Raw genomic sequence first — 134,613 nt, 5'->3', positions numbered from 1 at the left:
GTCCGTACAGTACTTTTTTTTAATAAGAAGCCAAGGCCTTGGGGTGCAACCCGGGTTAAGGTGTGTTTATGATTTAGGGTTATGGTTTGGAAGGAATTTATGATTAGTTTTCAGTCAGGAAGAAAGACGTTAAGGTGCATCTCGCAATCTGATTTATGTTCTTGATTACAAGATTTGGTTCAATAAAGAAAAAAGCCAAGGGACTAGGGGTGCAACTTGGGTCCGATTGGATTGGGTGGAGGCCAACCCTAGTCCAAACTAGGGGTGCGCAACTCAAATCGGTTGTGTCGGATTGGCCTCAACCCGACCCAACCCGAGGAACCCATTCTTCCAACCCAACCCGAGTTCCAACCTGGCCCAACCCAACCCGATCCGATTTCCATATTGAATCGTGTGTACTGTTTAGACCATCTAAATGTGTTACGCCTCTTGTACTTCTGCTCATATAATTCATCTACTTAAGACACTAATGGATCCAATATAGAAAGCAAGAAATGAAGGGTCATTGATATAATGATGCACTAGTTTCTAGTTAAGACACTAATGGAACCAATATAGAAAGCAAGAAATTAGGGATATGACTGTAGATTGAACACTACGGAGAGTGCAAGTGGCATTTTGTAATTTAAAATTTTAGAAACAGTACACAAGTCAATTTGTATAAATATTACTAAAATTTGAAAAAAAATAAAATAAAAAACTTAACAGAAATTGGTCGGGTTACAATTCAGGCCAGGTTGCCCGATACTCCAACCCGACCCAACTTGATTTTCAGTCGGATTATAAATTCCCAACCCAACCCACCCAAAAATCGGGTGAACCCGACCCAAGTTGCATCCCTAGTCCAAACCGAGACAGCGTTCCCACAACCCTAACCCGTCTTGACCCAACCCAAGCCTCGTGTCAGCATGGCCAACCCTAACCCAACCCGCCTCTAAATCTCTCAACCCTAACCCAACCCATCTAACCTCTTTTTATCCAAATCAAGTCGAGATGAGTCAGGTTGGGTTCGAGTTCACCTCGGGTCAAACGGAAAAATACAAGTGAGATATACAACCCTAAGAAAATCACAATAAAATTAAATGCCAGAAGTGGGTTCTCAACCCTAACCCAACCCGAAATTAAATTGGGTTGGCTCTTCCCAACCCAACTCGATGAAATGCCAACCCTACCCGAGCCAAATTCGGGTTGAATCCAACCCAAATCGCCCCCCTATAAGGTCCGAATTGACGCTATGGCGGCATTCGAGAGGGGAAAAACTCATGGTTTCCCGCTCTAAGAGGTGGTCTTTTTATTCAATCCACCCGGGTTAGAATGGAAATTTTATTATAATTTTTTCTGAATTATAATTTATTTTTATTTTTTCTCATTTTTTTAAATGAGAAATATGATGTTGATTCCAATTCATGATTCCTGCGATCCAAATGCAGCAGTAGAGTTTATATAGGTATAGTTAGGCAAAGGACATAGTTGTAACCTCATACAATTTCAAATAGTGGAAAACGTCTCTCCCGACGCACCTTCTATGGCTGAGTTCAAAATTCGGTCCATCCTAGTTATCCATCACAGCGAATAGAAATTATATAGGCACACCTCCTTCTGTTTCACTTGCCTAAAAAGGCAATTGCTAGCGTCCATTGCAAAAGGGTTTTCGTGGTTGGTCTGTCGCACATCAGACCAGCCACCTCGTTAATGAAGACAACAGCTTTTGTCTCCATTCACGAGATGGCTGGTCTGATGTGCAACAGACCAGCTGCGAAAAGCCTTTTGTGATCAACCTTAGCAAATCCCTCCTAAAAATAATCATTTTCAGAAAAAGACAAACAAAAGGGTGAAAAAGCAAGAAAAGAGTGTGGAAATATCATTCCCTACTGCAATTTGCTATTATAATTGCCATGTTCTCATCTTCTATTTATAGATCCAAAACATAAATGACTTATTCTCTCTTTCAAGGAAAAAAAAGGGGTTGTAGTCTACACGATATTCACAGCAAACTAGCATCAAATTAGCCTTTTCCACAACTATCTACCACATGTGGAAAGAAAGGAAAGACAGGGTCCATGGTAATCAACCCAACCATAAAACCCAAATCCTTCACTAGATCGTGTTTGCCATCGGCTCGAGGTTGCGCTCCCTTGGCCTGCATGAGAAGGACACGGTTATTGCTCAATCCACTGCTTCCAACTTTAACTGCCCCTGTATCCCTCCCCCCGTCGGATCCCTTCAATGCCAATGGGTGAAGCCTCCCCCAAATTTTATAAAATTGAATACTGATGCTTCTTTGGACGGGAACCTTGCTGGAATTGGCGGCATCATTAGAGACCATGAATGGAACCAGAAATCCGCCTTCTCCTTGAATGTCCAATCTCAAAGCATTCATGGGCTTGAACTCCTAGCCATCCTACAAGGGATCAACCTTGCTAAGACTTCTCAGCCCAGCAACATTTGGATTGAAGTGGATTCCCTCCTCGCAGTGCAAATCATTGAGCAGAAAGTCGATTGCCCATGGAAACATATTCCCCTCCTTTTATAAAGGCCTGCGCGCGTTCACATCCTGGAAAATTACTCACCTTTGGAGAGAGGGCAATGCTGCTGCTGATTTCCTATCCAAATGGTCCTGCCCCATCATAGGTGAATGCCTCAACTGCGACGATCTCCCTTCTGACCTTGTCCATCTTATAGCTCTGGACTCTGTGGGGACGTTTAGACCTGGCAAAAGTGACCCGGACCCGCGGGTCCACCCGGCCCGCACGTAAATTTACGGGTCCGGGTCACCTATTGGTGACCCGTTTGAAATTGACCCGCGGGTCCACCCGGCCCGTCAAAAGTGGGCCGGGTCGGGTGGACCCGCGGGTGCCCGCGGGTGCCCGTAGAAAAGTGCAATTGGCGGTTTTTTTCTTGTAATTGTCAGATTGTTATACTTTTTTCCGTAGTTGTCTCGGTAATTGTCATATTTTATAGGTAATTTTTTAACTTTTGTCCTTTTTGCGGTAATATTTCATTTCAAACTTACCAAATTCTGAGAGTATTTCAAAAATCCGTAATGATTACTTCTCTTTATTCTCTTTATTGCTAGCCACCTTTGCCCACAGACCGTGCTTCACCCAATCTTTGCAGCAAAGGAGGGGCTACAAGCCGAAAAATAGCCCAAGAGAAGGTGGCTAGCAAATCCCTAAATAAAAAAAAAAACTTTTAAAAAATACGTCAAAAATCCGGGTGACCCGCGGGTCGACCCGGCCCGTACGGGCCGGGTGCGGGTCCAATGTCAATGACCCGTAGAATTTTCCGGGTCACCTTGACCCGGCCCGTTTGACCCGGACCCGTACGGGCCGGGTCAAATCCGGCCCGGCCCGCCCATTTGCCAGGTCTAGGGACGTTATACAATCGTCTTTAATGTACTCCTTCAACTCTTATGCCTACCAGGGAACTATTGTTCTCGGTATCCTCTTGAGGCAGTTTCTATCTCGGCTCAGGATCGTGGGAGGAGCCCTCTCCGGTTATAGCATCTCCATCTTATTCAGATCTGGTCATAGGCCCCCCTTTTATTTCTTCTTTTTTGGCCAAAGGCCCTCATTGTATTTCTCTTTTTTTGGCTATAGGCCCTTGTTTTGGCTGCTAACCTGTTGGGAGCTTGTTCCCTTTTTGTTGGCTTTTGAGCTCCCTTAGCTGTACTTTTTTATCAATAAATTCTGGTCGGGGTCCCACCTAACCCCAGCTTACCAATAAAAAAAAACAAAAAAAGACGATATTCACAGCAAACACGGTGTGAACATTATGCATGCTATCGGACCATGTCACTGACCCGTACTCCTATCCCTTCTTCGTGCCCTTGCCGGAAAATGTCACCATAAAAGACACCCTAGTGGACGTCGCCGGAAAATTGAGCCACTCCGGAGACACCTTCACAGTCAGGCCAGTTTGTGCATCCATATTGGCAAAGTACGTAGCATTCATGGGCCCCACGTTGGTTGGGTCCAGGTAACTGTCCGGGCCCACTGCCCGTTAAGCTTGCTAATTGAAATGGATGGATAATTGAGGGTGGAGATGAGGTCTTCCGATTGGTTTGCCGGGCAGCTGAAATTGCGGCCCAAGATGGAGCGTATTAGTTGTTCTTTATAGCCATAATAACAGAGGAAATAGAGATAGTTGTTTGTTGTGGTTTCACACACAAGGCCTGGATTGAGGGCCTTGAGTGGGCTTATTTCTCCTGAGCCATCTCATGTGGGCTTGCATAAGACGCCGAGCTGTTTCTTATGGGCTTTCCAATGTTGGTTGATATATTGGCTGCATAAATGAAAATGAAACAAATTTGTGAAAATTAGAAGAATTTATTTTGGGATGATCCTGTGAGTCAAGTTAGGGTTGGCAACAAATGGGAAATTTTTTTTTTTGTATGCAAGAATAATCTTGGCCCATTTAGAAATGATTCAGGGTCCATTTTAAAATATGGACCATTTGAAAAATAATTTGTGCCCACTGGATAATCGTATAAAAATTTACCTTGTAATCGGACCCGAAATTCTGGCTATTCTTTTTTTTTTTTTTAACCAAAGTTATAATAAATTTCGAATTTCACAAATTTCGGCCAAAATTTCGAGAAATTCAAATTTTATCAATGGGGACCATACCCATGACTTTAAGCCGAAGAGCCACACCCGTACGGGTTGTCCCCCCAAAACACTTGGGCCAAAGAATTAAAAGGGGTCAGAGTTAGAACACATTTTTTTAATTTTTTATTCTTTGGAACTGAAAATAAAAAAAATGACTCGACAAAATGGTTAAAGAATGCAGTCTAAGGTGCTCAATTGGACAATCATGTATTCGTAGTGCCGTTAGAAATGTTCTATTGATCCTAGGGAAAGTGAGAGATTGTTATTGATGTACTTGGAAAGCAAATAGTTTTGAATTTCTTTTTCACACACTTGCTTATAATTATCGATTACCAACTTACATGTGATATTTTACTAAAGGGAAGTATTCGCCATTATTTTAACTTGGGTTTTTATTATGACTACTCTTTTAAACTAGAGGGGACTCTCCCAAGTAAATAAGGGGCGAATACATCATATCTTTTTATTTAGTTAAATTTCCATATGAGGAAGATGGTTGAGTGTGTCCTTCTTCCATGACCACATCTAGAGGTGCAACTCGGGCCGGTTGGGTCCCCTTGACGCCAACCCTAGCCCAAGTCAAACCGAGTTTAGGGTCATGAGGATAAAAATGGAAAAACACAAAACATAAAACATTAAGATTTTGAAACTTGCGACTGCGATAAAATTGAAGGATGGGATCAAGTTGGTTGGCACAAGGCCTCAACCTTAACCCAAGCCAACATCGAATTAGGTTGGCTTTACCCAACCCAAACCATGGAAACATCAACCCGGACCCGAGCTAAAATCGGGTCAAACCCATTGGGTTCGGGTTGAGTCCAATGCGCAATCCTTGTACAGATCGGAGGGTTATGATCCTACAATGGAAATGATATTTGGAGCACAACCAATTTACGTTGTGACCCAACAAATGAACGGTTTGGATCATCCTATGAAATTGGCCTTACAATACCTTTAGAAAAATTCCCTCCCGCTAATGTCAATCTATACAAGCTACTGTAGACTAAGAACAAGTCAGTCAAATGTTATGGAACAAAAGAAATACATCTGACAGGCGAACGACCCCAGGTAACTGGCACAACAAAATAGGAATGATGATCCGCACTCCAATATTTTGATAACAGCACCCCCTCTATTTATCAAGTATTAAATTTTTGGAAGGGATTTGCTAGGGTCCTCACAAAAGGCATTTCGCAGCTGGTCTGTTGCATGCCAGACCAGCCACCTCGTGAATAAAGACAACAGGTGTATTTCTTTGTTCACGAGGTGGGTGGTGCAGCATGCAACAGACCAGCCGCGAAATGCCTTCTGCGATGGACCCTAGCAATATCCTTTTTGGAATTATAACTGCTGATCGATCAATGAGAGGTGGGACCCACTAGGTAATAATTGACGTCCCACGTTGTATTACAAATTTCAAACCTGGGCCCACTCAATGTAGTATCCACCAAATGAAAGGTCTGGATGCAGTTGCACACAAGCTCAACGTTATGGCCATAATCACTTATCATATGATCTGAGCCGTTGGATTAGATTATCCCGCGTATTTGGTTACATTTTGACCATTTCTTGCATGATCTGAGCCCTTGGATCAGTTTATCCCATGAATTTCTGAAATGTTGACGTTTTCTTGCATTGACTCGTGATATTTTGAGGAGATAATGAAATTCCACAAATCCCTATGGACAATTTTAAACTAGTTCGCCTCTCGTCTCCCAACGGTCTTCGACTTCGTGTTCATGCATGTATAACTTGCTTTACAGGAATGCCCCTATCCTTTACCAAATTTACATAAAGCCCTACTTCTACCCTATTTTGCCGCGTGTCAAATGGGCCCCAAATCCGCTTTTGGCTTGCAAGAAAAAAAATTCTGACCGAAATGATTTTCTTGGAAATTTTTTTCTATCCCTCTGATTAAATATTGAACAGGGTTGTTTCAAGTTATCTTTTTTGGTTGGTATAAAAGTGGGAAGTTTTAGAAATATTTTTCCTTTCCAAACTTTTCCAAAACATACTTGCAATCCAAATAGAGCCTAAGGGTGTCAATGGATCGCAGCGGCCTTATAGTCCAAAGGATCCCAACATTAACTGACAGGATCATCCAAACAATGTGGGCCCATACCCGAATCCAAACACTACCAAAAATAAGTGGGCCCACATTGTTTGGATGGTCCAAAGCGTTCATTTGATGGACTCTAACATAGATAGGGTGTGCCTAAAAAATCAGCTCCATCGGATCATCCTAACCCTTCAATCTGTGGATGAACCGTCAACTGAGAGTGCCTACCTTATACAAATTGAAACTATAGGGGGTGTAGTTGTCAAGTTTTAAACTAGGGTAGAAGTGGATGTGTCAGAAACTAGTACAAATTGAAACTATAGGGGGTGTAGTTGTCAAGTTTTAAACTAGGGTAGAAGTGGATGTGTCAGCAACTAGAAGGGGTGTAAATGTAATTTTCCCTCCGAAATTTACAAATCTTAGCCATTCAACCATGGGACTTGAAAATGGAATGCTAAAAACAAATGTGTAACAATCCACATTTAAGTTATCTTGTTAAATTGTTAAGAGCAAACTATTTGTGGCTTTTCGGTTATGTCATCCCTACAAACAGGGACGCTTACTAGATGAACGATCCAGATCATGCTAAAGTTACGTGAGTGGGCCAACTCAAGTTTCACACATGGATCTTCGAGTGACAAAGGGATGCAACTTGGGTCGGGCTCAACCCGAACCCGACGGGTTCAATCTGATTTTGGCTTGGGTTGGGATGGTATTTTCTCGGGTTGGTTTGGGTTAGGGTTGGGAAAAGCCAACCCGATTTCATTTCGGATTGGATTAGCGTTGAGGCCTTGGCAATCCGACCCGACCATTGTCCTCTAGTTTTCTCATATATTTTCAGAATTATGTTTTTTTCCTTTGTATTTTTCTATTTGGTCCGAGATGAACCCGACTCAACCTGAAACCAACCCGACCCGATTTGGAGGCGGGTTGGGTTAGGGTTGACCATCCTCAACCTGAGGTTCGGGTTGGGTTGGGTTAGGGTTGAGAGAATGCTATCTCGGGTTGGGTTAGGGTTGGCTTCAACCCGACCCGAGTTGCACCCCTTGCGACAAGCCCACATTGTGCATTTGTTCATTGACTCCAACCAAATAATCCTGGCCATCCAATTCATGCCCTACACGGCCACACATGTATGGTGTTAGATCTTGAGATACTATCTTCTATCTTCCATATCCCTTCCTTAAGATTTCCCCACACTATGAACTACAATTTTCTTGGGAATTTTTTCTTTCTTTCCATGATTTAGAGGGAAATTATATAATTATGGATAATTTAGAGGGCGTTTGCTAACGTCCATCACAGAAGGCATTTCACAGATGGTCTGTTATGTAAGGGCAGCCAATTCATTAATGAAGACAATATCTGCTGAAAGGTGAGCCAGTGTGGCTGCCCTCACATGCAACAGACCATCGGCGAAATGCCTTTTGCGATGTACACTAGCAAATCCCAATTTAGAGGGATATCATTCTAAATAAAAATTGGGTCGGGTTGGTTCAAGTTATCATTTTTCGAGTGAAGAGGGTATTTTTAGAAATAATTTTCCTTTCCAAACTTTTCCAAAGAATTTCCGTTGCAACACAAATAGGGGCTTAAGTGAGTGTTTGGATAATGGACAAGAATACCATGGAATAATATCCGGGGTCCGAGAATAAGGAAATTTTCAATTTTTTTTTTTTAAATTCATGGAAAATGAGTTACCAAATGTAGGAAATTTCATTTTCAATGGAAAAAAATGCGATGGAAGAGGTGAGGGGTAATTTGGTAATGTTAAACCGTGTTAGTTTATGGTTCATGACTGTCGACAACAAGTAATTTAAAGATCACGATGTGGGCATTTCGGTCAATTTTCCATTCTACCGTCCCCTTTTTCCCCTGTAAATCGGAAAATAGTGTTTCCTGTTCTTTACATTTTCTTTCTCCAAAAGATAGGTCAAGCTCCTAATAATTGGGCAAATTTTGAAATGAGATGATAAATTCGCACCCCCTATAAGATGATGATTCGCACTCCTTTAACGTAACACTTTTTAACGTCAAAAAACGTCAGCCTTTAATGCTTTCTGACGTCAATTCATGTTACAGTGGAGTGAATCATCCTAGAGGGGAGTGCGAATTTGTCAATACCCATTTTGAACGGTTCCAACGAGAAAATTTACAACAGCAGCTCGAATTTCCCAGGAAACGAGAAATCTCAGAAAATCCAAAAAAAAACTTTCGGTCATAGCTTTGAATTTCCAAACCAATGTACAACACGACCTCTTGGATAGTTGGATTAAGTCAAGAAAATTGAAAACTTATTTTGTGGGACAGGCCTTTTTTTTTTCCCTTAAGACTTCGCCTTGAGTAGTATATGATGATCTTTAGAGCTTCTTTCTTTGTAAGTCTTTCCAAGTTTTTTATTTCCCATTTTTTTTTGTAAAATTTTAGTCTCTGATTCAATGGGAAATTTGTGTTACAGACCTGCAAGATGTGCACATGTTACTTCTGGTGAGTTTTTTTCTTAAGATTTTTTTTTTTTTTTTTTTTTGTGTTTTTTTAGATTAATATATGAAGGTTGGAAGTTTCATAGCCATTTGAATGATTTTGTTCTGCAAGTTGTGTGTGAAGTTCTGGGTTTTTTTCTTCTTTTCTTTTGTCCTTTTTATGGGTTTTTTTTTTAATTTGGTCTCTTGGTTATGGTTTATTTTTATTTTTTGTTTTGTTCTTTCTTGTCTGAACAAAGTTATGGACTTAACTGTATCAAGAGAATGGATGGATTTTTGGAGCTATTGTGCTCAACACTATGTCTGTGTTGTTCTTTGTTATTGGTATTGAATAATGAGTTTCTTTATTGGTGTTATAAATAGGCCTTTTCAGTTTTGTTCTATTTCTTTTTTGTTAATCTCTTTGTATTTGGGTGTTTACATTTTTTTTTTTGATGTTTAGGTATGAATTATGGTCATTTTGTTGTAGGTGAGATTGAAATTTCGGTGTTTTTGAGCTATTTGATGTTTTTTTCTTTTTGGTGCTTATGAAGTTATTAATTTTAATTAGTGATCATGAAAAGACTTTGGAAAATTTTGAAGCTTTTGTGCTAACTTTCTTCTTCTTCCTTTTCATTTTGCTGTTTTTCTGGTACAGAATAATCTGTTTCTCACTGGCAAACGGAGGATTTGGATGCCTTTGGTTCTTGGGGCTTTTATTTGGGTTGTTTTTCTATTAAATTGTGGTTAATTTGGTTGGAGAGGATAAAAAAATGGATTATTCTTCTTTTCTTGGCTGGGCGAAAGTTTCTTGCTCTATTTTTGTGTTATTTTCCTTTCTTAATTTTTTTAATTCCAGCTACAGAAACATGGGTTCTCTCATTTTCCATCTTCTTTTGATCAGCTGTTTGTGTATGGAATTATGACCTAGAAATTTGTATTTTTCGCTCTACCTGTTTATGTATCTGTAAATCTGCATTCTCTTCATTGCTCTTAATTGGATTTTCTAACTGATCTTTTGTCCGATCCCTTTAATTCACAAGTTTTTGCAATGGATAGAGAAGATACACCATTGCTTTGATTGGATCACTATTTGAAGGTTTCTATAAGGGAGATGATATTTTCAACCCCCCCCCCCCCGCGCCCGCGCAGCAGGCATGCACAGTGGGCAACTTTAACGCTTTTTGACGTCAAATCACGTTAAAAGCGGGGCGCATGCGTACTGCAGGAGGGGGCTTATTGTAAATTTTCTTTTCTTGCTTGCCAAACAAGAGTCCCCAGCTAATATTATTTTGAAGATCAAAGAAAGCTTAAGGCCTACTTGTCTTCTCAAAACCTGTGTCACATAGGAATTCAATTATTTCTAGATATTTATTTGATGTCTGGATATCTTTGATATTGTAACTAACTTAGGTGTTACTAGTAATTCAGCATTTAGAAGCTGCTCTGTTGGGCCATAGGAATGTTGTTCTTAGAACAAATTGGATCAATTTGAACACGTTAAAGTGCTGTTGCAGAAAATTAAAGGAAAGTTGGAAACAGTTTTCAGTTTGAGAAAATTCAGATTATCTTAGCTACTCGATTGAAACTTTTTAATTTTAAAATGACAACTACCATGGAATGACCATGGTATTTCCCTCTCTTTTTTTTGTTCTACGCCTACATTTGAGATCCCATTCTTTAATTTGGGTTTTTGATTTATCAGCGACATCTATCGATTTAAAGCACTTTTAATGCTTGTTCAGGAACCAATCAATGTATTTGTTTCTAAATTCCGAAAGTTAAAATATCTCTGCAAAACTACCATACCCATTCGCATACATAATTTTAGCCGTAAAATAAAATGCATATATAATTGTTTACAGAAATGGCTAATATAATAGGAGCTTTAAGATAGCTTAACTTCTTACTCAGCTAGAATGCCCTTTATACTATCATATTTCTCTTTCTTCTACTGTTTAACAATGAATCTCTTGATTAATCAAGAGAAAATAATGTTTTAATGTTGTGCCATTTCAAACATTCATGACAATATTAGATTGTAAACATCTTACAGCATATGTTTGTAGAGATACCTTTTACATTTAGGCACAAACTAGGAGAACCAAGAAAACTTGTGATCACACGTTTACAGATTTATGGTTTATCTCTCTATATCGAGTACAATAGAATTCTTAATAGTCAGTCAACAACATCTGGGTTATTTAGATACAACTAAAGAAGGCTTATCTTCATTTTTAGGACTGAATTCAGATTTAGACATTCTCAAAGCAATGTGTATTTTGGACATTTCATCATTGTTGTATGAGTGTACTGTCTTAAATCTAAGCATGCATTACATCTTTTCTTTTCTATTTCGCTCTCCTCATTTAGGACTCATGCATTAGCTGCCAGATACATTATATAAATTTGAAGTTGAGTTTTATGTGGAACATAGATTAGCATTTTTGAAGTATTCATCTTCTGAGAGAAACTCTCCTCTTCACATGTTTTTTTTTCCAGAGTTTCCAAGGCCTTTGAACTCTTCTAGCCCAGGACCATCTGCCGGTGTAAATGAAAGCTCCCGTTCAACGTCTAATAGTGATCCATCATCCTTGGTCACTTTAAAGTCCTTTACCTTCCATGATCTAAAAAATGCCACGAGAAATTTCCGCCCTGATAGCTTCCTCGGAGAAGGGGGATTTGGGTGTGTTTTCAAAGGATGGATCGATGAGAACACGCTTGCTCCTACCAAACCTGGACTTGGCATTGTTGTGGCTGTTAAGAAACTCAAACAAGAGGGCCTCCAAGGCCACAGGGAATGGCTTGTATGTTTCCTAAGGACCCATTTTATTACTTTTCTCTGCCTTATGCAAACCTGATTTTAGTTTAACATTTTCATGCTGCCAGGCAGAAGTTAACTATTTGGGGCAGCTTCACCATGAACATCTTGTGAGGCTCATTGGATACTGTTCAGAGTCCAAAAACAGACTCCTAGTATATGAATTTATGCCAAGAGGCAGTTTGGAGAACCATTTATTCAGAAGTAAGTAAATTGGTTTCTTGTTTAGTCTTTGAATGCTTGATTTTTCAACAGCATTCGCCATAATGTTTAAATCATTAAATGAAAAGTAGTAGAAAGCTTTTATTAAGCTAATGTAGGACCGTACAAAACATTCGAGCCCAAGCTGTATTGTATCCGTTGTACCACATGGCATATAACTTCGCATAATTCCTTTCTATTACTGTATTTGTAGGACATTATATGTAATTTCGGATAACTCTGTGAACAGGATATCACCAATAATATATACAGGGTAAATTAATGCTTTACCAAGAGTGTGTCTCAGTGTTTGTGATATATATATATATATATATATATATATATATATATATATATATATATAGAGAGAGAGAGAGAGAGAGAGAGAGAGAGAGAGAGAGAGAGAGAGAGAGAGAGAGAGAGAGAGAGAGAGAGACTGGCCAATTGTTATAGTTGACGCCATGCTATTATGTGTAATCTAAAAACCAGTGTTTAGAAACTTGGACTAGAACTCTTGGCAAGCATAGCTATAAACATCTCCTATATTTTCAAATATATAGTGATATTTTGATACAAAGAAAATCACAAGATTTTCCAAAGATTCTGAAAAACACATTGAGATATCTTCACATTTTTTTTTTACATACCACAAATTTTGCAAAATTTTTGCAATATTATTTGTTTTCCTCATTTTGTTCTTAGATTTTATATTTTATGTTAACTAACTAACTTCTCCAAAAGCTTAAGCTGTTGGAGAAAGGCGTTATTTATCTTTTATACTTTAACACTGCCCCGCACGTGTGACCCACTTGGCAAACACGTGGCACATGTGGTCCTACTTTGGGCCGACCATTGCATGTGGATTGTTGCTATCGGGGAGGTTTGAACTCGAGACCTTTGGCTTTGATACCATGTTAACTAACCAACTTCTCCAAAAGCTTAAGCTGTTGGAGAAAGGCGTTACTTATCTTTTATACTTTAACATTTTATATTAAATATTTTATTTTCCAGTTATTCTCAATACAAATATGAAAAAAAAAAAAAAAAATGTATATATCACGAGATACACCCTTCCTGAGAAATTCCCTAAAAATATTTGTGACGATACTGCAAGGTAGAACCTAGTTGACTCCGAGAGTCACTGATTGACACAGGTCAAATTTTTATTAACTTGGCAAGTCAAAGAAGCTTCCGTTGATTCGGTATGGGAAACATGGACTTGGACGAGGGTTGTAATTGGTTGACTCTGGTGTGAGTCAATCAATGATTGAGTCGGGGAGTTTCTAAACATGGATTGTAATTGGTTGTGAAAGGACATAAAAATTCTATTTTCAGCACATGTTTGTTGTTTCCATAGTTAGTTTTGAAGTTGTTAAGTGAGTTAGCAATACACCTTGCTTTTGAATCATTTTATTTTGTCTCCTTTTAATAAATCACCCAGTTTTTATTTTGTCTCCTCTCATCTTGAGGTTGCATGAAAGACGTAGATTGTGGACAAAGAGATCTCCACTATCCACAGAAAACACACTCCAATCTTTATGGTGATACCCACATTAATTAAAGTTCCACACATCTTATTCATTGCATTGACCATCTATATCTCATTCATTTGAATGCATCATCTATGTCTCATTCATCAAAATTTATACATTGCTGACTGTGTTCTGTGTTGGATTGTCTATTACATTTGTATTAGTATCTCCCTTATGTGCTATAGATAACTTATGAAACATATTATTGACGGGCGAATTTCTCTCCTGTAGAAAGTGTTCATCCAATGTCTTGGATCACACGGATCAATATCGCCGTAGGTGTTGCTAGGGGATTATCATTCCTACATAATTTACCAGCCCGCGTAATCTACCGCGATTTAAAGGCTTCAAATGTTCTCCTTGACTCGGTATGCTAAACAAAAGGACGTATTTGTATCAGTGTACTAGTCTATTTCTGTTCAGTACTTTATGAGCCTTTTGGAACACAATTGCAGGATTTCACTGCAAAGCTATCAGATTTTGGCTTGGCAAGGGATGGACCTACTGGAGATGATACTCACATTTCGACCAGAATCGTGGGAACTCATGGTTATGCAGCTCCAGAATATATTGCTACAGGTTATTTTACCTCCCTCTGTTCAAAGAATATAAACACATTTTAACTTGATAAGATAACACTGTATCAAAGTATTCTTACCTTGCAAAATACTCGAGGATACTTTTATTCCTATCCTGTTCATGTCAAACTTCCCTAAACTGGCATTATTGCAGGCTCACTCAATTGCATTGAGGCATGACTTTTCTGCTGAATATACTACATGCTATGTTGCATCAGTACGGATACTGAGTGTCAGAATCTAACACTGGTATCCAGTATCAGATTCAGCAAACCTCAGACGATTCGTGGACTTGCCAAAATGTTTTAATTAATTCTCAAATTTTATTTGTTTTGCATGATAATATGGTTCATTAATTCTCAAATTTTACTTGTTTTACATCATAATATGGTTCATTAATTCTCAAATTTTACTTTTTTAAAATCATAATATGGTTAATATATTTGGCGTGGCTGGTGTTATTCTCTCTCATATCAAATTGTTTCAAACCAGGCCACTTGACTGTGAAGTGCGATGTCTACAGCTTTGGAGTTGTGCTGTTAGAATTGTTGTCAGGACGACGGGCAGTGGACGAAGAGAGAGGTAGCAATGAAGAAACACTGGTCGATTGGGCGAAGCCATTTTTAACCGAAAACAGAAAAGTATTAAGAATCATGGATACAAGATTGGAAGGTCAGTACTCAAAGAAAGGAGCCCAGACAGTAGGTGCCCTGGCTCTTCAATGCCTTCATACAGAACCCAGGTATAGGCCCATTATGAAAGATGTTCTTATGACATTGGAGGAACTCCCAATATCAAGGGACGCTCAAAGAGCTCGAACTCCCACACACTCTAAGCTTGAACAGCATGAAGACAGGCAATCAAATTGCAAGTACAAGACACACCCCAAGAGTCCCACCATCAAAGCTTTATAGGATTCAAACTACAATCACAAGGCAATTGCGATGGTAACTCAACGTGGTCTGTATGCTTTGATGCCCGGATCTAGTGAGGCATATTGCCACTTGTACAGGTTTTCTCACATTTGAAACTGATGTATCAGACAAGATTTTGAGATATATTCCACTTGTTTGACATATGTCTGTATCATTTTTCAATGGGTAGGCAAAATACCACTTGTATACAGATAAAAGTACAGGCTCCGTACTTGTATGGAACATATCCTGTACCCATTTGAAACATCTATTCGGCTATCGAAGCCTCTTTGTGTTCTTGTTATACCTTTTCATGTTATAATTCTTTTTAACTATGGTGTGCTCAGTTCTCTCTGTATCCTTGTTATACCTGCATCTTTCATGTTATAATTCTTTCAAACATGTTCACGCTCAATCCAATTTTTTGTACATACTCTCTCTCTCTCTCTCTCTCTCTCTCTCTCTCTCTCTCTCTCTCTCTCTTGCCCAGCACAAAAATCAGAGCCCCATTTGCAGAAAAGAAAGAAAGTACCAGTGTAAAAGAGCTAAAATATCACTCTCCCTAACTTGTTTATTTAAAACACCTGAGAGGATCTTGCATGACAATACCCATAACAAAAGTTCAGTATGGGTGAATCTTATCACCATCAAATGGTGCCTACACCACGCTTTAATCTTGCCCAGATGGTGCTGAGACTGATGCTGAAGTTTTCCAATTGGCAGAAAACATAAAAGAAGAAAGGAAAAGTTCATTTTAATTAAACTAAAGTTTGGCCTATCCATGCTGGGAGAGTGTCCTATATCCTACCTACATAGTATACAGGGGTTAAGAGAGAAAGAAAGAAGAAACTTGGAGAGAGGAGAATCTCATCAAAACAAGAAACCTTAAAAAAAAAAGTTAGTTATTTTGAGTGGGGTTGTTGAACGTTACAAATATACCTCTCATGAATAGACATCGATAAATAAAAATATATATGAAGGATATTTTTGTACATTGGTGAGCTCAATTCGGATCTAGGACGCTCCACTGGATTTTGTGGCTACGTCTAGGACACTATCCAGGATAATTTCGGACCTTAAGATATAGATCCAATGGATACAATTTGGATCCAGCTGATTTCCATTGGCACTGCTGCTATCAAGGTGAAGCCAACTTGAGTTGGATGAGTTGATGATTGACATTGCACTTGCATGCAACATAGCTTAAACAAATCAAATTATACCTCTACAAACCAACACAAGACCAAGCTCAACACATAAAATCAGTCATTGGATTGTAACCCAGCTGAAAAACTTCTACAACAAAGGGATCTCAAAAAAAAATTCAAGCTTCTTGACATAAAGGCAATGTTTGGCAGCCATGAAATTTTTTCCACGGAATACTAGTTAATCCAGTGGCAGGAGAGGGTTAAGGAGGGTGTGAGAGGAGAAAATTGTGATGTCAGGATTGAGGAGAGGGTAAGAAGTGGCAGAAAACAGGGAAAATAAAAACTCTACTCTAAATAGAGTGTATTTTTTTCTTATTTTTCAGCCACTTAGCACCATCTCATCACTGCTGCCCCCTCAAATTCTCTCCCTCTCCCACTCTTTCTACCCCATCTCTTACCACTTGGGAAATAATATTCCCTGAAAAAAATTTTCATCAAAACCATGTGGGTCATCTCATGAGGGTTCAACAGTTCAATGGTACCAATCATGCATATTTAATGGTGACTGTAAACAATTGATCTTACAGGTGACCGTACACATTAGTTCATAGTTCGATTCTTAATTGAATCGTCTATTTACAACATAATAACAAGCATGAGTATTGCTTAAGTGATTCCCACATTTGATCATTCAAACTAATGAATCACTCCTGTTGCTGTTACAATTATTCTTCTAATTCAATAGAACAGTAAAGCAAAAGCATCAGCCAGTATTGGATTACATGCACCAAATAAGGATAAAGATAGTCACCTTCCATGTTCCATCTTCACAGATATGAATGTGAGGAAAACTATATCTCAATTTACTAAAATGGAAAAACAAAATTTAGAGTTAACATATGCATCTATTGCAATTCAGAGAACTGGACAACCCATGCGATTTTGGGTGTCAAACAATAAAACATCAAAGAGAAGCAGTTTTATAAGATATTAGAATTATCAGTCTGTACAGAAGTATATAGCTCTCTGTTTCAGCAATGGTTCAAAGAGAATGTAATATGAATAAAGGGCTGTGATTACAAGATAAGTGTTTCATTGGACCTGCTCCCTGCTAGCTAGGCGTTGCTTTTCTTCTTCAACTTGCTCCAGCAATACTTGCAGCTCCGCTTCTGTTAGTCCCTCTAGCCGCTTCTGTGAGAGGAGGAATTGAATTGGTTTTTCTAATAACAGCAGAAAATAATAATCTAAAATTTGAATGTTGTGAAACGACCAATTGCTCAAAGGTCCTGGGTTTAAAACTCCTTGATATCAAAAATTCAGATGTAATAGCCAACCAAAAAAAGGGGGGACACATGTGCCACGTCTAGGACAACCCTAAAAGAGAAGGGCCACACATGAGGGGGGAGTGTTAAGAGTATAAAAGATTAAATAACGCCTTCTCCAATGGCTTAAGCTTTTGGAGTAGTTGGTTGTTTAACAGATGTCACTAATTATGAAATTTGATCTCCAGTTCTCCACTGATGTGATTCTATAGTTCTCATCTAATACAGGGTATACTTCAAAATTCTCTACCTAATCAAACAAGCATACAGTCATCCCTACTAGAATAATTGAAACCAAATGACTGTTTCACAGCAAAATAGGCAGATTGCTCATTTCATAGGAGAAAAATATAGACTCCCTATTGTAGGTAGCTTTAGTAGAAAAAAAATGATATGGCGGAAAAGGGATGTTGATACGGGCAAAATTGAGAAATTCATAAATTCAAGCTAAGATCAGAAGAATATAGGAATTCAAGCACAAGCAAGTTTGTGAACCTGCATGACTTTGTCTTCATAGTCCCGCAGTTGCTGAGCATATGTCATATCTTTGTTAGAGACTCTAAAAACGTATGTAGAAATCCACCCAACTGTTAATCCCAAGACCATCACCAACTGGACCACATTGCCTGCCTGTAAAGGATTAACTCCAGCAAACTGCATGGGAGAGATGAGAGGGAAAATATATTCAGAATGAATCTGTTACAGCATTACCAAAGGGAACCTGTCACAGTATTAGAATAACATAAGCCAATCAAATGCATTGAGAAAGGAACATGGATACCTCCAATCCGCTTTCCAGACCAATGCCTAGTACAGTTACTCCAAGGCCAATCAGTAACACATCTTTCCTTGTGTATCCAAAAGGTACCTAAGCAGTGGAGTAAATAACATTTCAGATATGAGTGGTTTCATTCCTGCTAATGAAACTAAAATTCATGAGAAGCAACTGTATAATAAAAGTAAACCCAATTGTTTATTCTTTGTCATGTGAAGCAAAATATAATAGGAATTACGCAATCTGGTCCTACTTAAGGATGCATTTAAAATTCAAATTACAAAAGCCGAAGCCTAAAGACAATAAAAATAGGGAAATGATTTCTGCGCTCCAATATTTTGATAAACATGCGCTCCAGATGTTTGTCGTGTAGTATTTAAAGAGCTTTAAAAGAGCTTTTTGAGAACCGTAATATTCCTCTGACAGCCCTTTAAATACTACAGGACAAAATTTGGAGCGCAGAAATCATTTCCCTAAAAATATAGGAGACATATTGCATGAGGCCTGTAAAGGAAAACCTAGCACACTCAAGTACTATCTCCTCTACCAAATAGCAGAACTTAGAGAAGAGACTGCTCCTGTGCTGAAATATGTCCCTCTTTACATAGATTGTTGACTTCTCCTAAAAGGATACAGTAAAAAAGACACGTAGAGGCCTTTGACATCTTAAATTTCAGATGTCTCCAGATTGCTTTGGACCTATGTGACCATTTTCTTGGGAGGTTTTCAAGACAACATAACAAATTTGAAGAATGGAGCAGAGTAGGTTGCTCAGATTGTTCATTTCTGGTTTGAAGCCTAGATATTTCTCTTAGAAGGACACTGTAGTCTCTCGAATGGGTTTGCTGCAATCAAATGCTCTGTTTGACTTCAACCAAAATTTTATTAAAGCTTTTGGAACTAGTTTCTCTAATGGGTTTGCAATCAAATGCTCTGTTTGACCTCAACTAAAATTTTATTAAGGCTTTTGGAACTAGTCCATCATTCTGACTATCAATTACCCCATTGTATTCTACCTTGTAAATCCATCTGGGATAAACCAAATATTGGTCTAGGAACAATGCCCCAAATATCATTTTCATAAACTGCATTCATCCTATACATTCATCTTAGCCTCAATGAACAATGCAGGCTCAGGATTTTTCTAAATTTTGCAGTCAACGCCTAATGCACAGCTTCCCTATTTCTTTGAAGCTCAGGAGGGCTGAATAATATCAGTTGAAGCTCTTAAATCAATTAGGACCTGAAACTTCAAAACCATTTATTTGTTTGTTGCAGTTGAAAATAATCATCATCATTTTCATCGACTATGGATTGGTTTTGCTACTGCAAACCATCATTTTGCTGCTCCAAATTGTCATTTAGGCCACATTTGGATACCTCATGTATTTGGATTTGGATTTGGATTTGAATTTTGGATACAAAATACATCAATCATCTTCATGCTCATGCTGTATGAGAGAGAGGGGGCGAGGGAGGAGGGAGGGAGAGGGACGTCTGGCTGCTGCAGCAGCAAGGTCGAGGAGCAGCGAGGGTGAAGGTAATTGCCACAAATATTGATTTCCAAATAATGTCTCGCAGAACAGATTTGCAAATCGGATTTTTTTTCACTGTTGTAGCTGATTTGGAAATCGAAGGATCTGATCCAGTTCACAATCTTAACTGCAAATGTGAGAAATCCAAATCTATTTCTTCTGGGTATCCAAACGTGGCCTTACTTCATGCTGCATATCATTTGCTGATTGAGGCTGAAAGATAATATAAGGAACGCTAGATAATAGTGGCTGCATAAATCATTTTGAACATCTTTAGCCCCATACCCATATGCACTTTAGGAGGATCATAGAGAGTAAGTTGATCAAAGACATACCAAGAGATCAAAATATTGCAAGTTTGAATGGGACAGCACCAACATCCATGATGATCATTGCTTGTTAAAGAATAAAAGATTAATGCCATCTCCAACGGCTTAAGCTTTTGGAGTAATTGGTTATTTCACATGGTATCAGAGCAATTGCCCTGAGTTCATAACTCCTTGATATTAAAAACCCAAATGTAATGGCCAACCCAAAAAGAGGGGCCACATGTGTCAGGTGTAGGCCCACCCAAAAAAAAGAGGGGCACATGTGAGGGGAACCACATGTGCCATCTCCAACGGCTTGAGCTTTTGGAGTAATTGGTTGTTTCACACTTATTAAAATCTTCTAAACGCAAGTGGGGTGAGAGGAGGCCATGTGAATAAAAGAAAGAGGAGTTAATATAGGGTTTGATGAGATACATGGTAAAGAAATGAGGCAGAATGATGGATTCGAGGAGGCCAGTTTTGATTCTGTAAGGTAAATAAAATATGAGGTTTTGATCCAAAAAAGTGACAATTTGTGAAAAGATGCTACAATATAAAATGACTTACTTACTTACGCAGGTCATGCTAATGTGAGCCTGTTTGCAAGTTATGGTTGCTAGCTTTCACAGAAAGTACATGTTAGTAAAAGTGAAGAGAATTCAAAAAAATGAGGAGGATTGCAAAAAGAAGAAGAGGTTTTGATTGAGGAGAAATTAGGATTGGACAAAAAAAACGAGAAAAGTAAGACTAAAAAAGAAAAGAAAGGAGAAGTCAAAATGAACAAAGGAAAGAACAATGGTGCATTTGAAGAGGACAAACTTAGGGTTTTCAAGATAAAAATGATTGGAATATCCAAGACATCTTGAGAAGAAGAAGCACCTTTTTATGGTCAGATCCAAGTCCTATTAGCACTGGAGGGGCTTTAGTACAATGTAAGAAACACAGACACACACGCACATATGAATGAAACAACCCTTGGTGAATACATTCTTTAACACTACTTTCATAAGACACATGACATTTTCCATTTGCCATGCATACCCCTAACAACATCCTCCTGTTTTAAATAAATTTAGATTCCACTTTTACAGTACGGATGCTGATCTTAAGCATATCAGCATAATGATAATGGTAAGAACAGAACCTTTTAAAGAAGATTATTTGAAATCTAACAAACTTATACTTCAGTAACTTGCGTGTTGAAAATAACTGTTTCATCATAAAGAATGGCAGAACTTTTCTTACATAAACAAATCAACATCAATTCCAGAGATATGACTATAATTTTCCAAATTAGACCACGAGCAGTATAGCTAACATATGAAGGAAACAAGCAATACATGAGAAAAAAGTGGAAGCATTTTGAGGTTGCTTATACATGCCTTTTTTGGTTCAGAAGAAGTGTTGGGATCATCTTTAACTTCGGATGATGATGAATCAGAGCCTCTGGGGATCCTTGTGAAAACTTTCCTTGATATTACACTAGAAGTTTCTTTTCTCGAGAAAGGAGTAGAGTCTGGTGGAAATGATCTTTGCAAAGTAACTATGCCTGGGGAAACAGTTACCAGGTATCACATTAATTGGGAAAAAAATAGCCATAGTTAGAAAAAGTGCATACTTAACCACAACTACTTGTGTTCCAATATCAGGTGTTTAAGCTCGGAGGAGATTGTTTCCACATTGCAATTAAACATGCTGGGTGATGTAGGGCTTGCCTTGGAAACATTATAAGATAACAAGCAAAAAAAGAAAGAAAAACAGTAACAGGAGTTGATGCAAAACCAATTTTTGTTCTCTTCCTAAAATTAGTCATGGTGGAAGAAAGCACAGAATTGGATTTTCTGTTAGGATTTTTAGAAGAAAACAACCGACGTAATGGATTCCAAGGATGAATTGGTTGGATTTCAATGGCATCCTTTTGTTTTATCATTAGATTTATAATCTTACCATCTCCAACACAACAATAGAAAAACTATCTTCAAAATGTTTTTGATTCCTCCAACAAATGTTACCAATTCATGCTAGAAATGGCCCGTGGTTCAAGTTATCCATATGAAAAAATCAATATTTCTCATGAGTATGTCCTTTTTGAAGACTTCACAATTAGTTAGTCACCCTATAAAATTTCTTAGAAATGAAGCTAAATTAATTAACATGTTGATTTTTCAGTGTATGACAATAGCCTGATTCAAAAAGTATATTTAAGAGTCGACAGAAACTAGAATAGACTTAACAACTTCAAGGAAGTAAAACTGAATATTTCTCATGAGTCACGAGTCATGACTCATGAGTATGTCTTTTCTGCCAACTTCACAAATAGTTAGTCATCCTATAAACCTTCTTAGAAATGAAGCTAAATTAATTAACATGTCGATTTTTCAGTGTATGATAATGGCCTAATTCAAACAGTATATTTAAGAGTCAACAGAAACTAGAATAGACTTTGACAACTTCAAGGAAGCCTGTTGGACAGCTTAGAATAGATGGGCAATAGGAATAAGTTAATAGACCCTCAATATATTAATGCTTTGAAGACTTGTAAACATTTTTTTTGTGGGTAGATAAGCTGGGATTGAACCTCTGACCTCCTGACCTACAGGTTGAAGTACAAAGCCTTGACCATTGAGTTAGAGGCTAAATGAAACAGATTTCCAAAAGTAGGAAACAATCAATCAATACCAAACAATTGAGCATGGTGCCCGTTGATTTAAGAGAGAGATCTAAACAGAACACATCTTCCTACATTTCGTTGCTTGATTGTTTCATTCAAAGGGTCTAAATCACTCATTAAATCAATTAGTTAACTGAAAATTCAAGTCTCTAAATTCACCAATTGGCTTACAGCACATTCTTGAAGAACTTGTGTAAGCCTCAAAGGCTCAAACAGTCTCATCTAATATTGACTCACTATAGCAACATAACTAGACTCAACTTGGATCCGACAGCTAATAGATTCAGTTTAGGAATTATGGGCAAATAGCCAGTTCCTTATAGAAAGTCTTGGACAAAGCAAGCCAGTCATAAATTTTATAGAGCTGACCCAGTTTCAAATGTTAAAGATCAGATTCTAAAGGTAATAAATAGGGTTCAAGGAATGATCCAATGGGGCTACATACTGTGATTTCACATGCCAGTATTGTGATTGAAATATAGTCGTTAGGATTTTAGTTTTTTTTTTTTGAAATAGACCAAAGGTGTAAATTGTAATTTTCCATAGTCAGTGCAAAAAAAATTAAAATAAAAATTACAAAATCAGACAAAACTTACCAGAGATGCATAAAGCTTCACTAAATTTCATTAAATTTTAGGTCTAAAATTTCGTTCCAGAACCCAAAAATATTAAACCCAGAAGAGAAAAAAGGACAGGATAAGAATTCAAATGACTTACTTGGAGATTTATTAAAGAGCGAAGATGGCCTGTTTAAAACCAAAGGTGGAGGAGAACCAGAGAGACACAAATCCACAGCCATGAGAGATGTTCCAAAGCTTAAACCCAGAAATAAAATCAACCAATTTTTATACAGAATTTGAGAAATCTGTTTTTTCCTTAGTTTGGTGACGAGCTTGAAAATCCACCACCCGCCACAAATATCTGCTAAGCCAAAGCATTATATATCTGTTAGACATGGATTAGTAGTCCCCGGACTACCAAAATTTATAGTCCACACCAATATCTTCATTGTCCAAAGTAGGGTGTCAATGGGCCTGACTCAAATCGACCAAGAATCCGGATCCGATTCTATTGGCCTGTGGATTTGGCCCGATTATTTGCATAGGCTATGTTTGGTTGCTCGGAGTGGTTGGAGAGTAGTGGAATAAGAAGTCAAAAGGGAGGAGGAAGGCATAGCATATGTCAAGAATTACCACTCGGAGAATAGTAGAATCGTGGTAAGTAGATATTGGTTGCACCGTAGTCCTCTAGGAGAGTTGTGGAAAAAGCAGGTGTGTCATTATCAATATAAAGAGTGAAGAGAGAGGAAGAGGGAAGAGAGAATAAGACAACACCTTTTCCACTATTCTTCTACCAAAAATTTACCATTTTGGTAGAATTTGGCAAGAAGATGGGTAGGGGGGCACTAGTGCCCCATGGGCGGCACATGGGATAAAAAGTATTTTGTGGTGAAGTAAAAAGGGATCCAATGGTTGGATGGATCCTATGACGTAGGTGTCATTGCAACGAAATCCCCTGCATTGGACAATACCATGGTTTTAAATTTCGACCGAAATCCGAAATTTTGGGAATTTCGGTGAAATTTGCTATAAATTATTATTATTTTTATTCGGTTACAGAATTTCGTACGAAATTGCCAAAATTTTGGTAATTTTGGCAGAAATTTCACCCTTAAAAAACGGCATTTCGATAGGCAGTATGGAGTTTTGGCTGAAAATTCAGTTTCGGATAAGTCCGAAATTTAAAACCATGGACAATACCCTGGGATTTGTCAATATTTGTTGTTACTTTTTAACTTTCTCTTGAAGTTACATTCTTGAAATCCATCCATAAAATCATCATATTACGATTACATTTGGTCATTATATTTCCAAAGAGACAATAAAGTATGTGCAACTGCACAGATACCTTATCTCTGCATGGGATCCAAAAGCATAATGGGGCCATATTTTTTGGGGGATCCATTTTTTGGGGCCACAGTGTCTGTCCATTTTCCCCTCCAACTTTGATTGGGTTAGGATGATTATATAGGGTTGATTTTTTGTACACTCCCATCCATGGAAGGGCCTTCCAAATGAATGCTTTGGATCCCCAAAAAAGATGAACCAATAGGGCTAATTTTTATACCCATGCACAAATAGCTTATCTATGCAGCTGCACATACTTTATTTTCTCATTTCCAAAAGCGCATCTTAGTAAATTTGAAGGTTATTTTAGGTAAATTAAGAGACTCAACTCAATGAGTCAATGTTATGTTAATTCGAACCAAACGAACCAACTGGGCTGGGCTCGACTAAAGAGTCTTGAGGGGGCACCAATGAGTAGTCGAATAAAGGATGAGAAGCGGCTAAAAAAAGAAAGAAAAAGTCATTTTGAGTAGAGTTTTTTGTTTCCTTGTTTTTTTCGGGCTTTTCTCTGACACTCTCCTCATTCAGTCCCTCCCATATCTTTTCCTCTCCCACTCTCCCTCCCCGAGTAAGCTAATATTCCATGAAAAAAAAAAAATCTTGGTAGCCAAATGCGCTCTAAGAGTATTTGTTGTGATAGATGTCTTGTATCTTGTTAATGAATGATCACCAGGGTACTTGTAAATTATTTCAATGTTACTTTCTTTATTGCCTAAGGCTCTGTTTGGATATTCCTAGAATTTTATTCCTGGAACACTCGCTGCACATCAGTGTAAGAAACACATCCCACTGCTATAGGAGGATTTTATAAATAACTTCAACCTCATTGGGGTGTGTAATAATGAAAATATCTTTCAAAATTATAGCTTTTGATCGGATTCCTTCTTCATCAGTCATCAAATCCTATAATTTTTCCCCCAAAACTATCCGCGTTTTCATGACTGATGGTTATAATTGAAGCTAAGTAGGGACCTGCCATCAAATTAATTTGAATAGGCACACTACTTTGGAAGCTTATAAGAACTTACTATATAGAAGAGAACTACAAAATCCATTCCAAGTGTCCTTTTGATTGCTGGAATAAGGTGCTGAAATCGGCATCCTATTCCTCGATTCGGCATTTGATTAAAGAAAATGAAGAAGATCAAGGGGCAGAAATCATACGGGCGGAATTAAAAGGGAAAATGCCAGAATCAGTTTCCCACCCCAAGAGAACATATTCTGATTCCTCCCCAATAGGGATGAAATTTTTATAGAATTTTATAATTAATTTTTCTATTTTAATTTTTTTTTCCTGCTTCCAGATGAATCGGAATAGGATGTCAATTCTCATTCCTGATTCTGGCAATCCAAACAGACACCTGTTCAATCATATTTCGCTGTTGTTGTTCGCAATAGTCACCTCTGTCGAATTTATAAGACTAGGTCTGATCTTTCCAAAAAAAAAGAAAAAGATTTGGCTGTTAAATAAAGCAGGGAATTCCATACATAAGCTCGAGAACACAGCGAGAGGATACCCTCCTAAGTTAACAATCTTTAAGAAGTTCAACAATCAGTTTTGAGTTACATAGATAACAACACTAATACTACAAGATGTTCAATCTGTGTCCTTTCAGGATCCAATTATAACTAGTTCTTAAGAGAAAAATATAAAGATCTTTGCAATGATGACCGAAATTGACTCATACTATTAACAACTCAAATTGCCAAGAAGACAATTTGAAGGATTGAAATAGAGTAAAATAGACACAAAGATCATCTACCACTAAGATCTATACCTGGAGTTAGATGACCCCCATTAGCAGAAACCTCTTTTAACCAAACTGGATCAAGTTCAGAAGTGCTGACAACTGACCAGGTTTTCCCATTTGTAGAATGGTGATTTTTGCAACAAATGTGAACAGTTCGAGCCAAATCAAAGCCTCTTATCAAGTTGAACAGTACCCAAGGCATCCTTGCAGCTTCCTATTTCATCAGGCCTACATCTAGAGTACACGTCTTTCTGTTTTGCTAGCTATAGGAGAAGAAACTTTCACCTTAAAATAGAATTTTAAAGACTTTAATGGACCCTTAAAATAGCATTTTAAAGACTAATGAAACCTACCTGTCATTTGTTGCACATTGTGTTTGATCCTATTTTGAGAGATTAGAGATCTCTCAGTTTTCAACACCACTGTTGGATTTTACAGCCGTGGTAACAGGCCCGATCAATAATCTATCTTGTAATCAGATTGGATCCAGATTTGGGTTATTGCAGTTTTTGGCCATAGCCAGGTCCATTGACATCCTTCTTTGATGGATGGTCCTTACGTGGAAAATACACAACTAGAATCCCAACTTGTTCAGTCAGGATGCAGACGCGAATCGTTGAGAAATGTACAGCCTTCTTGCCTTTGCAATGAAACTTAGAAAACTGCCATTTAATAGTCATCAATTGGTGGGAGATAATTTAGCAGAAGACGCACAGAAATTGCATTTATAAGACTTAAAAGTCTCTGTTTGGATGATCTAAAACTGATAGATATCTACTTGTTTTACAAAAGACTAAATAGAACAGTTACTTTCAAGCAGACAGATAGACCTTGTAACACACTTAATGCGGCTTTGTTGATCTTTTGGTTGAAAGAAAAACAAACAGATCACACCATCCCAGTGGTAACAAAAACTTCCACTGGGACTGCCTATAACTGATACAACTCAAGCATAGTAAGCAGTGGCTTTAGTACAGTACTAGCATTTTTTTATTTATTTATTGATAGGTAAGCTGGGATCGAACCCCCCATCTCCTGGTTGAGGAACAAATCCCTTTACCAATGAGCTAGAGGCTCAACCCCTATAGTACTAGCATATTTACATACCTGGTTTCATCTTCTGTTGAAACTACTATCATGACTTTAACTCCATGCACATTAGAAGCCTCTGATCTTTTAACAAAGGTGCCGCTTCTACCAACTGTAGGCATCAGATGAATAAACCATAAGAGAACAGAGGAAAATACAACAAAGAAGAAGAAATGCAATAGATTTTTTTTAATGAAGAGAAGAAATGAAATGAAATAGCTAAGAAATAAAAGAAGAGAGGAAACGGGTCAGGCCCCACGAGCATACGGCTGATATGCAGTAATTATGACAGAAAACAAACAAAAATCACATTAATTCTAAAAACATTATCGGTTTCTCTATATTGCGGAATACAACAGTCACAATAAACTCCAGTTCCTTTCTTCCTAGAGAATAGGAGAAACTGAGAAATGTCATTGATCAAGCAGTCCATCTCAATGTCACCTCTGTCGAATTTATAAGACTAGCTTTGAGGCAAGTCTACACTAGAAAAGGAAAGCGGTTTAACAAAGGGTGCTCCGGAGAGTTTGGTTAAATGACTAGTGGCCAAAAAGCTGTGTCAGAACAAAATTTCAATTTTTCCACAACATAAACAAAGAAATCAGCTCAAAAATTCAAAATCTAGCGCATCAAGTTTCAATAAGACAGACAGCCACTTCAGTTTGAGTGAAGCCTATGCATGAACTGGTGGCAAAAACATATGACCATGCACCAGGCCTAAGTTGCATGAAGTGGGAGAAATATCAAGTGTGGGAAAAGGGAAGCAGCACTTTTCAACAAATCAAATAAGCAAGAAATTCAAGTTGGAGTGTAAATTGGCTGGTCCTTTGTGAGCATTTGGGCTAAAAAAATCAACCCAAAGGCCGCCCCAGCTCAACTACCATATGGTCTCGCCTGTTTAGACTCAAAACGCCAAGGAACCGTGTTTATAAAATATTATAAAGAATTTAAATGTTCTATTTATATTTAATAAAGAATAAAACCAACTGTTTTGATTATTATAGTTATACTAGATTTGGAAATTATTAAAAAGAAACTCGGAATAACTATAAAAATGGTAATCATGGCAGCAGTAGTCTGGTAGGAGGAAGAAGAGGTTCTGAAACTGACAAAAGGATTGAGGTTTCAAGGCAAAGGTGGCACCATAGAGAAGATCCGGAGTACTAACTGTCGGAAATATTTGTATTTCCAACAAGCTAGGCAAAGAAATTTGCATATGAAATGTATGAGTTTCAATTCTTGCAGACACAGGGATAACCATGACATGTCCAAAACTCTTAAATCATCAAGGGCCGAACCTCAAACCCAGTTTTTCTGTACAGATCTTGGGCAGGCTTGTTGTCTGCATTTACACAAACAAACAATCGCTTCACACCTGTTGATAAATCAGAACAAACAAAAGTGATAAAATTAGTCATCCAAACTGAAAAAATAATAAATAACAGTCATCTGCTAATAAAATGATAAAGTTCTTATTTCTTAAGTAGTGCTTAAATAAGTACACCTGCCGATATGGCAACATCAGTGGCTAAATACAACATATTGGAGGCAATTCCTTGACGGCGAGCGTACTTCGACACACAAACATTTGCAACATAAGCATATCTGTGTGCATCATAGGCCTCGTGGCCCATGAGAATGGCAGATGCTCTTTTTACTTCCTGAAAATAAGCTATGACCATGGTCAGAGGAATGAGATTCATGTTTTCATTTTACAATTCTGAAATTTAACCCATCAGAAACAATTCCGAAAGACGATGAATAAAAAAGGACTGACGCAAATAATATTTTTACATATTTCTCAAATTTGAATATTGGAGGGAAACATCAGCAGCAACTAGCAAACTATGATGTCTCTAAGAGTTCTACCATTCATTGTCTAATGGCCAATTACCTAAATTCCATGCCTCGTCACTTATTCAGTTTGTATTGCAGTGATTGATCAATATTGGTCTCATGAACAACAAGATAAATGTGCAAATAATGACATCTCGCTGCTTACCCCTGGGAATGTTTCTCCCTGCAAGAATTGCCGGATACTTAGGTCAAGGGTTCCTACGACACTGTTTAATACAGTTCGTCTCACATTCTTTTCTTCCTTCTTAACCTGAAATGCAGAAATCTGTTACCAGCAGTTTGAACTCATATACTTCCTAAAGCACTGCAAAGAAAACCAGAAAATCTCAAGGGCGTATAATTCTTCCAGTAAATAGTTTACAGATGGTGATCGTTCAACATGATTCTCTGGATGATGCCCTACCCATGATTAGTTGGTTTAACTCTTTATTGTGATCAAGCCATTATAGTTTCTTTAAATTTGAAGAGTACTGTAGTTCTTTGAAGGGAATATGTTCTTAGCGTTTAATAAATAGTATAGAGATGGGAATAGTTCAACATGAGTCTCTGGATGATGCCCTGACTGTGATTAGTTGACGTAACTCTTTATCGTGATCAAGCCATTATAGTTTCCATTTAATACTTCCAGTAAATAGTATAGAGATGGGATAATTCAACATGAGTCTCTGGATGATGCCCTGACTGTGATTAGTTGACGTAATTCTTTATTGTGATCAAGCCATTATCAACTCAACTCAAATCAACAAAGCCTTTGTCCCAAACTAGTTGGGGTCGGCTAAGATGAATCCTTTAGAAAAATTTCATGATTTTCTATAGGACTCATTTCATAGAAGAGTGGCAAATTTTACGGCCGGCAGCCAACCTGACGCCAACCCTTCTCCTTTATCCTGGCTTGGGGCAGGCTGTGATCAAGCCATTATAGTTTCTGTAAATTTGAACAGCACTATAGTTCTTTGAAGGCTTGTGAAGAATTTCAATATGTTCTTAGCGTTCCAGTAAAAAGTTTAGAGACGGGGATCGTTCAACATGAGTCTCTGGATGATGCCCTGACCTTGATTAGTTGAGTAACTGTTTATTGTGATCAAGCCATTATAGTTCCTCTAAATTCGAATAGTACCGTAGTTCTTTGAAGGCTTGTGAAGAATTTCAATAAGTTCGTGTTCTCAATTTTAAACGGTATGGTTAAATGTCATGTGCAGGGGCTGCGAGGTATGTTTCCCAATCATAGTTCTTTTTTTAAAATGGAAAATCATTGTTGATATTTCCCAATCACAGTTTTAAACTGAAGTAACTTGGCTCACGACTCACCGGGATCAACTTGTCCACTGATTGGCCAGGTTGACAGCTAAGGTGGTTGCCACGCAGCACGTCAAATCACAGTGTCAAATAACTGACACAGTGTTACTAAAACTCATCATTAAACCCTTGGGGTACATCTGCCAGATGAATTTTATTCCCTTTAACATCTTAGCACATTAACTCAATTCATTTAGTCTACCCTCAAAGAGCTTAGTAAATTATAACAAAGTAGGAGGACTACTTATACAGACTATAGAAACTATCTGGCCATATAACCAAGAGAGCTTAAGAGTAACTACTAAAAGCCCAGGCTGAAAACAAAGATAAGTGGCCCAACCAAATCAGGGTACGGAAAGTAACTAGAACAAGAACATCATGTTGAAGACTGGTAAGTAGCAAGTACTTATACAGTTATACTCACGCTAACAAAAATAAAATCCAAATAAAGGAGTAAGTAGATGTTGGAAGATAGGAATAAAATCCCAAACAAAGCTCCCAATGTTTGACACAGTTGACGAGCATGAAAAATAGTTCCCAAAAAATGGAACAACATTGCTTGCAACAGCTTAATCCATGAACAAGCACATTACCCCCACGCATGTGTGGAAAAACATACTAGTGAAACAGTTAAGATCTACTTTCTTCATCCTAAAAAAGCTACAGTGTATGGAGGGTAAATGTACTGGTTCTGATTATCATCTTTTGGCCATGATATTTTATGCTTCCCAGACGCTCCATTAACTTTTCAAGTTAAGTGCTTGTAAGTATCTAAAATGTTTCCATCTACTTGATTTGGCTATTCTGAGTTAACTAAGCTAGGATGACTTAGTTATTTGAAAATGCATTCAAGTTTCACAACCTTGAACCTTTGGAGGAATAACAGAAATCATGTTTGATCTACGTTGAATGGGTGAGGAGGATTAGCTCCATGTGATGGATTATACCGTTCCAAATTTTCCATGACAAAAAAATCACCATCTTAATTATATCTCTATTCAAAGCATTATCTTTTATCAATAAAAGAAATGAACAAAAAAATAGAAGTAACAGTAGAAAATGAAATAAAACCTACAGCTACCATTTTAAAAAAAAAATCTACGGTTACAATTAGAACATACAGCAACAATGCAGAAACACTTTAACGAGTTGCCCTCCTGTCCAGAACATCGACGTTTTAAACCATAGAACTCCTGCAAAAATAAAGACAATCCTCAGTTTTAAAAACTGATATGGAAAGAGACACATTGAGATTCAAAAGACAAATAAATTCACCCGAGGCTCATAAAATCTAGGTTACCAAACATGACTAAGGTGTTTGCTGTCACCCTTCTGTCAAATTTGTCAATGCTGAACCATGACTCATGCACCATGGGAGGTAATAAATATAGCTTATCAATTCTATCGAGTCCAGCAGGCACTTCCCATCCAGTGCGGTTTGTTTTCAAAGAGCCCCCCTATGGTAGACATTTCTCGGCAGCCCAAAGCTTTTACTGCAATGATGTGGGAAGTTTCTCTTGAGCCTAATTTACTACCTAAACCTCAATTTCTTTTGGAAATTACGAGGAATTTTACCAAGTTCCTCGACATCCAGTATGCAGTACCCATAACTCATTCCTCAGAAGAGTACAGCTAAAAACCCCCAAAGAAATGGCTTTTGTCCATTTGTCCAAAGTCCTAAGAATTGTGGTCCAAAACGACTCAAAAATGCATTGGGTGTCAATAACGCCTCCTATTTTATTACTTATGAAATTGAAAACAAAAAAGACAAAAGAAGCACATGTCTACTAGTTTGTTGAGTGAGGACTTCTTATTTAAATCATATACTTCAATAATATATGTTGCTAAGAGCATGAAAGAAAATCAAACTTCAAGAACCAAAACGTAATAAATCTGAGAACTTTCCATCATCCAAGTACAGGAACATTCCAATAAAACGCTGAATGTACCTTTGTGTAGACATGGCTTCAGCATTTCATCCCTTTCCCACTTATTTCTGCTCTTAGTATTTTCTTCTATCTTACCAATAACAACTTTACATCGTATAACTCCTAAATAATTTTTTATATAAACTATATTGCATCATAAGTTTACGTGAACACTATGTCTAAGAACATCATATGTCCATGTTCAATTAATAGAAACATTCAAAGCATTAAAAGAAAATGTTCAAGTAACACAGACAAACATTCAAATCGATGTGTACCATAGAGTTTTTTTATATTAACTGGAAGCACCCAACTTGTGTACAGTTTATATTTTCTCTCTGGTAAAAGTCTATAAAGTACAAAGGACAGAGTGGTTGCAAAGCCAGTGTAAAAAGCCTCACCTCTTCTGCATACTTCCTTTTGTAACTGGCGACATGCCTGTGAATTTTACATTGTCGGCATTACTTAGAAAATTCAATATTTTGAAAGAATTAGAGAGGAGAAGCCACTGCATCCAAAAATGTAACGCAATGCAGATCTTCAAAAAGTAATAGAAGGACATTTGATCTTGTTTAAGAATAGGAAACTGACCGCATGTAAGATAGGGATTCATAATGAGCCTCTGACCTTAGCCATGCAGCGGTCTGCCTCGCAAGGTAAAAGAAGCATAGGATTAGGCAGTGTACTAAATGCTCATGTGGTAAGAAAAGAACTTGTTTGAATAGACAGGAAGCAAACAAATATAATCTCACCCAGTATTCTTCATCTAATACAGCCCCACGAGCAACAAATCGACCAAAGGTCCGTCTTTGACCGCCACACAATTCTTGATCACTGAGTTGCAACCTATCGAAAGCAAGCTCAGGAAGCCTCGTGATGTTATTTTGAGAAACCGGTGACAGATGAACATTATGAGAACTATCACTGCACTGGATTTTCATAGTTCTCCATTGGCGATACGACATAGGGAATGTTTCCCTGTAAGCACACCAAGACAGAAGAATAAGGTGACAGGGACGTGCATTTACGTATGTATGTAAAATGGAAAAGAATCTCCTACATGAAGCTCTTCTCAGTCACTCCTACCCTTGTCAATGTGTCCCAAATGTCAATTTTCACTTCAAGAAATGTATCTAGAGTTAAGTTATAGAACTATCCATAATTTATAGAACTAAATTGGATAACATCATAATCCCATGCATGGTCTCTCCACTGACACTAGCGCATAAGAGGGTCGCCTTACACTACCAAGATTCCTGCTAGATTCTCCTCCAAGATACACAGACCAGTGAGAAGTGCCCATACTTCCGCTCCATTGGAGACTTTAACACCAATAGGGATTGGAGTACCTTAATTATTTCCCCACTCGACTCCATTCGGTCACAGATTTCCTTCGGAACTTCCTTAAAAGTTAAGTTTACCCCAAGAGTGGAGTAACTCAATTAGGGTTGAGTTTACCTTCAATCGTCATCCAAAAAATGCTTCAAAGTGTGAAGGAACAGAATACCACATACACAACCAACTGGAGATGCTGGTCCGTCAACTGCTTATGGAAGAGAAAATAATTTGTTCTATGTAACTATAGTAGGTAAAAGAAAAAACTCAAAAAAGTCAATTTAAGAAATGTATAAACAATAATATCCAGCTAGAATCCCATACTTGAGGCTCGAATGGTCTTATGTATTTTTTCCCAAATGACTGCCTTAATTGTGTGAACTGGTCAGGGATGCTCGATTCTTCATATTGGTCAAAGATTATTTTCGTATGGTGCAACTGACCTTTGCAGATCCTTTCCTAAGGGCTCAAAAGAGGCAAAAAGTGTGTGCTCTAAAGCATACTCACAAATATCTCTGGCTGTTTCAAAATATCAAGAAAAATGCAATATTTTGATTAAAAAAAGGAGAAAATTCAGATGAGAGCCCACTATAATTGATAAAAAATTAACATCCACATTCCCTGAATTTAAAATTGGTATTCCTTCATTTGTTACATACTTCCCTAATCATTCGTTAGAGGCTGTTATAATTCCCAGCAAGCTATCAAAATCCATTCAGAAATGCACAAAATAAAGAGAGGAGTACCATAATCAAAACATGAAGTGCGGATATCACTTCCCTAATAAAAAACATATAGAGATACTTTTATTTTATTTTTTTGTTAATGCCGAATTTTTTTTATAGCTTTTCCTTTTATCAAGGGTATAAAATTAGACAAAAAGAGAAGAAAACAAAAGCGCGTGTCGAAATTTTTTTTTCCACCTTTTTCTGATAACAGACGGGAAAACATATCTGTGAAGAAAATTTTCCAAGACAAATATTTGTGACTATGCACTAAAGGAGGGATTTAGATAATTTGTTCAAGTCTCTCCAGTCATTTAATTTGTTGGAAGCCCATTCTAATTAGAAGGGGAAGTGACATTCTTGAAGAGATTGATGAGCTCAATCTCACCACGGTTGTCTGCATCGTCTCTCTCTGTGGTTATGTATCATCACACTCATTTGGAAACTAGTGTTTCAAGCAAATCAATGATTTTGTCCCTCTCTTGTAATTCTCTAGATCTATGTTCCTTTTTTCACATTTTAAAAATAAATAAATAAACATTAATTAACAAATAAAGATTGTGAAGCTGGTGTTTCAAGCAAATCATTGATTTTGTCCCTCTATTGTAATTCTGTAAATCTATGTTCCTTTTTCCATATTTTTTATCAATTAAATAAGGGAAATGCTATCAGCACTACTGTATTTTGATGAAGGCACTCCTCACTTTATTAAAAGTACGGTATGGCCTGCACCATAATACGATCCAAACCGTCCATTAGATGGGTCACAACCTAAATAGGTTGTGCCCGAAAAATTATTTCCATAGCTTGATCCTAACCCTCCGATCTATAGAGGGTTAGGATCAACCCTCTAACATTCAGATCGGAGGGTTAGGATCAACCTATGGAAACGTTTTTTGAGGCAGAATCTATTTAGGCTGTGGCCCATCTAATGGACGGTTTGGATCATCCTATGGTGCTGGCCATACCGTACTTTTAATAAAGTGAGGAGTGCCCTCATCAAAATACAGTAGTGCTGATAACATTTCCCTTAAATAAATACCCATTAGTTATCAAATAAAGACAAGCTCAACTCTATAAACATCTTTACATTGCAACCATAACTAAATCAGAAGAAACAACACAAAAATCTCAAAATCTTACTTTCACTGTTATACCAAATATCAGAATGATTAGAGATCCAATAGATTATGAATATAATACCAGAACATTTAAAGCTATGCTTAAAAGAGTCACAACAAGATCATTATATAAAATCATAAAAGAATGTACTGTACCGGAATGAAGAAGAAACCCTAACGATGCGAAAGGTACGAGGGCGCTTGTTCCTTTTCCCAAGCACTCGTGTTGTAGGCAGAGAAACTTGAAATTGAGGGATGAAGGTCCCTTTGAGCTCCATTTTTTATTTTTTTTTTGTCAAGCGGACTCCTTATATCGATCTCATAACCTAATTTCTTTCAAATACTCCTAATCTCCCACAAATTAAAAATTCCAAACGGAAATTAAAAAAAAAAAACTATACAGATAAAAGCAGAATTCTCCTGACAGTTTAGGATCTAAAAATCATTAGAATCCAAAGCTCTTCAATGGAGGAGTGAGTGAAAACGGAAATTCAGGACAAGGAAAAGAAAATTTCACCTTAATTTCTGCGATCCTATCCACAAAATCGAAGCGCCAAACAAAACGAGACGAGAAAGATGAAGTAAATTCAATATAGGATATTAAAGAAATTTGGATCAGAAGGATGAATTTAAAGTTATTTTTGAGATCCAAAGCTCTGAAAAATCGAGATTAAGCAGCAGAGAAAAAAGAAAAAGAAGAAACCCTAGACGGAAAGCACGAAGCTTGTTGCACAATGACAGAATATTTATAGGTTTTTACCCTGTGTTACTGTGACTCGCGCGATTCACCTCAGCAACTTATTTTGCTGGCCCCACTACGATACCAAACATTACTAACTGTTGGATTATGTTAAACGGTCCTTCTTCCCAATCTGCACCGTTCGTGGGAGGCAAAGATGTTGACTCCACCTGCAGGGGGACCCACTTTTTTCTAAGCAGGCTGTTTTATAGTTTATCCATTTCACACGAAGATATGAGTTGCGTGAGTTGCGTGAGTTGCGTTTTGGCTGTTTTATAGTTTATTATTTGCCACTCTTACACACGTGACACGAGGCCCATCTTTTATCCAAAAATTGAGATTTGCGTGAGTTGCGTTTTGGCTGTTTTATAGTTATATTGTCCATCTGCCACTCTTACACACGAAGCCCGTCTTTGATGATCCAAACTGTCCATACGGTGGGCCATAACGTAAATAAGTTGTGCCCAAAAACTTTATTTGGATAGGATGATCCCAATCCTCCGTTCATCTCTACAGATGACCGGCATATTATGGAAACCTTTATAGATCAGAGGGCTAGGATTGTCCTATAGAAATGATTTTTTGGGCACAACCTATTAACGCTATGGCCCATCATATGGACGGTTTGGATCATCCTATAGTGTGGTCCATACTGTTGGAAAGTTGCCTTATTTTCCACCCACTGTAGCTTGCTTGGGAGGGAAGGCAAGAGGCAAAAAGGAAAGCTACTTTTTTAAGTTTTTGGGAAAACCTAAATACCAAAAGAGAGTGAGTTCTCTTGGGGAGAGGTATGTCGGCTGCCTCTTGAGAAAGAAGAGAGAGAGAGTTTTCTATTTGGGTCTTCTTCTTGGGTTTCTCTTGAGGTTTTTCTCTCAGTGTACGGTCTTGGGTTTGAGAAGCAAGGAAAGGGTTGCGGATTTTGGGTTAAATCCATTGTAATCCTTGTATATTGTTTTTTCTCATAGTGAAAAATCGTGTTTCTTGTCCGTGTAGTAGGCTTGGCCGAACCACGTAAAATCTTGGTGTTCAACTTTTGACTTGTTGTGTTATTTTACGTTCCGTTTAATTTGTGCACGATCAGATTGATTTGCCCGGCGGATTTTCTCAACACATACAGTACTTTTTGAAAAATAAGAACAAAAAAAAAAGTGTGACCCACAATTTTTGGGTGATCCACTATGTACGTCTAAGTCCCAGCAAATGAATGGTTTGGATCACCAAAAAATTAGGGGTAATTGACTTCCTGAACAACAAGTAGCACCACAGGTGAAGGGATATCATTCAATGAATTAGAGAAATTCTAGAGTCTTGTCATTTCGTGGTATTCAAGGAGACAAACTCCAGGAAATACCACTCCACGGTAGGCCCATTGCATTTCTAAGTGCAAGAGAATGAGAAATGCACATAAAAAAAAAAAAAAAAAACCAAAAAATCTCGTGTGGCAAACATGACCTGAAAAGCCTGTCTCCACCATGTCTCCTTTTTGCGCAACTAATAGATAGATTATGGGTAGTCACTTCCATGTATTACCATTAATCAGTTTCTGGCTTTTTGCAGGGGGGCGCATCATCCTAGAGGGGGCGAAAAAATCATCACCCAAAGATTATTATAAGCCTCTGTCAATTGTAACACGTTTGCCTAAAGATATAAAAAGGAAAATTTGCTAAGAAGATGGTGATTGCTAACATCTTTCCTAGCAGTCGCTTTTCTTAGGCTCACGAATGCCATGATCGATATTGTGGATAATCCTAGCCGTTAGATCTTGGCCTCCTCGGGGTTACGTTAAGCAAAAGCTAAAGTATTGATTTTTGTAGGCCTTAATCTTACCGATAGGAAGTTGTCTATTAATCTTTATGAATGGGATCTTCGCTTGGGGTGAGAATCATGTTTCGTCACATAATCGTCCACCAAATCAATGGTCCTTATTGTTTAAAAATTTCTTCAGATATACTTCATAGAGAAAAGAAACCATTAAACACTTCGACCCACATGATTGTCAACAAAAGAGAAAATTTTATACTGTATGGCTGCATAATTTTGATTGCCAGAATCAGGACTTGCATCATATTCAGAGTCCTCTTCCGATTCTCCCTCAAATAGAATCAGAAAAAAATACACCCTGAATTTTCGTATATAATTATTGGATCTCATTTTGAGTGGAGGTTTTAGTTTCCTGTATTTTCAAGTTGTTCTTACTCTCGATCAATCCCTCTCATATGTATCCCTATCTCACCCTTCCTCACCTTTGAATAAAAGTTAATAATCCAGGAAAAAATATTCAGGGTATAGCCAAACGTGCCCAAAATTGCATTAAGTTTTGAGAAAAGATTTTAGGGAAAAATACACCTAGACCCCCTGTTGTTCCTATTCAACTTAACCCCTAATGTTTAAAAAGTTAAAAGTAGAATCCTGTGGTTTCAATTTGTGTAAGGTAGACCACCTTAGTTGACGGTTCATCCACATATTAGAGGGTTCTATAGAGCTGATCTTTTGGGCACACCCTATCTATGTCAGGCCCATCAAATGAACGTTTATTTGATGGGCCCTGACATAGATAGGGTGTGCCCAAAAAATCAGCTCCATAGGATCATCCCAATCCTTCAATCTGTGGACAAACCATCAACTGAGGGGGTCTACCTTACACAAATTGAAACCACAAGGGGTCTACTTGTAACTTTTTAAACATTAGGGGTTAAGTTGAATGTGTTAGAAACCACAGGGGGTCTAAGTTTATTTTTCCCAAGATTATATTAAGGTTTCAGCATCCCCCTAGATATCAATTTATTTCACAAAACCCCAAGGATTTATTGGCGGAATTGCTGAATATTTGCCATATATTGGCTGATATGCACCCTATTTTTTTATTGTTTAAGCAGCTGTGAAAGGCCATTACAATTCCCCAGTCTCAAAAGCCAATTAATAAATGGTAAGACAAGGTGAGTTTCCCTATATATCAAAACATGATTGTGTGGATATTGTTACGGAAATCATCTCCTGAAATCATCTCCTGATTTCAATTTTAATGATTGCAATGGGTTGAAATACTCCGGGACGTAACTCATTCCAGTACCAATACATGATCGGAGGCGGGCCCCACCCCGGCTTAAAAGATATGCTACGTGAAGCCTAATGAAAGATTCCCCATAAATATAGTATACTTTTTAAAAAAGGGAAATGTTATCAGCACTACTGTATTTTGATGAGGGCACTCCTCACTTTATTAAAAGTATTGTAGCCCATCACCATAGGATGATCCAAACCGTCCATTAGATGGGCCACAGCCTAAATAGGTTGTGCCCCAAAAATCATTTCCATAGGTTGATCCTAACCCTTCGATCTATAGAGGCTTAGGATTAACCCTCTAACATTCAGATCGGAGGGTTAGGATCAACCTATTGAAATGATTTTTGGGGCACAACCTATTTAGGCTGTGGCCCATCTAATGGATGGTTTGGATCATCTTATGGTGCGGGCCATACCGTACTTTTAATAAAGTGAAGAGTACCCTCATCAAAATACAGTAGTGCTGATAACATTTCCCTTTTAAAAAACATGTGCTATCCTTGCATCTACCTTTTGTCGGGATAGAGGATGTGATAACCCTTGATCCAACGAGCAATCTCAAGTCATGAAAAAAAAAAAGAACAGAAATTTTTTTTTTCTGGAAAATATCCAAAGGCAACCTTTTATGATTAAAAGTGCCTCCATTGTAAACACAAAGGCTCCCTATTTATATAGTTGATATATCAATATGAGAAAAGTGTAGCTAACTTAGCTACACCGACGGCTTAAAATAGTGGGCTTCACATTGTTTGGGTGATGCAAACCATTTATTTGATGGGCCCTCACATAGATAGGGTGTGCCCAAAAACAGCTCCGTAGGATCATCCCAACCCTACGATTTGTGGAGGCAAAAATGGACGTGTAGAAGAAACCTTAACAAATCTGTCCATTTTTGCTCCACAGTTTGAAGGGTAGAGATCATCCAATGGAGCTGATTTTTTGGGCACACCCTATCAATGTGAGGTCCTATCAAATGAATGGTTTGGATCACCCAAATAATGTGGGCCCACTGTATTTTAAGACGTCGGTGTAGCTAAGTTAGCTACACGTATGTGTAGCTTCACTTAACTCTATCAATATATTGTATGTAGTGATATAACTCTAATCCCATAGAATGGTCATTTTGTTGCCTAATTTCAAGGAATATTTAGTTTTCAAAATTTTCTTTTAAGTTGTAAAACGATTATATTTATACATTTATTTACTTGTGTATATGTTTTTGTTATTGATATCGATGGATTGCCAATAAATTACAAATGAATATCTTTACTTTAATCAACAAAAAATGACTATGTATGAACGTGAAAGCGACACTCTATTATTGGAATTTTGAAGAAGAAATACTATTGGAATTACAAAGGGAGAGAGAATTAATTAAAAAACATTAAAGAAGCACATTGTTTCAAGAACGTGAAAGCGACACTCTACTATTATTTACGTTGAACCATTACTTATATACATAAGAAGTTTGAATAATAAAAGGACTCCAACCAGATGCAACTAGCTATCAAGGATAAAAACAAAACTACTCTGAAGTAGCTATCCAACTACAACCGACTCAATTGTGTAAACCAAAAAGAAACCTAAAAGGACTCTCATGAGTCGGTGGTGACATGTTCACATACCCACTACCACAACACAAGCACGGGTAATATTGCTGGCATCACAGGCCCAACCTATTGCCCTTGATCCCACCTTAATCAGATGATTCTAGACCTTTGATCAAGGTAAATGATATATTGGTCCCTTTTCCTTGACAGGACAGCACCTCCAGTGTAAAAGGGTAGCCATAAATACGCTTGTCTGCTGTCCCAAGTAAAAAAATGGGGCGAATAAGTCACTTCCTCTGATTAATTATGAAAAATAGATGTCTTTAAGCTGTTGATTTTTTTACATCGCAATCTTAGATCTTCATTCGATGTAAAACTTGGATATATTGGGTTGCACTGTGATGGCTACCCTAATCCAACCCTCGAAATCTCTCACCTGATTTAGAAAACCCGAGTCGCATCCCTAATTATTGGACTCACAATTGGCTCTGGAAATCCAAAAAAAAAGGGCCCCAAGAGTTTTTATCCTTGTATGGGCATGTACCTGCCCAAGTTTTGATAATTGCAAATGCAATTATCAAAACATGATAGTGCTAATATCAATAGGCCAAAAAAATCTCCATAAGATCATTCTATTTTCTAGGTTTCTATATTGAGCAGTCCCTTTTAAACTTCAACTCCTACTCTTACTTGGACCGTTATAACCTTGACAGCTGTTTAAATAATAAAAGACAAGATGAGTTAGTGCAATTACCAAAACATGGTGCTGCCATAGGCCCAAAAAATCTCCATCTGACCATCCCATTCTTGAGATTTCTATATCAAGCAGTCCCTTTAAAACTCCAACTCCTACTCCTACTACTTGGACTCTCCATCGTAATATTCCCATACAAAATTCTCAACCGAACGCCTACAAATACCCCCCCTTATTGCATATTTGCATGCAAGAACAATGCATTGTCTTTGTTTTGCTCGTAACTGAGTTGAGTGTCCGGAATACCACTTTGGAACGTCGGAAAACCATTTACAATGGCCTGTATTGTGGTGGTTTTCGATTTTGACAAGACGATTATCGATTGTGATAGTGATAACTGGGTGGTGGACGAAATGGGGGCCACTAATCTCTTCAACGAGCTTCTTCCTACCATGCCATGGAATTCTCTAATGGTTATTATTCTCAAACTAAATATTTTTGTTTCTTGAATGTGTTTTCTTTTCTTTTTCGTTATTTTTGTGGATACTTATGTCTGGGTTTTTCTGTTTTTCGTGATTTGTCTGCAATTCTTTTGTATTTTGGTTTCGGTTTTTGAAGTGGATAATTTACAAAGACTAGTTAATTAATGGGTTTTCTTTGTGCTTTTGCATTGTTGAAGGATGATTCTTGAGCTTCTTGAAGAACCCTTAATTTGATTTCCTGTTTTGTTTTCTGTAAAGATGAATGTTGGGTTATTTATGAACATTCAACACATTCCCTTTCATGCAAGTTTCTTTGGGCTTTCAGAGGTCCTTAAATAGTATCTCTTCCATTTTATTTTTTCTGTTTTTGAGTGTTGAAGTGATTCTTGCTTATTGAACCTTTAGGCTCACTTTATTTTGGATTTTGAGAACTGATTGTGAGTCCAAAACTGATTAATGTACCCAAATCTACCACGTTGTTTTGAATTTTGAGAACTGATTATGAGTCCAAAACTGATTATTGTACCCAAATTTAAGTTTAATCTTGAGTGCAAGAATCAGTTTTGGACACAATCTGTTCTCAAAATCCAAACAAACAGGGAATAAACCATCAATATATGTTCTTCTCTAGGATTTTGGTTAACGATTCATTATGTGAATTATATACCAAAATTCAGCGGACAAACCATCTTTGCATTGGAGCAATTTAGTGTATAAACCATTGTTTCAAAATGCGGATGTAGGTCAAAAGGCGGTCAAAGAAAATCCTAGTCGACTAGGCACGGCACGATTGAGTACTCGGTTGACGCGGCTGAGTACTCAGTTGACGTGGTCATAACTAGGGAGAGTCAAAGGAGTTTTTATTGACTCTGTAGGGTAAAACACGGAACATGGCGGTAAAATGCGGAACGCAACCAAGGGAAATGGACTCGACTGAGGGGAGTCCACCATGACGCGAGAGAGTTTTAAAACTATAGTATAAACCATCATATCACTTGGTGTTAGGGGTATCAATGGACCCAGACAGTCTGATGGATCCGAACATTAATGGACAGGAGGCTTGGGTCGTGTCCCAGACATAGCCACAAAATCAGATGGTGTCCTAGATGAATGGAGGGCACAAATGTACATAAATTCCCTTAATATATATTTTTTGTTTATTTATGTATGCTTCTGAGGGTTATTTTTGTAACTTCAAAAAACTTCTCAAAAAATGATAAACAACATTTTATTTCCCGCATTTCGTCTCGACGAAAATTATCCAAAGTGGACAGGTTGACACCCGTACTTGTTTTTTTATGTTAAGATCTCTTAAACTTTCAAAAATAAATTGGATTGGATCTTCTATTTTTATTTTCACCTTCTCATTCTTGTGAATCAGTTCCTTATTTAACTCTCTATATTTCTTCATTGCTTGGCATTCATATTGTATATTTCATAATATTTAACAGGACAGAATGATGAAGGACCTTCATTCACAAGGAAAAACTATTGAAGAAATTGCAGATTGTTTGGAACGGGCTCCTTTGCATCCCCAAATCATCTCAGCCATCAAATCAGCTAATGATTTTGGGTATTTTTCTTAATTATCTTTAACCATTCAAATTTTGCTACATTCAGTATATGGGTGCCTGTTTTATTGTTTGATTTGTTTTTATCTATTACTTAATGTTCTCTTATCAGGTGTGATTTGAAGATAGTCAGTGATGCAAATATCTTCTTCATTGAGACAATCCTCAAACACCATAAGCTGTTTGATTACTTCTCAGAGATCTACACAAATCCAAGTTGTATTGATGAAGATGGGAAGCTTAGGATTTTCCCTTACCATGATTTTACCTCTACCTCTCATGGGTGCAATCTCAATATCTGCCCTCCAAATATGTGTAAGGTAAATGACACTTTCAGTACTTCTTAGTTATCTTTTCCATGTAACTTCTTATATTGATTTTTTCTTTATTTCTTAACTTTTCCTTTAAAGATACAATGGGTTGCATCCAACTGATCATAAAGTCGGACAATAGATCAGCCTAAGTTAAACCGAGTTGATTTGAGCGAGTCAATGATTGACCCGGCCAATTTTTTATTAACTCGATCTAGTCATATGAGTTCTGATTGAATTGATAGGGCCAAATCTATAACCTGAACAAGGTAACCCTACACGCTTTTGTTTTGAATTTTGAGAATTGATTTTGAGTCCAAAACTGATTATTCGACTCAAAACTAGACACAATTTTTAGCCTAATAGTCAGTTTTTGACTCATAATTGATTTTGAAAATCCAAAACGAACAGGGCCCTAGCTAATCCGGGCTAGTGAATTATTGACCGGGGATTTTTTGTTGAGTGATGAGATGAAATTTATTAAAGCAAAGAAAAGAAAGAGCTAATAGAGACCAAGACAAGACAGAAAAAGAAAGAATACATAAGGAGTAATGACAAACTGAAGGCAGCCTTGCAAAAATCAGCTACAAGGTCGCTCCCATCATTGGTCACACCCAACAAAGTGCATTAAAAAGGGGCCCAGAAATATATGAAAATGGCACATACAAATAGAATCACTTTTTTAAAAAGGACTAATAGGGGCGCCCTCGTAGTTGTTTTTTTATATGGGCACCCTTGGAGTTGGTTTTTTACAAGGGTACCCTTCAGTTTATCATTCCTCAAGTAAAAAACAAGAAACGCCTTCAAGGGGGGAATTTTTTAAACAACGGTTCTAACCGTTCATATATATCACAAAAATCCCATAACCATTTTTGTTTTCTTTTATACCTCTTTTTTAATCTTTGCTTGTCTAACATGCTGATCAATGACTTTTGTTATAGGGTTTTGTGATGGAGCGAATCCGAGCGTCTGCTATTGCCGAGGGGAAGAAACAAATCATCTATCTCGGAGACGGAAAAGGCGATTTCTGCCCATCTTTAAAGCTTGGGAAGGGAGATTATTTGATGCCAAGGAAGACTTTCCCACTATGGGATTTGATTTGCAATACCCACCCATTAAATCTCAAAGCAATGGTCCATGAATGGAGCAATGCAGAGGAGCAAGAGAGAGTCCTCCTTCACCTCATAAAGACAATCTCCATTGAAGATTATAATAGCTCTGATCTTTTACTTTCAGTTGATAGCAAGTTCAAGGCAATTCCAATCTCTTCTCATGAAGCTCTACTCCAAGCTCTCCCACATCCTCACTAACCATATGTTACTTTGCAACGGCCAAAAAGTTTGAATGGTGGCCAATAAAAATGCCAAATGTGTTTGTTAGATGCCTCAGTCCAGTCATATAGAAATACCACTCCCGTATTTCTATAATTAAATACTTTTTTTTTTGGATATTTATAGCTTTTGGGGACTTGTAATAGCCACCTAATTAAAAGTGTAATTTGAAGGATCGTAATTATCAAATATGGGTGTCCTAATAGCCAGTTAAACGAGTTTTACTTCAAAAGCAACAATTTTGGTAGCTAAAGAAAAAGGAGTTCCTCAATCTAAAACCATTCTGTCATGTGCGAGTCGCCCGCATTAATCTGACAATATTAAGCGATATTTTATATGGTGTGTGGCTATAAAGTTTAGTATTTTTCAAAAAGTAATACAGCTCCCACTTCCAAGGATGATCCAAACCGTTCATTTGCTGTGCCACAACATAAATAGGTTAAATAGGTTGTACCCGAAAATCACTTCTGTCACGCCTCGGCCCCATTGTGTAGATATTGTCCAGTTCTGGGCCACAACTCTCTTTCCGCAGAAATCGCATTTACATAGGCAGAGGAGAAATCCATATATAGCCCAGTAACGTTTCCTCCCTTTCCGATGTTAGATCTTTCAATCCATCCCCCCTTAGGGTTCAGCTTCCTCGTTGGCACACCGTACTGGATGGGAGGTCCCGCTCTGATACCATTATGCCACGCCCCTACCCCGCTGTGTAGATATTGTCCGGTTCTGGGTCGCAACCGTCTCCGGTTTTGTTTTTTCTGCGGAAAACGCGTCTACATAGGGAGAGGAGAAATCCACATATATAGCCCAGTAACTTTTCCTCCCTTTCTGATGTGGGATATTTCAACTTTCATAAGAAGCACATGGATTACTTGATCCTAAAAGATAGGGGAAGTCTGTCACATAGCATGCATCATGTGAGCTTCAAAAGAGAATCAGGGTGCTTATAGTCAAAATTTGGATATTGATGGGATGGCTATGAAGGTGAAGAGGTGTTGCCTGCACATATGAACAAACGGTCAGAATCCCACACAGAGTTTGTTCTCTAGGAAGGCCCTCTGATGCTTGAGTCAGGGACCGGCAACAAATACGTAAGGTAGAAGAGAGATGATGGTAGTCGAACTTGTAGCTTAGATCCTTCAAGTCATTTATATAGGATGAGAAACCCGGAGTTTACCTCTTGAGAACTCTTTCTTGATTGCGCAAGAATCTTTCCATATTGAGTAAGTTTATGGGATTTCCCTCTTAGGTAGAGTCTGTTTCCTAGAATACAAGATTCCATAGATATCCTCTGACAGGTAGAATAGCCGGTTTCCAAGATTACCTTTGGCTAATGCTCTATCTTCGGAGCCGTTGCTTTTAGGGCTTCTACATGCGAGTGTGAAAATACCCCTCTGCCCTTAGTGCGCCTTAGCCTACATGTGCCACATGTCCACTTTTGGTTAGGCGGTTATTTTCACCCTGTCACAAGGTAAAATTCCTAAATCAAGATGTGATGGCTAACACTAACGTTAGGGAGTCTTGAGACGTCTGTAGGGATTCATGACGAGTTATCGTTTCGGTTTAACATCTTGTTCACCCTAGAAAGAGGGCCTTACTTCTCTTTCTTTCACACACACACACAGAGAGAGAGAGAGAGAGAGAGAGAGAGAGAGAGAGAGAGAGAGAGAGAGAGAGAGAGAGAGAGAGAGAGAGAGAGAGAGAGAGAGAGAGAGAGAGAGAGAGTTGGATAAGTATGTGACACAAGATTGGAGCACCAACTTGGCTTTGATCACTTGTTTGTCATCTACTTGACTAATACACAAATCTTATCCAAGGGAAAGATACTGTTGCTATGATGGGAGGTGACTATCCATAACTTTCTGTTTGAATACAATAACATTCTCAAGAAACTACACCTTTTAGTAAAGGAAGTGATATATTCGCCCACTTTTCTTCTCCTGACCACCCCTCTAATGTATTTATGACTACTCTTTTTACACTACAAGGAGGTGATGCGGGGAATAAAAGGGGTTGAATATATCATTTCCCTTTATTAAATCTATGTTTAAATTAAAAATACGCACCCTTATCCTTAATCACCCTTAACTTTGGGTATTTGGTAGCGAATTTTTGGAAAAGCATTTCACTGCTGACTTTTACACGAGAGAAGAGCCACACAGGCTCTCTTTCATTAGATTTTGTCTTATTCATTTGAGTCATATGAGGTGGCTGTTCTCCCATGCAAAGGTCAGCCGCAAAATGCCTTTCCATGAAATTCCTTATCTTTGAGTTGATCTATCTTTGGTCGTGACATAGTCAGTTGCACAAAAAAATAATGTTTTTTTTAGTGGCTAACGTAACCGTGCTATTTTCTATTACTAATCGCAGTTGAACGACAAATCGTATTGCAATGTAGCTCCAAAGCATAGGAGCTTAGACCACATCTTTGAGGTAATTTTAATCACCCTATTTAAGCTCAACTCGTTGGAACTTGCATTGCAGTCTCACTATCTTAAAAATAAAAATAAAAGCTTAACTATGAAGGGAGTCACTCAACGTTTACCCTCAAGTATTTTTTTTATACGGTGTTTGCCTGTGCTTGGATGCATTTTTTTAAATGCAATGGGACACACTTAGTTGGATTATCCAGAGCATTTATTTGTTGGGCCCTTCCTTTAATATGCCTTGCCTATAAAATCATCTCCAAATAATGATCTTAACCCTCCAATCTGTCGAGGCAGCGACATTATGGAAACCTCTTCAGAGTGGAGGGTTAGATCATCATTAATTTGCTGATGATTTTTGAAGCACGGCCTAGTTTAGTAGGGGCCCAACAAATCAATGGTTTAGATCATTGAACCCTGTGAGTCCCACAATGCAAGTATGTGAGGACACAATGTAGTATCTTTTTACCCTTATGGGGCTATTTGGATACATGGATTTTAGAATCCAGGTTTTAATTTGAAAGCGGTGTAAATTTCTGGATTTTACAATCCATTATCCCGGATTTTAAGTAAGAAATCAGGGTTTTAGAAATCTCTCTCCGTCCTGGGATTTCTAAAATCTGAAAACACGGGACAATCTCCTATTGTCTTGCTCGACGGAAAAAAGGGTGAGAAATCAAAAAATGTGAAATAACCAGTTACTCCAAAAGCTTAAGCTGTTGGAGATGGCGTTATTTAATCTTTTATACTTTAACATTCCCCCTCACGTGTGGCCCCTGTTTCTAGGGTTGGCCTACACGTGGCACATGTAACCCCTCTTTAGGGTTTACCCATTGCATGTGGAATTTTGCTATCCAGGAGGTTTGAACTTAGGCATTTGCTCTGATACCATGTGAAACAACTAGTTACTCCAAAAGCTTAAGCTGTTGGAGATGGTGTTATTTAATGTTTTATACTTTAATAGAAAACGACATATGATCTCCTTCTCTCGTCCAGGATTTTGATGAAATATAAGATTCCATGAAATATAAGATTCTAAAATCCGAGTATCCAAACGGCCCCTTATTCTCTTCTTCTCTCTTTCTCATGTTAATTTTCTCTAACTTAGCTTTGGTCTAAGTTGCGTCTCACTTACATGATAGCATGTGTTGAACTGGTAAATTTTCAGGAGGTGACTTGAACACAAATTCTCTCTGTTACAACAGAAAGCACCTTCTAATTAAGATATTACAACTGAGGTATAAGCCTAACTAGCTTGTTATTAGTTTCAATCAAAGCAATTTTCATCAAGATTGGTTTAAGTAGAAAAAAGAAAGAAAGAAAGAAAGGGAATGCACCTTTAAATTTTGCTTGGTGCAACAAGAAGAAAAGACAGCTGGGTTTGTTCAAATATGAAATATGGTTGTCTGATAACATTTCCCAAGATAAATTTCTCCTTTTCTCACTTTAAAAGCAAGATTGGGAAAAACAAATCCTATTCGTGAACTGCACGAAAAGGAAACTTTAATAAAATTATAATTGGGAAGCCTTGTTTTCATGGCTTTGATCATTATACATTTATACTCATCCCATAGCTTTTATTAACTTCCACGGAAGGATTTCAACAGCACCTTACAGCGATGTTTCGGACAAAACTGCCCTTCCTACCATGCTGATATTACAAGATTTTAGGCACAAGGAGATGAGAGGATCTAGACCTTTCATATGGCCAGACCTCCTATGAATTGCCAAACAATAATATTTATAAGGGATTTGCTAGGCAATTTCAGGGATCTAGACATTTCACAGCTGGCCTTTACAAGATAAAAACCGAGAAATTGCCTAGCAAAATCCATAGATTGTTTGTTTGTTGATCGGATGGATGGTGAGGATAATTGGATCAATGGTTGGTTCCTTAAATTGTCACAGCGGGGTATTTCCGGTAAAATAATTTGTGGCATTTTCGTAATTTTCAGGAATGATAGTTCTCAATGCATCTTGGCCATCGTTTCACAACAAAAACATGAAACAATCTTGTTGGAATCTTATCCATTATTAGACTGTTTTTTAGTACTGTAGACTAAATTAAAAGTATCAGGGTGCGTAATACGCACACCTTCCCTTTGTCTTGCCACGTAAGCACGAAAAAGCTTGATTTAATTTTCCATCACAAAAAGCGTGAGATATAAATAGAGCTAAAACTTCTCTCCCTCGATCATGGCTTGATTTTATTTTCCATCACTCTCTCTCATTCTCTCTCTCTGAAAACCCTAGAGAAAGAGAACTGCTTTTTTTTTTTTTTTTCCATTCCAGGTAATTTCAATCTTTTCTACCAACTCTTTAGCTCTGGAATCAAATTTTCTTCATGAATTTCATCGATTTAATCAGTTTATTTGAAATTCTAAGCTTTTCTCGCACGTAGAGTGAGATTAATCACCATATCGCTACGTATTTCGCTAGAAAATTCTCATTCTAATGTTTGTAGCGTATAATTTCTGATAAAAATGCATGCTCAGTAGTGTTTTTTTCGAATTGGATTTCTGCTTGTGCCTTGATCTCTTGCTTTTTATTTACAGATTTAAAAATTTGATAGCTGCAAATATTCTACTTTTTTCATTTTAATCCATGTATGGATTTTATATGCACTAGATTTTTGTATAATTCGGTGTACTTTTCTGGTATTTGTAGAATTTATATTTGGATTAGTTAAATTAAGTTTATTCTTATTGAAAAACCCCCAAATGCAAGAAACTGCATGCTCTTTTTTTTTCTTCTTTCGCCTTATGGAGTATCAATCAGCTTTGCTGAAATGAATTTCGGTTTCCTCTTTACTCCAATTTTGAAAGGTTTTCTCAAGATTCTCTCGTGCATTCTAATCAGCTTAATTTTACTAAATTAGTATGTGAACCCCAAAGCTGTGATCCATTTTACAGTTGAATGGTTATTTTGTGCTGCTTTTACATTGAATTTTTGCTTAGTAAAGTCTGTGATTCTTAGGCGTAACGATAGGTTGTTATGGGTCTTACCATCAAGATTCTATGTATATAGATATAACTGATAGTCTTTTTGTAGTTTCTGCTTTATCTTTTATGTTGGTTGAGTAATATAAATGAATGAGCCAGTCCATTTATTCTGTATTACTGTTTTAATTGGGTGCAGTGCGATAATGATGGCTGTCTTTCGGGCCAGTGTTGGTGCTCTATTTTATGTGCTGTTTGTGTTAAGTGTCGCATGTCGAGGTTTTGCTTCTGGATTAGAGGCCAACCAGACAGCTTACCTGATGGTAGATGCTTCACCACAATCCGGACAGCCAATTCCCAAAACACTGTTTGGTATATTTTTTGAGGTGATCATGTACTTGCATTTATCCAGATCTCACTTTGTCGTGGATTGTTATTTTCTTTATTACTCAAGTTATTTTTTTCAAGGGATTATTTACTTAACTCCACATTCGTTCGTGTTAAAAACATTACAGGTTGCATAAGTGTTGAGGGTGGGAAACGAAACGTGAAACGGAAATGGGAAACGCCATGAAAAAAATATAGGGGAAACGAGAAACGTGAAAACAATAGAAAATCGTATGATAAACGTCTTAGGAAATGCATTAGAAGCATTTCAGAAGCGATAGAAAAAACACACATGAAACACAAGGAAAACACGAAATATGTGGTTTTGTAGATTTAAACACGAAAAACATTTCTCTAATTTTTTATCATGTTTTGGAAACGTTTCAGAAACATGTTTCCCGATTTTTATGGGAAATGAGTTTCCCACCCGCGAGAAACGCGTTTTAGGCGAAACAGGTTTCCCACCTGCCCAAGGAGTTTCCGGCAACTAGACATAAAACATTGACGCATCGTCACTTTGATAGAGTGATATTTCTAGAATCAAAATTTGTTTAGTTATTTATTTGATTTAAATGTGGAGTGTTTAAACATGTGAACTCAATCATGATTTCCTGTTCAAAGTATGAGTTAGATTCATTTCCGTACAGTAGGAACCGTAATGGGTTTTCGCTATTGCTATTTCAATCTTCTTCTTTTAGCATTGTTCTTGTCATGTTTACACTATGTGTAATATACGGATATATCCTTATCGTATTGCCTCATATGTGGAGTTGGGTTTTCAAAAATTCATATGCACTTCCATTCATTTGGTCACTGTTGCGAACCACAGTTTACCAATTAGAGCCATTTTTAGATCAAATTAGACATTTTAATGTTTTGGTATTTTTACAGAACAATACTGTTGTCATTAAAAAAAGAAGAAAAAAAGAGCAATACTGTTATCCTGGGCCCAAATTAATCTATCAATGGTATGAGACTCATGCCTAGTTTGGGGTGCTGTTTTGATTTTCAGCTGTTTCTTAAATGGAACAACCGAATACTGCAGTATTAGACATTAGTAAGACATAAACAAGATGATTTTTTTACATGTATAACTGACAGCATTTGGGTCTTAAAATTATTTTGTTGGCTTTGGAGAATAAACACAACTGGATTACTTATCTGCAGGAGATCAACCATGCAGGAGCAGGTGGGCTATGGGCAGAACTTGTAAGCAACCGAGGTAATTTGAAACTTTGATGGGTAGGCAGCATACAAAAGTAACAGAACATGTTGAAAATAAATTGGAAAATATCTTTCTATTTCTAATGCCAAATAGTTTCCCCCCATCTTATTCTGGTGTGGATTGAACAACTAGCAATGCCAATTTGCAAGTAGTTCAAAAAAATCCAGTATCAATTTTTGATGTTATTTTAAGTTGAGGATTCCTAAAGTGAAATTAGAAAATTATGTATGTGTCACAATCATATGGATTGTTGCACATTTGTTTTAAAAGTGTTGGTTGTCTCAGAATGTTTTGTCCAAAACAGTCAGGAGCAGAAGTGTTTCACCCAAAGCATTCACTTGTTTTATGTGAATTTTGAAATTTATATTGTAAAATTGATTCTAAAGAGGAATTTTCTTCTCCTTCAAGTTTGCTTCATTTCTTCATGCCTAGTTGCTCTGTTGGCTAAAATGAAGGAAAGAACACATTTTCCTTGGATTAAACACAACAAAGATGAATTTGAGAGTGTGGATTACTAAACCAGACTTTTCATTAATTCATCATTTTTTTGGGATGCTTTTGAAATATGTTTTGAGTTCATAGTTATCTATGTAATGAGTTTTAAGCTAGTCTATGAGAATATTATTTTTCCATGGATTTGGCATCAAATTCATGGACATATTATACAATTTTTGGTAGATTAATAATTTTTTAGTTTTTTTGCAATGTTTTTTTTTTAATTTCTTCATGCTTTTTATAATGTGCGAGAATATCATATATGTATAGATTGTCCAATAGATTCATGCGTCTATAATGTTGATTAGTGGTAGACTACTGATCTTTTATTGCTTCTTTACTATTGTTAATGTTTCTTTTGTTTTTCCCTTGGCTTCAGTTCTCATTTTAAGTAATACATGAGAACACTGTAGATCATGTCTGAGATTTGTCCCCTGTACTTGGTAGTTAACTTACATTACATTAGACCATTACATTGGAGCAAACTTAAGTTGCAACCTTTAAAACGTAATAACACTAAATTCTATCACTAGCTGTCCATCAAAACATGTTAAATGGAATGCTTATCAAGTTTATTTAACATTTTTTAACCTTTTCCTTTTATTGATTTTCTTTGATTTTTTCCACTTGGGGATAAGACCCGAATGTTTGTCCCGAAACGAAGTCATATCACAAACTTGGTTAAATTTAAAAATGAGCTAAATTACCAAGACGATCTCTTCTTCATGAACAAAAATGACCATGACTCGGTGCAGATGTGGTGTATGTGCTTGGTCATCATTGCCGTTGAACTGATGGGACATCACACGGCGACCCAGTGGGTCCAGGTCTGATGCCAAACTTATCATATTATTAAGATTGAGGCATGATAAAATCAACGTCTTAATGACATCTTGAAGGACATCATTTTCAGCGTGCTTGATCTAAGGTTTAGAATTATCTGATGAGGGTGGAGCCAAAGGCAATAAGCCTGACTTGTGACGGCAAATGATATTCATTGTACCTGACCACCACACACATAACAGTAGGCCCGTGCCGTAGGATGATTATTTTCCTTAGAAACAATGAACATTCAAAAAGTTTTCTCTTTAAAAGTATTGATCCCTTATCAGCTTTAGTCCTCTGTGCATTTAGTTTTTAGTTTGAGGCCCTCATGAAGTTCCATGTCCAGGTTTTGAAGCTGGGGGCCCTAACACTCCCTCAAACATCGATCCTTGGTCTATTATTGGGAATGACTCATCAATAACTGTATCAACCGACCGCTCATCTTGTTTCAGTCGTAATAAGGTTGCTCTTCGAATGGAGGTGGTGTGTGACACTGGAGGCTCTAATGTCTGCCCAGATAGCGGAGTTGGGATCTATAATCCTGGGTACTGGGGCATGGTATGGGATTCTGAATACTTAGTTACAAAATATTTGAATTTTCTTTTCCCTTAACTTGAGATTTGTGACAAAAAATAACTGAGTTTCCACCTTATATTGTCGCAATAGCTCATGCAATGCTACTACTATGATTAAGACCATTGAACAAAACATAATTTCATCCAATGGTGATGACTAGACCTCTAATATATAATTGCCTCTGGCTACATATGACGTTTGACTTTTTATTCTGGCATTTTAATTATAATTTTGGGCAATCATGCTTGTTACATTGAGTCTTCACCAAATCATGCAAATTGTTTCTCTTAATAATTGTTTATGGACTTTGAAGTTATTATTATCATTTCATTTCTGTTTTTCTCCAGAATATTGAACAAGGGAAAACCTACAAAGTAATCCTGTACATTACGTCACTGGAATCAGTTGACTTGTCTGTTTCACTGACAAGCTCAGATGGATTGCAAACGCTGGCCACTGGCAAAATAATGTAAGCATTTTTTTTTTATTTGATTTTTTTTGGATTTGCAAGTTATAAAACATTCTGAATTTTGTATTTCAATGTCAAAAATAGTTTCTCTAAATATAATTCACACTGCACTGATTCCTTTGTTTTTTCTAGATCTGAAGATGTTTCCAACTGGACAAAGGAAGAACTTCTACTACCATCTGTAGGTACAGACCACAATTCAAGACTACAGTTGACAACATCCAGAAAGGGAGTGATTTGGTTTGATCAAGTATCAGTTATGCCCTTGGACACTTACAAGGTATGTTTTCTTTCCTAATTCATCTTCGTGACTGCCATTGATTGAAATACCAATATTTTGTCACCAAATCCTCATTAGCCGAGTGGAAAGGGGCGATTCTATAGTTGGGGGAGTTTACAGGATTGGTCACATTGGTTTCATGAAGAGTAGTTCGCAACTTCGCATTGTATGTTCATGGATATATATATATATATATATATATATATATATATATATATATATATATAATGAGAAAACGGTTCCTACACATATGTGTAGAGAGTTCTCTACACACTAGCTTAAAATACAGTGGGGGCCCACATTGTTTGGGTGATCCAAGCCATCCATTTTAAAGGCCCTCACATAGATAGGGTGTCTACAAAAAATCAGATCCATAGGATCATCCCAACCCTACGATTTGTGGAGGTAAAATGGATGTCTTTAAACCTTTACAAATTAGTCCATTTTTTGCCTCCACAGTTCGAATGGTTAGGATGATCCTATGGATCTTATTTTTTGTGGACACCCTATCTATGTGAGGGCCTTAAAAATGAATGGTTTGGATCACCCAAAATAATGTGGCCCCCACTGTATTTTAAGCTACTGTGTAGATAACTTATCTACACATATGTGTAGGAACCGTTTTCTCATATATATATATATATTATTGACTCGATATCTTTTATCTGAGCTTTCTTCTTTGTTCAGGGGCATGGCTTCCGGAAAGATCTTTTTTCCATGGTTGCGGATCTGAAACCTCAATTTCTTAGATTTCCAGGTATACTAGGAAATGGTAGCTGAGTCCAGTTTATTATTTGTATGTATTGACTGTACAAAGCTAAGAATTTTTCAACTGATTATATATTTTAGGACAGAAGGCTTTCTGTAGAATACCAGTCAACAAAGTTTCAATTTTAATCAGAGCATGTGTAGGTTTGCAGCTTTTGATGATGCAGAACATACTGAAAATATAAAATCCAGTCCACTTATTCCCGTTCATCAAATTGCATATGTAAAAGTAACACTACTACCACTGACCAGTCATCATCAACACATTTAGAGCTATTATCACATGCCTTATTTTGAAAAAAAGGTAGGATGATTCATCCGAGATTTTCTCAAACTACATAGAGAGACACGAGAGACCTGTTTCAGTGTATATCTATCTACAAATCCTTGAAAGCGTCAAATCCAGCTATCGCCAAGGGCTTTCTGATGAGGAACTTGACAAATTTTTCTACCTTTATATTGCCCATTCAAAAGAAAAAGAAAATGTTAAGCCCCAAAATGGTTTAACTATGACTTGACAATTTGAATGAATTCTGGATTCATTTTTATTCATTTAATCATTCCTTTGTGATTCGGATGGAAGATGGTCTGAATGATACTTCAAGGAAGATCTCCTTTGCCATTAGAAACTATTTCCACCTTTGAAAGAAATGAACGCTTTTAGCACTCATGTAATTTTGATCCCTTTCCTGCCTATACTATTTATTAGTGGCATGCTTTACATGAGTTATCCGTAGGATTTGGAATGATTAATGTAGCAAGTTTGTTTTTCCTTTTTTTTCTAGGTGGCTGTTTCGTCGAGGGTGAATGGTTAAGAAATGCTTTTCGCTGGAGAGAAACCATTGGTCCATGGGAAGAGAGGCCTGGGCACTTTGGCGATGTTTGGGACTACTGGACTGATGATGGACTTGGATATTTTGAATTCCTTCAGGTACGTGTATTGTGGTATCCTTTAGTTTGTCGGGTAAAGAACCTTCACCAATTTACATGCTTTAGATTTGCTGTTTTAGTAATTATTACCATTTATTGCTGCAGCTCGCAGAGGACCTAGGCACATTGCCAATATGGGTATTCAATAATGGTACTTCTGCTCAATCCATAAGCATGCTTCTGATCATAGTTTTAAATTTTGGCCGAAATACCGAAATTTCAGATTTTGGTGACCGAAACTGAAACCACTTAAATCTGAAATTTCAGCCAAAATTTCAGGAAAATGTAGTTTTTTAAATTTTTTTCCAAACTTTCGGTAATTTCTGCCGAAATTTCGGTTTCGGCTCTGCCCGAAACCGAAATTTTAAACCTTGCTTCTGATACCAAAAGGGTGTGTTCGTTTGATTCCTTTCTTGTTTGGCAGGAGTTAGTCACAATGACCAGGTTGCCTCTTCCAGCATCTTACCTTTCATACAGGCATGTCTTGAGCTTTTATCACTTCTGCGATATGTGCCAGCCATTAATGGAATTGATAGAGCACACCATTAATGATCTGAAAATCCAAAAAACTGCAGAAAAATTATTTGATATTCCAATAATGTGAAAGCGAATGATTTCAACCCACGCATGTAACAACTATTTAGAGAACTTGATATGGTCGAGAAGCATATAATGTTTACCAGTGAAACAAGTAATTATCTGAACCCATTTTTTTAGAGATAAATTGCCAAAATATTGTACTATCCTGAGCTTGAAAGTGTCCTTTCGCATTATGGTCATTTTGTTCGTTTATCATTTTTATCTTTTAATGATTAAGTGGTTCTTCTTCCTCTGGTATGCCAATTTGTTGGCCACCCCATAGTTGAATCACCGTCTCAGCACATACGATCAAAGTAAAATGATTTAGGCCACTATGTTAAAGATTGAAAAAGATTGAGTCAAGATTTCATTACAAGAATATAGTTAAGTGGTAGGGAGATAATTATGCTAGTTCTTTCATTAGAAACAGTTGGTAACGCTACATAAATTACTTATATGACAGATCTATATCATGTCACAAACATGAAGAGAGCAACAAACATAAACTGTTCAGTGTAACTAATTTGTCTCTTTCATAGCTTTTAAGTGATGGCATGAATATTTTATTCAGATTTTATAATGGAGTGGTAATAACCAAATACAGTCAGTCTTGAAACTTGTGCTGTGCAACCATCCCTTCTAAACTTTTGAGTTTGTTTCAGGATATTCTTGACAGTATTGAGTTTGCCCGAGGGGATGCTGCATCAAAATGGGGTTCCGTTCGAGCTTCAATGGGGCACCCAGAACCATTCCAGTTGAGCTATGTCGCAATTGGGAATGAGGATTGTGGGAAAAAATATTACCGCGGTACACATCATAGGTCTTCTTTTCTTTTTTTTTCCTTGCTTTAATATTTGTGTGGAGTACAGATTAATGTACTCTGCATACAAGAGGATTGAAGCAATATCTAACTATTCACAATGAATCAATAATGAAGTACGGACAAGACATAGTTCTTTCATCACTTTCTTCTCCGAGAAGCCTATACAATGCATAACATTTCCCAAATTAAGCAAAATATATAACTATCAAGAACACATGAACAGTGAAAACAGTAAGATATCTTTGTCTGAGCAATTTATGTACTCTATTTAGAATCTATCTAGATTATTAAGATGCAAACGCTCTTTGTACAATTTTCCAAACACTGAATTACCAGTATCTCTTATCTCTTACATCATAACTACTGGTGACAAGATGCCTCAATGAATGTATGAAAAAAGTTGTTCAGGTATTTATATCAAACCATGGAGCTCATATGCTGTTGCTAGAGTTTTCATTTTTAACTAGCAATAACCTTGTATCATATGCATATGTATACTCGTCTTGAGAAAGAAATGAAAGAAGAAAATTCCAAAAATAAATCTGGGATCAGTTAGTGGGTGCTACTGAAGCGTTTAATATGTGAATGCCTGGAGTCGGTTGCCAGGTTATAATTTGAGAACCCCAAGAAATTGATTATGCCATCTTTACCAAACAAAAGATGAAGGTAAACCAAGAATGAGATTTTATCTCCTATTAACAATTTTCTCTTAAGCAGTACGTTCTTGGAGAAATGTTGTAGTCTGTCAACAGAAGATAGAAAACAGAGGAAAATTATAAACTCACACTCATGTGTTAGTTCAAATTGAGTATTCAGATTTGTTTCAAGAGATGTGAAAGCATCTCCCTCTTTGAGAATTATACTGCTTAAGAATTGAAAACAGTGGGAAATAATTATTCTAATGAAAATAGGAAATAAACTAAACTAGAAAGCCGCAAATTCTAATCTGGAGGAAAGAAATTTCTGTACTATACAACAAATTTAAAGATCTAACCATGAAAGCCTGCCAAATGTGGCATAAGCTGCAAGAAAGAGAAGAATGAATGGTTCCTTAACAAATGACAGGTTTTTGTCATATAGTACTGACCTCTGCCTGTTATCTTGTTCTTTATCATCTATGAAAGGTTTAACATTTACATTATACATGTCATTGTGATCGTTTGCATCAGTTTCTCCACTCACTGAGCGATATTTGTAAGAAGCTGGGAATGTATGACACATACATTCCAGCTTGAGTGGGAGTGTTAGATGCATTACATTTACTTAAAGGTATTTTGGTCATTGTACTTTACATAGACACATATATATACATTAGTGAGGGGAAGACACCTCTCCAACCCACATTCTTCTCATTCTCATTCAACAGTTATTAGCTATTATGGGAATGCCATGTGCTTTTGTACTAGATTCTTTTGCATTCAAAGAACTTCTCTGCAAAAATAATACTATGTTATGAATTATATGTCTGTACATGCTTAGTATTTTTTCCTTTAGTAGTTATACATTTTTTGGAAGAAAATTTTAGATTGTGTTTTTTTTTCCTTTCGTAGTTATACATTTATTTGGAAGAAAATTTAAGATTATGATTCAATTTGTCACGGTATAGGATGAATTAAAGTGATACTAGAATCCACTATAACTACCTGAAACCTTCTCTGACTTTTTTTATTTACCAGGAAATTATCTCAAATTTTATTATGCTATAAAAGATGTCTATCCTGACATCAAAATAATCTCCAATTGTGATGGGTCTTCCAGCCAATTGGATCACCCGGCTGATATGTATGATTGGCATGTAAGAATATTCAAAGAACTCTTTTGCAAACTTTCCAGCTGGTGTTACATCCAGCTTTTCTTTGTATAGTAGCACGGTGAGGTTGGAAACTTAATTATACCATACAATTCTAACCTTACTATTTTTTGGACAGATATACACCTCTGCCAATGACATGTTTTCTAAGTCTCATCGATTTGATCCTTTGCCACGTAATAAGACTGGCCCAAAGGTGTGATGATGTTGCACTTTTAAGACTCAACTTCATGTTCTATTAATGTGTTTGGGGTAACAACTTTGTCAAAACAACTCCAGGCTTTCGTAAGTGAATATGCTGTGCATGGAAATGATGCTGGCAAGGGAAGTTTTTTAGCAGCATTGGCAGAATCTGGATTCCTTATTGGCTTGGAAAAGAACAGGTGTGCTTATTTATTTCCCACCGTGAAGGACCTATATCCTATTTGATTTGTGTGCATGTATCAAATATCAAAAATAGACTTTACTGTTATTATTTTAATGGAGAAATTGACACTTTAGCAAAATTATCCAACTTCAAAACTCTTAATCAAAGCACATAAATCGAATCACCCAAGATTGCCTGCATCACATGAATCACAGACAATACAATTTAACTGTAAACTGAACTTTGGTCCTTTCTTAATCAAACATTTCACTCTGTATCATGAAATAATATTCTCCACCAGTTCTGCAGTAGAAGTTGGCTTCAGTTCTATTAACATTTAACTTGAACCCTAGAATTCGTTTACAACTTAGAATGCAAATCAAGAGTGTCTTGTGAATGCCCTGTTTAACAATCTAAAAGTTCAGGTATTATAGATATCTTACCACTCAACTATTCGTTTGCATGTGATCTTAATTATTTTAAAATGGCTTTCCCATTGCATATTCCTATATGAGTTTCTTGATTTACTCCCTGTGTCGTATTTCTTTGTTCTTTGGTGCACTCTGATACAAATTTGGTCATCCAATAGAAGTTAAGACCATGTTGAGTTTCAAACTTGTTAGATAAAGATAAACATTTGAATGTTTTGTTATCAAGATATATATCTTATTGACCTTTGTTTATTGAGAATCTGCATTTGCATTTCTCTTCCAATACAGTGATATCATTGAAATGGCCAGCTATGCACCCCTTCTTGTCAATGACAATGATCGCAGGTACACATGTTTTTCATTTAATTCAATTTTTTTGTGGATTATACTTCTTTTTATGGTTTTTAAATTTTTTTAATCAATGATACTTATCATCATCTTTATTTTATGGCATTCTAAAATTTGAACAACCTTCAATAACAAAGGTGGAACCCAGATGCCATTGTCTTCAATTCATGGCAGCAGTATGGAACTCCTAGCTACTGGATGCAACTACTTTTCAAGGAGTCAAGTGGTGCAACCCTTCTTCCTTCCACTGTCCAAGCAAATTTCTCCATTTCTTTGATTGCCTCTGCAATTATTTGGCAAAGCTCAGTAGACGACGGCTACTACTTAAGAATAAAGGTGTACGATCTCTGCTGAATTGAGCCTTGATATCTTATTTTTTTATTGGCATTTCAGTCACTTGATCTTTCAAGAGGCCGGTAACTTCGGCTACTGTGATTCAACCAATTCAGGCTCAATCTGATCTCAGGATGGGGTTTGCACTACCAATCTGAGATGGGTGTACTTGAATCTTCTTAAGAATGCCCAAAAACACAAGTTCGTGTCCTCACGGATTGTTTAGAAAGGAGTTATTGAGTTACACCTATAACTCAGAATCAGTTTATTTCCAGTAGGGAGATACCATCGAGTTTACACTAGCTCCGTAAACATTACTTTCATCAGAGATAGGTCATTGAGTTTACACCATAGCCTTGTAAGTCTGATTTATGAGAACAGTCCACGTTGAAACCTTATAATACCAAAAATCAAGGGGAAAAGGGAAAAGAAAATTAAGGGTTTTTCCCTAGTAGCCATGTCAATGGGTGTCTTACATGAACATGTTGATCTATTAAAAAATTGAGTGTCCATGTTTGTAAGTTGAAATGATCCCCAATTATTTTGTTTGATTTGATTTGTATGCTCAAATTACCTGACCCCCAAAACTGCCACCAAAATTTCTAGAGGCGATACCAATATTTGCACTTGATGATTCTTGATTGTTTAAGTGAATTAATCGGGTTCTTGGACCAATTACATGTGTCATTTTCACTGATTGGGAGTTGGGATGAAATGTTTGTGCAGATTGTCAACTTTGGGAGTAACGCAGTAAATCTCAAGATTTTACTGTCTGGATTGGGATCGAACTCGATCAGCTCATATGGGTCAACGAAGACTGTATTGACATCCGAAAAATTGATGGATGAGAATTCCTTCAAGGAGCCAAATAAGGTACACGTTCATGTTATTCTTCCTGCATAATTGACATGTATATGTATAGATGGATGGATGTAATGAATGACTGCATGCTAACTCTTCAAAAAGTGTGAGGTACCTATGTTATTCACACACACACACACACACACACACTATGGTGTCCACGCCTATTTTCCCAAAGAAAACTAAAAGCAGGTCAAGCTGCAGATGGGGGCTACTTTTGAAAATCTCCTCCATTTAACAATCCTAACATGTCATACATATTATAGGCAGTACGATGAAAAAGAACAACAGTACAGAAATCCCCACAAAATTGAAGGGTTAGAATTGCTCAATGCAAGAGATCTTTTGTCTATGGCTCGTCCTTTGTAGGGCTCGATGAATGGTTTGGATCACCAAAGTTGTGGACTCCACTGTAGTTTTTTCTATTTAGTTCCATGTTTATGTTTATATAAGAGAATATCCACTTCCTTGCTTTAATAATTGCACTCCCAAATTCATTTTGCAATTTTCTATTTAGTTGTTAGAAACAGGGGTGGAGCTTAGTCAGGCTCAACCCGAACCCACTGACCTTGGAAGGCCGACCTCGATTTTAAAAATTGGGTTAGACGGGTTAGGGTTCGGTTATGGCAGAGAGGTTTAGAGGCGGCTTGGGTTAGGGTTGACCATCCTTGACTCGAGGCTCGGGTTGCGTCATCAGGTTAGGATTGAGGTAATGTTAAACTTAGTCTGGGTTATGGTTGGCCTCGACCCTTGTTAGAATGCCATTACAATTCCGAAAAGCTATTAGCATCCAATCACAAAACTATTAATAATATGAGTGTCATTATCAAACATAACAAAATCAGAAACTTGATGCCTGGATTTTAGCTTTTATATATGATATGAAATTCCAAGACCATGATATTTTGTTTTCTAATATGTTTTGTATTTATTGGATTATGCAGGTAGTGCCTGTTCAGAGTGTATTCGAAAATACAGGAACAGACATGGATGTTGTGCTCTCGCCCCGTTCCTTTACTTCATATGATATATCGATCCTTCCAACCATTGACCCCGTGTATAAATCAGATATTTAAATAAATAAAAGTGACAAAAATAAAATGTAAATAATCGGAAAGAAGGAAAGTATTGGCTTTAATTATGGTTAGATGGCTCCTTTGTCTGCCACTTGGCAATTTGGATGATTATATAATTTATCTGGCTTCACTTATTTAATTAAAAGCACAAAATTATAGTTATCTGAAGAAAGGCCCCCAGTGTGGTTTTGTGTGGTGTTACTTTCTTAAGGGCTTGTTTGTAGGGGTGCAACATGTGTCGGGTTGAGGCTGACCCGACCCGAGGAACCTTTTTTTTTTTTTTTCCAACATGAATCTGACCGACCTGATTTCCAACACGATAAGGTTTAACCTGACCCGACCTGAGTTTTTAAGTTTAAAATAAAAAATTGATAAAAAAATGTCGGGTTTCCCTCGGGTCGAGTTGCCCAAACCCTCAACCTGAACCCAACCTTACTTTTTTTTTCGGGTTGAACCCGACCCAAGTTGCACCCGGAATATAGTCTACAAGATTTATGTTTTTCCCCCTCCTTTAGGCCTCGTTTGGACTACAAGCTTATTTGGAAAAGTTTGGAAAAGAAAATAATTATCAAATTAATTTTCTTACTGTTCGATTGTTTGATTACAAATGCAAGGTAACTGGAACCACAGAAGTTCAAGTTTTATTTACAGTGGCTTCAATTTAAACTGATATCCCTCTAAATAAGCCAAAGCTATATCATTTTCCTCTAAATGGTTGAGGTGGAAAAAGAATTCCTTGAATTTCCTTTCTTCTCTCTTTCTTCCCGAGAGAGAGAGAGAGAGAGTCCCATAAACTGATATCCCTCCAAATAAGCTCCCTCTAAATGGTTGAGGTGGAAAAACAATTCCTTGAATTTTTTTCCTTACATTCATAAGAGATCCTTACTTCTCTATTTCTTTCCGAGAGAGAGAGAGAGAGAGAGAGAGAGAGAGAGAGTCCCATAACTTTATGTTTGAATACATTAAAATTCTATAGAAACTACCCACCTTTTATTAAAGGAAGTGATATATTCGCCCCCTTTTATTTCAAGGGCTACCCACCTTATTGTATTAACTACTCCTTTTTACACTACAAGGTGGAGACCCGGTGAAGAAAAGAGGGCGAGTATAACATTTCCCTTTATATTAAATCTATTGTTAAATTGAAAAACTGCACCCTTATCCTCAATCACCCTCTTTTTTCTTTTTTTTTGGGGCGGGGGGGAATGGATATCATTTCCCTTATTTTATTCATCTGAAGTGGATTTTCCCTCTTGCAAAAGTGAGCTGCAGAATGGCTTAATTTCCACAAAATTGCCTAGCAAGTCTCTATTTTCTATTATTAATAGCAGCCATTCTTAAAAGTTATATGGCAAAATTGTAGTGCAATTTTGCTCCAAGTAGAACTGGCGGAGGCAGGCGTAATTGTGCGGGGGAAAAGGCAAATAACACAGTCTAGTTCGATAAAAACTTTTGAATCCACAAGAAAGAAGAGATAAAAACTGAAACTGAGTTTATTATTCCATGGAAGATCTGCTCTTTACATTGACGGTAAATACATATTTATAGAAATTCAACTCTATCTTTAGAAGATCTGGATAAATCCTATCCCTAACCCATCTTTATCTTATGCTAACTAATAGACTAACAAAAAAGATTAAAAAAAGTGACAAAAAAAACGTCCTACATCAGAATTTTAATATCAAGGAGTTTTGAAGCCATAAACATATGCTCAGTGAAACAACCAATTACTCCAAAAGCTTAAGCCGTCTCCAACGGGCATTATTTAATCTCTTCTACTTTAACAAGTCCCACGGTATATCACCATGTATCTCTTTCTTGAGAAATTATATGGTGTAAGGCTTTACAACAAGGAACAATTACCAAAGGGGAACAAAAATTAGGCAGAATTATCAACTGGACCCAGGCTTTTCAGAAATTACCAATGGGGGACAAAATCTGTCTTGTCATTAAACGCTGGACGAAAATGCCCTTTTCTTAAGCAACACGTTTTGCTTTTCCACTTTTCCCTCTTCTCTCTTCTTTCCCTCTTTTTTTTTTTCACTTTTCCATTTTCAACTTGGTTTTTCTGCCCTACCAGTCATCTTCTTCATCATTTTAGCCACCATTGGAGGAGGGAAAGCTCGAAAACTTGAAACGTGAGTTCATTCCCATCTCTTAAAATATGGTAGCCTAAAATTGACGTTTATGTTCTATAATTTTTGGTTATTGGTCCACGACTATCAAATTTATCACCTGCGGGACGGAAACATTAATCCAGCTAGCATTGCAGGTAGGGTTAGAGTTTTTTAAGTTCTATATATATATGACCCAAGCTGTCCTCGTAGATTCATTATCGCAATACCGTCCATTCCCATCATGTCAAGCCTCTTTGAGACTCAATCGCCGTTTCCCTCTTACTTTCTTGGCTTAGTCAAGGAGGCAGATTCTGAAATTGGCGTGTTTGACGTGGGGGCTTGCTCTTCCTTATGGCTTCACCTCTAAAAATATTCCGCCATGAGTAGGATTTCTAACAGATTGCTGAACTTTCTTAGGATTACTCTTCTTCTTCTGTTGTGTTTTCTCCCAGCCCTTGCAAAATGTAATACGTATTGAGAAAGAAAATGTTAGGTACCTCTTTTTTTTTTTTATGGGTAAATGTTAGGTACCTTACCAACATGTGCTGATGAAATGCGTTAGGCTAGGCCATTTAAATCCATCCCATACCAGGTTGGGTCCTACGTAGTCCCACACCTAGGCAGGCCCCACTTAGGACCGTAACATTCCACTACCCTTTCATATTCATCGTCCTCAGCCTACTCTGTGACCGGCTTTCACTCTGCCCTTTTTTCCAGGTAGCCCTTCCCAAAGATTGCCTCTTCCATGGCAGCTCACTCTTCGGCAACTTCACTCTGGCTTTTACCAGGTAGTGCATTTCACGTAGTCCTCTCCACAGGTCACCCCTTTCTGTGACTCGAACACATGACGGGGTGGCTACTCTGCTACCACTTACCAATACGCCGAAAGCTCCAAAGCTGAATGCATTAGGCAAGGCCCTTTAAACACGACCCATACCAGGTTGGGTCCCACCCATCCCATACCTAGGAAGGCCCCTACTTAGGACCGTAACAGAAAACTGGTATGCCTCTCCTTTTTTCTTTTGATAGATACATCCTCTTTATTTCAAATTTCCTGCCGTAGGCTCCCTTTCAGCAAAGCCTCTTATTGGGCCTATGATCTTCATCAAAACTGCAAGGAGACATGTTTTTATTAACATTTGTATTTGTAAATGACGGCGTTCCGACTTCGGATGTTGGCAATCTGAGGAATATCTATGACGCATAAATGAAACAATGGTTGAATTTCTTAATTTGAGCCAATTGAATTTATTAGCTGTTTTTTACACAAGAAACTGCTATTTACCTTACAAAATCTCTTCCTAATTCTTGTTTTAGTCTCTTTGTTTTCAATAATTCTTTATTTGTATGTCTTGGTGAATTGCGAGATTTTTTTTTTTTTCGAGAAATCCAAACTTTTTAGGTTCATGCCTCTGTTTTTGCAGAGAGAACCGACTTGGAACTGCTACATTCATATGACATCATTGCATCCATCTGAGACATAAGCTTATCCCTGCTCTTATTATTTATATATTTTTTTGCATCAAGTTTGAGATTATTCTACCACGGCATGAATATATTGCTATGATACTTTGAACAATGTCTGTGTTGTCTCTGATAATGCCAATGATGATCTATCCATGAATTTGGAGGTGTAGTGAATCCAAGACCCTGTTTGCGGGTGAACCTACTTGCGCTAGCTATATTTCACATGATGGAAATGGATCTAGCTGAGGCAATGCTCTACTATTTTTGAATGAAGACCCTTCTTACCTGAGAGAACTTAAGAATGATGAAACTAGATTATATATAACTAGAGGAGCTCCTCTATGGTGTCAATGGGGGGCTTCTCTTTTGTTTTCAGCGAGGGAAATCGTCAAATATTGTTACTTCCTATGCTTATCAGTTTTTTCTTCTGTCTTTTTGTTTTCTTCTTTTTGGGTACCAGCAAGACTAAATCGATGTTCTGCTTGAAATTGCGTGTAGAAGATACCATGTAGTTTCCTGCAAATTGTTATTTTTTCGTCTGTAACTTGAAATTAAAATTGCGATCGCAATCTTATCTGGATTTTCGTCATGTGTGTTTGATCGGATGTTTTCTGGCGCATGGAGTTTTAACTATCATTTTGCCCTAAATGCATGGTTGGCATGAAGGCTGGAAAAACTCATAAATTAAGTGTTGTCTATCAGCTCTTTCTCTTATCTAACTACGAGATTGGAGTTAAATAACAGCACTACATTTTTTTAGAATCTGAAGTCCAAGTACTAATTTCTAAATAAAATCCATTGATTAGGAGTGCAACTTGGGTCGGGTCGGGTTGAGATTTTGCTAAAAGTTGAATTCGAATAAACCTGAACACGATTTCCAAAAATTCTATCCGAGTTGCACCCCTACCATTGATGTGGGTGCATGGCCAAGGGTAATAGCATTTGTTGGCGACTTTAAACAACAAATATTCGCAATGGCAAATGCGATTCTTACTGTATTGTTATTTTGCAGGTTCGCAGTTAAATTTTAACTGGGCGTTCTCTAGTTCGTGATTGACTGTGCCTCAAACCCGCATTTTCGGCCTTGACAGGGTGGTGCTCTTACCGATTGAACTAAAATCCCCAGGAATGGGGCCATCAAGATGTCTATGAGGCAGTTGGTGGAATGATGCAAATGATATGAAGATATTTAGTGTACAATTCTATTGTTGTTGGGGTATGATGATTATATGTAATAGTTGTCTTTGCGTTTCATTGTAAATAAGACATGGTTCTTTGTGATTTGTTGTCGCCAAATGCAGGGATAGTTTTGTTACGGTGGCTCCTTTTTCTAGTTTCTAAGACTTTTAACAAGGTCATTATATTTATTATTAGAGGACTGACAGAATGAATACTGGAAAAAGAAACTTGCAACAAGATTAGGAGGTTTCCTACTACTCAAATTTGGGCCTGACCCCTTGAAGATGAAGTTGATGTGAGCTCCTTGAGGAGCTCCTCTGCTTCTCTTGAGATCCTCTACAAGATGTGATATGAGAAGCTACACATGAATCGGGTGAGTCAGTTAAAAAGTGGTGGAATGCTCTCGAAACCAATTCACTTGAGTGAGACATGAGAGTTTTGCTAAACATGTTCTTTTAACAAGGCAAGCCCTTCAAAACATGTTTATTTTTTTAAAATAATAAATGCCAATTTGTGAACTGCACGAAAAGAAAACTTTATTAAAATTAAAAGAGGATTAAAATTGGATTTGATCATTAAAATTGTTGTTTCGATCGTTAAACTCATCTCATAGCTTTTGTGAACTTCTGTGGAAGGATTTCTACCAGGATCTTACGAGGATGTTTAGGACAAAACTGCTCTTCGTTACATGCTTATATTGCAAGATTCTAGTACACAGATGAACTCATGGTTTTAAATTTCGACCGAAATCCGACGAAATTTTGAATACCGGTGGGGACCGAAACCGAAAATTTCCAAAATTCAATTTTTCGCCATTTTCCGAAATTTTTGTTTAATGATATTATTTATTTTTTAAAAAAAGTGTTACAAAATTTTGGTCCGAACGAAATTTCGGTTTTTGGTGGGGTCCGAAACGGTTACCGAAACCGAAATTTTAAACCATGGATTAACTAGAGATGAGACGATCTAGACCGTCCATATGGTGAGAGACTTCCTATGAATTGGCTTTCAAAGTACTATAATCACAAAGCCAAACGATTGTTTGTTTGTTGATCGGATGGTGAGGATCAATGGAACAATGTGACTTTTGTAAATAGGTTCACCTAGAGATAGAACTGTCATGGAGGGATATGTTCGGTAAAATAATTTGTGGCATTTTTGTAATTTTCGGGAATGATAGTTCCATGGTTTACAAAGGGAAATGTTATAAGCAAAATCATTGATTGGAAATATTTGGAATCTTATCCAGTATTTACTGTTTTTAGTACCATAGACTAAATACAAAGTACAATGGTGCGTAATACGCACACCTTGCCGTTTGTACTGCCACGTAAGCGCAAAAAGCACTTGGTGAGAATGCATGAGTGCATAAAATACGCACGTGCGCCCGTGCGCCCAAGTTCGATGTTCGACGAAAAACAACACATAAGAACACCAAAAAGTTCTCTCCCCCGGCCATGGCCTGATTTCACTCTCTCTCTCTCTCTCTGAAAACCCTAGAGAAAAAGAACTGATTTTTTCTCCATTACAGGTAATTTCGATCTTTTATACGACCTCTTTAGCTCTGTAATCAAATTTCTTCATGAATTTCATCGCTTTAATCTTCTTATTTGAAATTTTAAGCTTTTCTCTCAGAAAATTTTCAGTCTAATGTATATAAAGTATATTTTCTGATAAAATGCATGTTCATTAGTTTTTTTTTTTTTTTTTTTGAACTGGATTTCAGTTTGTACTTTGATCAAATATGTTAAAATGTCATCAAAATCTTCATTTCTTGCTTTGTCTCTACATCTTTAAGATTTTGATCTTTGCGAATATTCTACATTTTTTTTCATTTTAATCCATATATGGAAAGTATATGCAGTAGATTTTTGCACAATTCGGTGTCCTTTTCTAGTCTTTGAAAATCTTGCAGGTTATTTCTACTCTTAATTATACTAAATTAGTATGTAAACAATAAACTCCATAGCTGTGATCGATTTTACGGTTGAATGTCTTCTTTTTGCTGCTTTTACATTGAATTCTCGCTCAGTAAAGTCTGTGGTTGTTAGGCATTACAGTAGGTTGTTAAGCTTCTATATATAGGTTTAACTGATAAGCTTTCTATAGTTTCTGCTTTATCTTTTATGTTGGTTGAGTAATATAACTGAATGAGTAATTCCATTTATTTTGTATTATGGTTTCAACTGGATGCAGTGCGATAATGATGGGTGTCCTTCGGGCTACTGTTGGCACTCTGTTTTATGTTCTGTTTGTGTTATGCGTCGTGTATCAAAGTTTCGCTTCTGGATTAGAGGTCAACCAGACAGCTTACCTGATGGTAGATGCATCACCACAATCCAGTCGGCCAATTCCCAAAACACTGTTTGGTATATTTTTTGAGGTGATCATGTACTTGCATTTATCCAGATCTCACTTTGTTGTGGATTGTTATTTTCTTTATGACTCAAGTTATTTTTTTCTAGGGATTATTTATTTTAACTCACATTCGTTCGTGTTAAATACATTACAGGTTGCATAAGTGTTTTCTAGACATTAAACATTGATGCATCGGCACTTTGATAGATCGATATTTCTGGAATCAAAATTTATTTACATTTATTTGCTTTAAATGTGGAGTTAAAGTATGAGTTAGATTCATTTCTTTACGCTAGGAACCGTTATTGGTTTTCTGCTATTGCTATTTCAATATTCTTCCGGAATATTTTTATCATCATGTCTACACTATGTGTAATGTACGAATATATGCTTATCTTATTGCCTCATATCTGGAGTTGGGTTTTGAAAAAGTCATATGCACTTCCATTCATTTGATCACTGTTGCGAACCAGAGTTTACCAATTAGAGCCATTTCTAGATCAAAATAGATATTTTAATGTTTTGGTATTTTCACAGAGCAATACTATTGCCATTAAAAAAAACAGAGCAATACTGTCATCCTGGGCCCACATTAATCTATCAATGGAATGAGACTCATGCCTAGTTTGGGGGGCTGTTTTGATTTTCAGCTGTTTCTTAAGTGGAACAACTGAATATACTTCACTATTAGACATTAGTAAGAGTGCAATACATGTATAGCTGACAGCATTTGGGTCTTAATTTTTTTTATTTTTTTTTGGAGAATAAACATAACCTGAATTACTTATCTGCAGGAGATCAACTATGCAGGAGCAGGTGGGCTATGGGCAGAACTTGTAAGCAACAGAGGTAATTTGAGACTTTGATACTGTAGGCAGCATAGAAAAGTAACAGAACAGGTTGCAAATGAATTGGAAAATAGCTTTCTATCTCTAACACCAAATATTTTCCCCATCTTATTCTGATGTGAATTCAACAACTAGCAATGCCAATTTGTAAGTAATTCAAAAAAATTCCAGTATTCAAGATGCTGAAGTGAATGATCATATTATATTTTGAGTTGAGTGTTCCTATGGTGAAATTAGAACTTATGTATGTGTGACAATCATATGGATCGTTGCAAATTTGTTTCAAAAAGTGTTGGCTGTCTCAGAATTTTTTGGCCAAAACATTCTGCAATGGAACTGTTTCAGCCAAAGCATTCCAAAGAATTCACTTGTTTCTTGTTCATTTTGAAATTTATCTTGTAAAATTGATTCTAAAGAGGAAAATTCCTCTCCTTCAAGTTTGATTCTTTTCTTCTTCACATTGTTGGAGGCCAACATGAAGGAAATAACACATTTTCTTTGGAATAAACAGAACAAAGATGAGGTTGGGAGCATGGATTAACAAACCATACTCTTCAATATTTTTCGGCAATTCTTTTGAAATATGTTTTTGAGTTTTACTAGTTATCTATTTATATCCATGGATTTGGGATCGAATCCATGGACAAATGCAAGTTTTGGTAGATTAATAATTCTTTAGTTTTTGTGCTATGTTTATTGTTTATTTTCATGCCTTTTATAATCTGTGAGATCATATATGCATAAATTTTCCAGTAGATTCATGCATCTATGATGTTGATTAATGGTAGACTACTAATCTTTTATTGCTTCTTTACTACTTTTAATGTTTCTTTTTTCCCTTGGCTTCCGTTCCTCTTTTTAAGTAATACAAGAGAACACCGTAGATCCATGGATTTGAAACCAGAACCATAAATCATGTCTGAGACTAGTACCCTGTACTTAATAGTTAACTTGACATGAGACAGTTACATGGGAGTCTTGACTTGACAAACTTAAGTTGCAACCTTTAAAATGTAACAACACTAAATTGAATTCTATCTAATATTGTATAGAACAATCCAATAACAGCCTACTGGTCACTATGTGTCCATCAAAACACGTTAAATGGAATGTTTATCTAGTTTATGTAATATTTTTACCTCCTTCCCTTTTATTGATTTTCTTTGAATTTTTCGCACTTGGGGAATTACACCGGAATGTTTCGCTTGAAAGGGATTCATACCACAAACTTAGTTAAATTTAAAAATGAGATCAATTACCAAGATGATCTCTTCTTGATGAACAGAAACAACCATGACTCGTACACACATGGCATATGCACTTGGTCATCATTGCTATTGATCTGATGGGACATCACAGGGCGATCCAGTGCGTCCAGGTCTGATGCTGAACTGATCATATTCGTAAGATTGGGGCATGCGAAAATCAACGTCTTAAAGACATATTTTTCATCATGCTTGATTTAAGGTCTAGAATTATCCGATGAGGGTGGGGCCAAAGGTAATAGGCCGGACTTGTGATGACCAACAATATTCATGGACCTGACCACCACACACATGGCATTGGGTCCACATCGAACAATGATTATTTTCCTTAGCGGAATCAATGAACTTTCAAAAAGTTTTCTCTTTAAAAGTATTGATCCCATATCAAGTGTAGTCCTTTCTGCATTTAGTTTTTAGTTTGAGGCCCTCATGAAGTTCCATGTCCAGGTTTTGAAGCTGGGGGCCCTAACACTCCTTCAAACATCGATCCTTGGTCTATTATTGGGAATGAATCAACAATAATTGTATCAACCGACCGGTCATCTTGTTTCAGTCGTAATGAGGTTGCTCTTCGAATGGAGGTGTTGTGTGACACTGAAGGCTCTAATGTCTGTCCAGATGGCGGAGTTGGGATCTATAATCCCGGGTACTGGGGCATGGTATGGGATTCTGAATACTCCATGACAAAATATTCGAATCTTCTGTTCTCTTAACTTGAGATTTGTGACAAAAAATAACTGGCTTTCCACCTCATATTGTGGCACCAGCTCATGCAATGCTACTGCTGCTACTACTACTAAGACCATTAAACAAAAAATAATTCCATCCAATGGTAATGCTGGACCTCTAATATATAATAGCCTCTAGCTACATATGCTGTTTGGCCTCTTGTGGAAGAATTTTCTGATCCATATCTTGGTGGGGCAGAAATTCTCCCAATCGACTAAGTCTTCATGAAAATAAACAATCCAGTACCACATAATCGAAGTATACTTTCATTATTGACTTTTTATTTTGGCATTTTAATTATAACTTTGGGCTAGCATGCTTGATACATCCATTCTTGATCAAATCATGCAAATTGTTTCTCTTAATAATTGTTTATGGACTTTCTAGTTATTATTATCACTTCATTTCTGTTTTTTTTTCTCCAGAATATTGAACGAGGGAAAACCTATAGAGTAGTCCTGCACATTAGGTCACTGGAATCAGTTTACTTGTCTGTTTCACTGACAAGCTCAGATGGATTGCAATCGCTGACCACTGACAAAATAATGTAAGCATCTTTTTTGGATTTACATAGTTTCTAGCATCTTTTTGTTATTTACGTAGTTTCTAAAGTGTTCTGTATTTAGTATTTCAATGCCAAAAATAATTTCTGTATGTATAATTCACACTCTGCATTGTTTCCTTTGTTTTGTCTAGAGCTGCTACTTCAAATGTCTCCAACTGGACAAAGGTAGAACTTCTACTGGAATCTGACAGTACAGACCATAATGCACGGCTCCAATTGACAACTTCCAGGAAAGGAGTGATTTGGTTTGATCAAGTATCAGTTATGTCCTTGGACACTTACAAGGCATGTTTTCTTTCTTAATTCATTTTTTGTGATTACTATTGATTGAATTACCAATATTTTTTAATCAAAGCCTTAGTAGCCAAATGGAAAGGGGCAATCCTATAGGTGGGGAGTTTACAGGATTGGTCCCATTGGTTTTACGATTTTATGTTGGCACACTTGCCTACAAAAAGTGAAATCAGTATTCTGGAACTGATTGGGCTCATATGAATCACAGGATCCTTTCTTTTTAATATACGCATCAACTATAAATATGATAAACTGAAATAGCATGGCAACAAGTTCTATTTTTTTTTTTTTTGAATGATCACATGTTCTAATTGTTGATGACTTCTTGAGAATTCATATACCGGAAGACTATCAAATGGTCACCATGTGGATAAAGGAATGGGCGAGGAATTATATATGAAAGTTTTCAATACAATATAGATATACATGAACAGACAATGTGAACTACTCTCTGTTGATATATATATATATATATATATATATATATATATATATATATATATATAGAGAGAGAGAGAGAGAGAGAGAGAGAGAGAGAGAGGAAATGGTTTGTGAGCAGCTGCTCGGATAAGCTTATCTGAGCAGAGCTCACAAACCATAGGGGGGCCCACATTTTGGGGGTGATCCTAATCATTCATTTGGAAGGACCCATCATGGGTGGGGTGTGTACCAAAAATCAGCTCCATTGGATCATCCTAACCCTTCCACTTGTGGAGGGAAAAAATGGGTAGATTTGTGGACAAACAGTTTCTGTCTATTTTCCCTCCACAAATGTTATCTGAGCAGCTGCTCACAAACCATTTCCTCTCTCTCTCTCTCTCTCTCTCTCTCTCTCTCTCTATATATATATATATATATATATATATATATATATATATATATATATATATATATATATATATATATATCAACAGAGAGTAGTTCACATTGTATGTTCATGTATATCTATATTGTATTGACTCGATATCTTTTAGCTGAGCTTTTCTTCTTTGTTCAGGGACATGGTTTCCGGAAAGATCTTTTTTCCATGCTTGTGGATCTAAAACCTCGGTTTCTTAGATTTCCAGGTATACTATGAAATGATAGCCTAGTCCAGTTTATTAGTTTTATGTATTGACTGTACAAAACTAAGAATTGTTCAGTTGATTATATATTTTAGAACAAGGCTTTCTGTAGAATACAAGTCAACAAAAATTTTATATTTAATTTTTACATTTAGTCTGCTGCTTTTGATGATGCACAACATACTGAAAATATAAAATCTACTCCACTTATTACCATTTATCTAACTGCATATGTAAAAGTAACGACTACTTCCACTGGTCAGTCATCATCTGCATATTTAAACCTATTATTACAGGCCTTATTTTGAGAAAGGTAGGATGATTCTTCCAAGATTTTCTCAAACTACATAGAGAAACATGAGACCTGTTCCAGTGTATGTCTATCTACAAATCCTTGAAAGCGTCTAATCAAGCTATCACCAAGGGCTTTCTGATAATGAACTTCACGCATTTTTCTATCTTTATATTTCTCATTCACAGAAAAGATGTTAAGCCCAAAAATGGTTTTAAGTTCTGGGTTATTTTTTATTCATTTAATCATTACTTTGTGATTCAGATGGCAGATGGTCTGAATGATTGCTCAAGTGACTTCCTTGAGCATACACTTCTTCTTGTTTTCCATTAGAAACAATTTCCGCCTTTGAAAGAAATGAATGCTTTTAGCACTCTGATGTTACCTGTGTTCCTTTCCTGCCTATACTATTTACTAGTGGCATGTTTTATGTGAGTGATCCGTAGGATTTGGAATGATTAATGTAGAAAATTTATTTCCCTTTAGGTGGCTGTTTCGTCGAGGGTGAATGGTTAAGAAATGCTTTTCGCTGGAGGGAAACCATTGGCCCATGGGAAGAGAGGCCCGGACACTTTGGCGATGTTTGGAATTACTGGACTGATGATGGACTTGGATATTTTGAATTTCTTCAGGTACGTGTATTTATTGTATCTTTTAGTTTGTTGCGTAAAGAGCCTTCACAAATTTACACGCTATTACCATTTACTGCTGCAGCTTGCAGAGGACCTAGATGCATTGCCAATATGGGTATTCAATAATGGTACTTCTGCCAATTCTTAAATGTGCTTCTGATAACAAAAGGATGGTCAGTTTATGCGTCCATTTGATTATTTTCTTGTTTGGCAGGACTCAGCCACAATGACGAGGTTGCCTCTTCCAGCATCTTACCTTTCATACAGGCACGTCTTGAGCTTTTATGACTTCTGCTAATGTAACTCAAATGAATGGGAGACATGATTAACAACTTTAGAGGGAAATGACATCCTATGGTGTTTACCTAACGGCAAAACTCGCATTGAAACTGACTGGCAGAACTCACATTGAAACGACTAACTGGACTAGAGACGAGGGCAGAATTTTAAAGCTTCTCCATTGAGGGGTGGCCCAAACGGCAATGCCACTTAAAGGAGTCGACTGAGCTCTGTAATGTTGCAACAGTGTTGCCACGATCGGATAATAAAGTCACCCTAAAAGCTAGCCATTAATGAGAGGGTGCCCAAGTCCTTATAAACCCATCCACATCTCTTTTACTTTTCCGATGTAGGATCTTTGCGTTCATGTGGTAACCCCAACAATCTCCCCCTCCACGCGGAAACAACGTGGTCCCTCCACGTGGAGGCAACATGGGAACTACGAAACCTTCTCTGAGGGAATTTCACCATCCTCGAAGGTACATACGGTTACCGAGATCTTCCTCGAGGGTACGTCGGGGTTAACACGCCCCGGCTCTGATACCACTTATTAGGACTCAGGTAGAACTCACCCTTAAAAGCTAGCCGTTAAGGGGAGGGTGCCCAAGTCCTTATAAACCCAACCACATCTCTTTTACTTTTCAGATGTAGGATCTTTGCTTTGGAACCACCAACAATCTCCTCCTCCACGCAGAAGCAACATGGACAATATCTCCCTCCACGTGGAAGCAACATGGGAACTACGAGACCTACCATGTTCGAGGTTTCATGGGAGAGAGAGAGAGAGAGAGAGAGAGAGAGAGAGAGAGAGAGAGAGAGAGAGAGAGAGAGAGAGAGAGAGAGAGAGAGATGTTACTTCTCCCTCTCACAGAATATTATGTGTGTGTCACTAGGGTTATACATTAATAGGCCAGAATACCCCGAGTTGGGTATGTAAATTAACACAAGTTAAACTTTTCAAAAGCCTTTGATTAACACAAGTTAAACTCCAAATCTCCAAGCTTTCTCTTCTTTTTCTCCCCTTTTCTCTTATTTTATTTTTATTTTTCTTAAATTTTGATAGCTTTTATATATAAAAGTATAAGGGACAGGTGGAGACAGCTTGAAATCTGGAATTCCAGATGTCAAGGCTATTATCTCCCTCTCTAACACTCAGTAAAGTGAGAATCCACGGGAGAAGTCTTTTACTTTCCATTTCCACCCATTCCCTTTGCGTAATTAAATAATTACAAGTTTGTCCCTTAGGTCGAATTTACCAATTTACCCTTATTCCTTTATAGTAATTACCCTCATGTCCCTTGATAAATTTACCAAAATATCCTTCCACACTTCATTAGTTCTTAAGTTACACTTAGACCAGACTAATCATGTTTAATTTACTTAATCATTTTGGATTAGGGGAAAGTCAGGATTTGATTATTTCACCTTCCTTCAAGTTCTCCTTGCTAATCCATGGCATTTATTCGATCTGTGCATTATTCCATCGCATATGATATTGAACTCATGACGTCCTATCTTCTTCAATGACCTGGAAATCGAGGATTTTTTAAGCTTATATTGAGTTTTATTCAACACATTCTTGCTCTTTATTTGGTAACAGTCTCATAGTGATCGGACACATTGAATATCAGGGAGATATCCATATTTAGGTAATTCAATCCCATAAGAATTATCCCCTTGTTTCATCACAACCCTGCACGGTCCAATCTTCTATGGAGTTCATTATAAGTGCATGCTTTAAACATATCCTAGAAAGGCCATCACTTGCAAATGCTTCTCCCTGTTATGCTTATTGGCTTCAACCTTATACCTGGCATAAGTGGCTTCATGCTTATTGTTGGCATCACCATGTAACTCATGCAAGTGATCCACCATGTTTTTCACCTCATTACTAGAATGTCCTAACTTTAGTAAATTCACCAAATTAAGAGATCCCTAGGAAGCTTTCCATATAGAACTTGAAAAGGTGCTCACTCTGTTGATTGATTCTTTGTCTCACAATCTGAAGTAATCACTTTGGAACATCATGAAATTGCACAACCTCTGCAAAAGGTAAATTGTGCTTGTCACATCAAATGTCTTCGTATGGGAAATTAAGTGTGTCTTCTTCGGAAACCGGTAAAAAATGACGAATATGGAGTTTATAGCTCATTGAGTCTGCACCCTAACATGAAATCCATGCTGACATCCTCCAACAGGCTTTTGGAATGTGCAAATTTATTTAATGTCTGATATTTTGAGTTTTTTTCTTTGACGGCATGGCAAACCGAACCTTCTTCATATGAGTCAGAACATTTTCTTACCTGGGCTGTAGCATCCCTTCTGTTGAAAACTGAGATATCTCTAATCTCACAAAATAGGATTCAACACGATGTGCAGCAAACGACAAGATGAGAAGCAACAAACGCGTGGCTTATATATCACTGCCACTATATCAAGATATATCTAATCTCTTTGTAACCCCTAATACATGGCTTATATATTTATGCCACTGTATTTTGAAATTACCAAAATACCCTTTAGCGCAAAGCCACATGCCGTGCGCATTAGTCCGTCAGGATGATTAATCACTACCAGAATATATGACATCTGCACTGAAGTTTTGCCACTAGTTTTTTGAAGTGAACTCCTGTAGAAGACAACTAAGAGCTTCCCCATAATTCAGAAAAAAAATTACTACAACTATTCCAAAATAAAAACAGCAAGGCCCCAAGCTCTTTTGTGGCTGTCTTGTGGGCCTCTTTGCAAATATCAAAATGACAGCATGATGATGAGACACATACCTCCTGTTTTTGGATTTTTTATCTTCTTCCTCTTGTACGTCATTTTGTTGGGCATCCATAGTTACATAGCTGTCTCAGCACATATGAGCAAAATCAAGTGATTTAGGCCACTGTGTAAAAGATTAAACAAGATTATGTCAAGATTTCATTACCAGAATATAGTTAGGTGGTAGGGAGATAATTATGCTAGTTCTTTCATTAGAAACGGTTGGCAAAGCTACATAAATTATTTATACAACAGATGTTTATTATGTCACAAACACGGAGAGAGCAAAAAACACAAACTGTTCAGTGTAACTAATTTGTTTCTTTCATAGCTTTTAAGTGATGGGTGAATACTATTCATATTTTATAATGGGGTGGTGATAACCATTGACACACTTAGTCAGTCTTGAAATTTGTTCTGTGCAACTATCCCTTCTAAACTGTGAGTTTATTTCAGGATATTCTTGACAGTATTGAGTTTGCCCGAGGGGATGCTGAATCAAAATGGGGTTCCGTTCGAGCTGCAATGGGGCACCCAGAACCATTCCAGTTGAGCTATGTCGCAATCGGGAATGAGGATTGTTGGAAACCATATTACCGCGGTACACGTCATAATTCTTCTTCTTCTTTTTCTTTCCATGCTTTAATGTTTGTGTGGAGTACACATTAATGTACTATGCACAGAGGATTGAAGCAATATTTATGTATGCACAAGATTTGTTGAGGTCCTCTTGGTATCTTTTTTTATTAGCTAAGATGGGAATGCCATGTGCTGTTGTACTATATTCTTTTGCATTCAGAGAACTTCTCTGCAGAATAATATTTTGTTATGAATTATATGTCTGAAGATGCTAGGTATCTTTTTATTTTCATAGCTGTACGTTTATTTGGATTGAAATTTAAGATTGTGATTCAATTTGTCATGGTATAGGATGAATTAAAGCGATACTAGAATCCACTATAACTACCAGATACCTTCTCTGGCATTTTTTATTGACCAGGAAATTATCTCAAGTTCTATTATGCTATAAGAAATGTCTATCCTGACATCAAAATAATCTCCAATTGTGATGGGTCTTCTAGCCAATTGGATCACCCAGCTGATCTGTATGATTTTCATGTAAGAATATTCAAAGATCTCTTTCCTTTCTTTGGATAGTAGCATGGTGATTTTGGAAACTTAATTATACCATACAAAACTAACTTTATTATTTTTTGGATAGAATTACTCCTCCGCCAATGTCATGTTTTCTCTGTCTCACCAATTTGATCTTGTGCCACGTAATAGTACTGGCCCAAAGGTATGATGCTGTTGCACTTTTAAGACTCAACCTCATGTTCTATTTTTGTGTTTGGGGTACCAACGTTTTCAAAACAACTCCAGGCTTTTGTGAGTGAATATGCGGTGACAGGAAAAGATGCTGGCAAGGGAAGTTTTTTAGCAGCATTAGCAGAAGCTGGATTCCTTATTGGCTTGGAAAAGAACAGGTGTGCTTATTTCGTATGAAGGACTTATTTCGTAGTTGATTTGTGTGCATGCATGCAAATACATTGTAAACGTGATCACTTGTAGGAGTCAACTTCTTGATGTTGCCACATGCCACTACTAAGAAATTGAGAAGAAATAGAAAATGACCAAAGCACAAGCATAATAAATCAATCCTACAAGGAATTAAGCAATCAAGCTAAAGAGAGAACAATAGACTTTATAGTCATTGTTTTGATGAAGAAATTGCCACTTTTGCAAAATTATCCAACATCAAAATTCTGAATGAAAGCACATAAATCAACTCTATCAATATTCTGCATGTTTACAGTGAAAAAGTTCTGCAATATAAGTTGGCTTCAGTTCTATAAACATTTAACTTGAGCCCTAGAATTCTTTTACACAATTTACAATGCAAATTAATAGTTTGTTGTCAATTCCCTGTTTAACAATCCAAAAGTTCAGGTACTATAGATATCTTACAGCTCAATTACGCCAAAAGCTTAAGCTGTTGGAGAAGGCGTTATTTATTCTTTTATACTTTAACACTCCCCCTCAAGTGTAGGCCCTCTTTCTAGGGTTGGCCTACACGTGGCACATGTGGCCCCTCTTTTGGGTTTGGCCATCGCATGTGGATTTTTGCTATCAAGGAGGTTTGAACTTGGGACCTTTGGCTCTGATACCATGTGAAACTACCGGTACCAACTACCCCAAAAGCTTAAGCTGTTGGAGAATGCGTTATTTATTCTTTTATACTTAACAATCTCTGTAAAAGCCATTTTAAAATGGCGTGCCTCCTTGCATATTCTGGTATGAGTTTCTTGGTTTAATCCCCATGTTGTATTCTTTTGTTCTTTGGTGCACTCTTGGGTTTCAAACTTATAACCAACTGAATGTTTTGTTATTAATATATATATATATATATATATATATATATTAATATATATATATATATATATATATATATGTGTGTGTGTGTGTGTGTGAGAAAAGTGTAGCTACACATACGTGTAGCTAACTTAGCTACACCGACGGCTTAAAATACAGTGGGCCCCACATTGTTTGGGTGATGCAAACCATTCATTTGATGGGCCCTCACATAGATAGGGTGTTCCCAAAAAATCAGCTCCATAGGATCATCCGAACCCTACGATTTGTAGAGGCAAAAATGGACATGTAAACACCTTCACAAATCTGTCCATTTTTGCCTCCTCAGTTTGAAGGGTTGGGATCATCCAATGGAGCTGATTTTTTGGGCACACCCTATCAATGTGAGGGCCTATCAAATGAATGGTTTGGATCACCCAAACAATGTGGGCCCACTGTATTTTAAGCCGTCGGTGTAGCTGAGTTAGCTACACGTATGTGTAGCTTCACTTAACTCTCTCTCTCTCTCTCTATATATATATATATGAGGAAAATGATTGTGAGCTTGAAGCTCATATAGCTTATATATATATATATATATATTATCGGCTTTTGGTTATTTAATAGCTGCATTTGCATTTCTCTCATTTCTCTTCCGAATACAGTGACGTCGTTGAGATGGCCAGCTATGCACCCCTTTTTGTCAATGACAATTATCGCAGCATTTATAGGTACCTACACATGTTTTTCATTTATTTCAAAATTTTCTGTGGCCTTTACTTCTCTTTCTTCTTTTTAAAATATTTTATCAATGATACTTATCTCTATTCTATGGCATTCTAAAAATTGAACAACCTTCAATAACAAAGGTGGGACCCAGATGCCATTGTCTTCAATTCATGGCAGCAGTATGGAACTCCTAGCTACTGGATGCAACAATTTTTCAAGGAGTCAAGCGGTGCAACCCTTCATGCTGCCGTCCAAGCAAATTTCTCCATTTCTTTGATTGCCTCTGCTATTACTTGGCAAAGATCAGAGGACTACAGCTACTACTTAAGAATAAAGGTGTACAATCTCTGCTGAATTGGGCTTTGATATCTTAATCTTTTATTGGAATTTCAGTCACTTGATGTTTCAAAAAATTGGGCAATTCCAACCTCAAGAAAGTAGCTGCAGTTTGGTAACTTCGCCTGCTGGGATTCAACCAATTCAGGCTCCATCTTATCTCAAGATGGGGTTTGCACTAACAATCTGAAATGGGTGTACTTGAACTCTCCTTAAGAATGCCAAAAAAACACAAGTTCGAGTCCTCACAGATTGATTAGAAAGTAGTTAATGAGTTACAACTATAACTCAGCATCAGTTTATTTCTAGTAGGGAGATACCTCATACCATCAAGTTGACACTGTTACTCCGTAAACATTAGTTTCATCCGAGATAGATCATTGAGTTTACACCATAGCTCGGTAAATCTGATTTATGGGAACACTCCACATTGAAACCTTATAAATAATACCAAAAATCAAGAAGAAAAGGGAAAGGAAAATTAAGGGTCATTAAGCTTACACCATAGATAAGTAAATCTGATTTAAATTAAGGGCTTTTTCCTAGTAACCATCAATGGGTGTATTACGTGAACATGTTGATCTATTAAAAAATGGAGTGCCCTTGTTCCTGGAGATCCGGAGAGAGGAAAGAAGATTATAGACTGGTCGAGAGACAGAGTTCAGTCAAAATCAGTCTCCATCCATCACATCGTATGGAGTGGAAGAAAAAAGGTTAAATACATATATCAGTGATGGTGCGGTCTTCAAAGCGAACCAACTGTATCAAGGAAGCGGAAACAAGAACTCTTAATCAGAGCCAACATTAATGATCCCCAATTGTATGATATATTCCCAAGTTTTCTGATTTAGACATGTGTATTCTGGTTAATTATTTTATTTGAATTGTATGCTCAACTTACATGACCCCCAAAACTGCTGCCAAAATGTCTAGAAGTGATACCGATTTTTGCACTAGATGATTCTTGATATTAATATTGTTGGTTTTCGAGAAGAAGACTCTGTTCATTTCTTTGTCTGCCCGTTTCTTTCTGTCGGTCAAATTATCATGATTTGGTGTTGGTTAATAGTCTTTACCGTCCACTCCATGTTTAAGTGAATTAATTGGATTCTTGGACCAAATTCATGGTGCCAGTTTCACTGATTGGGAGTTTGGATGAAATGTTTGTGCAGATTGTCAACTTTGGGAGTGACGCGGTAAATCTCAAGATTTTAGTGTCTGGATTGGAATCAAACTCGATCAGCTCTTTTGGGTCAACGAAGGCTGTATTGACATCCCAAAATTTGATGGATGAGAATTCATTCGAGGAGCCAAATAAGGTACACGATCATGTTATTCTTCCTACATATTTGATATGCATAGATGAATGGATATAATGAATGACTGCATTCTAACTCTTCAAAAAGTGTGAAGTACCATATATATATATATATATATATATGAGGAAAGCTATAAAGAATAATCCAATGCCCATCCATGTAGTAGACTCAACCTTAGATTGGACATAGCCCAAACCCCAACCATTTGAACAATGCATTTGATGGCTTTTTTGCTCATCGAATATACATCAATGCATGTTTGTATAGAGCATTTTTTATGGATCTTGATCGGAGAGTTAAGATCACCTGGTCATAACAACTTTTTTGAGTGAACCATGTAAAGTGGTCTACCCTCATGCAGGGCTTAGATCAATTATGGTCGGCTCCATACGTATGTTCTAAACTAAGAAGCATTGACGTAGGACTGATTAGGGAAGATGATTTAGGTTTGCTGATTTGATTCATAGCTGTAAAGAAAGGGTAAAAGTTTAGGGTCTGGAACGTAGTTGGAGCTATAGGGCAATGGAACAATGAACTGGTCTGGTGCTTCCGTGCTGGGTAGGGCAGATTAGGTAAACAGTAGAATGGAATGTGGATAATGAGGATTATTAGGACTGAGTATTACTTTTCAAAAAAAAAAATTATTAGGACTGAGGTGAGTATTGGACTGACAGATCTGGACTGTTATGACTTATGACAGACTTGGACTATAGGAGACGATTAGTGACGGATTTGAGGAATGATAAGATTGGACTGAGACTGTAATGACAGATTTAGGGGACTATTAAGATTTGACTGGGACTGTATGGGTGTTGGAACCTCTAATTATAAGTTAGGGTAAGGGATTTGCAGATATATGACACTCAGAAAAGTGGACTGGGCATGGGGCTCTGAGATTGTTAGGAAGGGTGGTGATCGGCTGGTTTGATGTTAGGTTCTTGAATAATAAACACAAAGCCGGGTGAGGGAGATCACGACTGAGATCAAGTAAGGAATTATAGAAGGGAAGGGGAAGAACAAAACTTAGAATCACTCTAGGATTCCTAGGAGTCTTACCTAGGGTGAAGCTTCACACTTCAAAGGCATGCAAAGGAAGCAGCAACCAAAGCTTTCAAGTGGGAACTAGGAGTCTAGTCCTACTCTTAACTTCAAAACATAAATATCTATCCCAAGCTACCACATTGGCAAGGCTAAGCTTGGACCTTTTTGACTCTCCTAGGACTCTGACCGATCCAATGGACTAAACATATAAAAATAACACACTGAGAAAGCACATGAAATTTTGGGTTTCCTCTCTTGTTGCAAGTGTATGGTGTCTTGGGTCACTTAGATGTATGGGGGCCTTTGTAAGGTGAATGGTTAATTTACATGTATTTTTCCGAGGTAGAGTCCATAAAAGATTCATCCATGAAGCAGACACCCTTGCCAAGAAAGGAGTCTTTCGGGCCGCGTTTGAGTGCTTTGACTATCTACCTCCTTGAATTATTGTACTGCTATCTTTGTATTATCTTTGTTCCTTCAGGACCACCTCGGTTCTGTTTTTACATATATATATATATATATATATATATATATATATATATATATATATATATATATATATTCTGTTGCCCTTTTCAAAAAAAAAATTCCTAAAAATGCTAAAAGATTATATAAAACGAAATAGAAAATCCAACCAAACTGCTCTCATTGTAAGTTTCTAGATTCCTTTTTTATTTAGGGAAATGATACGCATTCCCTTGTTTTAATAATTGCACTCCCTTATTCATTTTGCATTTTTCTATTGGGCGATGATATTTTCACCCCCTGCATTACTTATGCGCCCCCCGTATAACATGATTTGACGTCAAAAAGCATTAAAGTTGCCCACTTTTCACGTCAAATCGGGAGCGTGCACATAATGCAGGGGGGAGTGAAAATATCATCTCCCTTTTCTATTTAGTAGTTAGAAACATGGGTGCAACTTGTGTCAGGTTCTAATAAAAAAGTTTCAATTAGAACCTGATGGGTTCAACCTGATTTTGGCTCGCATTGGTTTGGTTAGGGATGTGGCCTTGGCAACCTGACCTCGTTTTGGAAAAAATGGGTTAGACAGGTTGGGTTAGGGTGGCAACCCTCGTCGTTTTGGAAAATTGGGTTAGATTAGGGTTGACAAATTTAGAGGCTAGTTGGGTTAGGGTTGACCATCCTTGACTCGAGGCTCTCTGTTGGGTCAGGTTAGGGTTGGGGTAATGTTAACTCGGGTTGGGTTATGGTTGGCCTCAACCTGCCCCAGTTGCACCCCTTGTTAGAAAAGCCATTAACAAATTCAGACATTTGCTGCTTGGAACCATGATATTTTGTTTTCTTATATGTTTTGTTTTTATTTGATTATGCAGGTAGTGCCAGTACATAGTGTGTTCGAAAATGCAGGAACAGACATGGATGTTGTGCTTTCTCCCCATTCCTTAACTTCATATGATATACCCCTCGTCCCAACCATTGAACCCATATATAAATCAGATATTTAAAGAAATAAAAGTAACAAGAATAAAATCTAAATAATAATAGGAAATGAGAAAAGTATTGGCTGTTGTTATGGTTAGTTGGTTCCTTTGTCTGCCATTTGGCAATTTGGATGCTTAAATAATTTATTTGGTTTCATTTATAAAAGAAAACACAGAATTGTGTTTATCAAAAGACCAGTCCCCCATGTGGTTTTGTGTGATGTGGGTTACATTACTTACATATAAAAGAACAATACAGCCTAAGTATTTTTCATTTTAATAACTATGAAATAGCTCCTTAACATATGGATTCATGGATGTTCTCATGGATTTTCTCATCTCACAACCTTCAATTTGATGACCTCGAACCCTAATCTCGTATTAAAGCCTAACCAGAACTGAACGTATGATAGGAGTACATCCTAAACCCTAAATTTGGTGGTGCAGGTGACTGGAAAAGCAGAGATAAGTCAGTCCCATGAAAATATAATGATTGGTTTTAGAATGGTACTCAGTTACTCAAGAGGCTGTGTGAAAAGTGTGGGAACCTGGGTAGAACTCACCCTTTAAAGCTAGCTGTTAAGGCGAGGGTGCCCAAGTCCTTATAAGCCCATTCACATCCATTCACTTTTCTTTGTGGGATATTTGCTTTTGCGTGGAACCTCCACAATCTCCCCCTTCACGCAAAAGCAACGTGGGTGTCCATCCTGAGGGATTTCTTTTGTCCTCGAGACTACATAGGGTTACCGAGATCTTCCCCAAGGGATCTTTACTTTGCGTTGAACCCTAGCAAAATAAATGCAATTCCAGGAGTGATTAACTCTCTCCATTGACATTTAAGCTAAAGATTTAGGTATAATTTTTACATGACCATTGGAATACACGCTCAAATTGAGAATTTCTGTGAAACCCATCTTACGTAACCATCTCTTCAAGGATGATATCTGCACGAGTGACTAACTCTCTCCATGAGTGATTAACTCTCTAAACGTTTAAGGAAAAATTTAGGCATAAGTTTTACATGACCATTGGAATACACAACTCATGTTGAGAATTTCTGTGAACCCATCTACGGAACCATCTTTTCAAGGATGATATCTACACGACTATGTTTTGATGATGGGGCGAGCTCACTTTGTTTTGCATTGTTTAACAAGCTGCCAAAGGTTATTAGAGTTCCCGAAAAAGCTCTCCTTCCCCCCCGCAGATTTAAAAAGTGTTACAAGATAAGCGCACCCAGAGTAAGCTCACCCCTGGTTATGGATATGATATCAGGAGATATTATATAGTGGCCGACCGTGAAGTCCCGTCAAGGAGGCACGTCAAACGTACCACCCTTCATATTTAATCCAACGACAGCATCTTAAAAATTGTTCTGCTCTTGGATCAAATATCAAACAGTACTCGACGGTCGAACACCATATAAAAACTCTGATATCAGAAGCATTTCTTTTGGGGTTTTCGCAAAGAAAGTCTTTTGCTTTGCTTTGTTTGCAAAAGTAGTCCTCTAGTCTGATAATTAATTTACAAATAGAGTCATCCCCTCTAGGTTAAATTTGATGCCCCACAGCATCAATTTGTGGCGAAAATTCTCATGGACTCATGGTTAGGGGTGTAAACGAGACGAGCCAAGCCGAGGCTCGGCTCGGCTCGTTAAGCTCAAAAGCTAGGCTCGGGTTCGAACCAGGCTCGGCTCGGTCAGGCTCGCGAGCCTTACCGAGCTCGGGTTATATTAAGTTCACACCTCTCATCTTCCCTGGACAGCCCTATCTAGTGTAATTTGACTACTTTTTTTACACTATGGGGGTGGTCCTAGTAACAAATGGGGTTCCAAAAATGAAGTGACATATTTTGCCTCCCCCTTTCACTCTCTGGATAACCCTTTTAGTGTATATATTAATATATAATATATATATTTAAATATATTAAATTCTTAACGAGCCGAGCCTGACCTAAATCGGGCTCAACTCGTTAAGCTTAAAGAGCCTGGCAAGCCAGCTCGGCTCGGCTCGTTAAGGATTCGAGCCGAGCTTGAGCGAGCTTCCGAGCCCGAGCCAAAATTGACACCCTTACTCATGGTAGATTTTTTTGTCTGGTAAAAGACCAAAATGTCCTTATCCAGTATGTGAAAAGATGAGAGAGAGAGAAGAGAGTGGTCAGTGGGAGAGGAGAAAATGATTGAGAGCAATTGATGTAAGGACCCATGAGCAAAATTCAGTCAAAGGTGATGACTCTATTTTGTAAATTATCAGACTAGAAGACTGCTTTTGCAAATAAGACGAAGTTTTTAAAAAAAAACCCTTAATTTTGTACTAAAATAAACTAATTCTTTGTTACATTTGGCAATATCAAAGAGGGTTGAACTAGGAGAATCTTGACAAACCTTATCTTAAAATCATTTCTCATTACGCGATGTTCCCTAGAAAAAGAATGTGGGAGAGGGTTAAGCTTACATAGAAATCCCATTAGGAGAGCCCTAAACTAATATTGATTGGGAAATGGACAAACTGCCCATTTCTCGAACTCTTCTCCTTCACATTGCATGCTTGGGAATGCTCCTTTTAAAATTAGTCATTGTCCAACAACTCCATTTGTCTCATCTGAGATTCTTTTGTTTTTTTATTCCTAGGTTACGTTGATCACAATGCTATTTGCATTAGGATACGTTCATCACAGTACCATTTGCTCTACTACTTCCGCGAGATGATATATGCACACCCTTTACACTCTTTTTGATAATGGCATTTACTCTATTGAGAGCTTTTTGGAGACTGTAATAACCTTTTGACAGCTGTGCAAACGATGGAGGACAAGATAATTTAGTGTAATTATCAAGAAGTAGTAGCAGTGAAGCATCGACGGCCCTTTAAACTCAGATGAGACGAGATAAGTTAGTGTAATTATCAAGATAAGCTACTGATGTTGACCCTACTACTGATACTGGCACTAACATGTTTGGGAACTGTAAGTCTGTAATAACCTCTGACAGCTGTTTAGAAAAAGAAAGACCAGCTGAGTTTGTGTAATTATCAAGACATGTAGTGGCAATAGTGTTTTACTTTTAAAATCATGACAAAATCTCCGACTTTCCGGATAGGCATGCAAAAAAGATTGACATGAGACATCTTTTTATCTCTTCCCACAGACATCAAATCTACCCTTCTATAGTTTTCTCCCACCAAAACTACATTTTCCCCTTTCCCAATCTCCACACCATAACCCTCTCCCATCCTTTCACATTCAAACCCTAATTTCTGCACAAAACAGACTATAAGAAGAAACCCTAACCCTAATTTCTTTTTATCTCTCCGGATCCCTCCATTTCTTCAACAATGGAGGAAGAACCACACTCAGCTCATGGGTTCGACCACACCCCCCTTCTCGAAACCCCCAACAGAAGAAACCCTAACCCTAATTCAAACACCAGTAGGAATTTCTCCCTTCTGATAAGCCGCGCCACCAGCCGTCGGATCATGCGGGAGCCATCGATGCTCGTCAGGGAGACCGCCGCTCTCCAATTGGAAGAGCGGCAGACTGATTGGGGCTATTCCAAGCCCATTGTTGTTCTTGATGTGATCTGGAATTTTGCCTTTGTTTTGGTGTCTGAATTTGTGCTCTTATCAACGGTCAGGGAGAGGCCGTCCACGCCGTTGAGGGTTTGGATCGCGGGTTATGCTCTGCAGTGTCTTCTGCATGTGGGTTTTGTTTATCTAGAGTATCGGAGGCGGAATCGGGAAAGAGAGGGGGAGGAAGAAGGGAGGGAGGGTCAGAACAGGTAATCCACAATTAGGGTTTTTTTTTCACTTGATTGTGTTGTGTTACACGATTTTACTCATTTATTTGTCATGAATGTAAGGAATTGCAGGTCTTTGGATTGGAATTTGCTTACATGGCATGTTGTGTTGGGGTTTTATAATTGTTAGGAGAAATGGTTTTTATATGGGGTAATTTGACAAAAAATTATTATGGGTTATGATTAGAGTTATCATTCTGTGATTTCATGTTGTTTTGCTGTTATCTTGTCAATTCGTGGAAGTTTATGCATAAATATGTAGAATGAAAATTTAAGTTGGAACTCTAGAAAATTCTATAATAAGCATCGATAAACACATAGAAATCATAACATAAACAAGATAATCATCCATAATTGTTTAAAAACATCGAACACCTAGTGACATGCTTTTAACACCTAGTGACATGCTTTTGCACACACATTTGGAATAGTAAGATTCATTTTAGACTAAATGTATAACATATATACCACCTTGATTTCTATTGTTTGTGTAGTTTTATGTTTTCTTTTACTTTGCTTCCGTGTGCAAATGCATCTTGGTTGACCCAAAATAAATGCATGCCTAAAGTTTGGAGTTCTCGTGCCTTCTGAAGATGATGCCGTGCATGCTCCAATGAAGTACTTTGAAGAGTTGGAGGAGTTTGATCCAAGGAAGTTAGTGATGGCAGGGAGTAATAGGAGCAGGTTGGGAGCGGTTTCCGTCTCTTCGGGGTCGTGCTCCTTGGAAGCTCTTTCCTAAGGAGCTCCGAATCGCGGTTCCGGGACGGGAGCGACACCTATGAGGGAAGATTCCTACTCCTAAGAATACGACCAACATGAGTCTGGGGAGATATTTGCCACAGCTCGGAGACTTGGCAAAAAATTGTGAAAGAGTGGGTGCCCCCTCGCTAGGATTCATGAAGCTCAATTTTGATGGTTATAGTTTGGGGAACCTCGCCCCGCTGGGGTTGGTGGTCTCTTGGGAAATGAGCTTGAGGAGATAATATGGGCCTTTGCCGGTCCCATTGGTGTGGCAGATGCCACAAAATTAGAGGTTCGTGCAATTCAGCAAGGGATTAAATTGGTAGTTAGAGATCGTTTGGATAATGTGGTGGTCAAAGGGGACTCTTTGAATGTGATCCGTTGGCTCAAGGGCTCCCACAAACCCCGTGGAGGTTTGGTAGGTTTTTTTTATGAGATCTTCAATTGGACTGCCTCCTTTCTTGTGGTATTTCATCATGTGCGTCGCTCTGCAAATAAGGAGGCGGATAGTCTAGCTAGAGAAGGAGTCTCAAAGAAATCTCTGGCTTTGTTTTACTCTCTTCCGCCTTGCGAGTTAGTCATTATGCTGTTTATTTTAGCCTTTCTTTCTTTTTGTTTTCCATGTATTGGCCATCTCGGTCTTTTCCTTTGCAATAAATTTGGCTGCCATTAAAAAAAACATGACTAAAATTTTGGTCGATTTCGTAACAATTTCAATTTTGTGGAGTTTCATTTCTGTGGCAACCGAGACCAAAACATGTCGACCAAAAATGACATGTTTCGACCGAATTTTGATACCGTGTTTGTTGTTTGGAATTATATTTTATTTTTAATGATACTAATTTATTCAAAGAAAAAAGTACAATGGGGGTAGAGGTTTCCCATCATAAAGGATCTCACTATGCATGCCAGACTTTACCAAATTATTCACTAGATCGTTTTTGGAGAACTGGTTTGAGGAGATTGTAGGCCCCATAAGCGGCATATGCGCCCATTAGCACTTCTTAGGAATTTATTTTCTTTTTATTTAGTTTTAGGATTTTTATTTCCTTGGTATTTCGTTTTAGGGATTTTACTTTCCCTGTTATTTTATTTCCAGCTTATTTCAATTGCCTATATAAGAGCCTCATGTACTAGGGATTTTAGAACTTTGGATGAATTAATGAATTCAGAATACAGATTCTCCCCTATTTCTGTTCTTCTTCTTCCCATCTTCTTCTTCTTTTCTTCCTCTTCTTCTTCTTCTCTTTTCCTCTCCTTCTCCTATTTCTCTTTCCCTGGGCCACATCAGTTTGGCATCAAAGCTCAGATTCCGAGTCGCTTCCCCACCACACTCCATCTCGGCGTTCCTTTGAGTTCTAGGGGGTTTTCTTGATTTACTATAAATAGTAAGTTCACGCTTACTAAAAATAGTGTTAGTCCACGCTTACTGAAAATAGTAAGTCCGGGTTTTCTGTCTTTATCATCTCTTGGTATCTCTTTGTATGTATGTATGTATGTATGGAGAGAGAGAAAGAGATTATATGGTTCCCGACCGTCAAGTCCCGGCCTGTTTATTGTAATTAGAGGCCATAGATCACATAAGGTGATACCAAGGTGTCAATTTCATTTCATTTCGGCCGAAATGGCCTAAACATTCCGTTCCGGTCTGGAAAATGAAACCAAAACTCCTTGTGTTTCGTTCTTGGTGGAATTTCATTTTGTTTTGTCCAAGTTTGGCCGTTTCGTCTTGTTTCAGCCGTTTTGTCATGTTTTGCCCGAAACACCTAGTTTTTTTTTTTTTAACACAGTTTTGCCCTTTAAAGGCATTTTTTCTTTATCGTTTACCCTTATTTTTTAGCCATTTGACATTTTACAACCGTTTAAAGCGTATTTTCCGTCTTCTTTCCTCCCCAAACATGGAAACCCCTATATAAACCCATATAAGCCCTCTGTTTTCGTACTTTCACCACCAAACTTTATCTCTTTTACTAATTCCTACTCATCTCACTTCTACAACTTTCTACTCATCTCAAAGATAAAAGATGATGACTTTTCTTTGACATTTAAGCGACAGGATGTAATTTTGTATGATTGATTTTCTTTTTTATTGATGTATTGCAATAAATTCATTGTTTTAACTATTGTGTAAAATGTGTAAACTGTAGTAAAATGTGTTTTTATATTTGGTTCGGCTTCTTACATTTTTCTAGCAACTTTCCATTTTTGGATTTTTTTTTACGATTTTAACTATTATTTTTTTCTCCGGTCGCAGCATCTTTTCCAAAACGAAACACCACAAAGGCCGAACGAAATGAAATCGACACAACTTAGGGTGATACACTTACAATAGATTGAGTGCAGTCTTTTGAATAAGATATCTCCTCGATTCTCATAAAATAATGGCACAACATCTTCCGCTCCTCTTTTTTTTTTTTTGTCTTCCGCTCCCCTTGGAAGTGATAAATTCAGTTTATATGCTTCTAATCTGTTTGTCAGTGTCCTTGATAATTATATTTATATTGATGTGTGTGTGTGTGTGTATAGCAATTATACATTCATTTTTTTGTGCAAGAATTTGAAAGTTGTTTGAGCTTTAAAAATAAACACTTGGAATCAATTTTTGCTGCACCAGTAATAAAACTTAAGAATTTATCTTCTGATGTTTTCTCCGCAATGTAAAATCATATAAATGCATTCCATTTTTATACGCCTGTATATTTGTCTTTTCAGATAACAACGAAGACATAATATATGTTTCCTGTAGTTAGACATGCACTTACAGGTTCTGCAAACTTGCAAACATAGAATACAGAAACCTCATGATCTATTCTGCATGTATCAGAATGCAGTTTGTTTTATTACATGCATCCTGTATAATCTGATTTGTTTTATAATCTTTGGGGCATTGATCCAATATGAAAGGAGTTGATCATGAATGTATTCACTGGTTTGGAATTGTCATTTTTTTGTTGTGACCCTTAATATCTGATTTTCAGCGTTTTGAGAAAATTGGAGTACATGAATACAATGATTTCGTTTCTCTGGTGGATAATTGGGTTCTATTGGATTGTTGTTGGCGGCCAAGCACTACTGCAAGATGCTCCTCTCCTCTACTGGTAAGAGCTATACTTTAGAAGTTTGTTTTCTGTCTGAAACATCTTTCAGTGAGTTTAATGTAAGTCCTCTGCAAAATAGCTTTACTGAAAGCAGTAGTAATTCAGTACTAATGCCATTATTACTCCTAGTTAGCATTTGGATGTGCGTAAAAGTCTTCCCAGTGAAATTGATTTCCACAGAAATCTGTTTTACGCTCTTTGATTAGCCAATTTCCGTGGAAACTATGATTTACCCGACCCTTTGAAGTTATTGCTGACACACTTGTCTGACACGACATGCATGTCGACACTCCTTTGAACACTTTTAAATGTACTGCCAGAAGTGGTAGACTTAATGTGGGCACGTTTTTGGACTGTGTCAAGTTTGACATTCTATTTTTGTACTGTGTCAAGAGTGACATTCTGTGTTAGACAACACGCATCCATGTCTAAACTCGACACACGAAACCGTATCCACAAATCATGATTATATATACTTTAGCTGTGTCCCTTTTCTAAATTTTGGGGTTTTGCCATGTGTCGAGTGTCCGTGTCGACACGCGACCCTTGTGTCCGTGTCGACACGCGACCCTTGTGTCCGTGACCACAAATCATAGCGTGGAAATCTATTTCAGGGTAATTTTTTGTTAAAGAGGATTCTGCCATCACAATCTGAATCTGCGCGGAAATCGAATTCTTAAGTTGTTAGGTTCTCTCTCTCTCACACACAAAAACCTAGCACCCTTCTTTTTCTAAAATATAATATTGAAGCGTTTGAAAACATGACTATACTTTTGTAAGCAAGACAATGATGGAAGATGACAAAAACCCCTATATCATGGAAATGACAAAAGAACCCCTATTTCAAGGGTCTGGTGGCCTAACATTGTTTAAACTCTCATCATCCAACTAATACAATGCCAGAGGTTAATTTGGTCTGCTAAGGATTCCTGTCAACCATCAGAAATCAATCTAAAACCTAAGTGTAGATTTTAGATTGTTTTTTCGACCGTGTACAGCGGATTTTGGATTTTCCTCTAACTGTATTACCTGGGTGGCAGGACTCTGGTCGCCGTTGGTGTTGTCTAGCTGCCAAAGATCACTGTTGTTGCTCTCCTAAAAATTAACTTGTGAAATTACGGTATTTCTTCATATCATTAAAATTGTTTTTTGCTAAGCATTTTGATCGCTCTTTTTTTCTTCCCCTAGAAACGTGGAGTGTGTCTATAGACCATGTTGTTAATGAAAGTATTATTGCATTTCTTGGAGGCCAGATGTCCAAGCTCTTTTCATTTATAAATTTAGACCTTGCTTAAATCGCCCCTTATCACCTTTAGCAAGAGATATCATATCTTGTATAAATGGGGGGTGTAACATCAATGGTTGCCTATGTAAGCATTTGAGTTTCCATCTCATGAAGTCTCGATAGAGCAGATTGTAAATCAGGAAACATGGTTTTAAATTTCGACCGAAATCCGACCGACACCGAAACGGTCATTTATTTCGGCCGAAATTTTGGAATTTCGGTTGAAATTTCGGTTTTTCCGAAATTTGACCCAAAAAATCCGTTTTTTTAATATTAATTTAATATTTCACCGAAATTTAATATTGAATAAAATATTGTTTTATGGTTTTGTACCAGATTTCGACCGAAATTTCGAAATTTCAATCCGAAACCGGTACCGAAACCGAAATTTTAAACCTTGTCAGGAAATAATGTTTTGCTCGACTAGCAGAAGTATCCGTGAAGTATCCTGTACGAGTATTGGTACCATATTTCGAATATGATACATTCGGCCTACACAGGTATCCACACATCACAGGCCAAGTGCCAATGATTGATATTGTCTTTAATGCTTGCCACAATCTTCTCTTTTGGGGCTGATTTGTTGTGGAAATTCAAACATTTCTCTCCTTCCAGGTCCCCCAAAGAATTTAACAAATATTCCAAACAGTAAAGGTTACATTATCTTATGACTAGTCTGAGAAGTATGATAATAACAATAACATCCTTCATCTTGTGTATAAATTTGAAAAAAAAACATAAACTAAACATATTTGAAATGATCATTTGTATTTCAGAAGCAATGAAAAACCAAGTAAAAGCTAAGAAACAACAAAAAAAAGGAAAATAAATCATTTTAAGTATCTAGCTATTTAACGTTGTTTTAAGTACATCTCAATTTCTTATTTTAGTCTTTACTCGCATATGAAGCTTACAATGTTTTTTTAAAAACGAGTGCAGGTTAACAGTGGTGTTTCTAGCATTTGACGTGTTTTTTGCAATATTTTGTGTGGCATTGGCTTGTATCGTTGGCATTGCCCTGTGCTGTTGCTTGCCATGTATCATAGCATTTCTATATGCTGTGGCGGGTCAGGAAGGTGCGTCCGATGCTGATATCTGCGGTCTTCCGAAGTTTAAGTTCCGTCAGGCTAACCAACAGGAGAACTTCGATTTGGAGCAGCAAGCCATTGCAGTGACAATAACCGAACCAAGTGCAAGCAATTCTACAAATGAAGTCTCTCTTTTGCCTGAGGATTCGGTTTGTATCTTTACCTACTTTTCTTGTTGTTGTCAAGTTCAAGTTTATTTTCTCTGGATTTTACAATTATTTATTTACAGTTGGGGTAGTTTTGTGAAAACCCAGCACGGTTAAGGATTTGTTTTTGTTGGAAATCATGAAACAGAAAACAGCTTAATTTAGTTTTCTCAGAATTGTGAAGTGTAGGAACTAGAGGCACTGTGGGGAACATAGTTGTAGCCGCATATTGATACATCATGATGCACGGCTATGTTTAATGTGTAAAACGCACAGAAGCCACCAGAACTGTGAAAAGCTCTTGGAAAATACGATAGTAAACTCACTTCATAGTTCTATTTAGTAAAACCTAATTTTGTGAGTTGTAATAGAAATCTGTCAACTTGTAAGACTTGAAATTCTAATAATTCTTATCTCAAGTAACTGTTCAGAAGAACCGGCACCAATTACATTACAACTGTAGTTGAAATTTTGTCGATAGATATTACTATCAAGTACTTACTTGGAGGTTCTAAGCAACCTAAGTGCTGCAGGGTTGTTTTTTTGTTAGGTTTAATTGAACAAAGATCTGACTTACATGAAGAACACTGAGATGTCCCAATATAGAATAGAGACCGTATCTACCTAAAATCTTAGAAATAGATATCTGCGATCCAAAACCGGCTAGGACAGAAAACCCAACAGGACACCAGCTGCTTAAACAGAGTGAGAGAGAGGCTGCAGCACACTGATAATTGAATTCTTTTTTCTGCTAGTCATGAGACAAGTGTTACGGTTGTGCAATATCTTTTATAGATTATTCTATTGAAGATTTGAAGTAATATATTCTCAATTGTTATGGTGAGTGGGAAATGTTTATTAACCGAAGATTATTAGAGGCCAAATATAGAAACATGTGGGATGAAGTGTGTTTCATTCCAGAAAAGTTAGTTGAGCTATAGTTGCTATCTTCTTGCCTAGGGATGATCTATGCAGGGTGAAGTGAAGTGACTTTATAGTGTCTGTTTTATTTAGTTGAGCTATAGTTGCTATCTCTTGCCTTGGGACGACTCACTCTAATCTGTCTACACACTACTTGAAACACTCTTCTATACGTTCTTTCCAAATAGCCCAAAGAGAACCCATGAGAAATAGCTTCCAAAGAAAACAACCCACCCCAATCTGACAGGGAAAAGTGCCTTTAGAATCAATAAACTTTGACCAATGACCTTAGGAAAACCCATTGGATATCAAACAAGGAAATCACGGAGCTCCAGATACTAGAAGTGACCTCACAATTATCAGGTAGCCCTTCGACTCTCCATCTTCACAACATATTTAGCATCTATTGATAATGAATTATCTTCGGTGGATGGGGCAGTTCACACCAAGGAAGCAGGAATCTCTACTCAGAATGGGGAATCTCGATTCCCCAAAAATTGATTCGGAAATGGGAATCATCTCGATTCCCCGATTTTTGGGAATCTCATTTCGGAAACGTGGGAAATGCGATTCCCACTGTATGGGAAATTTGTTTCCCTCCATGGGAAACACGTATCCCACTCTATGGGAAGCGCGTTTACTATCTACCCTCCTTGTCTCTTGCTAGTCCTCTTCTCTTCCTCTTCCTCTTCTTACTATTTACATGTAAAGTCATTTAAGTACTTATGATTTACATGTAAATAAGGGAATAACCCCCATTTGAATCTATTAAAAATAGTTTCAAGCCCCAAAAAATCAACTTTCCAGTTCTAGTACAAAATTCGAAAAACGGGTTGGGTCAAAATCTTAACTTCCAAACGATGGGGTATTTTTCAATTTTAAAAATTCATAAATTCTATCATGTCCAAACATTAATAAATCTCAAAAGTCCGGTAAAAAAAATCTCATAATTTGGTTTCTAAAATTTTTTCTTCTTGTCAGGCACTGGTCAATGCACTGGTCAACACAAGCATTTCAGTTGATAGTGATTTTCCTTAAAGTAAATGTTGGATCTTTTAATAAAATGTATTTTTTTAATATTTGGTTCATATAATTATTTCTTATATTTTTTAGTAATTTTTTATTTTTAAATTTTTAAAAATATTTAACTATTAAAAAAAATTCTCCGACCCTTCCCGCTTCCCGCTTCCCACCTTACTGAGAGCCTTCGCTTCCCGATCTGGCAACCTTGGTCCACACAAAATATTATCTGAACTTGCCATCTAGCAGAAAGCCAAAACTCTAGGCATAGTGATGGACTGTAATCTAGACGAGGGCACCACATCAAATCCACTCTCAATGAAAATGGAGGATCTATGGAAAATGATCTTGGGGGGTAGCGGTTCTAGAATGCCTTTCCTTACATAAGGCTGGGGTCGGCTAATGAATCCTTTAGAAAAAAAATATTTATATACTCAACTCAACTAAGCCCTTGTCCCAAACTAGTTGGGGTCAGCTAATGAATCCTTTAGAAAATTTTCATGAAGAAGGTGAAAGGATCTACCTGGCTCAAATTGACCAAGTCTAATCCTGACACTAGTTGGGTTCGTCTACATGAATCATTTTCTTCCATTCTCTCCTATCCAAGGTCATGTTCTCTGTTATGTGCCGAGTCATCAAGTCTTTCCTCACTGTTTCTACCCAAGTTGTTTTCGGTCTCCCCCTACCTCTTTTTACTCCATCAACTTGGCACGAGTCACTTCTTCTCACTGTGAGAGAGAGAGAGAGAGAGAGAGAGAGAGAGAGAGAGAGAGAGAGAGAGAGAGCACTGTCTCATGCGTAAATAACTTGCATCAGAACAAACATAAAAAAATTCCTAAAGGAACACACTACGTAGCGACACTCGATATGTGAATCTGTGTATAAAGCTTCACCAAAAAAAAAAAAAAAACGCCATCTGTTTGTGAGAGAGATTGTCTTCTCTACAGTGATGAGCCGAAAGGTTGTCTTCTCTATAGTGATGAGCCGAAAGGTTGTATTCTCTACTTAATCTCGTGTTTGCATTTTTGGGAACTGTAATAACCTTTGATGGACCGACCCCAACTAGTTTGGGACAAAGGCTTTGTTGCTATGATTTGGCCGACACTTCGAATTTATGTCCGACACAAGTGTCGTGTCCGACACGACACCTGTGTCCACACGTGTCGACACTCCTTTAGACACTTTTAGATGTACTGCTAAAGTGTTAGCAAATTAATATGTATGTATGTGTATGAGTGTGACACTATTTCTTGTTTTTAGTGGTTTCCATGTCAAATACCCGTATCCGTGTCGAAACTTGGTCGAAACTCGGCACACGAATCCGTGTTCACAAATCATGAGTATATGTACTTTCTATTTAGCCGTGTCCCTGTTTCTAAATATTGGGAGTTTGCCGTGTCCGACACCCCGTGTCCGTGTCGAGGCTCAACACTCGTGTCCGTGTCCACAAATCATAGCTTTGTTGAGTTGAGTAATAACCTTTGATGGCTCATTAAATAATAAAAGACGAGGAGTTAGTGCAATTACTAAAATACAGTAGTGCCAATATCAGTAGCCATAACAAAATAGACAAACATGGATTTGGACCTGGTTTGTCTTCTTCGTTAAGTAAACAATGCTTCTCTTGTGCGTGGCATGTAAAGAATTCTATTTGTTTATTTAATCCATGTAATAAACTTCATTTCATGCGCTTGAAATGCAGACCTTTTGATTATATTCTCTCGTGCATGGCATGGAAAGAATTCGTTTTATTCATTTAATCCATGCGAAAGACTTCATTCCATTCGCTTGAAATGCACGCAAGTGCAGTTCTACGTGTTTATTGTATCTTCCTTTTGATAATACTTCTCCATCATTAAGAAAAGAAGTTTGCAGTTCTGAATTTCACACAAAATAGTGTTAGTGAGAACCTCTACTCATATGTGTATTGAACTGTTGATGATGTAGGAATGTTGCATTTGCCTCTCTCAGTATGAAGATGGGGTGGAGCTTCACTCACTGCCGTGCAATCACTATTTCCACTCAGGATGCATCGTCAAATGGCTCCGCCTAAATGCCACATGCCCTCTCTGCAAATTTAACATTCTCCGGGGCAACGACCAGGTTTGACTGTAGTGATTCTTTCCATTTCATGATGAGCTGTGTGTTGTGGAAAGAGATGTTATGACCTGCTTTGAGTGATAAGTTGTGTATATTCTTTCTTTGGGCTTGGAATCTCTTCAGTGTGCTCTTAAAATCAATGGTTGATAGGAAAATCTAGTAAAAATCATCTTAAATTACGGGAGAAATGCTTATGGGGATTTAAGGCATCTTTATCTGATAATTATAATGATGTTTTTAGCTGAGGTAAGGTTGAAAACCTTGTTTTGTTTCCTGATTACATGTGGAGAGGCAACAGTTATGGGTCAAACCTGGCTCCATAAGCTCCAGGACATAATTTTTTTTGTCCTACTGAAACACTCCATAGAAAGATGCACTATTCATTTGGTTGCCTTGCTGGGGAATTGGAGCTATTACCGAGGATAGCTACCTATATATGGATAGAAATCCTTGGATATGTTGTTCCAGGATTGGTTTCCCAACTTGGATAACTTTATCTTATCTAAGCATAGGGATTGCCACCCTACTTGTATAATATACCTTATCTATTGGGCCGTTTGGATACGTTAGAATCCAGGCTTTTAGTTTGAAAACAGTGGAAAAGTGGGGTTCATGATCAAGCTGTTGCTGTTTTCCTACCAGGATTTCTTGGATTTTAAGTAAGAGAGCTAGGTTTCAGAAACCTCTTCCATCATGAGGTTTCTAAAACTTTTTCTTACTTAAAAGCCAAGAAATGCTGTCAGGACAGCGGCAACAGCTTGATCATGAACCATCTTTTACATTGTTTTCAAACTAAAAGCTTGGATTCTAAAATCCGCGTATCCAAACGGCCACGCGGATTTTAGAATCCGGGTTTTTAGTTTGAAAACAGTGTAAAAGAGGGTATGAATCAAGCTGCTGGATGCTGTCCCGGTAGCGTTTCTTGGATTTTAAGCAAGAAAATTAGGTTTTAAAAATATCTCATACATCATATGATTTCTAAAACCTGGAAATATGGGAGGATCTGCTACTCTCTGGCTTATGGAGAGAAGTCAAAAATGACAGCCGGTCCTCTTCTTCTACTATCTCTAACCCTCTTTTACATTGTTGTCAAACTAAAAGCTTGGATTCTAAAATCCGCGTATCCAAGCGGCCCCTAAGGAATCAAAAGGGGTGGATAAGATTCAATGTAATGATAATCTTGAGATGGGACGGTGTCGATAAGATTTTGACCATCAATAATCTTATGGTGGGCCCTTTCCAAAAGGACTGGCACTATGATTGGCTACAAAGTCTGCCCGATAAATGAACAACTTACTAATAGGCAATTTACATTAAGTAAAACGCCCAATAGCGGGACCCATGGAAAATATGTAAAAAATCCATATTTTCCATGCTTCTGCCTCTTCTTCACCTAAAACAAATAATTTCTTGTACCGGCATAGACGACAAGAAGGATAGTCTCAAAACGTGTATTTGGGTCTTAAGAAAATTCCTTGGAAGTTTCATTCTCAACAAACCAATTCGAATCATGGTGGCTGGTCTACAAGTCCCCCAATTCTGACCAAACTCTTTCACATTAAACGATTAGTTGACCTAGGTTTGTGTCAATAACACGTTTGGCCCTCCTTCATAATAATCCCTCTCTATTATATAAGCAACTTGTTTTTTTGGGTTTGTCACAAGTTATTTTTTGGGGTCTCTGTTGAATTTTGCTCAGTTCTAGGCCTTCATATTGGGCATTTCATTTCAGGATTTTTGGGTTCGTCACAAGTTATTTTTTGGGGTCTCTGTTGAATATTGCTCAGTTCTAGGCCTTCATATTGGGCATTTCATTTCAGGATTTTTGTGTCTAGAGAAGCAAAGATGCCTTTATTTGCAAGAAGAGGACCTTCTGGATTTTCTGCTAATTCAACAGCAGAGGATGTTACCCTAGGGATCGATGGAACCGGCCTCACTGCCATTGTCACCGGTGCATCTAATGGTATTGGCACTGAGACAGCCCGTGTTCTTGCATTGCGCGGCGTTTATGTTATTATGGCCGTCAGGAATGTTAAAGCTGGTCAGGATGTTAGAGATACAATCATCAAAGAAATTCCCACCGCTCAACTCGATGTCATGGAGTTAGATCTCAGCTCAATGGCATCAGTTAGAAAATTCGCGTCCGAATTCAAGTCTAAGGGTCTTCCACTCAACATCCTCATTAACAACGCAGGAATTATGGCAACTCCCTTCAAGCTCTCCACAGATGGCATAGAGATGCAGTTTGCAACAAACCACATTGGTCATTTTCTTTTAACACATCTCTTGTTGGATACCATCAAAAAAACTGCAAGAGATAGTAAAGTGGAAGGAAGGATTGTTAATGTTTCATCCGATGGTCATGGATTTGCGAATCGTTCGGGAATTCCTTTTGATAAAGATAAACTCAATGATGTGTCAGGGTACAGTAGTCTTGTTGCATATGGTCGATCAAAGCTTGCAAACATATTGCATGCGAATGAGCTCTCAAGACAACTAAAGGAAGAAGGGGTGGAGATAACTGCTAATTCACTTCATCCAGGAAGTATCACTACCAATCTTCTACAACATCGGACCATTGTATATGGTCTTCTTGTTGTATTTAACAAATTGTTTAAAACTGTTCCACAGGGGGCTTCAACACAGTGCTACGTGGCATTGCACCCACAGGTCAAGGGAGTTACCGGCACATATTTTAGTGATAATAACATAGCCAAGCCACAGACTCAAGCTACAGATATGGAATTGGCAAAGAAACTGTGGGATTTCAGCATGAGTTTGATTGAGTGATGGGCTTGTGGTCGCAACCCCAAACAACAGATTTCCAAATGGCGTGGATTTCAGCTTGCATTTAATTGTTGCTTTTTTTGTTTTCATTTTGGGAACTTCTGTTCAGTGATGTTCCTGTAGTCTATCCCAGTTTGATGGAATGTTGAGGACATGAATAATCTATATGTAATATCTCTTTTTATAAGGTTTTCTAAGGAACCAAAGACACAGTCATCTATGCCATCGGCTTTAGTTTCTTAATGTCCTCTGTGCCTTCAGGTTTTTTTGAGTTAAAACGTGTCTTGGAAGAAAAGAGCCAAAGATAGATAATGGAAACAGAGAAATTATATGATGAAAGGGGCATGCAAACTCATAAAGGTGGTACGATTGAAGTACCACCCTTGATATTTGATCCAACAACAGCTTCTCAAAAAATGAGCTGCTGTTGGTTCAAATATCAAGGATTGTCTCATCCCGTTCCAAAAAAATATTGGGGTGGGGATACCCTATGTCATAAAAAAAATATCAAGGTTGGGATGATGAGTACGAGTTTGTACGCCCACTCATCAAATAATTTCTGAAACAAAGAAATTATATGATGGAAGGGCGTATAAACATGTAAAGTTGGTATGATTGAAGTACCACCCTTGATATTTGATCCAACAATAGCTTCTCAAAAAGTGAGCGGTTGTTGGATCAAATATCTAGGATTGGATGATGAGTATCATTTTGTACGCCCACTCATCATATAATTTCTCATGGAAACATACCTTCTAGCTTATCGATAGCTGATTCTGAGCGAGGGCCGCAATTATTAGGTTAAACCGTCACTCCACTACCTCTAAAGCTATAAATGTTTGTGTCTTATTGAAACGCTTCTCTGAAAGATGGTGGCCTTGCTGGGGATTTGGAGCTATTACTGAGGATAGCTGTTACGGTCCTTAGTGGGGCCATCCTAAGTATGGGACTGGGTGGGACCTAGCCTGGTGTTGGACAGGTTTAAAGGGCCTTGCCTAACAAGTTCCATCAGCTTTAGAGTTTTTGGCGTGATGGCAAGGTACCTAAAATTTGGTATCATAGCAACCGCTACGTACCGTGTTCGAGTCACGGAAGGAGCGACCTTTGGAGAGGACTACCTGAAAAGGGCTATCTAGTACAAAGCTAAAGTGAGCAGTGGAGGGTTACCTCAAAAAGGTCATAGTCGAGCCGTCACAGAGTGGGCCACCGAGGACGGCGGAAGTGGAAGCGTAGTGTAATGCTACTGTCCTGAGTTGGGGCCCGCCTAACTATGGGATTGGGTGGGACCAGCCTGGTATGGGATAGGTTTCAAGAACCTTGCCTAATGTGTTCCATCAGCTCTGAAGGTTTTGGCATATTGCTAAGTTACCTAACAATAGCTACCTATATAAGTATAGAAATCCTTGGATAAGTTGTTCCATGATTCGTTACCTTTTATCTATAGGGCTGTGAAATGAGGATAGCCTGCCTATGAAAGAATAAAATATATCCCAGCTTACTCTCCCATCAGGTAAGGGATGGCCCCACCATGGTCATTGTTAATCCGAATTTCCGAATTCCCATCGGTTGGAGAATAGTAAGCAATTATCCATTGAAATGAAAAGAAAAAGGCCAATCGTTACATATTCAATGCAACGATGATCTTGAGATGGGCCGTGCCTATTGTGTGATAGATTAGATTTTGACCCTTAATAATCTTATGGTGGGCCCTATCCTCATGGCCCAGCATTGTAATTTCGGCTACAACCAACAACATTCAAGAGCCCAAAAATAGAATTGGGATCATCTAAGGTGAGCCCCATCTATTCTGCCCAATTGATGTGCAACTCATAAATAGACAAAAACAATAAGGAAATAATCCCCCCCCCCCCCCAAAACGCCTTTTATGGTCTCTGTGAGAATGGTTCACTGCTTAAGGATAAATTCACCCCCTTTAACATTTTTCTTTGCCCTTAAAACTTAAGGAATAACGTTAAGGTTGGGATTTTATGCATCCGGGGGATATCATTTCCCAAACAATGAGTAAAACGCCTTGGGACCGATATCTAGTTGTTGGTCCCGGCCAATTCTCCTAATATTTAAAAGATTATTAAGAAAATCTTGAATTTGTATGCCTCATTTTAATCTTAAAATAATCCATATTTTCCATGTCATCTTAGGGGCCTGTCTCTGCCCCTTCTCTACCTAAAAATAAAATAATTTCTTGTACCAGCATCACCGGCATTTTCGATAGTTTCAAAACGTGTATTCGGGTCTTACCCATAAAAAAAAAAAACTCTTCAGAAGTTTCATACACAACAGACCAGTTGGTGGCTCGTCTAGAAATCCACCTGTTCTGACCAAATTCTTTCACATTAAACGATTAGTTGACCTAGGTTTGTGTCAAAAGCACGTTTGGCCCAAAATCCCTCCCTAGTCCCTATATAAGCAACTTGGTTTTCAGTTTCTTTCCAACACCAACATCAAGTAGAAAAAAGTCATCATATTGGGCATTTCATTTCAGGATTTTTGTCTCTAGATAAGCAAAGATGCCTTTATTTGCAAGAAGAGGACTTTCTGGATTTTCTGCTAATTCAACAGCAGAGGATGTTACTCTAGGGATCGACGGAACTGGCCTCACTGCCATTGTCACAGGAGCATCTAATGGTATTGGCACTGAGACAGCTCGTGTTCTTGCATTGAGTGGCGTTCATGTTATTATGGCGGTCAGGAATGTTAAAGCTGGTGAAGATGTTAGAGAAACAATCATCAGAGAAATTCCCACCGCTAAACTCGATGTCATGGAGTTAGATCTCAGCTCAATGGCATCAGTTAGAAAATTCACGTCCGAATTCAAATCTAGGGGTCTTCCACTCAACATCCTCATTAACAACGCGGGAATTATGGCAACTCCCTTCAAGCTCTCCACAGATGGCATAGAGATGCAGTTTGCAACAAACCACATTGGTCATTTTCTTTTGACTCATCTTTTGTTGGATACCATGAAAAAGACCGCAGGAGATGGTAAAGTAGAAGGAAGGATTGTTAATGTTTCATCTGATGGTCATGGGTTTGCGAATCGTTCAGGAATTCCTTTTGACAAAGATAAACTCAATGATGAATCGGAGTATAGTAGTCTTGTTGCATATGGTCGATCAAAGCTTGCAAACATATTGCATGCGAATGAGCTTGGAAGACGACTCAAGGAAGAAGGGGTGGAGATAACTGCGAATTCACTTCATCCAGGAAGTATCACTACCAATCTTCTGCAGCATCGGACCATTGTATATGGTCTTCTTGTTGTATTTAACAAATTGTTTAAAACTGTTCCACAGGGGGCGTCGACACAGTGCTATGTGGCATTGCATCCACAGGTCAAGGGAGTTACGGGCACGTATTTTAGTGATAATAACATAGCCAAGCCACAGACTCAAGCTACAGTTATGGAATTGGCAAAGAAGCTTTGGGATTTCAGCATGAGTTTGATTCAGTGATGTGCTTGTGGTCAGTGTTTTTATTTTGGGAGCTTGTGTTTGATTCAGTGATGTTCTTATAGTCCATCCCACTTTGATGGGATTGAGGACATGAATAATATATATGTGATATATATGAAGATGGCATGTTGTTTGTTAAAAAAACCCAAATTTTCCGAATTAAATGCATATTTTGATTTTTTTTTCCCTGAACTCTTCTCTAGATTTATTTCCGATGTTAGCGAGGCCATGTCGTTCTGGGCCCTAGCTAATTCTCAGAATAATTGAAAAATTATAAGAATATCCAGAACGTTTTAAATGTAGCAAGGTGATGGATGAGATATCTCTCTTTTATAATGTCTTCTAAGGAATCAAAGACAGTCATCTATGCCATCGGCCTTAGTTTCTCTATCTTCTCTGTGCCCTTGGGTTTATCGAGTTACTTAAAACTTGTCTTCTAAGAAGAGGGCAAAAGATAGGAAATGGAAATAGAGAAATTATATGATGAAAGGGCATACAAAAACGTAAAGGTGGATCAAATATCACGGATGGGATGAGGGTACGAGTGTGTATACCCATTCATCGTATAATTTCTCAAACACTTCTCAAATAGGGAAATTATATAATGAAAGGGCGTACAAACACATAAAGGTGGTATGATTGAAGTACCACCATTGATACTTGATCCAACAGCAACTTCTCACAGAGTGAGCTGCTTTTGGATCAAATATCAAGGATGGGATGATGAGTAGGGCATACAAACATGTTAAAGGTCGTATGATGGATTAACAACTACTTCTCCAAAAGTGAGCTGTTGTTGGATTAAATATCAAGGACAGGATGATGAGTACGAGTTTGACACAAGATAGTAAAGATATACATCCATATGCAATAAAGATCAACTAGTTTCAAGCATGGTTTTAAATTTCAGCCCGAATTATAATTTCCACTAAAACCGAAATTGCCACCGAAATTTCTTTTTCGGCAGCCGAAACTGAAATTGAAATTTCAATCCTTGATTTCAAGTCATGCTGCAAACTAGGAAGAATTTAGTGAACCAAACCAAGTGACATGTTGAAAGTATGGCATCATTGATATTAGAGATGCCATTGTCATAGAGTCAACGATGGTATACAAAACATAAGGGATGTCATTTGCAGGCCAAGTAGTGAGTCTGTGACAAAAAGAATGGCACAAATGGAACAAGAAGTCGCTACATGACCAGAGAAATTGGGAGAGAGAGAGACTGGTTACTGGTTTAACAGGTTATATTTCGTTTTTTCTTTCTTTCTTTTTGTCTTCTTCTCTTCTTTGAAGTTTTTATTATTAAGATTAAAAACACACACAATTAATGATAAAACTCAAACCCTTTCTTAGTTTCTTCTCTCTATTATAGATACCAAAACCCACCTCCCCAAAACCATCAAACCCTCTTATAATGCGCACTCTCCCCTCAATGCAAACTGATGGATTTGTGATAGTATTCAAGCACACCTTACTTGGCCTTGGTCCTTTCTCTTTCTTGTTGACCATGACCCTCAAACTGATGGAATGAATTGTCACCAACATTCATAACCATACCCTTTTTATTCCTGACAGCTCTAAATCTGTGCCATCCTCCGTTTTTTATTATGCCGCAAATGACTTTCTAGGCTTTACAAAAATTGGTCTTGGCAATACCAAATCATGTTGTTCAGAAAATACCTGAAACCATATGCTTCTGTGAATGCTGAATACGGTTATCTGTACAATGTGGCATGGCATTTGCACGAGGTCCCCAAAAGATTTTGGCGTTTTGAAAGGCATGTGCTTGGCATCGTACATGAGAGGAACAAGATGGTGTTCTCCAGGAAAAGACAGAGAGTCAAGGAGGCGGGTATTGCTTGGCCTCGTAGATGAGAGGGATAAGATGGTGTTGTCCTGGAAAAGACCAAGATAACCAAAGAGAGGGTGGAGGAGACGAGAACTAGAAAGAGTTTAGAGGGGTTTGGTCAGAAGATTAGTCAAAAGAGACTACGACCAAATGGGGAAGAGAAACCCTAGAAGAATCTTCAGATTCTATTACATATTCTACCGTCAAAGCTGTCAATGATCGAATAGTAATTTGATCGGGCTGAATAACTAAATTGTCAATGTGAAGCAGCACAAAAGATGAATTGAAATGTGTTGGGAGGTCACTGTCTAAATTAGCTACAGAACTCAAAAAGTTGGAATTGTCAATTAATTACGATAGCAGAGGTGGTGGTCAAGACCCCATAGAAGAAGGGGGGAGGGGAACATACGTTCACCACGAAGACTATCATAGAATGCCAGGGATCTTAGTGGGATTGAGATGAAATGTAGGATGGGAGTTCCTAGGGCAATAGTTTGTGAAATGCAGAGTCAATTGAGTAAGAAGGACATCGTTGTGAATTATCAGGTTCTGTTCTCATCAGATTGCGGGAAGACAAGTTCAGATGGCGTGGTGACGGGATTTATGGTTCCCCAAATCCAAGAAAAAGAGGATAATTGTGGCATAATTTAGAGGTGGCAAGGGGCTGGGATTTTAAGAGGTTATCCACTGAATTGACTGGTGGAGAGGCCCAGGGAGAAAGAGAAACAAAGCAAAAAAAATTAAACGAAGTTGTACACAAAGAAGGAATTGTAGTGACACCTTTATTGGATGGGGTTAACTTTTAAGACGTTATCCAGCGAATTGACTAGTGAAGAAGGGTTTTAGTAGAAAGAAGGGAGGAAGCCAATATTTTCTTGGAACGAGGGCAAGGCCCCTAAACCCAAGGGATTCACTTGGGATTTTATAAGGGAGGTACTGATCCAGGTCATGCGAGAATTCTTTCTTAGAGGTGGTGCCGAATGAGTACGAAGATGTAAGCAACTTTTGACACTCATTCCTAAGAAGACGGGGGTAGAGGGCACCAGAGACATCAGACCAATGAGTTTAGAAGGTCGCAGATTCTTTTTTTTTTTCTTTTTTCTTTTTGAATGGTGTCGCCAGATTCTTGTTGATGCGATAATCACAAATGAAAGTTTGTGTACATGTGGAAAAGTGGGGAGATTGGGTTGCTTTGTAAAATAGACACGGAAAAGGCTTACAACCAATCGGATTGGGGTTTTGGGGTGGTGTTCTAGAGAGTACGGCGGCTGTTGGAGAAAGATGTAGGGGATGGATATTGGAGTACATCTCTGACCCAAGCTTTCTTATAATTACTAAATGGTGTCTAGTACTTCTTTTTGGTAGCTCGGGAGGATTTTGGCAAGGGGATCCATTATCACCCTTTTTGTTCACTATGGAGGGGGAGGAGTTCAGTAGTATTATAAACAATGTTAAGGAAAAGGGATTGATAGACAGTGTGAGTGACTGTAGGCAGAAACGAGCAAAATCTATCCATCACTCACCTCTAGTTTGTGGATGATTCCTTTATCTTCACCAGGAACTCAAACCTGATGCACTTAGATTATCCTTAGATCGTTAGTGAATGTTCAGACTCCATAGCAAATTAAAGAAGAGTATTCTGGTTGGTTTCAACTTTCAATCTACAGCAGAGGGCCCATTATTTGGTAGGACTGGTTGGTTGTAAGGAGGAATATCTCCATACATATTCTTGGGTCTTCCATTAGGAGGTGGCATACCATCAAAATTATTGCGGGCCTCCACTGTTGAGAGGATGCAAAGGAAGTTGACAGGGAAGAAAAGTAATCTACCATTTGGAGAGAGGATAACTTTGATTAAAGCCTTGACCAAAATTGCACACTTCTTTTTTGTCTCTTTTCAACATACCCAAGTAGAATATAAGAAGGCATAGAATTGAGAAACTAAGAGTGCTTTTCCATGGGAAGGGATGAATGAGGGGAGAAGAATGGAGCATATAGAGAATTGGGAAACAGTGTGCAAGCCTAAACATAAGGGATGCCTAGGGTTGGGAAATGCAATTCTAAGAAACAAGCCATTGATGGGGAAATGGTTATGGTGGTTCGTGGGGGTGGCATTATGGAGGGAAGTCATATATGGGAAATATTGGGGGGGGGTAGGAATGTAGAGAGATATGTGGTGATAAAGGGTTTGGGGCCTGGCTGTCAGTGTGTCAAATTAGAAATGGGCTTTTACTGGGGATAGACTTAGGGTGGAAAAGGTAGGCGGTATAGTATTTTGGGTAGACTTTGGTTAGAAACTTGTCCTTAACTTCCTCATGCCATGGTTTTTTGGGCCTTCTTATGCTAGTGAGAGTGGAGGGTAGGGAGGCAAAAGTTTCAGATTGTTTTAAGAAGAAAGTGGTCATGGGGTGGGTTTTTCTTAGGTACCTCATGGAATCAAAGTTTCGTAAGTGTTCATAGGCTGCTAGGAGTTATTGAGGGGGTTTATATCTCACTAACATAACTAGATTGTAAGGTGAGGTCTAAGGTGGCACTGGAATTTCAGAGTCTTCCCAGTGAAATCATTTGCTCATTTCTTTCACTAGATGCAACGGGAATGGAGCTCTCAGGTCCCCTCTAGATTCCAAGGCTTTTGACACAAAGACGCTTGGAAGGATCAACACTTCCAATGTTCTACAAAGAAAGAATTTTTGTTTCTCCAACAGGTCCAGCATGTGTAAATCAAGGGAAGAATTGAACAATCACATTTTCATTCATTATAGCCCAGCATGTTTAGGAGCATGGTTTTTAAATGGTTCGACACCAAGTGGAGTTTTCTTAATTCTCTAAGAGGAGTCATTTCCTTTGGTCTGTGACTCGGTTTGCAGTCTTTGGATCTTATGGAAGGAGCTCAACCAATACGGTTTTGAAGACATACGCTCAACAATCCAGAAGTCAGTTTTGAAATACATTCGAGAGGGAAATGACAAATAAGTACACATACTCCCATCAGAATTGTAAGGAGAATTGTACTTTGTAGTACCAAAATGATAGTACGAATTACGAAACAAGACAAATATCGTGACACCGAAGGTGGGCTTTTTCCCCGGTGATAATGACATCAAATGTACAAAATTGAGGTCAGGATCTTCACGCTTAAGTATAAAAAGGGAAACGAAATGAATAAAAAAGCCCATGCATTCCATGATATCTAAGAAACTGCGAGCAAGTCAAGAACCTTGAAAGGCTATTACCCAAGGTATAAGAACGACGAAGCAAACACATTCTTAATTTTCTCAATCCACATCTTACTCCTTGATTCTGTACCCAATCACCGAAACCACAAGGCTAATACAATATAAAAGTTTTCATCAATGAATTTATAAGAGAAACATGCACAGCAATATAGCAAGAGGTTTCTAGCGGGAGAATCCTAATTCAACAAATAATGGATGCGGAAAGCAAGTGCAATCTATGATTTTCTCCAACTTTTATGATCTGAAGTAAAGAGATTCCCTAACTGTTTGTGCTCACATAAAGAAAACAATCACCCAACCATATAAATCAAAACATAAACATTCATTCCCATGAAGCAAAGGAAACAAAGAACTCAGCTATTGAAGTTAGTTTATATCTAAATTTTCTATAACCCATCAACTCTAAAAAAACAAATGAGAACTCATGAGGCCCTCTACCCAAATTCCATTGCATAGCACCAACAACATTGCTGTTGAATGTAAACCAACAGACAGAAAATGTTCAAATGCAGATGAATTCAAAAAGTTAAAAACAAACAACCAAAATGCAAAAGATGAATCAGAAATAGAGCTGGCTCTGAACCTGCAAGTGCCACTTGTGATTATACATTCTTATTCTTCTTCATCTTCGAAGGTGGCCATCTTCCCTTCTTCCTCATTCGCCTTTTACGCACAAGCCGTTTCCTCCGCAACCTTATCTTCTTTGCAAGTTTCATCCTTAGCTTCTGTTCGAGCTTCAACTGGAGCTTGGATTCCAATGGAAGATTTTCAACCGACACGGCCTCTTCAGGCGCCTTCTTAGGTGTAGATACACCCTCTGGATCCTTTCCTTCTATTTCAGACGAAGCTCGAACAATTACAACCTGTCTTCTGTGAACAGGAGTATAGAACCAAACTCCATTGAAAGATGTAGACTGAAAATTGAGGTTTTTCCTCTGAAACCTGAATACTGGAAGTCAATGCAAAATTCAAAATGTGGGTTTATGTCAAAATCGTACATGAATGTATCTGTTGAAGTATAAATGATTAAAGAACACCAACTATAACAGCTTAAGCTTTTGGAGTAATTGGTTGTTTTCACATGGTACCAGAGCTATTGCCTCATGGCAAGTCTAGGGTTGAAAACCCAACTACTCCTTGATATTAAAATTCCACGTGTACAGCCAACTCAAAGAAAAGAGGGGTCATACATAAGGGGGAGTGTTGAAGTATAAATGATTAAATAACACCAACTCTAACAGCTTAAGATTTTGGAATAATTGGTTGTGTTGAGTTAGGCGTCTTGAATTCAACCCAATTGGGTCCAAAATATTTGTGAAACGGGAAGTGGCCTCGGCCTGACCCGTTATTTTAGTGAGTTCAGCCCGGTTCGAGTAATGACCCGCTTTGTATAAGAGGTTTTAGGGCTTATTTTGTATTCTTGTTGTTAAGAGGGTTGAGAGCCCAAAACGAGAGAGAAGGGTGTCCAAGAGTTTCTGGGTGGGTTTGGTGAGAGAAACTGATTTTCTCTTGTAATATCTAGTTCCTATAGTGGATTTTCTCCTCCCCTCTACTGTGGAGGTAGGCCTGACGTTGAACCACGTAACTTCGTGCATTTGCCTGTGCTTGCCTATTTCATTTTGCTTTGCCATTGAAATTGCAGATTGCTACTAACAGGTTTTTTCACAAATTTTTTAATTTTAAACACAATAGGTTGTTTCACATGGTATCAGAGCTATTGCCTCGCGGCAAATCTTGGGTTCAAAACCCAACTACTCCTTGATATTAAAATTCTGCGTGTATGGCTAACCAAAAAAAAGAGGGCCACACATGAGGGGGAGTGTTAAAGTATAAATAATTAAATAACACACTTACTCTAACAGCTTAAGCTTTTGGACTAATTAGTCGATTCACAGTATCTGAAAGACCAGACATACAAAATTTAGATGTTCTAAGAGGAGAACAATGCAGTGAAAAGAAATTAGGACTTCAAAATGAGGTAAGAAACAAGTCAATAGAGCTAAAACAAAAACACTGGAAGAAATTGAGAGCTATTAAAGGAGAAAAAAGGATATCGAACATGAAATGAGGGTAAGATACAAAGAAAGATATGGAGAAAAACATATAGAGAGAGAAATCCATCGGTTAGAAAGACAACCCAAGTGGAGAAAGCAAGACAGAATCGAAGAAACGACCATAGAAGGGAAAAAAATTTAAAAAAAAAGTCTCATCAGATAGAAATGTAGGAAGACGTATGAAGAAAAACCAAGATGAACAATAACAAAAATAATGGACAAAAAAAGAAGAAAAGAGAAAGAGAGAACTATTTAGAATTAGTGAGGTTGTGCAGAGAGACTTACTGGGATTAGGTAGAATCACCATTGACGGAGAGGGAGAAGGAGAAACGAAGAGGGGGGAGACAAGGAGAGAAGCCATGTGTTTTTTTGTGTGTGTTTGGATAGTTTTTGGATAACAACCTCTTGTGAGGATAAAGGAGTAGGGGTATAAATTGACCCACTGGGTTTGGGCATGACAGTTGGATCCGAAGTGTGTCCATTGGATCCACATCCTAAAGTCTGAAATTATAATCAACCATGGCCCAGACAGAATCCGATTAAGTACCCTAGATCCTACTAGGGGTGCAACTTGGGTTGGGTTCAACCCAAAAAAAATCAGGTCCGGTTGGGTTGAGTTCGGGTCAGGGCTTGGGCAACCCGACCCAAGTGAAACCCGAGATTTTTATTAATTATTTTTCAGTAAGCTTAAAAACTCGATCTGGGTGGGGTTGGAACTCGTGTTGGGTCGGGTTCGGATTGAGTACATGGTTCCTAGGATCTGGTTCAGGTTGGCATCAACCCGACCCACCCCGACCTGAGTTGCACCCTTACTAAATCCGAATGGTCATATTTATTTGTTCATTTGTGTATCTTCATGAGAGATGTTTTTGTAGAGTTTTTAAAACTCTACTCAAAATGACAAACAACATTATACATTTGTGCCTTTTGTTTTGATGATGATTCCCCCATCTCTGAAGTTTCTTCCCTATTCCATTCCCTAATTCTGTCCTAAATGAGTATCAGGCAAGTTAGAACTAGACCTAAGAGACTTCGATGGATGGACGGCCTAATTTGGACCGTAACCCAAGCAGATCCAAAAAAGTACTCTAAAAAGATTCTACTTATAAGGGATTTGAATGGATCGTGACCAGGACATAAGTGGATCTGATCTGAAGCGGATCCAGAAAGTACTCCGAAAAGGATTCAACTGATAAAGGATTTTAAACACGAATTTTTAAATGGTGTAAGGCCTTACAAGTTACAACTATCGTGACTAAGATATAAGGGTATTTTAGTTATTTTCCATCATATAAGGGTTTTTTTTTATTATTTTCCTTTAGATTTGGGTATTTTAACATTTTTAAAATTTTTTAAAAACAATCTTATTTTTCTATTTCTTCTCATCTTTTTCATATAAAATCAGTATAATTCACAAAAGTTGTAATTTTATATAAAGTTTCTAAAATTCATGTAAGGTAGTAGAATGAAAATAAAATGATAGAATTGACATAGAGTTTTTGTGGATTCACTTAAAAAAATATTAAAAATAAATAAAAAAAGACAAAAAAACTAAAAGAAAAATACAAAAATACCCCCGTCTCATGAAAAATAGCCAAAATACCCTTCCCTGATGATATTTTTCATGACATGGGCATTTTGGTTATAATCATAGAAAGGTATTTTGTTATTTCCCTTTAGATTGGTGTATTTTTACATTTTTTTTTCCCTCACAAGGTATTGATTCGTCAAATTATAAGATACTTACGATATCCTGTGCTCGAGAAGGCTCCCCAATTCCTTGGCTGCTGCACCTTGCCTTGTATTTAGTTCTCTTACATTAGACCCATGAGAAGGTATTTATTTTGGTTTATCACGTTGGGATAAATTCACCCACTTGAACATTTTCCTTTTATTTTTTAATTAACAGGTAAAGAACTAAATACCGTGGCTGCCACCAAAGCCTCACTTGACAACGAGAGAGATAGAGCATTTTTAATTTATTTTTTTCCCTGTGTCTAAGGGGCTGTTTGGATACGCAGATTTTAGAATCTTGGATTTCCTCAGAATCGTAGTTGGGAGATGGGAGAGTAAGGAGACCAGCCGTCATTTCCTGATTTCTTGCCCTTCTGTTCATCAGCAAGAGAGCAGATCATCCCATGTTTCCAGATTTTAGAAACCTCTGGATTGGGGAGAGATTTCTAAAACCTGGATTCCTTACTTAAAATCCAAGATTCTAAATAGAAGCGACATGGTGGGTCTCCTTATTATTGTCTCCCAACTACGATTTTGAGGAAATTCAAGATTTTAAAATCCGTGTATCTAAATGGCCCCTAAAAGAGCTGAACAAGCCTTTCGCCCCCACAAGCTGATTTGGCGAGCCGGCCACCCATCTGATGAACTCCACTTCAACATCCACCGCACTGGACTACCCTAGCCGTCAATTAATGGGATTTTTTCCCCATTAACGGTGGATGCTCGTTCATTACAATCTGTTTAAATGCTACTGTTTGAACAATCAGGATGGCTAAATCAAATTCTGCTAATACCTAGGTATATGCTCAATCTCAATCAGGGGAGGACCTGATTAAAGATCCCATAAAATGCAACTATGATTCTATCATTCAAATGCCCCAAAGCATTGCCATGAAGCTGACCAAAAATACTATGCAAAGATTCACAGTATGAGAGATTATCTGATAAAATTTAGTGCAAAAAATTGAATCTAGGATACTCCCACATCGAAACTAACCACTGTTTCTGAATATCAGCTTGAATAACAACAGAGCTTTCTCTACTTACAAAGCCACAAATGATTCCTCTATACTTGAGCTGGAACAGGGTGCTCGGCCGCAGGATAGTCATGATAGCCAGTGACGCCTGTGATGAGCATCCGAGTGTTGGGCTGCAACATTAGTTTCATAATTTCATCAGTCAAGATGCAACAACTAGTGTTTCAGGCGCGATAATGATAAAAAAAAAAAACATCAGAAATTGATGTTTTCTTTCATGAGAATGATTCACTGCAATGGGTCATATCATACTACAAAGCTATGCCCTTGTTACCACACTAATCAAACCCTACTTAATCAATCTGCATCCTTGTATGGTGGGCCACACCTTCATTTCCATGGCCCTGAATTGCTCTGGTTGACAGATCTTAATCATCTGAACACGAGCCTTCAACTGGAAAGTAAAGAAATTTAAAAAAGAAAAAGAAAGGAAAAATAAAACCACCAATTGGCAATTTTGAGTCGAGGCAATCCAAGGCAAGCCATAGGCAGTGTTTAAAAACTTAGACTCGGACGAAAATTCTTAGAGGCGTATCGACCGTATCACCTCAAAGTAGTCCCACTGCTCCCAGATGATTCTATAGGACTTTTCAATCCAACGTGAGTGAGCCAACTATGGCAATTCAATGATTGATGCAGTCAATTTTCATTAACTCGGGTAAGTCAAAGGAGTTTTTGATGGAGCAAACTTGAACTTGAATGAGGACTCATCCAAGGCAAAAAAGAGTCAATTCTGGGAGTTTTTAAACCGTGCCCATAGGTGGACAGTCCAAATTAATCTTTCCAGTGTCAACATCTATGGTAGGATGAGTGTTACATCATACTATGATCCACACATCAAATCATTCCTGTTTGTCCAGGCCTTTTCCAGCATTTCCACACCCTCTTGTTTGCCCTTTCCTAAAAATAGCTGCACTTCCACCTCTTGTCTGTCTTTGCCATCATTCTTGCGAGAAAAAACAAAACAAGGTGGAAATGCTGAGAAGGGGGGTGGATGTATAATTCCACACACACACACACACGCACACACACAAATAGATACATATACATACTACCCTATATGGGCACCATATATATGCATAAATAGATACATATAACACTAGTTAGGCCACCCAACAACAGTAGGTTGGGTGAGTATGCATCATATCAAACGCACACCCTCAGTCATGCCAAACAATAGGTGATAAGACTAGTTTGTCTGTTTAAGAATGTGCTAACATGAGAGAAAGGCTTCACTCAAAGACCTCGCCAGGGGACGGAACCAAAAAAACAAATGGCCAATAGAGGGTTCAAGAGGAAGTGATAGAAGGAGACTCGCCCAGTTTGTGAAGGCGTCAAGTGGAAGTGATTGGACGAGAGTCAAAAGCTAAAGCACTACAAAAAGGGTTGTGAAGGCGACCCTAGTAACATTATTTCATGGGCTAAGGAACAAACAATTGGTTCCTGACGGCTTGCAACAATCATCCTAGAGATCATTGATCGTTGCTCTGTGATTAATCCCCAATTGTAAGTATCACTCATGATTGAAAAATGAGAAAACAGAACGTTTTGGCAAGGGAAGGCTTTGACAGAAGCAAGTTACTAATCGGCAATCTATTCCCAATCGGATAAAATCTTTTAAGCCACGCCGTAATAGGACATCTCGTCCTCCTTTCTTGTAAGATTATGTTGTTGTTCTTTGATAAAAGTTATCATCCTCGGAGAAAAAAAGATTAGTACCTGTCGGTGACCAATATTCCTCCTGTAGTTCTTTTTCTTCTTATATTTGAAGACTATTACTTTGTCATTCAGTCCCTGTGCAGAAGAAAAGAGGAAGTGAGAGGCAAGCAATTTATATAGCTAGCAACAGAAATGCCTACCTGTTCTTCAACTACTGCATGTACAACAGCGTTCTGCACCACCGGTTTCCCAATGTAGGTGTGTGTTTTGGTTCCAACTAGTAACACCTTGCTTAGGATAATCTGCATGAAAAGAATTTGAAAATGGGTCATCACTCATCAGATCTAATAATCTTGATTGAAATTTGAGTAGACATTGTGGATTAAAATCTGAAGAAAATAAAAAGCCAATGCCAGGAGTAGCGCCTATCAAGGTCATAAATTTTTTGAGCATGGATGCAGTCAAAATTGGCAGCAGATTCTAAATTGAGGTACCCAACTCGAGACCTCAATCTTATTTCAAGCCATGATCAGGAAGACCCACAACACCAATATAAAATATATTAAATGAGGAGACACAGCAAAATGAGAATGGGAAAAAGCTCTGCGGACTGACCAGGTCCTCAATTGCGGAGGACCTGCAACATAACACAATAAAAAAATGTCAAGATATCTGAGCCCAAAACGAGAGACCAGCCTTTCTTCAATAAAATATTATTGTTTCACCTAAAATGGACAAATACACAAGTATCAATCAAGTTCCTTTGCTTAGTTTATAGTATTGGCTCGCTATGTTGGAAGTCTCAGTTTCAACTGAATTTTAGATAATTCATATGCTTCAATTAACACATCTATATATTATGTTACCAGTTTTTGGTTCTTATGGAAACTAATGAAGTTTATAGATTATATAGGTTTTGTAGGGAAGCATTGTAACACTGATTACTTATGTTATCCATACTATAATCTTCTACTTATTACAGAGTTTATATTGTATATCACTGTATCATATGTCCATACTAAGTGTATTATAAGGATGAACTGAGCAAGTAAATGCAGAGCAAGTAAATGTATTATAAGGATGAACTGAGCAAGTCTACTTTATATTGTATATCACTGTGTCATATGTCCATACTAAGTGTATTATAAGGATGAACTGAGCAAGTAAATGCAGAATGAATTGAGCAAAGTGAGCTTGGTTTGCCATATTTTGGTGTTAATGACAACAATACTTGACCTTTTCATGGAATGATTAAATACTAAGTATGAAGGACTTGTGAAAAATCTCCCCATTTACGGCACAATAATAGGGATTTGGAGTGAAAGAAACAAAGGATAGCGAAGATAGAAGGGGAATCAAGTCCTTAAATCAAACATGGGGCAAAATGCCCCAAAAATTTTGGGGTGTCGGTGCAAGATCTCTATCAAAACTAGTATGTACTGATTAGAAGTTGTCAAAAGAAGAATAAATTGGAACCGAGAGCAGAGGTTCCACTGCAAAACAAAATCAAACTCAACTTCACTGGAGTTATACATGTAATATGATACAACCACGGGTCATGCTATTTACCAGATATCTTTGAAGATATAGTTTCACTGCAGTTGCTTGTGTAGATATTTACCACAACGATTTGAGGAGTTTAAACTTTAAACTCCATTTACAGACAACTTGAGTGGATGGAAGCCCACAATGGAGCAATCTCTCTTTCTGCAAATAGTTAGCAGTGAAAACCCGCATGGAGAATGGGGCTCCATGCACAGTATGCTTGGGGCTACTTTATGATGTAGGGCAGCTTCCTAAGGCTTTTTAGTTAGTATCTAATTATCTAAGTTTAGTAAGTTAGAGTCTTTAACCTAACTAGTTAGTAGGGAGTTATAATAGGAATTATAGCTAAGTTAGGGGTTAGAGTTTGAATATGAAGAGGAGTTTAAGTGGAGTTATGAAGGAGATAAACTTTATAAATATTGGACCTGAGGGTGATCTACCCTTTTCTAAGTTTAAGTTGAGTTTTTCTTTATCCTTTCCATGTGGCTTCAAGGTTGTTTTTTACCAGGGCTAGATGGTGATCTACCCTTTTCTGCGTTCCGCTGCACCATGTGATATCAGAGTGGTTCCAGTTCTTGCTAGAAGTTCAGTTTCCCTGAGCTTTACCCAGGTTATGCTCGTCATCATCACCCATTACAAGCAGTTTTCCTGCTTCACCATCTCCCACAAGATCATAGTTACTTGCCAAGCTTCATACAGCAGGGGTTTTGTCGTCCATGCTCCATCAATGCTTGAGGTTCTGCACGCCAAGTCATCACTGCTGCTCTTAGAAGTTCAGCAGCCATGACCCCTTTCCAAAGCAACCTTCGAAGGGATTTTTCAAGTCTTCTAGAGGACTTAGGCACGGTGATCCCCTATCTTCATTTCTATATGTGATAGTAGCGGAAACCTTGTGTAAGTTGTTCGACAATGGCCGAGAGGAAGGTTTAATTAAATGGTCTGAAGTTGGGTCTGGATATCTCGAGATCTCTCACTTGCAGGTCGCCGATTATATGTTATTATTCAGCTCTCCCGATCTATTGAAGGTTATAAACCTTAAAGCCATTCTCAGGTGTTATGAGATCTAACCGGCCAAAGATCAAACTTCCATAAATCAAAGGTATTCGCCATCAATATGACTCAGGAACTATCCACGGGCTGGCTGGGGTAATGGGTTGCATAGTGGACCGTTTACCTTCTCCTTACCTTGGATTGCCTCTCGGAGAGGGTAGTTTGAAAAAAAGAGTTGGAAGCCTATTGTAAAAAGAGTTGAAAGGAGGCTTGATACATGGAAAAGAAACCTTGTCTCTAGAGGAGGAAGAATTACCTTTGATTAAAGCGGTTCTAGCCAACATTCCAATTCATCAGTTGTCAGTTTTCAAATGCCCCGTGAGTGTCATTGACAGATTGGAAAAAATTCAAAGGAGATTCCTATAGGGGTGTCGGGTGATAAGCGAGGAATCCCCTTCGTTAGTTGGAAGGAGGTTTGCAAGCCTATTAATAGGTGGTGCAATGCTCTGCCTTTGAAGGAGATTTTTCCAAATTTGCACGCCATGGCAGTATCAAAGGAGGTGTTGGTAAAGAATTGCTTCATTCGTAGGGACAATAGGGTGGTATGGACTCCGACATTCAGAAAGAATTTTTTTGACGTGGAGCTTAAGACAGTGAGTAGACTTTTGGGCACATTGGAAAGGTGCTACATTAAACTTTCTACTGCGGATAAATGAATTTGGATCTGGAATTGTGGGACTCACTTAATGTGATAAGGTGGCTTAAAGGTGAGCACTCGATCCCATGGAGATTTGCCACTTTCTTTGATGAAATCCATGACAGGGTGGGCGGTGCAGCTATATCTTTCCATCATGTCAAGCGGTCAGCTAACAGTGTGGCAGACAGATTAGCCAGTGATGGGGTCTCCAGGGAGAGGATTGAGCAGTTTGATTTTCTCCCCCCTTATCATAGTTTAGGGATTTGTTTTTTATATATCTTTCTTTCTTCCTTTGCTTTTACTTGCTTTATTTGTATAGGCCTCCTCGGTCTTTCTTTGCCTTTAGTAAAATTGGTCACCATTCAAAAGAAAAAAAGGACAGCGCCTTGCAAGAGCTTTAGTGGAAGTTCGAAGTTTTGGTAGAATTCATGATTGGTGAGCACGAGACAGAGCATTACAAAGACGAGGTAACATACAGCAATCATGAGTCATATCTTCTATGAGATGACCCAGCTCTAATTGTCCGGGAGTTCATATACATGCTAAAACAAGAGGACAATCCAGAACAACGATAAGAAGTTTTCAAATCCCTGTGTATGATCAATCAAAAGTTTTCAACACAACGCCGTATACCATTTGGAAAGTATTATCAAGACGAATACGAAAACATGCCATATGTGTTTTTTAGAATGGTGAAAAAACATGCCATATGTTGTGCTATAATTTATTGGTGTATGATGTCAGCCTTCTTCATGGGGGAGTAGTCAAAGCTAAACTTGAGGACGAGTTTCATTTAAGTGGAGAAACTGAGGTAGGATAGTTTCTTAAGTTTTTTTTTTAGTTAGTATCAATTATTTAAGCTTGGTATACCAAGAGCCCTGAACCTAGTCGGTTAGTATGAGTTATTATAGGAATTATAGTTAAGTTAGGAGTTAGAGTTTGAATATGAAGAGGCATTTGAGTGGAGTTAGGAAAGGAGAGAAACTTTATAAATAGTGGATGTAAAGGGCGTATCAAATTAGTTCGTTCATTGAATCAATTTTTGAGTTGAGATTTTCTTAATCCTTTCCTTGTAGATCCAAGGTCGTTTTTACCGGGGCTATACGGTGATCTACCCTTCTCTACGTTCCGCTGCATCACTTTCTAAGAATGAAAAATCATATTTCATTAGTTGGTGGTTGCCAACCACAAAAATCCAAGGGGATCTTGTCCGGTCAACGACTTATCTCTAATAAAATAATAGGTAAATAACCCTGTGGAGAGAGTTGATATTCTTTACGTTGTTGTGTAGTTGACAATAGATGAAAACCCCCTTAAAAGAAGTAAGTCCATTAGCTAGTAGGGATCAGTCCCCATGGTGGTGGGATAAAAATCCACAAAGGAGTTTTGACTCCATGTTAAAGGGAGTTGGGCCATATTGGCAGTGAGAGTTCCGTTTCTCTTGAATAGAGTACGGCCCTCTAATTGAAATGGCTTATGAGCCAAAGTGTAAATAGGATGTATCCTGTAGAGAAGAAAGGCTCATGTAGCGGGTGTATCCTGTAGAGCTATAATTTACCTTGAAAGTGAATCACAATCCACAAAAAGCACTTTGAGCCAGCAAAGGATAGAGGCTCATCTCAGAGGAGCTTAACTACTCAAATGACAGAGATGATTCCCTATAAGTTGGGTTTAGACCCATAAGAAGGGAGTCTTGAGTCTCAACCCTGGAGGCCGATTTGCCAAAAGAGGAGATTTGGTGGTCCCCTTCCCAAAAAAAAATGATACTCCAAAAGGGGAGATTTGTGTGAGTCAATAAATTTAAAGGGGTTCCATAACACAATTCCGGGGATAAGGATAGATTCTCCTTCTTCTTTGAGATACAACTCCAAGTGCAAGGAAATGGATTTGATCACGGTAAAACATATAACATACGTACATAAAGAGCCATGATAATACCTATACATGGATACAGATATGGAAACAGACATGGACATGGGAACAGCGACACGGCTCGGCATTTCTCAAATTTTCGACATGAATATGGATACTTGTATCTCATTACCATGAGATAAGACACAAGAAATATGTACACAAACACCATAAGACTCAAACATATTTAACTTAGAATATAGGATAAATAATAAATTTGAAGTAGCAGCTATGAGACTCACATACTCAAAATTATAAACGAAAGTAAAATTTGAAGTAGCAGCCAGCAGCTAGCAGCTATATGACTCACATACTCAAAATTATAAATAAAAGTATGATACACTAACAAACAAGTAAAAGGCATGATAGTTAATTTGAAGGGAATGACATGTTTGAAACATCGTAGTTACTTTGACCAACAGAAGTATCCATGAAGCATCATGTATGAGTGTCAGTATTGTATTGTGTTGGACACAATACGATGAGCATACATGCATATCCAGGGATCATAGATAATAAGGCCAGAAATACTTGCACAAATGGAGAATTGTGCAATAACATGTAGCTTCTTCGAAACTAGATCTATTACGCTAAATGCATATTAGGCCATTTTCTCGATTTCTTTTAGGCCATAACAGTATTTATGTTTGTTTTATTTATGAAATTTGATTCTTTCATTATCTAACATGTACACCAAAAACATATGAATCCATTATTTCTCTCATAAATATTATCAAATTATCATTTCTTGGATAAATCTTCCTCCACTTCCAATGGTAGAAAATACCAGGATATGAATCTAAATTGAGGGTCCAAGTCCCAGATGAAAAAATTCCTACCAACAATTAAAAGCTTCTCCTGTACATGAAAAGCCCAAAACTGCAGTTCATAAGAAATGTTTATGATTTATGCGAGACAAGCAAGCCAATGCACAATAATCCCACCTTTTCCTCCAAGAAATCAAATAAATATGTGATAAATATTGATAATCATTGACTATTTCTTGGGTTAGAAGCCTCCCTGATTTAAATTTATCTCGGCTCATGACTTATGGTATGGTTGAAGGGAGGTTTGTTCGGGCAACCGTTCTAAGCACATTGGCCCTCAATGGTGCCCTCCACCTCATGATTTCCTTAAACTTAACTTCGATAGAACTAACATTGTAAGCCCTGGACACTCAGGGATTGGAGGTCTCCTTAGAGATGAGTTTGGAGCCACGATTTGGGCCTTCTCCGGTCCCTTAGGATATGCAGATAATGAGGCAGAATTCAAGGCGGCTCTTCAGGGTCTCAGACTAGTTGAGTCTCTTGACTTGGCTAAGGTTATAGTGGAGGATGACTCACTATATGTTACAGGATGGCAAAAGGGCAGCAGGTCTTATCATTATAGATTCGCTCGAGATTAGAGATCGCATAGGAAGGTCTTAGATGGTATTTCAGCATGTCAAAAGGTCCACAAATTTGGAGGCAGATAGGTTTGCAAGGGATGGAGTAGCTAGACATGAGATTGAGCTTTTTCGATTTTCTTCTTCTAGAGGGTCTCGGTCAGCCTTGCATATTCTCCCTTTCTATTAATCGGCCTTGTATATTCTCCCCTTTCTATTAATGATACTTTGCTATTCAAAAAAATATATCGATAATCTATATGAAGTTACGCAATGAAAATCACAACCTGCCCACATATATCATTTCTAGATATGAAAAAAAAATTGTGATAACACTTTTTTTTATGGGTATTGTGAGAAATCTCTAGCAATAAAAAGAGCAAAAAAATTGAGTACCTTATCATTCACATTGGCACCTTTGAGCCTTTGGGTGTAGAGGAACCGTCCTGGGAAAACTATGTACTGGCGAGACCCGATCTGAATTCAAAGAATTTTGAAAAGAAAAATTACAAAAAAATCAAGATAAAAAATATTAAAATGTATAAACCTTACAAAACCAAAATGCCCAAATATTGCATTGATGGGGCAACCCAAACCAAGCGATATTTGCATAATTGAATCTGAACCATTGGCAAAAAATTTAACCCCAAATCGAAGAAACTACTAAATAAATGAAGAATGGAATTGAAGGCCTAAAGTTTTTAGTTACCCACCATGACAACAGCAAACACCTCTTCTCCTTTGGGCATTGGATTTACTTTGAAGCGCTGGGTCGGTTCGGAATCGGGTTGGGAATCGGATTCCATGAGTTCGGTTTGCTCGGAATCGGATTCTGAGTCGATGAGGGACGGTGCTTGGGGTTCGGCTGTTGCTAAAGATGGGACCCACCTCCGAGAGAAAACACGAGAAGAAGAAGAAGAAGAAGGAGGAGAAGGTATGAAGGAGTGAGTGATGGTTTTAAAGGAATGGAGATGGTTGTTGGAGAAAAATGAAGTTGGGGTTTGTTTCTTTTGAAGAGAAGCTGAAGGTACCCAGGTTGAATGCGGTGATAGAAAGCCAATGCTAATGGAAGCCATATTTCTGTCTCACTTGCCTTTTCCTTTGCTCGTTCTCTCTGTTTCTCGTTCTGCTGCTTTTTTTTTTCGGTTTTTGTAAGGGATCATCTTACTTATCCTTGCAGATAAGGAAATTAACATTATACCCTTTTGAAATTATTGGATTATGGCATGTGAGAGTGAGTGCCACATTGTTTGGGTGATCTCAACCGGTAATTTGTTGGGCCCTGATGTAGAAAGGGTGTGCCCAGAAAATCTTCTCCATAGGATGATCCTAACCCTTCGATTTGTGGAGGTTTTTATATTGTGCCGTCCATTTTAAACCTCCACAAATCCAAGTGTTAGGAACATTCTATGGAGAAGATTTTCCGGGCACACACCCTATCTACATCAGGGGCTAACAAGTGAACAGTTTGGATCACCCAAAAAATGTGGACCCCGCCATTTTCTGGGGCTGCATAAGCTGTTGGAACACATTAGGCAAGGCCCTTTAGACTTGTACCATGCCAGACCGGGTCTCACCCAACCCCGTACCTAGTCGGGCTACCACTCAGGACCTTAACATACTATTGCACTTCCACATCTGTCGTCCTCGATGGTCCACTCTGTGATGGCTTTTCACTCTGGCCTTTTTTTTCCCAAGTAGTCATTTCCACAAGTTGTCCCTTTTGCGGCGAACCACTCTGTTGCAACTTCACTTTTGTGGGGCTTTCACTCCGGCTTTTTTTCTTCTTACCAAGTAGTGAGTCCTCCACAGGTTTCCCTTCACTCAAACATGGGACGTGGGTGGCTGCTCTAGAACCAAATGTTAGGTACCTTACCAATATGCCAAAAACTCCATAGATAATGGAACGTGTCAGGCAAGGCCCTTTAAACATGTCTCATACCAAGCTGGGTGGGACCCGGTCCCATACCTAGGCTGGCCCCCACTCAGGATCGTAACAGACACATCCATGGTGGTCCATATGAAGGCCTAACGAATAACCGTTTGGATTTTAAGAATCAATTCTTACTTCATAACTTATTATTGGGCTCAAAATTAAGGCCCTAGTCAAATTTTGGCTTCCAAGAGTTGATTTTGAGTCTAAAATTGATTATTAAATTGAAAATAAACACAATTTTAAATCCAATAATCAACTTCAGAGTCAACAAAAATTCTCAAAATCCAAAATGAACTTTGCCCAAACATAAATTTTGAGTCCAAATACGTAGTCACCAGTCAGTTTTGACTCAAAATCAATTCTCAAAATCCAAAACGAACATGCTCTGAGGGGCAGCACATTGTAATAACTTGAGGTGCCCTGCCACGGCATTACTTTAGATTAATACGAGCCGTTCATTTTATAGACTCTGGTATTGATAGCTTATGACCGAAAATGGATGCCAATCATGTAACATCTAGTAACGTGATATAAATATGAAATGAAATGATATATGCACAACCATGTTTTAATAATTGAACTAACTCAGCTTGTCTTTTATTTTTTAATTCGCTTGTCACAGCTTTTTAGGAACAATAATAACTTTTGACACCTGATTGTTGGTGGGGCCGAAAAAATCCGCCGATAAATCCGCCAATCTACCATCAGCGAACACAAAGAAATATCCAAGTTCTTACACTACAAGATGGAGAACATATATGCCAACAAACCACAATCACAAAGGGAAACAACCACAAGAAGAAAGAATATACGTGGTCCACCACAATGGGCTACTACACGAACAAGGCAGCACAAAAATCCACTGTTTAGAACCAATAATACAATATTATCTCCACAGGTAAAATCCACGGATAAAATCCTTAACCTCCAAGTCTCTACACTAAGTACATGGAAAAACCTTCATTTGAGAAGTAGTTGAAAAATCTTCCACAATAGACAAAATCCAATGGAAAAGAACAAAGGAAGTGAAGAAAAACCCTTGTTTGCTTCACCATAAAAAAGCCTTCCAAGAGCCCAAGAGAAAACCCTCTTACCTCGCCCTAACTTTTTCCTCAAGAAGAACCTTGCTTTTGCCTCACCGCAAAAGCCCTCCTGGAGCCCCAAAAAAAAACCCTCTTACCTTGCCCTAGCATCTTCTCCTCGAGAAAAACCTTGCTTTTGCTCCACCACAAAAGCCCTCCTAACCCAAAAACCCTCTTGCCTTATCCTACCTCTTTCTCCTCTCCTCCGTACATTTTCGTTCTTCATCAAACCCTATCTTCCATATCCAACCATATATATATATAGAGAGAGAGAGAGAACACATCCTACTTAAAAGGGCCGAGTGGGACCCACTTCAAGAATGAAATAAAACCGGTGATTTTGTCTCACCAACTCAACAATTTGTGCGCTTAAAAAAAGTGTTTGTGTAATTATTAAAACATGGTCGTGCTTGTATCAATTCCCAATATGAACTCTTTTTTTATAGTTTTTTGACCATCACTCTTTAACATCATAAAATATGTCTAATGATATTGGCACTACCCTATCTTGATAATTGCACTAACTCATTTTGTCTTTTATTATTTAAATAGCCATCAAATGTTACTACCGTTCCCAAAATGCTATAAGAAGGAGGATTGCAACTCGGGTGGGGTTCAACCAGAAAATAAACGTCAGGTTGGGTCGTGTTTCTTTTGGGTTGGGTTTGGGTTCGGGGTTGAGTTTTACTAATCCAGGTTGAGTTCAGGTCGGGGTTGGGATAAGGGCTTGGCAATGAGACCCAAGTACCCGACAATTTTTATCTCTTTTTTTTAAGTTTTTACTTTGTACATTTAAAGCTTAAAAACTCGGGTCGGGCTCAGGGTTGAAAAAAAATGGTTCCTCAGGTTGTGTCGGGTTGAACTTCATCGGGTTGGAACTCGGGTTCGGGTTCGGGTTCGAGTTTGAGTTGAGTAAATAGTTCCTCGGGTTGGGTTTAGGTTCGCCTCAACCCGTTCGGATGGTTGCACCCCTAGAAGCCAATTAAAAAAGCAAAAGACAAGCTGAGTTTGTGAAATTATAAAAACATGGTAGTCTCAATATCAATAGCCTGTAATAAACATTAATCGACATTAGTATTTCATGATTGGGGTATTTTTTGGCCATAGTTGGATCCAATAATCTCACGCCGATTATTAGGGCTCCAAATCCTCGGAGCAGAATCTCTGTTTCCCTGTCCCAATTCACCCCGGAGGAGGAAGAAGAAACACAGACAAGTATCGTTTGTTTTAATTTTATTATTATTTTTTTCATTTCATAAAGACAGTTAGATCCTCTGTTTGAATATTCAGAAAATGTTGGGGTTATTGTGTGAATTTCGTATAGTAGTGGCATTGGAAACAACCTTTGGAGCCACAATTTTGCAGAGGGTTTCTTCTCCCACATCGAAAAATGTTATTTGTTTTGGCCCTTTTAATTCAAATACCCAAAAGAGATGGAAAAAACCTGTAATTACCGCACAAGCACGTTTAGAGGATAGGACTAGAGATCTCACACTTGATAAGCTGATGACCCATTTTAAGAGATTGAAGATTGTTCTTAGATTGCATGAATTGATGTCAAAGCGTAGGGGTAACTATATATCTGTTCAGTTGCTCTCTAAGTGGAGGAATTTTGTTGGTTTGAATGTAGGGATGGGTATTTTTCTTGGGAAGTATCCCCATATTTTTGAGATATATATTCACCCCATTAAAAGAAACCTATGTTGCAAACTAACCCAAAAGATGGCCAACTTGATCAAGGAGGAAAGTGATGAAATTAAAGCAGCAGAATTGATAATTGTTCAGCGTTTGAAAAAGCTTCTTATGATTTCAACTAGTGGGACATTGCATGTCCACGCACTATGGCTGATAAGAAAGGAATTGGGGTTGCCTGAGGATTTCCGACATTCGATCCTTCTCAATTATCCAAATGAGTTCAGACTAGTGGATCCTGAGATAGTAGCATTGGTGTCAAAAGATGAGAGTTTGGCCATTGCCGAGGTAGAAAAATGGAGAGAGAAAGAATATAGAGAAAAATGGTTAAGTGAGTTTGAAACAAAGTATGCTTTCCAAATTCATTTTCCGACGGGATTTAAGATTGAGAAAGGGTTTCGAGAGAAACTGAAGAATTGGCAAAGGCTCAATTACTTGAAGCCTTATGAGAAAATGGAGGTTGTCCGGGTCCGAACTTGTGGTGGAGTCGAGCGATTTGAGAAGCACGCTGTTGGTATTCTTCATGAGTTTCTGAGCTTAACGGTGGAGAAGATGGTTGAGGTTGAACGGTTATCTCACTTTCGAAGGGATTTCAGCATGGAAGTCAATGTAAGAGAGCTTCTTCTAACACACCCTGGGATTTTCTACATATCCACCAAAGGAGGCACCCAAACCGTCTTTCTTAGAGAAGCGTATAGTAAAGGTTGCTTGATTGAGCCTAACCCTATTTATACGGTTCGTAGGAAAATGCTAGACCTCCTCTTGCTAGGGTGTCGAAACAGCAAGGAATTGAAACATGAGAAGGAATTTGAAGAAAGAAAACAAGATAGAGTCCGCACTCACGTAGGAGGTCCATGTGATGGAGATTGGGTTATTCCCATTTTAGAAGGTTTTAATGATACAACTTCTGATGGGAACAGCGACATCAGTGACACATCTGAGATTGACGAGGAAATGTGATAATTGTAGTAATTCCAGTGCACGCATCAAAGAGTAAGTAATTAGCTCTATCTTGTTTATATCATAGGCTCATAGCTTCCTGACTATTTGTGAAATTAACTATACCGGGACATCAACCAGATCAAATGAACAAATTATATTGATTTTTGTATTAAATTACAATTAATTCAAGTATCTTATTACTTAGTTTTACTTGAACTTAGATATAATATACTGATACAAGCCGCTTTCAAACCTGAAGTATCTTGTTTGTCCCATATTTCCAATTAATGTGGCTGTATAAATGTTGTGATTGATGGTTGATTATCCATTTTTTAAAAATGATTGATAGCTGAATATCTCTATATTTTGTTTCTGACTTTTTGGGTAGCACTTTGAAAATGTTGATTTTCACTTTAAAGATTTCTATACATTCCAATTTTCTACTCGGGTTACATATCCCTATTGTTTTTTATAAATATCATGCCCATTGGTGAATGGATTGAAACAATAAAGTATTAATCTAATTTTCAAGTAATTTGTTTGCTTAAAATGGATAATATTTATATGGTGGATTTTAAAATTTTACAAGGGTGATGCGTCGATAACATGTAAAAGATGTTAACTAGTTTTTTTTTTTTTGGAATGGTAAAAGATGTTAACTAGTGACATCCTACAATTGTCTAACTATCATCCCTTCGATGCACATGATCATATTTTCTTTTGGGTTTATTAGTCTTGGATGCTTGGCACCCATAATCTCAGTTGCAACCTTTTTGTTTTACCATTGAGGCGGTTAGATTCAAACCATATCATCGATCATATTCAGAAGCATGACCTTGACCGACCAACCCCAAGTCATTGCTACTAGAGGCAGTTTCTGAAGACTCCTCTTTGGTGTTTGAGCTCTCTATCTACGTGGATACTTGCAGTTAAGCTCAGTTGGGAACAAAAGTGATGATGTACTACTCCCTCCAAACCAAACCAAGTTTGTTATTCATTTTTTTAATCAGGCATGAAATTTTCTGTACAAATCCAAGTACTAAGTTATTTTCCCTAATGTTTTAAAGCTTAGGAAGACTCATTTGTATTGCACTTGATGCATAGAGAAAATGATGCTAAAAGATAAGGTTTTATAAGTGCTGTATAATAGGAGAAGAGCTAATATGTAAATTCTTTATACAATATACCAAGGAGCCGTACTGCCAATTTTAACGATTAGTTATTTTTTGACAGTATTTAACGTTAGTTATTTTTGTGATTCTTCAATTCTTCCAGTTCTGATTCTTCATTGCTTCCAGTTCTTAGCTCTCTCTCTCTCTCATGTTACTCCTTTCTGGAACTTTGCTTGACAAGGCTCGAAAGATGCCACAAAAATCTATTGATTGCTTTCATCTTTTCTAAGATTTATAGTTGTCTTGTGAATGTGATCAGTCACAAAAACCATTATGCTATGATTCAGTATAGATGGCAAGGTGTGGAAGTCCTTTGAGTCAACCTGTCAGCAAGAAATTAATCATCACAATCGAACATGCATCAGGTATGCTAGAGACAGAGCTTTCATATAGAAAGAAGTAGAGTTCCTGGGGAAAGAGAATGGTCCAGCTCGACTAGATAAATGGGGATGCTGAGAATGGTGGAACTTCAGTTGGGAAGGAGCATCAATTCAATGGGTAAAAGGCAACCCAGCTAGTCCCAATTGGGCAGTCCCAACCCAAGGCTTTCCCATCTATCAACTGTGGCCGAAACCTGCTAGGGGTGACAATCATTAGTTCACTGGTTTGTTGAAATAGCCATACGACCTGGGCATTCAGTAACCGAGTCACATCGCTCAAGTCTCAAAATTCGTTAAAAGAAACTTCAACCCGATGATTGGTTACAGTGATCCCGATCTGCCATGAGATGCTTCCTTCATTCCAGTGGCTGAATTGGAATGCTTGTTACACATTATGGTTGATGGCTATTCACAGCACTTATAATTCTTGGTCAATGGAGAGGAAAGCATACACACAATGTACACAGTGTATTGAAATTTCAATCAAACTCCATCACAACAGAATTGGTACGATATCAAACCAGTTCATATGAAATTCGATGATAACAAATCAAATTCAAGGGAATTTCTATCGTGGGGATAATAGAATGAAACTGAATTAACAATTCAAAAATCCTAAAATAGCATGTGCTAATCAAGGCTATATCACTTCATTTATGTTAGAACAGGTTCATAGGTTCCTTCTATACCTACTCAAGGATCCATTTCCCAAAAAAATATAGAAAAAAAGAAAAAGCCTACTCGAGGATCATTTCTTTGACACCATTCAACAAAAAAAAGGATCATTTCTCTGACCATCTCTGGAGCTATCCCTTGAGCTAGAGTCCTTCATTGTTTCAAGATGTACTCGATCCCAAACATTGATCGTTGCTGGAAGGAGATTTGCACCACAAAAGAGAGGGTGGAGGTTACTGCCCCCAATTGGTCTCCTCCCTACCCGGACTGGTTGAAGCAAAATTTTGGCGGTCAGGTTTAAGCAACTCAGGACCAGCTGACATAGGTGGTCTTCTCGAACACGAGTCTTGTCCGATCAGTATTAAGGATTCTAAAGAAGCTGAGGTGGGGACGATTCTGCAGAGCATAAGGGTCATGGAGATATGAGACTTGGATAATTTGATTGTGTAGGTGATTTCCTCAATGTGTTTCGTTGGATGGATGGGAGATGTTCTCACCTTGGAGATTTGCAGAGATGGTTAACGAGATTTTGGTCCGTGGGGAAGGCCACGCAGTCCGCTTTCAGCATATGCAGCGGTCGGCAAGTAGAGAGGCAGGACGCCTTGCAATAGGGGTGCAACTCGGGTTGGTTTCAACCCGAATTTGGGTTGGGTCGGATTAAGCTTTTCACAAATTGGGTTGGGTTAGGGTTGGGAAAAATCAACCCGAATTGGAAATCAGGTCGGGTTGGGGTGTCGGGCAACCCAACCCGACCCAACCCGAATTGGAAATTTCAAATTCCCATTTAGTAGTGATGTTAATTCCAACATGTACATATGATCCTAGTTTATATTAATATTATTGTATTCCATCTGAAGAAGTTCTGTATGTGTTTTTCTTTTTTAACATTGAAATAGTCTCCACAATCCACAATTGACGGTTTGGATAATCCTATGGTGCGGGCCATACCGTACTTTAATAAAGTGAGGAGTGTGATAATCAAAATATAGTAGTGCGGATAACATTTCCCTTGGTCAATTGTTAGTCCCTGTTTGTTTTGGATTTTGAGAATCGATTGAGAGTAAAAAACTGAGTATTGGTGACTCACTATTGGTTCTCAAAATCCAAAACAACCCGGCTTTAGTTGAGGTGGTCAACTGTTGGTACCATATCAAATCGGGTAAACCCGACCCAACTTAACCCGAATTGGAAATCGGGTTGGGTCAGGTTGAGGAAATTGCAAATCGGGTCGGGTCGGGTTGGCCTTAACCCGACCCAACCCGACCTAAGTTGCACCCCCTACCTTGCAAGAGTGGGAGTTGATAGGCTGTCGCTGGAGATTTTTATCAATTACCTCATTTTTCTTGTTGTTCTTCTCTATGTATCCTTTTGCTTTGTTTCTCTTCACCTCGACCATCTCGGCCGTGGGCTTTGGTTTTTCGCTTTAATAAAATTCCACTATTCTCAAAAAAAAAATGTCACAAATGGTGA

General features: G+C 37.8%; 9 protein-coding genes, 2 non-coding genes and 2 pseudogenes across 15 annotated transcripts; 10 read left to right on the top strand and 3 right to left on the bottom strand.

Annotated features, from left to right (window-relative positions):
* The first annotated feature begins 8,913 nt into the window (after window positions 1-8,913).
* Window positions 8,914-15,472, top strand: LOC143882027 (putative serine/threonine-protein kinase PBL11). The gene is made up of 6 exons (XM_077385407.1): window positions 8,914-9,156; window positions 11,634-11,938; window positions 12,021-12,156; window positions 13,917-14,053; window positions 14,141-14,264; window positions 14,756-15,472. Exons 1-6 carry the CDS (start codon window positions 9,108-9,110, stop codon window positions 15,175-15,177), a joined length of 1,173 nt encoding a protein of 390 aa, XP_077241522.1. The 5' UTR covers window positions 8,914-9,107; the 3' UTR covers window positions 15,178-15,472.
* Window positions 15,473-17,289: 1,817 nt separating this feature from the next.
* Window positions 17,290-23,863, bottom strand: LOC143882028 (uncharacterized). Its single transcript, XM_077385408.1, has 5 exons — window positions 23,654-23,863; window positions 21,648-21,814; window positions 18,429-18,515; window positions 18,143-18,301; window positions 17,290-17,516 (listed from the first exon to the last, which is right to left on the bottom strand). Exons 1-5 carry the CDS (start codon window positions 23,733-23,735, stop codon window positions 17,418-17,420), a joined length of 594 nt encoding a protein of 197 aa, XP_077241523.1. The 5' UTR covers window positions 23,736-23,863; the 3' UTR covers window positions 17,290-17,417.
* Window positions 23,864-27,421: 3,558 nt separating this feature from the next.
* LOC143882026 (GCN5-related N-acetyltransferase 6, chloroplastic-like) lies at window positions 27,422-36,675 on the bottom strand. Of its 3 annotated transcripts, XM_077385406.1 has the most exons (11): window positions 36,102-36,240; window positions 34,424-34,618; window positions 33,825-34,307; window positions 33,517-33,742; window positions 33,356-33,408; window positions 33,166-33,202; window positions 31,958-32,029; window positions 29,686-29,790; window positions 29,188-29,344; window positions 28,982-29,058; window positions 27,422-27,795 (listed from the first exon to the last, which is right to left on the bottom strand). In XM_077385406.1, coding segments are annotated over exons 3-11 (795 nt in total). In that variant the 5' UTR covers window positions 33,827-34,307; window positions 34,424-34,618; window positions 36,102-36,240; the 3' UTR covers window positions 27,422-27,729. The 3 variants fall into 3 exon arrangements, with proteins under 3 accessions (XP_077241521.1, XP_077241520.1, XP_077241519.1); XM_077385405.1 differs by having other exon boundaries at window positions 33,825-34,618; XM_077385404.1 differs by lacking the exons at window positions 33,825-34,307; window positions 34,424-34,618 and having other exon boundaries at window positions 36,102-36,675.
* A 5,651-nt stretch (window positions 36,676-42,326) lies between these two features.
* LOC143881035 (thiamine phosphate phosphatase-like protein) lies at window positions 42,327-45,665 on the top strand. Its single transcript, XM_077384026.1, has 4 exons — window positions 42,327-42,464; window positions 43,925-44,046; window positions 44,157-44,364; window positions 45,297-45,665. The coding sequence occupies exons 1-4, from the start codon at window positions 42,327-42,329 to the stop codon at window positions 45,663-45,665; spliced, it is 837 nt and encodes a 278-aa protein (XP_077240141.1).
* A 4,669-nt stretch (window positions 45,666-50,334) lies between these two features.
* On the top strand, window positions 50,335-63,806 carry LOC143882025 (alpha-L-arabinofuranosidase 1-like). Its single transcript, XM_077385403.1, has 18 exons — window positions 50,335-50,404; window positions 51,251-51,437; window positions 52,606-52,660; window positions 54,330-54,541; window positions 54,907-55,028; window positions 55,161-55,308; window positions 55,996-56,065; window positions 56,862-57,007; window positions 57,112-57,157; window positions 57,431-57,483; window positions 58,248-58,392; window positions 60,085-60,203; window positions 60,337-60,414; window positions 60,498-60,601; window positions 61,305-61,361; window positions 61,502-61,700; window positions 62,424-62,570; window positions 63,503-63,806. The coding sequence occupies exons 2-18, from the start codon at window positions 51,258-51,260 to the stop codon at window positions 63,632-63,634; spliced, it is 2,013 nt and encodes a 670-aa protein (XP_077241518.1). The 5' UTR covers window positions 50,335-50,404; window positions 51,251-51,257; the 3' UTR covers window positions 63,635-63,806.
* Window positions 63,807-67,352: 3,546 nt separating this feature from the next.
* LOC143882380 (small nucleolar RNA Z278) lies at window positions 67,353-67,467 on the top strand. Its single transcript, XR_013252219.1, has one exon. It is a non-coding gene; the product is annotated as a small nucleolar RNA Z278 (small nucleolar RNA).
* Window positions 67,468-67,864: 397 nt separating this feature from the next.
* LOC143882397 (small nucleolar RNA snoR97) lies at window positions 67,865-67,972 on the top strand. The gene has a single exon (XR_013252235.1). It is a non-coding gene; the product is annotated as a small nucleolar RNA snoR97 (small nucleolar RNA).
* Window positions 67,973-69,796: 1,824 nt separating this feature from the next.
* LOC143882023 (alpha-L-arabinofuranosidase 1-like) lies at window positions 69,797-87,016 on the top strand. The gene is made up of 18 exons (XM_077385401.1): window positions 69,797-69,928; window positions 70,594-70,780; window positions 71,550-71,604; window positions 73,316-73,527; window positions 74,023-74,144; window positions 74,294-74,447; window positions 75,454-75,523; window positions 76,299-76,444; window positions 76,527-76,572; window positions 76,659-76,711; window positions 79,949-80,093; window positions 80,493-80,611; window positions 80,715-80,792; window positions 80,876-80,979; window positions 82,510-82,575; window positions 82,714-82,909; window positions 84,082-84,228; window positions 86,607-87,016. Exons 2-18 carry the CDS (start codon window positions 70,601-70,603, stop codon window positions 86,736-86,738), a joined length of 2,025 nt encoding a protein of 674 aa, XP_077241516.1. The 5' UTR covers window positions 69,797-69,928; window positions 70,594-70,600; the 3' UTR covers window positions 86,739-87,016.
* Window positions 87,017-89,818: 2,802 nt separating this feature from the next.
* Window positions 89,819-101,151, top strand: LOC143882024 (E3 ubiquitin protein ligase RIE1-like). Its single transcript, XM_077385402.1, has 4 exons — window positions 89,819-90,489; window positions 94,227-94,346; window positions 96,571-96,868; window positions 100,754-101,151. The coding sequence occupies exons 1-4, from the start codon at window positions 90,047-90,049 to the stop codon at window positions 100,913-100,915; spliced, it is 1,023 nt and encodes a 340-aa protein (XP_077241517.1). The 5' UTR covers window positions 89,819-90,046; the 3' UTR covers window positions 100,916-101,151.
* A 1,328-nt stretch (window positions 101,152-102,479) lies between these two features.
* LOC143881034 (short-chain dehydrogenase TIC 32, chloroplastic pseudogene) lies at window positions 102,480-103,936 on the top strand (annotated as a pseudogene).
* Window positions 103,937-106,163: 2,227 nt separating this feature from the next.
* LOC143881033 (short-chain dehydrogenase TIC 32, chloroplastic pseudogene) lies at window positions 106,164-107,285 on the top strand (annotated as a pseudogene).
* A 9,602-nt stretch (window positions 107,286-116,887) lies between these two features.
* Window positions 116,888-126,429, bottom strand: RPL21C (Ribosomal protein L21). The gene is made up of 5 exons (XM_077385400.1): window positions 125,978-126,429; window positions 125,661-125,741; window positions 118,938-119,039; window positions 118,798-118,872; window positions 116,888-117,191 (listed from the first exon to the last, which is right to left on the bottom strand). The coding sequence occupies exons 1-5, from the start codon at window positions 126,338-126,340 to the stop codon at window positions 117,108-117,110; spliced, it is 705 nt and encodes a 234-aa protein (XP_077241515.1). The 5' UTR covers window positions 126,341-126,429; the 3' UTR covers window positions 116,888-117,107.
* A 2,946-nt stretch (window positions 126,430-129,375) lies between these two features.
* LOC143881032 (Ubiquitin carboxyl-terminal hydrolase family protein) lies at window positions 129,376-132,151 on the top strand. Of its 3 annotated transcripts, none has more exons than XM_077384025.1 (2): window positions 129,376-130,967; window positions 131,714-132,151. In XM_077384025.1, exon 1 carries the CDS (start codon window positions 129,576-129,578, stop codon window positions 130,932-130,934), a length of 1,359 nt encoding a protein of 452 aa, XP_077240140.1. In that variant the 5' UTR covers window positions 129,376-129,575; the 3' UTR covers window positions 130,935-130,967; window positions 131,714-132,151. The 3 variants fall into 3 exon arrangements, with proteins under 3 accessions (XP_077240140.1, XP_077240137.1, XP_077240139.1); XM_077384022.1 differs by having other exon boundaries at window positions 131,706-132,151; XM_077384024.1 differs by having other exon boundaries at window positions 131,650-132,151.
* The last annotated feature ends 2,462 nt before the right edge of the window (window positions 132,152-134,613 follow it).

Source organism: Tasmannia lanceolata, unplaced genomic scaffold (genome assembly GCF_043159265.1).
Source record: "Tasmannia lanceolata isolate RefF3 unplaced genomic scaffold, GAP_Taslan_0.1 ptg000007l, whole genome shotgun sequence".
Lineage (NCBI taxonomy): Eukaryota > Viridiplantae > Streptophyta > Magnoliopsida > Canellales > Winteraceae > Tasmannia > Tasmannia lanceolata.
Note: the sequence above shows the minus strand (reverse complement) of the source record. Positions and strands in the feature narration are given on the sequence as shown.

Excerpts from the sequence above, each read along its gene's own strand:
- LOC143882025 (XM_077385403.1), top strand. The coding sequence starts at position 51,258 with ATGATGGCTGTCTTTCGGGCCAGTGTTGGTGCTCTATTTTATGTGCTG. Across the intron at positions 51,438-52,605 it reads TGTTTGGTATATTTTTTGAG|GAGATCAACCATGCAGGAGC; the intron begins GTGATCATGTAC and ends ACTTATCTGCAG. Across the intron at positions 52,661-54,329 it reads AGAACTTGTAAGCAACCGAG|GTTTTGAAGCTGGGGGCCCT; the intron begins GTAATTTGAAAC and ends TTCCATGTCCAG.
- RPL21C (XM_077385400.1), bottom strand. The coding sequence starts at position 126,340 with ATGGCTTCCATTAGCATTGGCTTTCTATCACCGCATTCAACCTGGGTA. Across the intron at positions 125,742-125,977 it reads AGGTGTTTGCTGTTGTCATG|ATCGGGTCTCGCCAGTACAT; the intron begins GTGGGTAACTAA and ends CTTTGAATTCAG. Across the intron at positions 119,040-125,660 it reads GTGCCAATGTGAATGATAAG|ATTATCCTAAGCAAGGTGTT; the intron begins GTACTCAATTTT and ends CTTTTCATGCAG.
- LOC143882027 (XM_077385407.1), top strand. The coding sequence starts at position 9,108 with ATGGGAAATTTGTGTTACAGACCTGCAAGATGTGCACATGTTACTTCT. Across the intron at positions 12,157-13,916 it reads GGAGAACCATTTATTCAGAA|AAAGTGTTCATCCAATGTCT; the intron begins GTAAGTAAATTG and ends TCTCTCCTGTAG. Across the intron at positions 14,265-14,755 it reads TCCAGAATATATTGCTACAG|GCCACTTGACTGTGAAGTGC; the intron begins GTTATTTTACCT and ends GTTTCAAACCAG.
- LOC143882024 (XM_077385402.1), top strand. The coding sequence starts at position 90,047 with ATGGAGGAAGAACCACACTCAGCTCATGGGTTCGACCACACCCCCCTT. Across the intron at positions 90,490-94,226 it reads GGGAGGGAGGGTCAGAACAG|CGTTTTGAGAAAATTGGAGT; the intron begins GTAATCCACAAT and ends TCTGATTTTCAG. Across the intron at positions 94,347-96,570 it reads GATGCTCCTCTCCTCTACTG|GTTAACAGTGGTGTTTCTAG; the intron begins GTAAGAGCTATA and ends AAACGAGTGCAG.
- LOC143881032 (XM_077384025.1), top strand. The coding sequence starts at position 129,576 with ATGTTGGGGTTATTGTGTGAATTTCGTATAGTAGTGGCATTGGAAACA.
- LOC143882023 (XM_077385401.1), top strand. The coding sequence starts at position 70,601 with ATGATGGGTGTCCTTCGGGCTACTGTTGGCACTCTGTTTTATGTTCTG. Across the intron at positions 76,445-76,526 it reads GATATTTTGAATTTCTTCAG|CTTGCAGAGGACCTAGATGC; the intron begins GTACGTGTATTT and ends TTACTGCTGCAG. Across the intron at positions 76,573-76,658 it reads AATATGGGTATTCAATAATG|GACTCAGCCACAATGACGAG; the intron begins GTACTTCTGCCA and ends CTTGTTTGGCAG.
- LOC143882026 (XM_077385404.1), bottom strand. The coding sequence starts at position 36,223 with ATGGAGCTCAAAGGGACCTTCATCCCTCAATTTCAAGTTTCTCTGCCT. Across the intron at positions 33,743-36,101 it reads AGGGTTTCTTCTTCATTCCG|GGAAACATTCCCTATGTCGT; the intron begins GTACAGTACATT and ends GTGTGCTTACAG. Across the intron at positions 32,030-33,165 it reads AAAGGAAGTATGCAGAAGAG|GAGTTCTATGGTTTAAAACG; the intron begins GTGAGGCTTTTT and ends TTATTTTTGCAG.
- LOC143881035 (XM_077384026.1), top strand. The coding sequence starts at position 42,327 with ATGGCCTGTATTGTGGTGGTTTTCGATTTTGACAAGACGATTATCGAT. Across the intron at positions 42,465-43,924 it reads TGCCATGGAATTCTCTAATG|GACAGAATGATGAAGGACCT; the intron begins GTTATTATTCTC and ends AATATTTAACAG. Across the intron at positions 44,047-44,156 it reads AAATCAGCTAATGATTTTGG|GTGTGATTTGAAGATAGTCA; the intron begins GTATTTTTCTTA and ends TTCTCTTATCAG.
- LOC143882028 (XM_077385408.1), bottom strand. The coding sequence starts at position 23,735 with ATGGCTGTGGATTTGTGTCTCTCTGGTTCTCCTCCACCTTTGGTTTTA. Across the intron at positions 21,815-23,653 it reads GCTCTTTAATAAATCTCCAA|GCATAGTTACTTTGCAAAGA; the intron begins GTAAGTCATTTG and ends CTGTTTCCCCAG. Across the intron at positions 17,517-18,142 it reads ATGAAGACAAAGTCATGCAG|AAGCGGCTAGAGGGACTAAC; the intron begins GTTCACAAACTT and ends CTCCTCTCACAG.